Source organism: Arachis stenosperma, chromosome 4 (genome assembly GCF_014773155.1).
Source record: "Arachis stenosperma cultivar V10309 chromosome 4, arast.V10309.gnm1.PFL2, whole genome shotgun sequence".
Classification (NCBI taxonomy): Eukaryota; Viridiplantae; Streptophyta; class Magnoliopsida; order Fabales; family Fabaceae; genus Arachis; species Arachis stenosperma.
Genome location: NC_080380.1, coordinates 99,931,946 through 100,076,124, shown reverse-complemented (window position 1 = coordinate 100,076,124; position 144,179 = coordinate 99,931,946). Strand labels below are relative to the sequence as shown.

General features: G+C 36.1%; 6 protein-coding genes across 6 annotated transcripts; 3 read left to right on the top strand and 3 right to left on the bottom strand.

Annotated features, from left to right (window-relative positions):
* Positions 1 to 31,187: 31,187 nt before the first annotated feature.
* LOC130975247 (golgin candidate 3-like) lies at positions 31,188 to 34,395 on the bottom strand. Its single transcript, XM_057900065.1, has 10 exons — positions 34,234 to 34,395; positions 34,018 to 34,098; positions 33,749 to 33,910; positions 33,364 to 33,632; positions 33,034 to 33,037; positions 32,743 to 32,893; positions 31,671 to 31,678; positions 31,498 to 31,569; positions 31,280 to 31,382; positions 31,188 to 31,213 (listed from the first exon to the last, which is right to left on the bottom strand). The coding sequence occupies exons 1-10, from the start codon at positions 34,393 to 34,395 to the stop codon at positions 31,188 to 31,190; spliced, it is 1,038 nt and encodes a 345-aa protein (XP_057756048.1).
* Positions 34,396 to 39,497: 5,102 nt separating this feature from the next.
* On the top strand, positions 39,498 to 54,635 carry LOC130975245 (wall-associated receptor kinase-like 20). The gene is made up of 5 exons (XM_057900064.1): positions 39,498 to 40,287; positions 41,731 to 41,790; positions 51,756 to 52,179; positions 52,311 to 52,958; positions 54,287 to 54,635. Exons 1-5 carry the CDS (start codon positions 39,498 to 39,500, stop codon positions 54,633 to 54,635), a joined length of 2,271 nt encoding a protein of 756 aa, XP_057756047.1.
* Positions 54,636 to 69,962: 15,327 nt separating this feature from the next.
* On the top strand, positions 69,963 to 75,993 carry LOC130975244 (wall-associated receptor kinase-like 20). Its single transcript, XM_057900063.1, has 2 exons — positions 69,963 to 70,791; positions 74,721 to 75,993. Exons 1-2 carry the CDS (start codon positions 69,963 to 69,965, stop codon positions 75,815 to 75,817), a joined length of 1,926 nt encoding a protein of 641 aa, XP_057756046.1. The 3' UTR covers positions 75,818 to 75,993.
* Positions 75,994 to 85,701: 9,708 nt separating this feature from the next.
* LOC130975243 (uncharacterized) lies at positions 85,702 to 101,953 on the bottom strand. Its single transcript, XM_057900062.1, has 4 exons — positions 101,785 to 101,953; positions 100,951 to 101,589; positions 86,464 to 88,193; positions 85,702 to 86,118 (listed from the first exon to the last, which is right to left on the bottom strand). The coding sequence occupies exons 1-4, from the start codon at positions 101,951 to 101,953 to the stop codon at positions 85,702 to 85,704; spliced, it is 2,955 nt and encodes a 984-aa protein (XP_057756045.1).
* A 140-nt stretch (positions 101,954 to 102,093) lies between these two features.
* Positions 102,094 to 102,975, bottom strand: LOC130975242 (uncharacterized). Its single transcript, XM_057900061.1, has one exon. The coding sequence runs from the start codon at positions 102,973 to 102,975 to the stop codon at positions 102,094 to 102,096; it is 882 nt and encodes a 293-aa protein (XP_057756044.1).
* Positions 102,976 to 105,076: 2,101 nt separating this feature from the next.
* Positions 105,077 to 110,745, top strand: LOC130976016 (NADPH-dependent aldo-keto reductase, chloroplastic-like). The gene is made up of 6 exons (XM_057900750.1): positions 105,077 to 105,312; positions 107,914 to 107,990; positions 108,120 to 108,207; positions 108,331 to 108,612; positions 109,397 to 109,639; positions 110,403 to 110,745. Exons 1-6 carry the CDS (start codon positions 105,142 to 105,144, stop codon positions 110,490 to 110,492), a joined length of 951 nt encoding a protein of 316 aa, XP_057756733.1. The 5' UTR covers positions 105,077 to 105,141; the 3' UTR covers positions 110,493 to 110,745.
* Positions 110,746 to 144,179: the final 33,434 nt, after the last annotated feature.

Sequence of the window (144,179 nt, the reverse complement as noted above, 5' to 3'; positions counted from 1 at the left end):
CCATTGGACTTACTTCTGCCACTCATGAGCTCTGGTGAGTATTCTTCCTCTGAAGAGGATGAGTATGTCACTGAAGAGCAAGTTGCTAAATACTTTGGAGCAATCATGAAGCTAAATGACTAGTTATTTGGAAATGAGACTTGGGAAGATGAACCTCCCTTGCTCACCAAGGAACTGGATGACTTGTCTAGGCAGAAATTGCCTCAAAAGAGACAAGATCCTGGGAAGTGCATGGAAGAATCCATCATCCTTGGCAGACCCTTCCTAGCCACAGCAAAGGCTGTGATTGATGTTGATAGAGGAGAATTGATCATTCAAGTGAATGAAGAATCCTTTGTGTTTAAGGCCCAAGGACATCCCTCTATCACCATGGAGAGGAAGCTTGAAGAGCTTCCCTCAAATCAGAGACAAACAGAGCCCCCACAGTCAAACTCTAAGTTTGGTGTTGGGAGGCCACAACCAAACTCTAAGTTTGGTGTTGAACCCCCACATTCAAACTCTAAGTTTGGTGTTGGGAGGTTCCAACATTGCTCTGATCATTTATGAGGCTCCATGAGAGTCCTCTGTCAAGCTAATGACATTAAAGAAGCGCTTGTTGGGAGGCAACCCAATGTTTTATAATTAACTATTTTCTTTTGTTATTTTATGTTTTTTGTAGGTTGATGATCATGAGAAGTCACAAAATCCATTGAAAAAGCAAAAACAGAATGAAAAACAGGAAGAAAAAACAGCACACCTGGAGGAAGAACTCACTGGCGTTTAAACGCCAGTGAGGCTAGCAGTTGGGCGTTTAACGCCCAGTCTGGCACCATTCTGGGCGTTTAACGCCAGAAAGGGGCACCAGACTGGCGTTAAACGCCAGGAAAGGGCAAGAACCTGGCGTTAAACGCCAGGAATGGGCACCAGCCCGGCGTTTAACGCCAGAAATGGCTCAAAACGTGGATTTTGATGCTATTTGGTGCAGGGATGACTTTTCCTTGACACCTAAGGATCTGTGGACCCCACAGGATCCCCACCAACCCCACCACCCTCTCTTCTTCTTCACCCATTCACCAATCACCTCAATACCTCTTCACCACTCACATCCATCTCCTCCATTTCTTCTTCTTCTACTCTCTTCTTTCTTCTTTTGCTCGAGGACGAGCAAACCTTTTAAGTTTGGTGTGGTAAAAGCATTGCTTTTTGTTTTTCCATAACCATTTATGGCATCCAAAGCCGGTTCAACTGAGAAGGCATGACCTCAAGCCCATCACTAAGAAGAAGATGGAGCAAACAAGAGACCCCTCTCATCAAGAGATCCCTGAGATACCTCAAGGGATGCACTTTCCTCCACAAGACTACTGGGAGCAAATTAACACCTCCCTAGGAAAATTAAGTTCTAACATGGGACAACTAAGGGTGGAGCACCAAGAACATGCCATCCTCCTCCATGAAATTGGAGAAGATCAAAGGATCATGAGAGAGGAGCAACAAAGACAAGGAAGAAACATTGAGAAGCTCAAGCACTCCATAAGACCTTCAAGAGGAAGAACAAGCCGCCATCACTGAGGTGGACCCGTCTTTAATCTCCTTGTTCTTTATTCTTCTGTTTTTCGAATTTTTATGCTTATGTTTATCCATGTTTGTGTCTTATGATCATTAGTGTCTTAGTGTCTATGCCTTAAAGCTATGAATATGAATCCATCACCTTTCTTAAATGAAAACTGTTTTTATCACAAAAGAACAAGAAGTACAGGATTTCAAATTCATCTTTAAAACTAGCTTATTTAGTTTGATGTGGTGGCAATACTTTTGTTTTCTGAATGTATGCTTGAACAGTGCATATGTCTTTTGAATTTGTTGTTCATGAATGTTAAAATTGTTGGCTCTTGAAAGAATGATGAAAAAGGAGACATGTTACTGAGGATCTGAAAAATCATTAAAATGATTCTTGAAGCAAGAAAAAGCAGTGAATACAAATTTAAAAAAAAAAAAAAAAAAAAAAAAGAGAGAAGCAGAAAAACGAAAAAAAAAGGAGAAAGAAAAAGAAAAGAAAGAAATAAAGTTGTGATCCAAGGCAAAAAGAGTGTGCTTAAGAACCCTGGACACCTCTAATTGGGGACTTTAGCAAAGCTGAGTCACAATCTGAAAAGGTTCACCCAATTATGTGTCTGTGGCATGTATGTATCCGGTGGTAATACTGGAAGACAGAGTGCTTTGGGCCACGGCCAAGACTCACAAAATAGCTGTGTTCAAGAATCATCATACTTAACTAAGAGAATCAATAACATTATCTGGATTCTGAGTTCCTAAAGAAGCCAATCATTCTGAATTTCAAAGGATAAAGTGAGATGCCAAAACTGTTCGGAGGCAAAAAGCTACTAGTCCCGCTCATCTAATTTGGAGCTTAGTTTCATTGATAATTTGGAGTCTATAGTATATTCTCTTCTTTTTTATCTTATTTGATTTTCAGTTGCTTGGGGACAAGCAACAATTTAAGTTGGTGTTGTGATGAGCGGATAATTTGTATGCTTTTTGGCATTGTTTTTAGTATGTTTTTAGTAGTTTTAGTTGAGTTTTTATTATATTTTTATTAGTTTTTAACTAAAATTCACTTTCTGGACTTTACTATGAGTTTGTGTGTTTTTCTGTGATTTCAGGTATTTCTGGCTGAAATTGAGGGACCTGAGCAAAATCTGATTCAGAGACTGAAAAGGACTGCAGATGCTGTTGGATTCTGACCTCCCTGCACTCGAAGTGGATTTTCTGGAGCTACAGAAGCCCAATTGGCGCGCTCTCAACGGCGTTGGAAAGTAGACATCCTGGGCTTTCCAGCAATATATGATAGTCCATACTTTGCCCAAGATTTGATGGCCCAAACCGGCGTTCAAAGTCACCCCAAGAATTCCCAGCGTTAAACGCCGGAACTGGCACCTAATTGGGAGTTAAACGCCCAAACTGGATTAAAAGCTGGCGTTTAACTCCAGAAAACGTCTCCACACGAAATTCCTTCATTGCTCAGCCCAAGCACACACCAAGTGGGCCCGGAAGTGGATTTTTATGTCATTTACTCATCTATGTACACCCTAGACTACTAGTTTTCTATATATAGGACCTTTTACTATTGTATTTTCAGCTATCTTTTGATCATTTTGATGATTGAACCCTCATTGGGAGGCTGGCCATTCGGCCATGCCTAGACCTTGTTCTTATGTATTTTCAACGGTGGAGTTTCTACACACCATAGATTAAGGTGTGGAGCTCTGCTGTACCTCGAGTATTAATGCAATTACTATTGTTCTTCCATTCAATTCCGCTTGTTCTTTGTCCAAGATATCACTTGTTCTTCAACTTGATGAAGGTGATGATTGACGCCCATCACCATTCTCACCCATGAATAAGGTGACTGACAACCATTCTTGTTCTACAAGCATCTGAGGCTTAGTGAATATCTCTTGGATTCTTCGGAATCTTCGTGGTATAGGCAGGACCTGATGGCGGCATTCAAGAGAATCCGGAAGGTCTAAACCTTGTCTGTGGTATTCTGAGTAGGATTCAATGATTGAATGACTGTGACGTGCTTCAAACTCCTAGCAGGCGGGGCGTCTGGTGACAGATGCAAAAGTATCGATGGATATTATTCCGGCCTGACCGAGAACGACAGCTGAATTCCGCTATGCCGTGACAGGACATATGCAATCGCTTTCACTGAGAGGATGGGAGGTAGCTGCTGACAACAGTGAGACCCTACACGAGCTTGCCATGGAAAGGAGTAAGAAAGGATTGGATGAAGACAGTAGGAAAGCAGAGAGACGGAAGGGAAGGCATCTTCATACACTTGTCTGAAGCTCTTACACCAATGAATTACATAAGTATCTCTATCTTTATCTTTATGTTATTTTCGTTCATCACCATTATACATTTGAGTCTGCCTGACTAAGATTTACAAGATGACCATAGCTTGCTTCATACCACCAATCTCCGTGGGATCGACCCTTACTCACGTAAGGTTTTATTACTTGGACGACCCAGTGCACTTGCTGGTTAGTTGTGCGAAGTTGTGTAATGCCATGGTATTGAGCGCACCAAGTTTTTGGAGCCATTACCAGGGATTATGAGAGTTGTGAAAAAGTATAGTTCACAATTTCGCCGACCAGAGTTGCACTTTTGTGCTCCTCCATTTCCAGCACCACAAAGTCAGTGGGAAAGGCAAATGGCCCAACCTTGACAATCATGTCTTCAATCATGCCTGATGGGTATTTAATGGAGCCATCAGCACGTTGGAGACATATTCGGGTTGGTTTGACTTCTTCAGTCAAACCAAGCTTTTTGATAGTGGATGCAGGTATTAGGTTGATACTTGCTCCAAGATCACATAGAGCTTTCTTGGTACAAGTACCCTCTAATGTGCATGGTATCATGAAGCTTCCGGGATCTTTAAGCTTCTCTGGTAAGCTTTTCAGGATGACTGCACTGCATTCTTCAGTGAGGTAAACTTTTTCAATTTCTCTCCAATCCTTCTTATGACTCAAGATCTCTTTCATGAACTTAGCATAAGAGGGTATTTGCTCAAGTGCCTCTGCAAACGAAATCTTTATTTCAAGAGTCCTGAGATAGTCTGCAAAGCAGGCAAATTGCTTATCATGTTCCACTTGGTGGAGTTTCTGAGGATAAGGCATTTTGGCTTTGTTTGCCTCAACCTTAGTTGCTACAGGTTTATTTCCTACAGATGAGGTTAGAGAAGCCTTTTTAGAGGGGTTGCTATCAGTACTTGTATGTGTCTGATCCCTCACTGGCATTTGAATGCCAGGGTTGGAAGCTGGAGTGGCGTTAGACACCAACTCCTTACTTGTTTCTGGTGTCTGAACGCCAGAACTGAGCTTCCTTTGGGTGTTCAATGCCAATTCCTTGCCTGTTTGTGGTGTTTGAACACCAGAACTGAGCATGGGTTGAGCGTTTAACGCCAGCTCTTTACCCTTTTCTGGTGTTTGAACACCTGAATTATTCCTCTCTAGGCTCTTACTGTCCTCAGAGAGATTTTGGGTAGCAGTTTGTTCATTTCTTGGTTTCCTGCTGCCTTGAAGTGAGGTATTTAATGTTTTCCCACTTCTTAATTGAATTACTTGGCACTCTTCTGTTATTTGTTTTGATAACTGCTGTTCTGTTTGCTTCAACTGTACATCCATATTGATATTAGCCAATCTTGTCTCTTGTAGTATCTCCTTGAATTCGGCTAGCTGTTTTGTTAAAAAATCTAATTGCTGATTGAATTCAGTAACTTGTTCTGCAGGACTGAGTTCAGCAGTCATTGTTTTAGCCTCTTCTTTCATGGAAGGTTCACTACTTAGGTACAGATGCTGATTTCTGGCAACTGTATTAATGAGCTCTTGAGCTTCTTCAATTGTCTTTCTCATGTGTATAGATCCACCAGCTGAGTGGTCCAAAGACATCTGAGCTTTCTTTGTAAGCCCATAATAGAAGATGTCTAACTGCATCCACTCTGAAAATATTTCAGAGGGGCATTTTCTTAGCATTTCTCTGTATCTCTCCCAGGCATCATAAAGAGATTCATTATCTCTTTGTTTAAAGCCTTGGATGTTCAGCCTTAGCTGCATCATCCATTTTGGAGGGAAATATTGATTCAGGAATTTTTCTGACAGTTGTTTCCAGGTCCTTATGCTAGCCTTAGGTTGGTTATTTAACCACCTCTTAGCTTAGTCTTTTACAGCAAATGGAAACAGTAACAATCTGTAGACATCCTGATCTACTTACTTATCATGTACTGTATCAGCAACTTGTAAAAACTATGCCAGAAACTCTGTAGGTTCTTCCTATGGAAGACCAGAATACTGGCAACTTTGCTGCACCATGATAATGAGCTAAGGATTTAACTCAAAACTACTGACTCCGATGGAGGGTATACAGATACTACTCCCATATAAAGCAGTAGTGGAGTTAGCATATGACCCCAGAGTCCTTCTAGATTGTTCATTTCCACTTAGCTCCATGATGGAGAAAGGGAGATGACGTGGATTTATTTTCTTTATTTTATTATATTTTAAAAAAAAAATTAAAATAATAATAAAATAAAATAAAATAAAAACTAAAATAAAAATAAAAAATAAAAAAATTTTGAAAATATTTTATGAGGATTTTCGAAAAAGTGAGGAGAGAGAAAGTGGTTAGGATAGTTTTGAAAAAGATATGATTTTTAAAAAAGAAATTTTAAAAGGATAAGATTTAAAAAATTTTGAAATTGAAATCTGAATTTTTATGAAAAAAATTTGAAATAATTTCTTAAAAATAGTTAGAAAAGATTTTTTTTTTTGAATTTTATTATGAAAGAGAAAAACACACAAAAGACACAAGACTTAAAATTTTTAAATCCAATGCTCCTTATTTTCGAAAATTTTGGAGGGAAAACACCAAGGCACACCAAACTTAAAAATTTTAAGATCAAGACACAAAGAAGACTCAAGAACACCTTGAAGACTCACAAGAACAACAAGAACAAATGATAGAACACCAAACTTAAAATTTTTAGAAAACCACAATAAAATTTTCAAAAGCTAAAGAAAAATTAACAAGAGAACACCAAACTTAAAGTTTGGCACAAGATTTAATCAAAGAAAAATTATTTTTCAAAAAGTTTTAAAAGGAAGATGCCCAATTACCAAGAACACAAACACAATGCTCTAGCCAATTAAGCTATAAATGTAACGTGTTTTAAAAAGGTATTTTAATAAATAATTTTTTTTTTGAAAACTGATATTTTGAAAAAGCACAAGAAAAACAATAAAAGACACAAAACAAGACAAACTAAAGATCAAACAAGGAAAATAGAAAAGAACAACTTGAAGGTCAAAGATGAACAAAGAACATGCAATTCGAAAATTGAAAGACAAAGAAAAGCATGCAATTGACACCAAACTTAAAATATGACACTAAACTCACATAAAAACTAAAAATTAATAAAGAAAAATAATATTTTTGAAAAAAATTTTGAAAAGAAAATAAAAGACTCTGACCCAAAAGACAAAGTTTTCCTAATCTAAGCAACAAGATTCACCGTCAGTTGTTCAAACTCAAACAATTCTCGGCAACGGCGCCAAAAACTTGGTGCACGAAAATTACACTCACACTATGTAATTCTGCACAACTAACCAACAAGTGCACTGGGTCGTCCAAGTAATACCTTACGTGAGTAAGGGTCGATCCCACGGAGATTGCCGGCTTGAAGCAAGCTATGGTTATCTTATTATTCTTAGTCAGGATACCAATAGGGTTCTTTAGTTTCAATGGTAAAAAGTGAAAGAGCATGAAATGAGTATTTGTTACGCAATAATGGAGAATGTGTTGGAGTTTTGGAGATGCTTTGTTTTCTGAATCTCTGCTTTCCCCCTGTCTTCTTCTTCACGCACGCAAGGTTCCTCCTATGGCAAGCTGTGTGTTGGTGGATCACCATTGTCAATGGCTACCATCCGTCTTCTCAGTAAAAATGGTCCAGGTGCGCTATCACCGCACGGCTAATCATTTGTCGGTTCTCACTCATGCTGGAGTAGGATCCATTGATCCATTTGCGTCTGTCACTACGCCCAAGCCTCATGAGTTTGAAGCTCGTCACAGTCATTCAATCCCTGAATTCTACTCGGAATACCACATACAAGGTTTAGACTTTCCGGATTCTCAAGAATGCTGCCAATGGATTCTAGCTTATACCACGAAGATTCTCATTAAGGAATCCAAGAGATACTCATTTATTCGAATGTAGAATGGAGGTGGTTGTCAGACACGCGTTCATAGATTGAGAATAGTGATGAGTGTCACAGATCATCACATTCATCATAGTGAAGTGCGAATGAACATCTTAGATAGAAACAAGCGTGTTTGAATAGAAAACAGAAATAATTGCATTAATTCATCGAGACGCTGCAGAGCTCCTCACCCCCAACAATGGAGTTTAAAGATTCATGCCATCAAAGAGTACAAAGTTTAGATCTAAAAATGTCATGAGATACAAAATAAGTCTCTAAAAGTTGTTTAAATACTAAACTAGTAACCTAGGTTTACAGAAAATGAGTAAACTAAGATAGATAGTGCAGAAATCCACTTCTGGGGCCCACTTGGTGTGTGCTGGGGCTGAGACCTGAGCTTCTCACGTGCCTGGACTATTTTTGGAGTTAAACGTTAGGTTGTGACCTGTTTTGGGTGTTTAACTCCAACTGGTAACCTGTTTCTGGCGTTTAACGCCAGAATGGAACATGGAACTGGCGTTAAACTCCAGTTTACGTGGTTTATCTTCGAGAAAAGTATGAACTATTATATATTTCTGGAAAGCCCTGAATGCCTACTTTCCAACCCAATTGAGAGCGCTCCAATTGGACTCCTGTAGCTCCAAAAAATCTATTCCGAGTGAAGGGAGGTCAGAATCCAACAGCATCAGCAGTCCTTTTTCAGCCTGAATCAGATTTTTGCTCAACTCCCTCAATTTCATCCAGAAATACCTGAAATCACAGAAAAACACACAAACTCATAGTAAAGTCTAGAAATATGAATTTTGCCTAAAAACTAATAAAAATATACTAAAAACTACATGAAATTACCACCAAAAAGCGTATAAAATATCCGCTCATCAACCACCTCCATGGACTTTCCTGTTAGAGTGCCTGTGTTCCATGTCCCAAATCTCAACCTTTTGTCGCTTCGACCTTTACCTTTTACTTTGTGAACTAGGTTATTTACCCTCGTCCGTTCACGAAAACATGAGAACCCTTGCTCATTTAACACTACATCCGGACACCGATGCAGCGGCTCTTGCTTTGACACCGGACTCGAGCCATACGGCGCGTTGCTTCTGGACAACGACTTAGCTTTAGCGCAATAATGTCTTTGATTCATGTCATGTGGGTTCGGCTATATTTTTATGTTGGTTGCCGAAGACCTAACACAACCCTCCTCCTTTATCCGGGCTTGAGACCGGCTATGTACCGCAGGTGTAACATAGGCGAAGTTACTCCTTGTACTCTTATATGGTGAAATTTGAGAATTTTTTATTTTTTTATATTTTGAATTCCAAGTTCTATACTTTTTTTAATAAAATAAAATATTTTTTTGGCCTTTATAAAAAATATCACAATAAACATGGAACACAAAATTCATTATCAACGTAATTGTTCAATATTCTAATTATATAATATATTTTATTCAACCTCATTAATGCAATTGCACAAATACTACTGATTTTGTCTCATATAAAAGGTAAAGTAAAAGACAAGATATACATAAACATTCTAGAAGATTTTGGTGTATATATATATATATATATATATATATATATATATAATATTTCCCCTTCTTCCCCTTTCCCTCCTTGATCCGCTTCGGGTCATCTGGTATCATAGCCTGATGGGAAAGTAGGAATAGTATTATTATCATTAAACTACCTATGAGGTTTATGGATCTGGGACTTTACTATTTACTGTTTATTTTCTTAAATTCCGTAAATATGAAACAATGCTTTAAATTTGGAAGTACATGTTGTTTAATCTTATCACTTAAAGGGGTTGTAGCAGTAAGACCCTTGAGATTGGGCAGTAAGGCTAATTTGACGATGTCCTTGAAGGTGATAAGATCCGAACATAAGAATTTCTTGTGGCTATGGATTTAAGGGTTTATTATAAAAAAAAGTTAAAAACCCCAGATTCAAAAATTTGAGTGATAGTTTAGTGATAATATATATGTTCTTTTTGAACCAAACGAGGGCAATGATATCAGAGTTTTGAAAATATATCTAATCTCTTCCATTCACTCTCCAGACGCCTCTCTATTAGAAGATCTTCTTCGTCTTTTTCCTCCACTTCTTCACCCCATTCTCCCTGCAATTCCCTTACTGAGAAAGTAACTCGGCCTGAGCAACTTTCTCTCAAACACAATATCTTCAAAGAAGAAGTTTGCTTCGAAGATATCAATCAAGCCATAGATAATTGGGAAATACCCAAGATTCCTCAAGATGAATTATACGTCCCAGATGACAACAAAAGAAAATCAAACTATATTATCAAAATCGCTGAAAATAATATTCCTCTTGGACCAGACTCCGGTGAGGAATTCCATCTTTTAACCAAACAATCTGTCAAAGAACATGCCCGTCACTACAAATATCTTCACATAGGGTGTGTCCAAGTTGCTGTAAAACCTCTCATCAGAGAAGATTTGAATGCTTCCATCCTCATGTGTCTTAGAGATATTAGACACAATGATTTCCAAGACTTCTTAATCAGAACAGTTGAAATAAGTCTAGGACACGGTCCGGTTTACTTCAACTATTTCCCAAACAAAACAGTCAGTTTGTTAGATATTAACATTCTTGACTCTCTTTTCCTAAACATCCGAATGGTCTTAACATGAAGGAAGGATCTATCCCAGCCGCTTTAATCTATAGGATTCAATACAAGGATTCAATACAAGGTCATGAACACTTATAATTCTAGAGTCCTTCTTAAATCCAGTGATCGTGAAACTACTTTGTTTGTCACATACATGATAAAGGCCAACGTCACAGTCCCAGGACTCATAAAGTGGGATGAAATTGACCTTCCCCAGTCATGGTCAATTGATCGAGCCATTCCAACGCAACCTAGACAAGCACCCCTCTTACGAGAAATAAAACAGGACGAGTCAAGAAGAGTAGAGATTTTCTTTGACAGACGAAACTCTGTTTCCTCTAGATCTGAAGTAGAAAAATCTAATGATTTTGCTTTAGCAAGAAGATATTTTTTGTGACTTCACAATTTCAGTTTTCAAAAATTTCAAGACCCATAAATTCTGAAATTAATATTTCGGGATTACAAAATAATTCAAACATTTCTCAACCATTTTATCAAACCGATGATGATGTTGAATTACAATCTTCTATTCAATCTCCAACATACTCTTCTATGAATGATGCCCATGAGTAGCACAGAATTTGTTATAAATAAAGAAGCTTGGAGTAAAAACCTTTACTCTAAGAAGTATGATCTCCACAGTTAGTATTTACGTACGTATACAGCTGCTCAAATCACATCATTCAAAGAAAAGTACTACAATTTTCTCAATGATGTTAGAATGCATATTCCTTTCTTTGAATGGTTTCATGCTTATTCCATCAAACATACTATTGATTATCCTTTTAAAAACAAAAAGATTTCGCCCTCAGCAAATGTTATTTCAACATGGAAAGTTAAAGATAGAAATTTAATCAGACATGAGTTTTCTCCAAAAGGATCTTTTGTTATTTCAAATACAAAAGGACATAACCCAGTTATGGCCTCTCCATTTAAAACCAAAAATGTAGATGAAGCTGTTGCCCTAAAAGATATTAAAAACCTTATTGAGCAGTCAAATTACACCAACAGATTTTTACAATGTTTGGGTGACAACCTTTCATCTTCAGGATCTCTTTTGTCTTCGAAAAATATCCCTGAAACCTCTATTTCTAAAACTATTGAAAAATCCCTTTTCAAACCTTTCAAAATGAAAGGCTAAACAAAGTCTTAAAACCTCTATTTTAAAACAAGAATCTGGTGATTCAGAAGTCATGCAAAAGATCGACCAACTTCTAAATCGTCTTACTACTGTCCCTGAAACTCATACAAACTCTGGTGAATCCACATCTCATATTCAAACTCGCTCATCCAAAGCCATTAATACCCTTGGCCAAGATTCCAATGAATCTTCCTTGGATCAAAGTGATAATTCTGATAAATCATCTCTTAAAGTCAGCCCAATTATGACCAATTCTATAACCAAGTGGAAGGGCCTAACCAAACCCTCTGCGTATGGTTATAATCGCGTATCCACACCGGATCTAGCTCTTGAAGAAAGAGAACTAGGTTTTGTCAGCTTCAATACCAATAATGTCTATGAATGGAATATAGATGGCAAAACCGAATACAACATCATGAGTATGCTTCAGCATATGACAATGGTAGGCACAGCCTATCAAGCTACTCATGAAACCTCTGAAGAAGCAATAGCCAATGTTATTGTTTCTGGATTTTCTGGTCAACTCAAAGGTTGGTGGGATAACTACCTTTCTGATGTCCAAAAATATTCAATATTTTCTGTCATAAAGGTTAATGATCAAAACGAACCCATCATTGGAGACGATGGGGAACCTACCCCCGATGCCGTTAACACCTTAATCTTTACTATAGCAAGCTACTTCATAGGTGATCCATCTCTTTGGAAAGATCGTTCTACTAAATTTAGATGTATAAAAACACCTTTCTTACTAGGGTCTATACTAGATAAGATAGTCAGCATCCTTTCTGGAAGAAAAAATTCCTAGCCGGACTTCCTAAATCCCTGGGAGATAAAGTAAGGGACAAAATTCGTAGCTTAACTCCAAACGGGATAATACCTTATGACGAGTTAGGTTGTGGCCAACTTATTTCTTTTATCCAAAAGGTTACCCTAAAGATTTGTCAAGATGATAAAATTCAACGGCAACTTGCTCGGGAGAAAACACAGAATTGTATCGATCTGGAACTTTCTGTGAATAATTTGGTCTTCCTACTTGCCATCCAAGGAAATCTAAGAGACCATCCAATCAAAAAGTTTTTAAACCTAACCCTGAAAAGGATTTCAGGAGATTTAGAAAAGATTTTCAAAACCTTAAGAATGAGAAAAAATTTCAAAAGAACTTCCAACAGTATCCCCAAAAAAACCTCATTATTTGCTATACATGTAAAAAACCAGGACATGTTAGCAAATACTGTAGGTTAAAAGGAAAGATTAATAATCTGAACCTTGATCCTCAGGTTGAGGAACAGATTAACAATCTTTTAATCGAAAGTTCAGATGATAATTCTGGACCAGAATCCTCGGATGATATCAATAATATCCAAGTTGATGATATTGAATCATCCTCAGATTCTGACGTCAAGCAAATTAATATTTTATCCAAAGATCAAGATCTCTTATTTGATGCTATAGAGGTTATCGGTGATCCAGAACAAAAGAAAGACTTTCTTTTGAAATTAAAAAAATCTTTACAAAAGGAAAAGAAGCCCAAAAACCTTGTTCTTAGTAACAAGTATGATGTCAAACTGATGCACCACTATTTCGTGGTACATCTTGTGCTTAATTAAATGGATTTTATTCACTATTCTCACACTTATTCATTGAATTCGCATGTTTTACATATTCCTTTCTGATTTTGTGCTATAATTAAAAACATGCTTCTTTGGCCTTAATTTTGCTAATTTCAATCCGTTCTTATTACCATTCGATGTCTTGATATGTGTGTTAAGTGATTTCAGGGTTTATAGGGCAAGAATAGCTTAGAAGGATAGAAAGGAAGCATGCAAAAGTGGAAGGAATACAAGAAATTGAAGGAATTGCTGAGTTGTCCAACTTGACCTCTTCGTACTAAATCGATCATAACTTGAGCTACAAAGGTCCAAATGAGGCGGTTTCAGTTGCGTTGGAAAGCTAACCTTTGGGGCTTCGAAAGCCATAGTGGCCATACAGCTAGGTGACATGCACGCGTGCATCACGCGAACGCGTCGCATATGCAAAAATTCAGCATATCAGAATTCGCCCCCAGTGATTTTTAGGCTGTTTCTGGCCTAGTTTCAAGCCCGAAAAACACAGATTAGAGGCTATAGAGTAGAGGAATCAGAGAAGACTTCTCATTCACATAATTTTAGGTTTCAGATGTAGTTTCTAGAAAGAGAGGCTCTCCTCTCTCTAGGATTTAGGATTCTTAGTTTTATGCTTTTGATTTGGATATCGAGAAGAATTATTACCTCTGTTGAAGTTTTCATTATTCTAGTTTGTTTTATTATTCCTTTACTCTTTTATTGCCCATTAGCTCTGTTTGGATAAGTATGTTTATGATTTTTGGAATTATTAATGCAAAGAATTACTTTTACTTTTAATTAACTTTCCGTTCCTGTGTTATCTAATTTATCATTTCTTCTTATATGTTTGTGAAAGTTATATTCATGTTAATGGAGTAGTTTCCTAACTTGATTGGGAGTTGGTTAAGAGGAGAACCTTGAGTTGGAATACTCAAGTGTTAATCTTAACTGGAAGTTGTTGGCTGACTCTCTAGTCTCTGACTCTAATCCTTCTTTAGGAGAGGATTAGGACTTGAGGATATAGTTGGTTAGTTAGTTACTTGACCTTCCCTTATTAAGTAGGGGATGACCAAGTAGAACAACAACCTTTTATTATTACACTTGGAAAAATTCAATAAGGATAGAACTTCCAATTAATCTTCTCCCGGTCAAGGCTTTCATTTTGATTATATAAATTCTCTCGTTAATTTTCATTACCTTGATTTACAATTATTTACTTTCTGTTTTTCAACTCTTAAAAATTCTTGGAAAACCTCTGATCAATAAAATAGCGCTCTTTTGTCAACTCGTTGGGAGACGACCTGGGATTCATACTCCCAGTATTTTATTTCTAAATTTTGTGACAACTCTTTTAAATTGATACGCGGAATTTTTATTGATTAAGAACTGTACTTGCAACGCTGATTTCTGAATTAAATTCTTAATAGGTAATTTTTCGTACGTTACAAACCCATTTTCAAAAAATTAGAAAAACAAGTTATTTGTCCTATAACCATTCAGGATCTTCATACTGAGGTCAACAACCTTAAAAAGGAGATCCGAGAGGTCAAAAGAAATCAAGACAATCATCAACTCATTCTCTCGCAATTAATGTAAGGGGAAGAGTCTGATGATGGAGAACTTGATTCTCTTATAAACCAACTTGAGTTTTCTGAAAAACAAGAAAATGAAATTTCTAATGACAATGATGGAAAAGAAATCTTGAGAATAATAAACATATTTTCTTTTATGAAATGTTGCGTTAATATCCAGATTGTCGTTAAAGATTTTGTTCTTGAAACCATAGCACTTTTTGACTCAGGTGCAGACTCAAATTGTATTAAAGAAGATCTGATCCCCACAAAATATTTTGAAAAGACTACTGAACGTCTTAGCTCGACGGGTGAAAGACTAAAAATCAAATTCAAATTAACCGATGCTTTTGTTGAAAAGGGTAATCTTAGAATTCCGACCAATTTCATCATGGCAAAGGATATCAAAAATGATGTAGTTTTGGGGACACCTTTTATAATCCTTTTGTTTCCATACCTAGCAGATTTTCCTGGAATTACCTCTTTCATGGATGGACAAGTGACTTTCTTTGAATTTTTAGACTCACCAACCTAGAAATCTCTAAACCAAATTGAATCCAAAACCAAACATATTTGTTTTTTGAAAGAAGAAATCTCGTTCAAAACCCTTGAATCCCAACTTTCCCAACCAAGGATTCAAGATAAAATAAAAAAATCTTTCAAACCAAATTGAAAAGTCTATCTATTCTGATTTACCCCATGCCTTCTACAAAAGGAAAGAACACATTGTTGATCATCCCTATGAAAAAGGTTTCAAAGAATCAAAAATCTCTACAAAAGCCCGCCCCATTCAAATGAATGAGCAACTTTTGCAGCATTGTCAAAAGGAGATTAAAGATTTTTTGGATAAAGGATTAATTCGTCCTAGCAAGAGTCCTTGGTCTTGCTCAGATTTTTATGTCAATAAGCAAGCTAAGATAGAACGAGGAACCCCCAGACTTGTCATTAATGACAAACCTTTGAATCAAGCTTTACAGTGGATTTGTTATCCTATCCCAAACAAAAAAGATTTGCTAAATAGATTAAACTCAGCAAATATCTTTTCAAAATTTTATATGAAATCCGGTTTTTGGCAAATCCAAATTAAAGAATCTCACAGATACAAAATTGCTTTTACAGTTCCATTCGATCAATATGAATGGAATGTAATGCCGTTTGGTCTGAAGAATGCCCCATCTGAATTTTAAAAAATAATGAATGACATTTTTAACCCATATTCAAACTTTGCAATCGTTTACATAGATGATGTCTTAATCTTCTCTCAAACTTTGGGAGAACATTTCAAACATGTTAAAACATTTATGTACATCATCCAGAAAAATAGACTTGCTGTTTCTAAATCAAAAATTGTCCTTTTCCAAACAAAAATTCGTTTTCTTGGTCATATGATTTTCCAAAGAACAATAATTCCAATCGAAAGATCAATTTTGTTTGCAGAAAAGTTTTCAGACTATATCCTTGACAAACCTCAACTCCAGAGGTTCCTAGAATGTCTTAATTATGTCTCCGATTTCATCCCAAATCTTAAAAATCTTATTAAGCCTCTCCATGATAGGCTTAAGAAAAATCCTCCACCATGGACGGACAAACATTCTGAGATCATCAGATTTCTTAAAACCAAAGTTCACAATCTTCCTTGTCTGTACCTACTTGTTCTTTATGCATTCAAAATCATTGAAACAGATGCATCTGATTTAGGATATGGTGGTATCTTGAAACAAAAAAGCATGATAAAGAGTGTATCATTGCATTCACACAAAGCATTGGAATAGTACTCAACAAGTCTATTCCACCATTAAAAAAGAAATCTTAGCCATAGTTTTTTGTATCACAAAATTCCAGTCTGATTTACTCAATCAAAAATTTTTAGTCCGAGTTGATTGCAAATCAGCTAAAGAAGTTTTACAAAAAGATCTTAAAAAAACCTTACATCAAAACAAATTTCTGCCAGATGGCAAGCCATCCTAAGCGTTTTTTATTTCGTTGCTGCCTATAGTGGTTTCTGCATTATCTCCCTCCTTCAAAAACTGCTACTGCCTACAACAGCGGATTTTGCTTGCACACTCTTTCACGTAAACCGCGGCTGCCAGTAGTTTGTGATGTAACTGGAAAAATTTCTTTTTTAATTGAAAAAAAAATATATTTTTTAAAGAAAAGCTTTTGATTTGAGTTTGATGACAAGTCATCATATACCTATTTTTCTATGCTTTTTCATACAAGAAATTGATAAATTGTGCTTAAATATTGAATGCTTTTATACTTAATTGGTATATTTCCTTGATCTTTTAATTTTATAAATCTTGTAGGAAATAAGAAGAAAAAGAAGCAAAGAAGCACAAAATAAGCTAAAAAGGAGAAAAAAAGAGCTTTGGGGTACACTTTGAAGTTGGGGTACACTTTGGAGCCTTAGGCCACGCTTTTAAAAGCGTGGCCCATGACCAAATCAAAGAAGAAAGCAACCAGCATGCACACTGCCCTGCCCTTGCCAAGAGCAGGGCAATATCGTGATGCAAAGTGAGGTTGGAAGCAAATTTTCGCTAAGTTAAAATCTGGGCGTTCACAGCATGACCATGCCTACTTCAAAGGGTTATAACTTGAGCTACAGACGTCCAATTGATGTGCTTCCAGTTGCGTTGGAAAGCTGACATTCAGAGCTTTCCAACGATATATAGCAATCCATATTTGGCGTAAAATTGAGGCATGAATGAAAGGCATCTTTAAGAGCAAAAAATAAGCGAAAATAAACCAAAGTGCTTCCACCAAGATTCGAAGCTGGAGCCTCACTCCAAAGCAAAGTAGCGCTCATTATTCTGCTTGCCCTCTTGGAGAGCAGGGCAATGTCGTGCTCTCTTCATGGAAAATCAAGGAAAATTGCTCCCCCAAATGCTTTCACCAAGGTTCGAACACAAGACCTCCAAGGAAGCCAAGCCTTATGCGTGAATTAGGTGCCAAGGAAACCAAGGAAAAATTGCAGCAACTTCCTCCACCAAGATTCAAACTTAGGACTTCACCCAATAACAAGGAAAGCGCTGCCCACAAGGAGGGCAGAGCAACATTCCTTGGTGCATGGCACGCACAATTTGGCACGGCTAGGAGCTTGGGCGCACATCCTTGGCGCATCACAGCACGGGCAGGGAGGCAAGGCTTGGTGCATCATGGCAACATTGCCCTGCCCTCCACAAGGGCAGGGCAGCATCCTGATGCCCCTCCCAAAATTTGGCACGCTAGTTGGATCCTTACACAAGGCTTCCCTGCTCTGCCCTCCACAAGGGCAGGGCAGCCTCCTGGGAGCAACATGGGCCAAAATTCAACCAAAATTTCATTTAAATTCAATTCCTCTCCAAATTGAATCAAGGCCAACCAAACCCATTTCTCCTCAAATCCAAAGCAAGCAAAGCCCACATCATCACTCAAAGGCATCAATTAATTAGGATTTTCATTTTTGTAATTTGTTTTAATTTCATTTTCATTTTTCATTTTGTAAAGCCTATATAAAGGCATCAATGGGAGCTCGATTAGAAAGAAAGGAGGTTGGCTCCATTAGGGAGTAGTAGATAGCTCTCTCTTTTAATTTTCCTTTTTGCTTAAATTTTGGATCAAGAATTGAAGGAATTCTGTTCAATTCTCCATCTGAAATTCATTTGTGTTCTTGCATAATTGAGGAAATTGATAAATTTGGATCTGAAGTTTCTTTTACTGCTTTCATCTTTCTTCTCTTCTGCAAGTTGTCTTCTACTTTGATCAAGGAAGGAATTGAGATCTAGACTACTAGTTCTAGTCTCTATGATTTCTGAGATTTTTAATTTTGTTCTGCACTTAAGCTGAACTTAATTTCTGTTTGCTCCTTCAAGAAATTTTGCCTTGCTGTTTACATCTGCTGCACTTATTTCATCTTTTACTCTTCTGCTTGATTGCTCCTTACATTTTCTTGTTGAAGTTTTAATTCCCAGCACCCAATCCCTTTTACTTTTCATGCAATTTAATTATTTTGCAATTATTCTAAGTGCTTTTGCTTTCCTTTAAATTTTCTGCACCCAATTCCTTTACATTTAATGCAATTTACATTTCTTGTCATTTAAGATTTTGTCAATTTACTTTTCTTGCTCTTTAAGTTTCCTGCCATTTACATTCTGCGATTTAAGTTCATTGCTATTTACATTTTGCTGCAACAATTCTCACTCATCAATGTTAGCTTGACTAAACTAATCACCCACTAAAGTTGCTTGATCCATCAATCCCTGTGGGATCGACCTCACTCTTGTGAGTTATTACTACTTGATGCGACCGTATACTTGCGGTGGATTTGTGTGTAGGAAAATTCGTTTTCCGCAAAAACACCATCAAGTTTTTTGGCGCCGTTGCCGGGGATTGATTAGATCAACAATGATTAAGTGGGTGAGAAGTCTAGATCAAGCATTTTCTTTATTTTGTTCTCTGTTCTAAGTTGAACCAAGGTGTTTGAGTTATTGCCTCACTAAGAAATTCTATCTCTGTGACATGAATTTCAAATTTCATTGATGTTTACAAATACAAATGGAGTTCAACTCATCTTATGGTCAAACAAAATTTTATGGGATATCATCCACCATCACCAATATCTAATGGTGGCTGGGAATCACCAAGAGAATACACATTCTGAGCACTCCAATTCATGGAGATTTGCTTCAGGGACACAAGATGAGCAAGAAAACCATATGGGATATTTTCCTCCACCACAAAATGATGCAAGTCATAATTCCAATGGTGGCTGGGAAAGGAATTCTAATGCTCCATATGATATTCATCCAAAGATATCATCACTTGACCATGCTTCAACAAAAAGCCCCTTTCAAAACTTACCACTCACACAAACTTCCAATAGCCAAAGAATTTCAAAGCTTGAGTCCATGCTCAAAAGATTTGCGGAGGAGAAAGAGAAGTACCAGAAAGAGCAAGAGAACTCCCTCAAAAATATGGGAGTGCAGTTAGGCCAATTGTCGAATGCATGGAAGGAGAAAATGGAAAAACAAAAACAAAAGGTCCCTATATCAAGTAAAATTGCAAAGAAGGAAGAGGTGGTGGAAACATCTGAACCTAAAACTGCACTTGAGATGACAAGAGAACCTGAACACTCACAACCTCCTCAAACTCCCCTGGACCAAAGATGCTCAACACTGATCAAAAAATATGAAGAGGAGATGAAGAAAGCTTGGGAAGATCACAAACCTCCTCCATGAAGGCTATTAAAGCAAATGTTGAGTGTAAAAGAGGAAGTGGAAACAAGCTAGTGAGGAGGATAATCAAGAACGTCCAAACTCAAGGGAAACAGAGAGGCACATGAAGGACAAGCTCATTGAACCACCAATTCAAAAGGCTCTGGATGAAGATCAAACTCCAAAAATCACACAGCAACCAATTCATGAATCCAAAGAAGTGAAGGCAACTAACAAGAGCACCAATCCTGTCCCTGATCCAGCAAGCAAGATCAATCAAGCCATTTGCAAAAGGAAGCTTGCTGAGGAAAGGCCAAGACAAGGGACAGTAGCTGAATCTTCTCCCCCCTTGAGGTCATTCCTCTTAACAAACTGGAAGAAGAGGAAGAAAGTGAAGAACAATATGTCAAGCTAATGACACTAAAAGAGCGCTTGTTGGGAGGCAACCCAACCTTAGGTAACATTTCATTTCTCTGTTTGGTTTATTCTCTTTCTTTGCTGTGTTTAAATTTCAATAAATTGGCATATGATCACATTCTAAGTTTGGTGTTGCCCTGCAACAAATTGTTTTCAATTCCTTAGGATGATTGCATCAATTCTACATGAAAGTGTCACATTAAGATTCTAAGTTTGGTGTGCCACTTATTTTTCTATGCAACTCATCCAGCAACATCACTTGTCTGCATAATCATATTGCCTTTGCATTGTTATTTTTCTTTTGTTTTGACATTTCGTTTGCATTCTCTTTGTTTTAGTCACGTCTTTATTTTTAAGTTGTCTTTTATCAACTATTTTTGTTAATACAACATCAAGAGATCCTCATTCATGACAGATTTTTAGCTTGGTGATTGTATTCAACAAATAACAGTTTCTTTTGTTTAGTTTTATTTCAAATAAAATTGACATATGGTTGCATTCTAAGTTTGGTGTTGCTATGCAACACAATTTGCTTCAAATCTTTATTGGATACTTGCATTGATTCCAAGTGAAAGTGTCACACTAAGTTTGGTGTGCCACTTATCTTTTATGCAATGTATTGTGCTCACCTTCTTAAGTTTGCAATCACAATGTCTCTGTCTCTTGTGACTTGATTATTATCTTTAATTTTGCTTTCTTAAAACACATATGCTACTAACTTTTCATTGTGTAAGACATTCATGATCCATCTTAGCTCCATAGCCATTGTTCTAATTGTTGCTTGAGGATGAGCAAGCATTATGAGTTTGGCAAGGGAAAGAGGAAGAATAGAGGAAAAAGGACAACAATAATGAAGATGAACTACAAGGTTGTAGAGTTTCTTTTCTTCTAATTTGTTTCCAGCACTTGAATTGCATGATTGTCTTATTATCTTCTCTGTTTACATGTGTGTATGAATAAAGCATAGCTTGAATCTTGATTTGTAATATGTTGCTGTGGCATTATAACTACCAACTTGAATTCTGTGAGTTCAAAAGCAGTAAAGTATCATGATCATAAACAAACAAGGCATTAAAGAAGAATTTAGCATGTGCATACAAGTATTGGAGAGCTAGTATGTTTGATTGTTGCTCAATTGCATTGGATTTTATTTAATTGAAGCTTTTCATCTAGTACTTTTGTGAAATCTTTTGAAATCATGAAACCTTGAAGAAGCAAATACAATTAAAGCAAGAAAAAAAGGGAAAGAATGAAAGCTGAAGGCTCTGAGTACCAATGGCAATTTATTTGTTAAGTGCTTGTGGTGTTTATGTATCAAGCCAAATGCTTGAAAACAAAACACTTAGAAGTCAAGGCTAGGCTCAAGTGCAAAAGCACTCCCTCAAAGCTCAAGGCTCTGAGCATCAATGATTAGAGAGTCAAGAAAAGAAAAGAAAAATGAGCTTAATGAAGTCCTCTAATTAAATGCTTGTGGTGCTTATGTATCAAGTGGTAATACTTGAAAACAAAGCATTTAGAAGTCGTAGCTTTGTTATCAACTCATGGGGCAAAGCACCCAAAAGAAGAAGCTAAAAAAAAAAATCAATCAAAAGCTTGTTTCAAAGAAGAATTATAAGAAAAAGATTTCATAAATTGAGCTAGATAGAAGCATCAATCATTTACATTTCTTTTGTGATTGAAGCATGCATAGAAAACTAGCTTACCATGAACATTGAGTTGCTATTCTTCTTACCTTGGATTGTCAATTTCTATTGCATGATTCTTTTCTTGCTTGGGGACAAGCAAGGTTTAAGTTTGGTGTTGTGATGACAAGTCATCATATACCTATTTTTCTATGCTTTTTCATACAAGAAATTGATAAATTGTGCTTAAATATTGAATGCTTTTATACTTAATTGGTATATTTCCTTGATCTTTTAATTTTATAAATCTTGTAGGAAATAAGAAGAAAAGGAAGCAAAGAAGCACAAAATAAGATAAAAAGGAGAAAAAAAGAGCTTTGGGGTACACTTTGAAGTTGGGTACACTTTGGAGCCTTAGGCCACGCTTTTAAAAGCGTGGCCCATGACCAAATCAAAGAAGAAAGCAACCAGCACGCACACTGCCCTGCCCTTGCCAAGAGCAGGGCAATATCGTGATGCAAAGTGAGGTTGGAAGCAAATTTTCGCTAAGTTAAAATCTGGGCGTTTACAACATGACCATGCCTACTTCAAAGGGCTATAACTTGAGCTACAGACGTCCAATTGATGTGCTTCCAGTTGCGTTGGAAAGCTGACATTCAGAGCTTTCCAACGATATATAGAAATCCATATTTGGCATAAAATTGAGGCATGAATGAAAGGCATCTTTAAGAGAAAAAAATAAGTGAAAATAAACCAAAGTGCTTCCACCAAGGTTCGAAGCTGGAGCCTCACTCCAAAGCAAAGTAGCGCTCATTATTCTGCTCTGCCCTCTTGGAGAGCAGGGCAATGTCGTGCTCTCTTCATGGAAAATCAAGGAAAATTGCTCCCCCAAATGCTTTCACCAAGGTTCGAACACAAGACCTCCAAGGAAGCCAAGCCTTATGCGTGAATTAGGTGCCAAGGAAATCAAGGAAAAATTGCAGCAACCTCCTCCACCAAGATTCGAACTTAGGACTTCACCCAATAACAAGGAAAGCGCTGCCCACAAGGAGGGCAGAGCAACATTCCTTGGTGCATGGCACGCACAATTTGGCACGGCCAGGAGCTTGGGCGCACATCCTTGGCGCATCACAGCACGGGCAGGGAGGCAAGGCTTGGTGCATCATGGCAACATTGCCCTGCCCTCCACAAGGGCAGGGCAGCATCCTGATGCCCCTCCCAAAATTTGGCACGCTAGTTGGATCCTTACACAAGGCTTCCCTGCTCTGCCCTCCACAAGGGCAGGGCAGCCTCCTGGGAGCAACATGGGCCAAAATTCAACCAAAATTTCATTTAAATTCAATTCCTCTCCAAATTGAATCAAGGCCAACCAAACCCATTTCTCCTCAAATCCAAAGCAAGCAAAGCCCACATCATCACTCAAAGGCACATGGATCAATTAAATTAGGATTTTCATTTTTGTAATTTGTTTTAATTTCATTTTCATTTTTCATTTTGTAAAGCCTATATAAAGGCATCAATGGGAGCTCGATTAGAAAGAAAGGAGGTTGGCTCCATTAGGGAGTAGTAGATAGCTCTCTCTTTTAATTTTCCTTTTTGCTTAAATTTTGGATCAAGAATTGAAGGAATTCTGTTTCAATTCTCCATCTGAAATTCATTTGTGTTCTTCTGCATAATTGAGGAAATTGATAAATTGGATCTGAAGTTTCTTTTACTGCTTTCATCTTTCTTCTCTTCTGCAAGTTGTCTTCTACTTTGATCAAGGAAGGAATTGAGATCTAGACTTGTTTTCTAGTCTCTATGATTTCCTGAGATTTTCAATTTTGTTCTGCACTTAAGCTGAACTTAATTTCTGTTTGCTCCTTCAAGAAATTTTGCCTTGCTGTTTACATCTGCTGCACTTATTTCATCTTTTACTCCTCTGCTTGATTGCTCCTTACATTTTCTTGTTGAAGTTTTAATTCCCAGCACCCAATCCCTTTTACTTTTCATGCAATTTAATTATTCTGCAATTATTCTAAGTGCTGCTTATTGCTTTCCTTTAAATTTTCTGCACCCAATTCCCTTTACATTTAATGCAATTTACATTTCTTGTCATTTAAGATTTTGTCAATTTACTTTTCTTTCTCTTTAAGTTTCCTGCCATTTACATTCTGTGATTTAAGTTCATTGCTATTTACATTTTGCTGCAACAATTCTCACTCATCAATGCTAGCTTGACTAAACTAATCACCCACTAAAGTTGCTTGATCCATCAATCCCTGTGGGATCGACCTCACTCTTGTGAGTTATTACTACTTGATGCGACCCGGTATACTTGCCGGTTGGATTTGTGTGTAGGAAAATTCGTTTTCCGCAAAAACACCATCAGAGTTGTTTGTAAAATTTTTTAGAATTGACAACTTACTAGAATATTGTAATTATTAGTTATTAAAAATTAGTTAGCTAATTATTAGTCACGACTTTGGGAATTTAATTATTCTCTCGTTTAAAATTGCTTTAGATTAGTGACAAAATTGTGACAAATTATATTAGAGTGCTTGGCAAATTTACATCAAACTTTCATGAATTTTTCATGGAGTTATATAGAAGTTAGTAATTAGTAGTAACATGAAATAAGGGCAGAATAAGGCTAACATTTTTTCTGACAAATTAGTAGCAAAATGAAATAAGCGAGAAAATTCTATCAAATGTTAAACGGTCGGTAATTCCTCACTAAATAAGCTTTTGATTAGTGACTCAATTGCGACCAGTTACTTCTAAAATTTTCTCAATTAGCTTTGGATTTGTTATAACTCTCAACGGATTTCCAACAAGATTAGCGAGTAATTTGCTACAAATTAGCTAGGATATAGCTTTTGCTTTGCGACAATATTCCAGTTGTCAAGTCACTCGCTAAATTAAACTTGCGACAACTTAGCGACAAATGTATTTCGCTCGCTAATTAGTGGCTTAAAATCAGTGAACGAAGTGTGTCAGTTGTTAAACGGTCGCAAATTTCTCACTACTTAGGTCCTATGCGCTCAATATCCGTATTTCCACTTTAGCGACTAATTAGCAAGGAACACTTCCCTAGCTGAATGATTTATCTGTTGCAACGAGTTAACGACGAATATTTTCTGTCGCTACCCTAATTTTGAATTTTACACTATTATGCAACAAATTAATGAGAAACTAGTTGCTTGCTAAAAAATAAAAACTTTGGTGACAAATTAGCTAGGAAGTTGTCCATCGCAAAATGCATTTCAAGTCTTTGTGACGGATTAGCTAGGAATATTGTTCCTCTCTAATTGTTCCTCTCTAATTAGCCTTTTCGTAGAAAGTTTATTTAGCGACGAACTTGTGTGTGAATTGTTTCTCGCTAATTGTATATCAACCACTTGCGACAGAACAGTGACAATAATATCCCTTGCTACTTTACTTTTATTCGATTGAACCACTAAGTGACTGATTTGCTAGAACATTATCACTCGCTAATTAATTTGTGACAAATTAGCGAGAAAACTTTTCCCACTCTTTTTTTAGCTACAAAAGTCAATTTGCAAGAAATAAACTTACTCGTGAATCTCTCGCTAATCAGTCGTTTTTTCTCTAGTTCGGATAGTTTGTGACCGCTCATTATTTTTGTCGTTAGTGCGTCACTAATTCCTCGCAAGTTAGTGACGGATTAGTGACAAAAAAATATTTCTCACAAAAATTTGTCGCTAATTTGTCAAATTCTTATAGTGGGATGACCCAATCGATCATGCCAAATTATAAATTAATTTGGGCTAGTAAACTTCTGGTTTACAATGACATGTGATTCATTTGCACTAATTTTAATATAATATAACCCAGATAAAAATGAGGGTAACTTTTCTAATACAACCTTTTTATTTGAATCATGAGTTGTGATATACAAGTACTCATGATTTCCCTCATTCATTGTTTTAATATGATATCCATTTCGGCGAATATCTTTAAAACTCATCAAGTTCCTTAAAGACTTAGTAGACAATAGTGCATTATTTATTATGAATTTTATTCCTCTGGAAAATAAAATTATAGCTCTTCTTGAGCCTTTTATCACATTGCGTGAGCCAATAGTAATATTAACATATTCTTTTTTAGCACAAGATAAGTAAAATATATATTACTTTTGAGAATAGTATACGAACTTGCACTATCCGCAAGGCAAACATCTTCATTATATATCCTTGCCATTTTTTTTCAAAGACAAATAATAATAATTAAATGAGTAAAGTCCATGTACAGTAAAATTGTGTTCTTGATAGAAATTATTTTTTTAAGAAACACTGTATATAAAAATAGTGTCATATACAAAAATTTTATTATTATTATTACTATTATTATTATTTTAAAACTTGACACATTTAATGAGTTTGAAATTCTTGGACATAAATATTAATATTTTATTAAACATTATTTATATACATCATACTTGAAATTCAAAATAAAACTTAACAATAAATTTCTTATATTATTTATTTACATGAGTACTTAACAAACCCACATATTAAACTATTCTATTATTGATCAAATGACCAATATTTTCTTCAGAATCCTCAAAGAAATCAGATACTTCATAATGAGTGCTGTAATTTTCAACAACATTCTTTGAAACAAAATTCGTCTCCTTTCCTTTGTCGTCCTTTTTCAATGATGCTTGACAAAGATCGACTAGGTGCTTTGGGGTACGACAGGTGCGCGACTAATGGCCCTTTCTACCACAACAGAAACATTTATTCTCTGTTGATTTATTTAAGTTAAGTAAGATTAAGAAAAATGTAGGTGATGTAAAAAGAAGTGATTACATAATGGGTTCAATGTGTGTGAAATTTTGCATGAAGAAAGATTTAGAATATTTGGAACAAGATCTAGAAAAGTATTATAAGAATCCTTGCAAAAGTCTAAAATCTTGAAACAGATTGAATGACGAGAATTGTGAAAAAAAAAGGAAGAAAAAGAAAAAAACAGCGAAGGCTCTGAGCATCAATGTCTAGGACTATGTGATAAAAAGAACAAAAAGATCTTCCTAGTTATGTGTTTATGGTATTGTTGTGTCAAGGAGAGATTTGGGTAAGTAAATCTGAGAGGTGCTTTGTCACCTGGTACCTTGAGCCAACTGGTTTGAGAGTATCGATTGAAAATCTACACTAAAGAGTTGCCTTGAAATAAAACATTTAGAGTCCAAAGACTCTGAGCACCAATGTCTGAGATAGATAGGATAAAATGATCAAAAGATTTTCTAGTTATGTACTTGTGATGTTGTGTCAAAGAAAGGCTTGGGTGGGTAAATCTAAGAGGTGCCTCATCACCTGATACCATGAGCCAACTAGTTCGGGAGTCTCGATTGAAAATCTACACTAAAGGGCTGCCTTGTGATGAGCCAAAAACTTGATATGCTCAAATATTGGCAAGTGCACTAAATTGCTCTAAGTAATACTACGGGTGAGTGGATATCGTTCCCATGAGAATTAAAAGATTGAGTCAAGTAACTTCTAGTTAAATCTTCTAATTAGATAATCAAACATTTGCAAGAGGAGGAATGTGAATCTTGAAATAATAGAGAACAGTGAAAGAGAATTTGTTTGGTGTGAATGAATGCATGCTTATGAATTTGAAGAAAGAAAACATTAAATAATGTTAAAGATTTTGGAGATGTTTAACTTTTAAGAAAGGAAATCCTTATGTTTTTTCACTTTGATTCGTGTAAAAATATTTTCACAACAAATTATATATAATCAAATTCCAATTTCTTGACAATTTCTCATGTTTCTTAGTGGGGTTGGATGTGTTCTTAGACGCTGTCTTGGAGACCGTGGTAGATTTGGAAGATGCTTGTGGTTTGGCTATAAGGAGAGTCTTCCTAGTAGTGAAATTGGGGTGGGAGATACTTGGGTCCAGAATTAGAGTTAAGAGATGGTTTAGTGGGCTTAGAATTGGGGACAGGATCATTAGTTGAAGTGAGTGCCAAACTTGGGGATGTCTTGGTAGTAGCCTTTGCATTATTAATTTCAGTAGGGTTCAATTTTATGGAGGGATTAGTGATGTTTGGTACCTGTCTAGGACCTTCTTCTTCTTCATCATTCAAGTAGACCCCAGTCTCATTCCATTCAACCAAGTCTTTGTTCTTTTGAGGAGGATAATACATCTCCATGAATTCATTGTTGTTGTTAAGATTTCTCAGACTAACTTCTAGGATCTTCCCAGGAGCAAGTCACCATCAATTATGTATCTGGCTATTATACCCAAGCTTCTTCTGGTTGTTCTTTACATAAAACACGTCTAGAGTGTCCACATCAATTTTATCCAAACAAGAAGTCCTGTTATCTAGGGAATAAATCAATCTGCCATCTTTATTTTTCTAGGAACTTCTCCCATGATGTATCATTGTACTAATTAATTAATTAATTCGTATGCACTATCACAAAATAAACCATAAAGCATTAGAATAAAATTATGGATCATTCATTCCATAAGGCAGAAATCCAAATATCATGCATTATACACTTCATTGTACATTACACAAATCAAAACACAAATCCAAAATTAGAATTCAACAATGCAAAGCCCTAATGCCATTAACATCTCTTGTTTCATTAAAAAAAACAGAGCATAAACCTCAAACTCCATCCCAACGTATAAGAAAATCAATGAAACCTTAGACATTACAGTAGCAAAAAAATGGCTTATATATTTTGTGACACTAAAAACACTACCGTAAAGCACAATCGAACATGCATTACAACCAAAAAAAAAAGTAAAACCCAACTTCGACACATACCTTGGCTGTGAAAGAGAAGGGAGCAAACTCATTACTTCCACATAGGTGTGATCGGACACTCCAACCTAGTAGTGTATTAGTTCCACCAAAATCAGAAACTAATGAAATCAACTTTCACTAGCGCCAATAATTGAAACGAAAAAGAAGAATAATGGAAGTGGAGAAGACAAGGAATAATTTATATGACTTGCAAACTGTTTTATCTTTCTCATTCTCTAAAACGAGAGTATTTTTAGTTTGTTTAAGTGTCAAAATGAAACGACTTTTAACTAATGTCTAGCATGGCAAGTCCAAGTCAACTTTGGAAAAGGTTCAAAAGCAAAAATAGTGTCCAAAGCTAGATTTGGGATACTTTATAGTAAATTTTAAATTTAAAAGATTAAAACGATGAATACCGTGCATCTGAGAATTTACTATAGAGATTTAGTCAATTCATGATGTCCGTATATGTATGTTCATCGATATGTCTTGTTGAGCAATTTTTTGTCGTCTACTATAATAACAACTTCTCGTCGTCAATGAATGATATTGTTATAAAACGTCAGAAGCATGGATCCAAAACTATCACGGAAGTATTCATTTGAGGAAATAAATCTTGAGATGGTAAAAGAAGATGAGCTCTATGAAAGGTATAAGAGCACAAAAATCAGAACATGTATGAATGCAAAGTAGAAGACCCGAATTATGATGAAAATCAGAAGCTGAATTTGAAAGTTGGTAAAAGCCTTGGCCTACGGTCTATACGGCGGTTATTAAAATTTGATGTGAAAAGGTCCACCACTACTAGTCTACTACTCTTTTAATTTCTTGAAAGAATTATACCTTGGGCATCACCCTATATGCATATGCTATATGATTTAAAATAATCAAATCTCTAGAAAGATTTTATCATTGTCGGATCTGTTTAGATCCTATGAAAACATTATATTGGAGAAGTATCATCACGTGCAGGGAAGGCAGAAAAGAAAAGAGGTCAACGTTATCACTGGTTTAGAAATATATTGATGTATACTATACAAAATAAATTGTGGTATAAAATTAATGATATAAAAAACACACAATATAGTTTCCAAGTTGTTGTAAAACTGTTCCATTTTATATAGGTTCAAGTGTAAGTTTATAAATCTTAAAGTAGAAAACAACAAAAAAAAATTATAAATATAAAAAGTCAGATATGATATATATGTATATTTATAAATATTATTTCACATATTTTTTTAATAAACTAATCAAATACTTGCATATGTCATAATAGGATAATTAATTATTTCTTTATAGCAATAATAAATTTTTTATGAATATCAAATACTTACACTACTAGAAAATGGATTAAACAGATTTATAGACAGATTTAGTCTTTATTACAGACGGAATTTTGGTTACCAACAAAATTACCGACGGATTTTGTCTCTCTGTAAAAGCCTCGTCGGAAATTATTTACCGACGGATTTTTTTCGTCGGAAAATTACCGACGGATTTTTACCACTTACCGACGGATTTTCCCTCTGTAAATTCTCTATCCATTTCCTTAAGACGACGAATTTTCCGATGGATTTTCCGTCTGTAATTACAAACGGATTTTCAGACAGATTTTTCGTCTATAATTACAGACGGATTTTTTCGTCTTTAATTACAGATAGATTTTCTGACAGATTTTTCGTTCGTAATTTGAATCTTGGAAAACCATCTTACACTCTAATTACAGACAGAAAATCCGTCTGTAAATCCGCCGGTAAGGTAAAATATTTTTTTTTAATTTTTTCATTGCAAAATAAATACTTTAAATTTGTTTTCTAAATTTACTCCATCAAACACACTGTAAATTGAAAAAAAAGAAAGCCAAAAATCACATAGATAAACATAATATTCATTACATGATACCTCTAAAATTGGATGTTATTTTTCAACACCATTATCTAATATCTCACTGTCTCAAGATACCCCAAAAAAATAAGATGACCATCCCAATGTTACATGGATCTCCTTCATTAACTGATGTCACAAATTACACTTAGCATTTAAAGATGGGATAATCTAAAATATTAATGGATAACCAAGTTGCATTAGCTCCACATTGAAGTTGCTCTTGGCATCTACTTGGCATCTTCTGACTGAAATAGAATTAAAACCTGAATTAAAATTAGAATGAATTGGAATGCTTGAATTCATTCATATCAAAGTTAAGATGTCTATTCAAATAATTAAAGAAACCTTATCCAATATATAAAGCTAAGATGTCTATTCCTTCATACACTGTTATTACCTTCGTTTGAAGCTGAAGTCAAATTAGACATGTTTTCTTCCACTACTATTAGAATATAAAAGATGGTGGAAGTCAAATTAGACACTGTTATTATCTGCCGCTAAAAATTAGCTTAGTTTCCACTCAAACTTAAGCCATCATTAGAATATAAAAGATGGTGGAAGTCAAATCCATAGCTTGCTTGTGAACACTAATATTTACAATTTATAGTTTTCACTCCTAGGACATACTAACGTCTGGGTAAACGATCAGCACCTATAATATACAAACCAAACAGGGACAATGTATAAGCATGGTTGCATATGAAAATAGAAAACTAACCATTGACAGCAGAGCCAATGTCACCGCTGTCTAAGATATGTGTTTCAAAGCAGCCAAGCATGGCGGCATTGATTTCAATGGTTCCATCAGGGATCTGTTGAGTCTGCAAGGGGGAAAAAGATAACATCATATAAGATTGAGAAATGTCAATATTTCAATGGTTCTACTTTCAGAAAATAAGCCCGAATTAGATAAGACACTCATATTTATATAGATACTGATGATGATATTGTTGATGAGAGAAATTCAGCATCAATACCTTTCTCTTTTAATGCCATTACTTGGTTTTTCTGACATGCAGAAAGAACAAATGAGCAAAACCCCAACTCAGAAATTAAATATAGCAAAAAAAAATGTAAAGTAAAATGGATCAAGCTGGAAATATGCCTACCATTAAGGCTGTCAACAGAACAAAAGTCAGAAATCACAATTGTGCCTAGCATGGAAAAACCAAGTGAATTACCACACAGAGTTCAGCTCAACAAAGATGCACAATTATATATATTAGGAAATATGAACATGATTCACCTATTAAATGACAAACAACAAGCACAATTCCTGTTTTTGCCAGTGTAGGAATCTGATAACACATCGACTTGCCTCCTCCATTAGGCATAAGACAAAAACAATTTCCTCCTGCACCAAAACAGGGGTGGGAAGGTAATTGGCATTCCATCAAAAAATAAAAATCCCAACTTATCCATTTACCAAATTCAAAGAACATGAGTTCATGATTTCAGATTATTTTTTAATTTCTTTTCTTTCATATCCAAATTGTTTATCAGAGTAGGACACTGATATAAAACTTGCTTCATATTCTTTACTTCTTTCTATATTTGCAACCAAAACATTGTTAAAAGAAAAGTGTCAAGCTAATTTAACCAATCAAACTGAAAAGTGAAACCTATAAAAAAATGCAGAATTCAATTTCCTATGATTTCTCAGCAACCAAACAGTAACGGAAACCAAAAAATAAAAAAAGGAGAGATTTTTGCAAAAATGAACCTGAGAGAACAGCTTGAATAGCATCCAATTGCTTGCCCCTGAAATCAGGGTAACCAAAATGCCATCGCACTATACTGTCAGAGTTTTATATCTTTAATTTGATTTTTGAGATAGCTATCATGAGTCGTAGTTTGTAGTTTTTTGCACTTCAAGTTCAAAGAAACTCTAGCATAGAATGGCATGTTAAAATACACAAATCTATTCATGTGAGAAATGATTCATGACAAACAAAAAAATTGACTTTAGAGATCAAATTTTGATGCAAATTTTTACAATCATTATTAAAAAATAAGATCTTTTCATCTTTAAAATTTGGTAATTTTTTGTCAAGTGAATTTTTAAAAACAAAAATTTTATTGTGAATGACCACATTTCTTTGAATGGAAAAAAGGACAGAAATAAGCTAAGGTCAACAAGATAATTTGAATCCAAAGACATTCTATTTAGTTGCATCATACTTTGCTCAAGAGCTCCCCTAACTTTAGAATTGTCTTCCTCAAGTTTAACTACTCTGCTTCTCCATTCAGTTTGTACCTTCTCAGAATGCGCAAGCTGGGCTAAAACTTTTTCATTTTCAGTCCTAGATACATCTACTTTATTTTCAGCATCCTGATCATGGAAATAAAAATTTAATCGTCTTGTTACCAAATCAGACACCACAAGTTCACTTATCTTTTTCGGTTGAGAAAATTTAATAAATGCCAGACTAGGGTAAATCACTTAGAAGTTACATTACATAAAAATTTTACAGTACTAAATGAAAAAAAAGAAATAAAAAAATTCTAATATTATTCCATATAAACTTAATTTGAGTGTATCACTTGAACTATATATAGAATATTTAGAGAGTAAGAAAGAGAATCATACTCTCAGAAGTTGAGTAAGCCTAGCTGTTTCTTCTCTTGCACGAACCAACTCTCCTTCTAAATGTTCCTGAGGACAAAAAATATATGAGCCTCTCCATAGAGAAAAGTGTAACAACTTGAGTATTCTCTGTTAATTTTGTTACTGTAGATAATAATAAAGAGAAAATAGTGGCATATTTTTATACCTTGGCTTCAATTTCAGCATAGTACTACCCAAGAGTGGTCTGTAGATTCAAAAGTTCATGATTCTTAGCATCTATTGTGCCGATACAATTTGAAAGCTTCTTGTCCAGGACGTCGATGATTTCTCTAGACTTGAGAACTTCGCTGTTGTTTGCCATCTTCAGTTCTTCCTGACTTAAAACTACCTGCTTCAGGGTTCTCTCAAGATTTGATACTTGAGCCCTTAAATAATCATTGCTTTGCCTTAGATCTTCAATAATTTTGATGTCTTCGTCCATTTTTTCTAATTCTTCAGCTTCCTAATGGCAAGCAGCATGGAAAACATCTTTCATATCGCAGCAGGATTAATATAGTAAATCTACTCTATCTTGAATATCATGCTTTATTATTACGGGTTCCACTTTTAGAAATTAACCATGAAGGATGAAACCTTTTCCAACAGATGTTGTTTAAGGCGGGTCAATTCATGTACTGCTTTCTCCTTTTCTCGCTGTGTATCCATCAAATCTTTATCTAGCTTTTGTATGGATCTTTTCATTACTTCCTTTTCTGGAAAACTTTTGGAAAAATCTGACATCTGTTATAAAAAGCCAATGCCGGCATTCCAAAAAGTAATTATTTATATTATCAAAAAGCCATTATATTGTTAACATAACTGATATCCCTTAAATGCTTGACCTGTACCTGAGAAGCACTAGAAAGGACATTAGTCGCTAAAGACTTCCTGCTTGTTTCAAGAGCAGCCTCAATTTCATTCTTTTTCATCTAACAATAATGAGAACAATGGATTATAGTAGAGTGCATTTTAGAGGTAAATATCACAAATTCACAACTAAAAAATATAAGTCTTTTACTGATAAGCAATAAATTTAGGGGACAGAAGGTGACAAATCTACTAACCTTAAGAGTGGCATTTTCCTTCTCTAAGGTTTTGACAAGTCTTTTCAAGCTATCCACTACCTCACCTGCTACATCACTTTCCCTTCTAGTTAACTCAATTTGTAGTCGCTTTATTTCTGATACTTTCTCATTTAGTTCATCACGTATTTTTGCCATCTCCATAGATGTCTTCCAAGCAATAATATGATGAGTTTTAGCTAACAAAAATCTAATAAACACCCATGGCATTAGATAAGATTGCAAGTAAACCAGTGTGATCCTTGTTAGTAGTCCTATTGCAGTATAAGAGAGATAAAGCATAGTGCATGCAATGCAATGCAATGTAGGGGGAAATAAAATAAAAAATAAAAAATCTTTTATCCTTGTCCAAGTTCTTCATATCATATCAGGCTCCCATGAATACACCTGCAACATATCATGAACACACCTGCAACATATCATATCGGCATTATACATGACTCTTTTATTCTTGTCCAAGTTCTTCAATATATTATCTCCTTCAATCTCTTACCTTCAAACCATCCTCATGTCCAGTAAATAGGATTCTTCCATCAAGATGAAATGCTATTGAGTGCACCCCTGTAGCATAATTTAAAGTAATATAATATGTTTCAGAGAAGCAACATAAGTTTAAAGCAATGACATTTATATTTATGACAGAGAGAGACAGAGAGAAGCACAAATTAAGACATAAATGGACATAATTGTTTCCTTTTGAATAGAAACTAAAGATTAAGTACATTTAAGCACCTCGCGCCTGGCAGAACCAATCAATTCAAAGGTTTCTAAATCCCAGAATTTTACTGTTCTATCAACTGAACCTGCAAATTTCAATAGCTACTTTTTCCGTAACTTGTACCAGTATACAAAAGAAGTTTGCAGAACTCTTAAAAAGAAAAGGCACAAAACAAAACAGATTGATTGACATTTTTGAAAATATTAACATACATTATATAGTCCCACAATATATTACTTTGGAGGACTTCAAGAGGGGAAAATCTACTTTCCTTGGTGCTCAAAGATTTGGATAATCTAGCATATGAGGATAATCTAGCAAATTTTGTAGGACCCAAAAAGTGAAAATCAAATTCATTTGCAGTATATATACCAAAAAGAAAAACACCTTCGAAAAGAAAACAAGAAATAAATCATGTTCCTTATTAATTTGAAACCAACCTTAACGTGGCAGTGACATTATACTTGGGCAGCATCTTGCCACCAAAATAACCAGGTAGAATGCATATTCAACAAAAAACAACAGAAAGTCAGAAATAGACAAAACAACAAACAGGTAGAATGCATATTCAACAAAGTCCATTCCAAAATATACCCAATCTGATTCAATTCAATGCTCAACAAATTGGAGTTTCTTCACATAAAGCTTGTCATCTCTGTGTCTGTAACAAAATTCTAAATTGTTTTTAGAATAGAACAGATACAATGGCAAGAGAATCAATGTTATCGGAAGGGACGACGGAGCCTACCTGAACCAACGGCGACGAGAAGAAAAGGTAGAAGCGGTGACGACGCTGACGAGCTTCAACGAGCAACGACAGAAAACAGTGTCGAGAGGGTGGCGAAATTAATCGGCATCGAAGATGAAAGAGAGAGACTGGTGACCGAGTATGACAGAGAGATTAGGAAAGGGGTGTGATGGAGTTTCGGGCAACGGCGGTACAACGGAGAGAGGTGCTGCCGATGAAGGATTTGGAGGGGATGGGTGAGGAGCCCGCGAAGGATAGGGTGTTTTGAGAAATGAAGAGAGGAACGAGAATTAAACTCTTATTCTAATATTTTCGACCAAAAATTTTAAATCACAGACGGAAAAAATTTAAATTACAGACGGAAAATCCATCTGTAATAATTTAATAAAATATAACATTATTTAATTACAGACGGATTTTTCGTCTGTAATAATTTCCCACAAAAAAAATTAATTTTTCCGACAGAATTATCGACAGATTCTCTTTTTCGTTTGTAATTTATGCTAATTCAATTTTTTATTTTTCGACAAAAAATTCCTCTGAAATTTTGTCTGTATTTCCGTGGGATAAAATCCATCGAAAATATCCATCTGTAATAACTAATTTTCTAGTAGTGTTAATTTTATACAATAAATAATTGATAGCAAATTCTTTTTTATGCAAAATATAGCATGGTTGACAGGATAAATAATTGATTAGCAAAATAAAAAATTGTTGAATACCGTCGAAAAACGAAATTAATTCACTAGTAATAAATTTACTGTCGAATTTTTCATTAGTTCTAATCCGATAGTATAAACTTTGCCGGTAAATGTTTACTATCGGATTTTGTTATCCACCAGTAACTTCTGGCAGATTTAGCCGCGGAATTGATTTTTTAAGCTATGAATATCTTCTATCAGTTATTGGCGAATTTTTTTTCAATAGTAATGTTGGCACCAAACTGTTTTGTTCTTGCATTTTTACCGTTGGATATTTCTTTCGAAAAATCTGACAGTAAGTTCAATTTTTTTATAATATTTTTTTGATGAAATTAGTGGTCAAATTCTAAATTTTTTATTTAAGTTTATTTTTTGCAATTAGTAGTCAAATTCTAAATAATAGAAGCACAATATGTTAAATTATTAAGTATACAAATAAGATGAAAAGTCAAATAATAGAAGACATAATACAATCAAATAATGTATAAAAAAATTCTAGTCACTAAAAGTTATCGTCATCCCGCTGGTCCTGCTGCGGAGGTGGCAACCTAAGCGGTGACGTCTATGCCCTTCCCATCAGCGTCGCTACCACCAGCGTGCATATGTTTTTCGTACATTGCCATGTGTTGCTCCATCCGCTAAAGTCACTTAACAACAATGATATGCTGTAAATCACCTGTGAGGGGAACAAAATAATAAGTAACAAACTTTTCTAAACCTACTTGCAAAATTATTGCATTGCTTCTCTTTTGAAACAGTTTTAAAAACTAGCTTAACAGACACTAAGTCTCTACATAACATAATTAAACAGTGATCCAGTATGAAGACTTGAATGAGAAAATAATAGACAATATGCACAGATATGAAAGAAGAAAACATAATATTTAGTTACTATTTTTATTGTGACAATAAGAAAATCAATAAAAATATTATTGTCTACATATAGAATAGGGACACATACATCACCTTCAGATCATCCTTAAGAATACGAATAAAATAATTCTGCAATTCAGATCCTTGAAATAGCTAATCCTAACAGCACATAAACAAAACAAAACAAAACAAAATCTTTTAATAGAACATCAAAAACCCAAGAAATAAACAAAAATATCTAAATATTACAATAAAAAAATTCTTAAAAATAGGGGAGTTGGAACTCACCAAAATAGGACCAGCTTCTTGTTGCACGAAGCTGACTGATGATAAGGAGGAAGCTGACAATGAGAGTCGAAACAAGAAGATAACACCGACGACCACCCCGGAGACCTGGGGCTTTTACAGCCAATGACAACGAGTGCAACGAAGGCGCGGGACTGAGCGTGAGACGGTAACGAGATAGGGAGCGATGACGACGACTAATTTCAGGACCTGCTGCTTCTGTCATTGGCGACAACGAGGGTGATTGAGTTTGAAACAGTGGTGATTGACGACTCAGAGAGCAACGATGAGCTTGAGTGCGTGATCGGAGACAGTAAAAGAGGTTAAAGACGAGAGAGAAAGAGATCTTAAGTGCTAAAATTAACGAGCTAAATTTGAGTGAGAGAAATAAGAACTCGAGTTTAGTGAGAGTGAGAGAAGGATAAAAAAAAAAAAAGAGGATAGAATTTTCAAATTAAAAAAAAAATTAAGCATGATCGGTTCGGTGTATATAAACTGATTCGAGTCGTTGGTTTTAACAAAAAATCGATCATATTAAACTAAATCTAATCACTATACTATGTGTCAATTGATAATTATAAAATATAAAATATTTTTAAAAAAGTTGTTTTTGGCAAGCTGATGTGAGTGACTCCCTGTATTATTTCTACATGCATAATGATATTTTGTCGTTTTCTCTTTGTGGTGTCCATAGAGATGTCTGCACTCATAAAAAATAACTCCTCATTGGTTTAAAAAACGATTTCCATTGTACCAACAAAATAAACAATAAAAGAAACACCCCATTAATTAAAGACAAAAGAAAAAGTTACTAGCTGTCCCAGGAAGACACCGACCCTAACAATTCTTTTCATGTACGAGGTTAAAGGGGGGAGAGCGTGCCAACCATGCGTAAACTAGGATTATTCATTTCCATTCCTTCAATAAAGTAATTAATTATGAGAAATGTTTAGAATACATTAAAATTTATTATTTTTAGTTGTTATTTAATTATTAATTTAATTTTTTTAATTTAATAATATATTTTATTTTATATTTTTAAATATTAATAATTAAATAATAATTAAAAATAACAAAAAAATATAAAGAGGTAGTATTTTTATTAAAATTTGGTCAACATTTAATTAGTAAAAAAAATAAGTAATTTCATATTATTCGATGAAATCTCACACTATTAAAAATACTAATAATAATTAATCAATTGTTACAAATCACAAAACTTACTAACTCCTAACAATCCTCAAATAACAAATTATGACAGTACTTTAACATTTTTTATTAGTTAATTAAAATTGAAATAATATTCTAGATGCTCTCTAAAATTTTCAATTCGCTTCAATTAAATTTTTTATTTTTTAAAATGACTAAATACATCCTTCATCTTTAGAAATGTAAGTGTCCATTAATCCAAATATTATCCGCTATTTTAATATTGTTCATGTATATAATTAAGAGCCAACTTGATAATTTGCTATAAGTTGATATGAACAAACAATAAATTTAATTTAAATTAGTATCCAAAATTTGTTTAAAATGCTCAAATTGGTCCATATATGATTTGAGTTAAATTTATGTTTATCTATGTCAGCTTACAGCAAATTAAACTGCCAAATTAATACTTAACTGCACACATTAATAATATTAAAATGACTGATAATATTTAGACTAACAAAGACTAACATTTCTAAAAATAAAAGATATATTTAATCATTTTAAAAAATAATAATTTAATTAAAGCGAATTAAAAATTTTAAGGACCATTTTAAAAATCATCTCTTAATTTACAAAATAAAATATAGTATAATACTATAAATTAAATCACAGCAATAGTTTCACTCCATGAAACGAACTAAACCCATGCTTATAAGTTATAACTACTTCCATTGCTGCAACACCAGCCATAACTTGTAATTCTTCATCAATGACGATCATAGAGCACTTTCTTCTATTCCTCATCACTACAATCCTTATTACACTATGCGTAAATGCTCTAAAAGATTGTGAAGATTGTGGCCACATCAAAGTGCCATACCCACTAAGCACTTCTCCAAATTGTGGGGACCCAAATTACAAGATTAGATGCAATTCCGGCATGCTTTGGTTCGACACAGTCAATGGTTCCTCATACATTATCACCTCGATCAATCCCACGTTGCAGCGTCTTGTGATTCAGCCACCGGGTTTGGCCAACAACACGTGCATGTCACGTGATTTCAAGAACGAAGGGATGTGGCTTGACACAAACTCACCCTTCAACATTACTTCAAGTAACACTTTGATCCTCATGAACTGCTCCCTTGAGATCTTGACCATGCTGTTCAACTGTTCCTCGACGAGCATTTGCCATAAGTACATTGAGGAGGGCAATGCGGTCATTTCTAAGAATTGTGGCGTGACGAGCCACGCCTCGAAATTATGTTGTGATGTAAAGACCGGTGGGTCTGCTACTTCACATAGGATTAGGGTTAGGGAAGATCGTTGTGCTGCATATGCTAGCTTTCCCAATTTGGATCCCTCTTTGCCTGTGAGTATGTGGCGGCCGGGGGTGGAGATAGAGTGGCAGCTGCCGGCCGAGCCGTCGTGCAAGGTAGCGGGGAATTGCTTGGATGTGGCAAACTCTCGTTGTTTGCCGGATCCCGTGGCAGGTGGAGAAGGTAAGTGTTTGTGCAATGCTGGCTTTCAATGGGATCCGGTGAATGGAAAATGCCAAGGTATGTATGTAACAACTAACAAAAAAATGATACTTTTTTTATTTTTTTAGGAAGAATATTAGAAAGCCAGTAATTTTGTGATTTATAATTATTAATTAGCCATTATTAGTATTTTTAATAGTATAAAATTTTATCTAATAATATAAAATTACTCATTTTTTTGCTGATTAAATACAAACCAAATTTTAATAAAAATGCTAATCCTTAAATTTTTTTTTTTTTAAATTTCTATCTTAAGCTTCAAAAAGGAAAAATAGTTTTTACTCTAAATTATTCAATCTTATACCAATAGGTCAATTCTAGTGAAAAAGTAGTTGCAGTGAGATATAAGGATATTAATATTTCACTTTAACCAGAAACTCTTTTTTTCAATATCAGCTAATTTTTTTAAATTATCTTTTCACTTTTAAATCATAAATTTTAAATTCTAATCATTCAAAAGATAAGAGTTAAAAAATAATTTTATAATTAAAAAGCAAAACACATTTATTAAAATTGACCAATTAAAAGTTAGTTCGTTGCAAAGCTAGCACCAAGATGCCATAGTAACGAAAATAAAAAAAAAAAAATTTGAGATTATCATTCAATATTAAACACCACAAAAGATATAAAAAATTATATAAACACTAAAAATCAATAAAAAAAAATAATACTTATGTATTTATGTATCATTATACATAAAAAAATATACTATATATATGAAAAATTAGTCACCAAATCAAATTTTTATATATGTTTTACATTTATTATACATATTAATTTATGCCTTTTTTTAATTAAATAATTAGCTACCAAAATAATCAAATATATCATATAGTAGAGTAATCAAATTTAAAATAAATAAATAATTAAACTTATTTATAGTAATATAATACAAAATTATGAAATCAAATATGCATTTCTATACAGAATAGTTGATTGGTAACTAATTTCTTTATATATATATATATATATATATATATATATATATATATATATATTAATGTACATATTTTTAATTAAATAATTAATTATTAGAATAATCAAAATAAACTTAATATTAGTAAAATAATTAATTTTATTTATAATAATATAAAAATATTTGAGATAGTAAATACATTTTTTATATATAATAAATTATTTTTAATTAATTTTATATATATATATAATATGATTCTATATAAATATAAACTATACAAAGTTGAATGTGGATCAATAATTTCCAAGTCACATTCAAAATTATATTTGCTGGCTAAGTTTACATAAGTTACTTAGATGTACCTGCATGTAGATCGAAATCGTTATGATAAGTCAGTTGAAGGGTTGTTGCACATTGGTTAAATTTAGAGCAGTTGCTTATGCCGCTACAGTTCTGCGGCGATAATATTGTAGTTTATGTGGAAAAAGAAATATTTTAGTTCCTAAATATCACTGATTTGACATTTATTTCGATTTTCCTCGTAGATACCAAGTGTCAGCATGGAAGAGGATGCAAGCTTCGTAAGAAATCCCCGCTTATTGGAGGTAATATAACTTCGTCACACAAAGCTAATTTATAGATTAAACTACTATTTTTATCTATAAAAATTGAATACGTTGATATATTTATTTATAAAAAATAAAAATTATTATTTGTATCCATAAAAAGTAATTTTTACAAGTAAAATTATTAAAATCTTAAAAAATTAAATAAAATTACTAAATTATTATTCTCTCTACCATTATTATACCATTGTCTTTTCTCTCTCTTTTCCCCTCCCTCTTTCTATCTTAATGTTCTCATCGATCCAATTCCAACATTAACCATATCACCGTTCAGTACCACCGCTTCATCACCCTCCTCCTCCTCAACCGTCACCCTAACTCATTCGCTGCATGCTACTCATTGGTGTTGATCGCGACTCAACAACACCAGCACCACCATCACCAGCATAATCATCTAAGACAAGCTCAGCGAGCAGTATGAGCAATCCGTTGAAATGGGTAAATCGTCACTACTGTTAACTTCATCATCCTCGCCATCTTCTATCATCGATTCATCGTCAAGCTTAACTGGTTGGCCTCGGAATTCAAACATTCTAACGGAATTCATAGAGCGCATGAAAAGGCTTTTGCATTACTCATCTTTTCTTCCACCATTCGACGATTCGGATCGGGTTTCAAAGAATCGGATTGGATTTTCTCTTCACATACACTCAAAAGCTGCGACTTTTTCACGGGTTGATCGAAAAATGGTGTTTGGGAATAACCCAGTTGAGTCCTTCTTCAATTCTATTCAGGTTGTGAAGGAATCGTTGTTTCCTTTGGAAGTGGGTATTCGAAAAACTGTAAAGAATTTTGAGCACTGCTTCTTGTCAAGGCACAAAAATAAGGGCACAAAAGGTGTTTGTTTGATTGTCTAGATGAAGCAAGGTGGTGAATTTCAGATATGTGATGAGAAGAAGAAGAGAGGGTTGTTAATGAAGGTTCCCTTGAAGGCTTTCTTGAGTATTTTCTCACAAAACTCAGTGAGTGATAATGAAAATGTGAATGTGAATTGTGATGAGAGGTGGAAAAGAAAGATGATGGATCTTCTTCTTGCACCAATTGCTTGAAGTTTGCAGTGACTTAGTCTTTGCTGGTTAATGATTTTCTTCAAACTCTCCTAGCTTCTTTCAAAGGGAGGAGATGGGTTGGAGTTTTGGAAGAGGTGGAAAGTGAGGGAGAAGCGGAGCCTGCAGTTGAGATCGAAGTCGAAGAGGTAAAGGGAGGAGGAAGGGTGGTGATGGCGGTGGTGGTGATAGTAATGGCAACAGTGATGGTGGTAGTTGAGGAGGAGAGTGGTGGTAGAGTGTGGGATTGGAATAGCTAAGAACATTGAGAGAGCAAAAAAGAGGGGAAAGACGATGGTAGTAGTGGTATGGAGAAGGGTAGTTTAGAAATTTTATTTAATTTTTTAAGTTTAGTTAATTTTACTTGCTAAAGTCATTTTTTATGGGTACAAACGATCATTTCTGTCTTTTATAGGTAGATATAAGCGTTTTCAACTTTTATGAGTAAAAATGGTAGTTTACTCTAATTTATAATATATTTTAGTTGCAATCCTCAGACACAATCATGTTTATTGAATTTGGAGAATGCATGTGCTTCATAGTATTCATTTTCAAGCCCATATAACTAAGGCTCAAGTCCGATAACTAAGGCTCATTTTTCATAATATGGACATATTATTGGTGTTTTGGTTGAAAATAGATGTATTTAGTGTATTTATAAATTGGTAAATGTATTAGTAGGGCAGCTTTAACAACACGTGGAGGACATACTGTTAACATGGGAGGCATGCTAAGTCAGCACGTGAAGGGCGTGATGACACGTATCTCAATCTGATCGATTGGAGATGCAACACGTAGAAGCGTGTTGAGTCAACACGTGGGGGCGTGGTGACATGTGTCTGAATCTGATTGCTTGGAAATGTAACATGTGAGGGACGTGCTGAGTGCTCTCCCTATATAAGGCGAATCTCGGTACCATTTCAATGCAAAAATGAGAGTTGTTTGAGTGTGTTTCTCGTGTGATAGAGAGTACCACAAATTTGGTGGAGTACCACAACGGTGAGATTATATGGAATACTCATAAGGGAATGAGTTTTGTATGTGAGAATCCGTTTTCGCTTGTGATTTCATGCACCATGACATTTAGCTTCAGAACAGTCTCTGTCAAAGTATGGAGAACGATATGTTCAAGAGAGTGAGCAATATTCTGTGTTGGAATTCTGTTATAGTTTTTGGTAGTCTAATACAGTTTGATATTATGTTGATTATTGACGAAGCAAGTATGCAGAATATGTTCCATATTCATCGGTAGACTCAAGTGTGATAGCCAAAGATTGATCTGTATGTTGAGTTTGAAAATATAGAAGAAGATGAGATTCAATATGATTCATATATAGAGGACGATAGAGTTGAAGTGTACGAAAGAATGAACACCAATAGCGAAGAGGACTTGGAAGCTACTTATGAAGCTAGAAACGAAGACGAGAATGTGGTTGTGGGAGGTGAGGCAGCAATGGAGAATGTAGTGGTTCCTCTCATAGTTAGTCAACCGATAGACGTTCCACATTTAAAGCGTCACTTGGATCTTGACACCATGCATGCACCAAAATTCTCCGAATATGCAAATATAGGTACGTGATGAGTGAAACTTTTTTTTAATTTATATTTTGGATAGATCAATGAATGACTATTTCTGTTTTGCGTAGGTGTTTCTGATCCTGAGGACAGAGAGTTCAGGATCAGAATGGAATATAGTTCTAGAAAGTCTGTTGTCGCAGCAATTAGAAGTTACACTATCTCTAGAGGAGTCGACTACAATGTTTTTGAGTCCAAGCCATAGACGTTCTATGCAAAATGCAAGATGTATGGCGTGGGTGCGACTGGCTTATCCAAGCTAGTTTAGTACCGAAAAAAATTGTTGCGAAATACGGAGATACAATGGTAGACACACTTGCACCATTGAAACGATTTCACAGGATCATTCCAAGCTAGACTCAGACACAATTGCTAAGGCTATAAGGCCATTGGTTAATACCGACCCCTCCATGAAGGTGAAATCTATAATTGCGGAAGTCCAGTCAAGGTGGTAGAATCCCGTTGCTCCTAAGACATCTTCTACCATCAAATTTCTCATCTCCCGTAAATTCAATTTATGACCCATAAAATTTCTGTTAGGCTGGTACAACAAAAATATATTTATTCATTAAATATATTTATTAGTTTAAATAAATGCAGATTATAACAAATAAATATTTTTATTACTAATCATAAATAAAAAACATTTATTTATTTAATTATTAAAAATAAATAAAATTTATTTTGAAAATCAATAAATATAAATATTTATTAACATACAAAAAAATTAATATTTATTAATAATATTTATTTATTTATTAAAATATTTACTTTCAAATATTTAATAATATTTATTAATAAATATTAACATATTTATTTTCAAAAAATAATAATACTTATTTATTTATTAATATTTAAATTATTTATTAAATATATATTATAACAAAAAATTCAAAAAATATATTATTCACATTTATATAAAATAAATAATATTATATTGGACAAATAAAAATAGTATCCAAAAATATTATATTGTTTATTAAACTTAATAAATAATACTAAATACAAATAAAAATAATAATACTGAAATAATAATTTTATTTATTAAAATATTTATTTTAAAATAATTAATAAAATTTATTGATAAATATTAAAAAATTTATTCGAAAAATAATAATATTTATTTATTTTTTAATATTTAAATTATTGATTAAATATACAAAAAATAATTACATTATAACAAAAAAATTCAAAAATATTATATATTCACATTTATATAAAATAAAATAATATTATACTGGATAAATAAAAGTATTATCCGAAAATATTATATTGTTTAATAAACTTAATAAATAATACTACATACAAATAAAAACAATAATACTAAAATAACAATGCTATATTATTATATGATATTATTAACAATAACAAAAATTAAAACAATTTAAATACATAAAAAATAAAATTTATCAATTTACATAAATTAGATAATTCAAATAATTATTAATATGTTCTTTAGATACAATATAATTATGAACTGGTTTTAATAAATAAAACTTACAATTTTTTTTATGGATGAAATCACTCTTTTTTTTGTAACACTTTCTTCTTCAATGCTCTCTCCAAATTTCTCTTTTCTTCTCTCTCCAAAATTTATTGTCACTAAATGAATGAATGTTTTGAAAAAAGAATTCAAGTCAATTTAAAGAGCTTTAATCTTGCATTGCTTATTTTTAGAGAAAAAGATGTCTTCTGCATGCCAATAGTTGCTCCAACATGTCTTTTTCTGTTCAATAAAGTTATACAAATTCTAAAAAATGTGCGAAAAATCTATGTGAAAACTGCATGAAATCTCTGCCCAGCACGCTCCTGTATTGATATAGAGCCGCCATGTGTGCATTGCAGTCTGCGAAAGCTAGTGGCCATTTCTGCACATCACCTCCTGTGTTGTCCAGGAATCTCCACATTGACAAAGATCGCTAGATTACTTTGACGGCTCTCTATTAACACGCCTCCCATGTGTTGATCTGACCCACTATTTAGTAAAATACTCTAATTGTCAATATTAGACCAAAATATCATTAACTTTTTTATAAGAAAAATAATTTTTGTAGAACTAATAATTTTTAAATTAATGTATAATTAACACATTTATTATAATTATTTAATTTTATTATTTTTTAGGAGAATAATAAAAAATGTATATAATAATTAACTAATAAAACATTCACACGTCTAAAGAATCCAAATTTATGCAGTTCAGATTCAAAAATGGCATATCTAAAGTTTATATTGATTAATTATTAGAGCGTTCAGCTAAAGAGAACCAAGCATGAGTTTCATTAAGAGAAGATTAAATTAGTCATCTATAAATCTAGACAATATGGTCCAGCTAGCTAGAAGAATTAATTGTCAATCAAAACTTCGTAACCTGGTACCCACACAATCACGTTCATAGTGCTCCCACATCAAAGCATTCATTAATTTTATCAATAAGATCTAACAACAGAGATACAAGATACGATATTAATGAGCAACTACCCCGGCCCAACAATATGGGATGAAGCACGTGGAAGGTGTAACTTCATCAATCATAATACAGATTACGATTACGATTACGATTACGATATAGGATCATTCCACGCTTAATTTTCCTTTATATTCAAATTTTATCGTGTATATATATAATTAATTTTATAAATAATATAATAAAATTAATTTTATATTTATATTCAAAAAAGAATAAAAAATTAAATACAATATAGTATTTGATATTTTTTGTTTTTATAAAAAGTTTGATTATGTTATTCTACTTCATTAAAATAAACTTGTAAAAAATATAAAATGATAGGTTGATTTTTAGTTTTTAGGAAGCATTTTGTAAACCTATTTATGAAATTAATAGCTATTTAAGCCCAACAAATTAATTTATCTTTTTTAAAAAATGATTAAATGTCTCTTTACCTTTTAATGTATTTAAAAAATATATATTTTTAAATATATTATTGATTTTTAATATTAAAAAATATAAAATAATTAATTTAACAAATAGAAAAATTTAGAAAGAATATTATTGATGGACAGTCTCTTAAAAATGGATCCTAGTGGCCGTTTCAAAGAGTAAAAATTTTTAAAATAGAAGATATATAAATTAGAAAGAGTAATCGTAGGGAATTAATTTTTTAATTTTTAATTAAGATCAATAATATTTTTTAATTATTTTGTTTATCTAAATTTTAGAATTTAAATTATACATAAATGTAAGATTTAACTTTAAATCTTAAATTATAAATTTTAAATTCTAAAATTGACTGATATTGACCATGTTGCGTAACTTATAAACCATACTATGTAACTTATAAAAATATATTGCATTATTTAAAAAAAATTAAAAAGAAATTAGATCATAATATCGGATACGACTATATAAGATCTATAATACCTTATCATACTTAATCTTATGCTTAAATCATAAGACTGAGATAGTAAGGTATTACGACCTCTAAAAGTAAGAAAATATATATATTGAAAGAGATATTTAACGACGAGTCTTGAAAATAGATAAAACAAAATCGCAAAATAAAAAACGCAATACTCAAAAAAGGAATTACTTGCGTGTTAGGAAACCTAGAGGTTTCAAATATGAATAAGCGCGAGAGTAAAAGGAAGCCAAGAGTATAGTGAAACTAGCTCCTGACTCAGCTTGCGAAATCAAGGCAGACCGGAGAATATTTACATATATATACATAAGTATCCCGAATACGGAAAATACAGAAACAAGTCCCTAACTTCCTGTAACCTCTATGAGGAACAAAGTAATCAAGTTTCTTGGAGAGCAAGCTAGTACATATATACATACATTTACAAACTAAAAACCAAAATAACCCGGGAACTGCTCCGCTTCAAGGATCCAGACGCCTAGCGGGAAGCCTATCCACCTGCATCTGAAAATAATAACACAAAATGGGGTGAGAACCAGGGGTTCTCAGCATGGTAATGGTGCCACGCATATAATAAATAAGGTCATGAGAATATTAGAGACAATCCTAGAACTCCGTCATGTAATTATAAGACTTAATCTCTAAGCAGAAGCCATAAAAGGGGTAGGTTACCTAAAGAATTCTAACCTTACGTACTTTAAACCTAACATTAACTCCAAACCAATCTACCCTTTCTTCGCTCCTCCATCACCAATTAATTTATACAGACAAATAAGCAAACAAGGCAAGCACAAGTAACTTACAAGTAATACAGATAACAAATACAACAAATAGCAAGTTATAATCACGTAGGCATTCCCAAAAGTTCACAAAAAAGCAATTCAAATAATGTGCACATGATGCATGCCTATCCTATGGCTGTTGATATCAATTGTCGGTTACGTAGTCATCCCGACATGTTCTCAAGCTCAAAAGTACACCATAGGGAGAATCCCCAAGCTGACATGGGAAGAGAACGCCCCCAAATTCAATAATATCCATGGGACAAATCCCAAGCTGACATAGGGAAAAGAAACAACAACCCAAGCTGACATGGGGAAGGCAATACCCCAAGCAAAATAATAACCACGGAAAAATCCCAGCTGACACGGGGACAACGCCCCAAGCTCAAGTTATTCAATCACGTCTTACAATTTATCATTTTTGTTATCAATACTAATTCATGTCTCATCTCATCATTCTCACTTTCACTTAACTCATTGATCATACATTTTAATATTTTTGATGGATTAACATTATCAATTCTCAACTTCTTACATTATTCTCTTACTTGCTTCATCCATCTTATAATGCAGAAAATCAATCATTTAAGCATCAACATCATAGATCATTCACATATACGCCTTTTTCTTATATAATTCATCATTCTTATCTCTTACTTCACCCCAAGTTACCTTAAACTCCCATCTTTCACTAAGTACTAAGCTTACCAGTAAGATCTAAGATTAACAGGGTAAAAATAGGGGATTTAAGGGTTCAAAATTAAGTTTAAATCTAAAAACTCAGGTGCTGGAAAATAGGGCGTGTACATACGCACACACCTGTGCATGCACACAGCTCAGAAAAATATCAGGATGTGTGCGTGCACACAAATGCGTGCGCACACACACATCACTTGGTGTGCATGCGCTTCACCTGTGCTAGTGCCACCAATAGAAGGCCTATCCTGGTGTGTGCGTGTGCACAAGGGTGTGCGTACGCACACTTTATGAAAAGCACCAGGTGTGCGTGCGCATAAGGCGTGTGTAAGCACAAGAAAGCTTTTTGCTTCGGTTGGGTGCATGCGCATAGCTGTGTGTGTGGGCACACATCAGAAAAATCTAATTCTGCTACAATATTCAAAATTTCAGTTTTTCGCACCAGTTTTTCGATGTCCATAACTTTCTCTACAAAATTCAGTTTTTCGCAAACCTTATATCATTTTCAAGCTTTTAAAACCTTTTTTAATTTGAAACAAATCTCATTTCCATCCAAAATTTGAGGAGTAAGTTATGGACTCCCAAAGTTCATCAAAATCACTTTTTACCAAATAACACCAAACCCCATTTTTACTAAAAGTCACCTTCCCTTTTCAAAATCTATTCCCATTTAACTCAATCATACTATAACCATCAATACAACCTACCCTTCACTGTAACACAATAATTCTTGCAACCCTTGCATATCCTTAACTCAACAACACCTCATTTCAATCCAACTTTACAAATTTTACTCATAAACTCACAAACTAACATTTTATTTCATATCCACATATTGTCATCATCATAGAATACTTCAACCATCATCACAACATTAATCAAGATAACCATACCAACAAATCTACATAAACACTACACAATCTCAACCATATCATTACATTGCCATAATTATAAATCCTTAATCTATCTTCATACATACACACATACATACATACATACATACATACATACATATATATGTATATATATATTCATTCAATCCACATTCAACTTACCATTGTTAGTTCTCATAACACATACTCATTAAATCCAACACAAACCTAACCATCAATTTACCATCAATATCACAAGATTAGTCATTTAAGGCATAAAACCATTTCAACTTATCATATAGTTCTTTAACCTAAGTTTTCACAAAACCTAATATGTTAAATGTGTGAAATCTAAACCATACCTTATTTTGTCTAAAGCAGCCTCACAAGTCACCATAGCCTCTCAAGCTTTGAGAAACCAACCAAAATTTTAGCTCCAATTACCACCAAACCTCCAACATATACACTTATACACTTAATTTTACATATATCACCATACATACTCAAAATTCACATTTAGCATACTAGAATCGAGATTGTCTAGGATTTATGAACCTTACCTTGTATGTGCATTAATCGAACTAAAGCCCACTCATTCCTCAACTCAATTTGATTCTATAACATCAATTTATTCAAAATCTTAACACCCAAAAATCTTAATATTCCCTGAATTGAAAAAGAGAGAATAGAAGCTAGGATTTTGATTTTCTCACCTTGAAAGGTATTGGGCTTTGTAGAGCTCGTCACTGCGGTTGCGTGGCCGCAAACGATACGGCGATCGGAGCTCCAGATCAAAAGTTACGTGAATTTGAATCAAAAGTTACGTAGATTTAAAGTTGAAGTGTGGGTTAGATTTTTGCTTTTGGTTCTTCTCCCTCCATAGAATGTTTCCAGCGTACATGATGAAGAAGAAGGGAAATAGACAGTTGTGTCTTTTTAATGGGTTGGGTTGGGTTCGGTTGGGCCTTCGGCCCATTTTAGGCCTAGTTCGATCTATTCGGTTTAATTTTGGGCCAAAATTTTTAAAATTTGTATCAAAATTCTCGTTTTAATGAGTTCTATCTTAATTTAATATCAGTTTTTACATTTTTTATTTTTTAATTAAAAATTCAATTTATTGACTAATTTTATTGAATTTACAAGATTTAACAAAAAAGTTGGTCCAATATATTAGGTCAAAGACTCCTTGATTACTAAATTAATAATACTACTAATTATACATTTTTAAGGAGACAAAAATCTTATATTTACAGTGTGTCATTGACAATTTGACATGACTGATGTCATGGAGAAAACAAAAAAATAGAACTATATATTACTAAGAAAATTATAACAGGTTACTTCTGTACGCACATGTAAATAATTTATGGATCTACACCATAGACGTTTCCTAAAGGGAGAATATTACTCCTAAGTCCTAACATTTCTGCTTGTTAATTACATCAGATTATCTCTCCTATGTTTTAGTTAAGTTATTATTTATTATTTATTATTATTATTAATTGTTATTATTTTGTAATTTTGAAAATATCTGAATATCATAAGATCGATTCATATAGGAAAAGAAATTAACTTTCTAAAATATATTCTCAGGGTTGATATTGGCTGGGACTATCATGGTAGCAGGAGCTTTGTTCACTGTAATGGGCTATTACTTTCAGAGGAAAAGGATCAAAAGAGAGATCCAAAAAAGAATAACAAGCAAGGCACACTTCGTACTCAACTCAGACAACAATGGTAGATCTGCAAAAGTTTTCACCATAAAGGAAATCACAAAAGCAACCAACAACTTCTCGAAATCCAACCTCCTCGGCGCCGGCGGCTTCGGCGAGGTATTCAAAGGTGTTCTGAACGACGGAACCGTCACAGCCATCAAGAGAGCAAAGCATGGCAACATAAGAGGCATTGATCAAATCCTCAATGAGGTTAAGATCCTTTGCCAGGTCAACCATAGAAGCTTAGTGAGGCTTTTGGGTTGTTGTGTTGAGCTTCCAAATGAGCCTCTTCTTATATATGAGTACGTCCCTCTCAATCTGTCATGCTAAAATACTTCTTTTTCATTTTATTTTGTTTAAACTCCATAAATTTTCGATTAACATTTTCTTTAATTATTAGATTTAAGAATCATATTCAATACTTATATTATAGGTATGTCTCCAATGGCACCCTCTTTGACCACCTTCACAACAGGAACTCCAGCAAATGGATCCGTCTTGGGTGGCATTCAAGGCTAAGAATCGCACACCAAACAGCTGAAGGACTTGCGTATCTTCACGATGCAGCCATACCCAAAATCTACCATAGAGATATCAAGTCAAGCAACATTCTCTTGGACGAAAAACTCGACGCAAAGGTCTCAGATTTCGGGCTTTCAAGGTTAGCGGCCAGCGAAGCGACCCACGTGACAACCTGCGCTCAAGGGACACTGGGCTACCTTGACCCAGACTACTACGTGAACTTTCAGCTCACAGAGAAAAGTGATGTGTATAGCTTCGGTGTTGTTCTGTTAGAGCTACTGTGTTCTAAGAAGGCTATTGATTTCAATAGAGAAGAGGGGGATGTGAATTTGGTTGTTATGGTGAAGAAGGCCTTGAAGGAAGGGATGTTAATGGATAAAGTGGTTGATCCAATGCTGAAAATTGGAGCTAGTAAGTTGGAGTTGGAGAGTATGAGGGCTTTTGGGTCTCTTGCTGTTGGGTGCTTGGATGATAGGAGGGACAATAGGCCCTCAATGAAAGATGTTGCTAACGAGATTGAGTGCATTATTGGTATTTTTGCTGATGCTAAGGCTATGGGGTATTAATTAATTAAAGGTTTAGTTGTGAAAGAAAAAGTAAAGGAGTAATGCTAAATAACAGCCAGTCAATTTTAGCTAATGCTAAAAACAAATTGCTAAACAAATCCAGTATGAATTTCACTAAAAAAAATATTGAAAAACTCATTGTGCCTCATTTGGTTGAGGCTTCTTATCATTGTTCCTACTAGTTAACTATTTCTCTATTTAAAAATTATATATATATATTAAAATCAACTACTAAAAATAACTATCAATATATTTGTATATTTACATATTATTTAATTTATTTTTAATATATATTTATATTTTAACATACATATATTTTATACTAATAGTTGATTTTTGTAACTAATTTTAGAATTTACCTATCATACTTGTTCTCCATTACGTGAAGAAATATTTGGTAATTACTATTTACAACAAAGAAAAATTGAAGTATTTTGCAATCTTTCTTTTGAATGTTCACCTTTTTTTTAAAGAAAAAAAGCTTTTTTCATATTATTCTCCTATTTTATTTATTTTTAACAAAAAATGTGAGTATCTCAATTATAACGTCAACAGAAATTAAAGAGACGAAATTAAAAAGAGAAACAAAAAAAAGGTGCTAAAAGCAAAATTAACTTGCTGAAATTAAAGTAATAGGAAATTAAAGGAAAGATGAAGAAGAAAGATAAATATAAAGAAAAAGAACATATAAAAGCAAAGGAATTTTATTAAGAAACATTGGAAAAGTAAATTATAAGTGCTTGAATTTAGAGGACTTACTTAAAATTTTCAAATTTTACTTTATGATGCCAAAGATGTTGAGAGCTTTTTAGGTTTTTAAGTATCTTTTAAAAGAGCTGAGCTCTCTATAATGTAACCTACGATTCTATTTATAGACTTTTCTATGTCAACTGACAGTTATACGCTACAAGAAAAAAGGCATATTGCCATATTTTTTTTCTTGCCACACTTCAAAAGCGTGGCCAAAGGAATCAACAGTCACACTTTTATGAAGGTGACAATTGAATAGAGATTTGGCCATATTTTAGATGTCACGCTTACCAAAGCGTAGCCATAAAGAGAAATAGGTACGCTTCTAAAGCATGTCCAGTTTTTTTTGTTAAAGGCATGTTTTCGAAGTGTGCCCATTTCCTCTAACTATTTGGGTACAAAAAAGCGTGGCAAAAACAATGTTTTTTGTTACTTGCTTAAACTTTTTTTTGTTTTATTAAAAACAACGCCATTTCATCAGGGGTTATACAAAACTAAAAAATCAAAAGCCTGGCATGGTCCTCAACATTCTCCTCCTTTCTCTCATCACTTTCTCATTGAACTATTGAAGGTCTAAAGCTTGGAGCTCTCTCATCTCATATCTCTCGCTGGGTCTCTCGCACTCAAGCTCTCTGGTCTACGGTCTCTCTTACTATCTCGGTCTTGCACTTGGTCGTCATTGTCGCTCTTTGTGTTGTCACCATCTCGCATCTAGTCGCGCTCTTTCCCCGCAATCGTCATCGTTAGCAGCAAAAGTAGCTGGTCACAGCTCTAGTCATCGTTGTCGCTTTCTATCACGTCACCATCTCGCATTCAACGCGCGCCTTCCCTGTGTTCGTCATCGCCGACAGCAGAAGCAGCAGGTCCCAGTGCTAGTCACCGTTGTCGTCTTCTTGCTTCGAGCCTCGTTGTCAGCTTAATTCGTGCAACTAGAATCTAGTACATGATTTGGTGAGTTCTAACAAATTCTCCTATTCCTTCTGTTTCAATCTTGTTGCTGAAATTCATCACTGTACTTTGATTTTGTTTTTGAAAGTTGAATTTGTTGCTAAAAGTTAAATTTATTTTTGAAAGTTGAATGTGTTGTTAAAATTTCTCACTAATTATCATCACTGAACCTTGAATTTGTTGTTGTTAATATGAAATAATCACTTAGTTAAATTTTTTTGTTATTGAAAATTATCATAGTTTAATTTTTTGTTGAAGATTATCGTCTTTATATGAAGATAATTTTATGTGACTATCATATTAGTGGTTAGTAATAAAAATATTTATTCATATGATTAGTTTTTTGTTATAGAGTTAATTTTATTTCAGCCTATTATTGACTAAGACTAAGTTTATTTCAACCTTTTGATAGTTCTTTATCCGCTGTTGCTGCTACTACCACCTTTTGTATTTTGCCTCTGCTGCGATGCTATTGTGGTACTGATATGTTATTGGTCTGCATAATAGTTCTCAGTATGCTACTACGGTAGTGCTGCTCTATTGTTGATGAGCCATTTTCTATAAGTACTATGGAGGTAGCGAGGGAGGTTGCTTGAAACTTTTATGTTTAAAATTATTTTTAAAGTTGATGCCTTTGATTTTGATGCATGCGCATTTTTAGTATTTTTTCTTCTTAATTTCAAGTGATTTTTTAAGAATTTCTATTAAATAATCAATGAATTTAAGGTTAGAATGAATATCACTTTGATTAGTTGAATTTCATTTATTACAGAAAGTTTTAGAAGGAAAACAAAAAGAAACAAAACATAAAGAAGGATGGAGAGCGACAAATAGAAAGCGCTCTGTGAAGGACATAAAGCTCACAGAAAGGAGACGGTGATTGGCGTAGAACGTGGATAATATGGCGTACTACGTAAAGAAAGATAAATTACGCACACACCTGTGCATACACACAAATAACTATCATTCACCATTTCACGTAGTACGTGGGCAATCTCACGTACTACGCAATTGATGTGCTTGTGTGCGCATGCACAACAAGAAAAATTTTGGCGAGTGTGCGTACGCACATATATGTGGTATGCACAAGTTGGCTTTCATGTATAACCTGGAATTTCTCACGTATAACGTGAAGGAAGAAAAGGGGAGGCAACATCTGAAAAAAGTGGCTCACGTACAACGTAGCCTATTTCACATTGTACATGAGCCCAAGAAAGTGTATTTCCAAGCCAAAATGTACTTCACGTATAACGTAGTACAAGCCACGTACTATTTGGGATTTGATGCTCCTCCCAGATTTTAATTCAAGATCAACTTTTCTCCAATTTTTCAACCTTCTGGAAGATCAATCACAAGCCCATTAATGATGACATTAATTGAAGATTGCAAGGAGATACAGATTAGAAGTTATGCTAGAGAAAATCATTAATTAGATAGATTTGATTCTATTTTTATTTTAATTATGTTTAAGATTTGAATTTGAATTAAATTAGGGTTAGTATTTAAGGAGAAGTCAGACACTTTGTTTGGGGCTTCTCTCTTCTTCGGCACTTTGGAGTTTTATTTTCTTAAGGATTTGAAGAATAAACATGAGTTTCTAATTTTCGTCTATTAAGGTTAGGAGCTCTGTTAGTTCTATGGATTAATGCAATAACTTTTCTACTTTTAATTGAGGCAATTGATTTTTTTTAAGAAACGGTTTTCATTCTTCATCTAAAAGGGTTTGAATATGTTGAGAAACAATTCTTCTCTGATTTGAATTCGTTTAACCTCTTGGAAAAGTTGATTAATTGAATTAAGCTTGGAAAAGTTGATTAATTGAATTAAGCTTGAAAATTGATTCTCATAATTCTTAAGTTTTGAAACTAGATTGATAAGTGACATAAAATCAACTAGGTTAAGTTCTTATGAATTGTGTGGTTTTATAAAGCAGAGACGTGCTTACCTCTTTTCTTAATTAAGTGACTAAGGGATTAACGTTTGATTAGGTTAAAGAGAATTTGAATCACCAAGGGATTGGGGTTTAATTACTAACGATTTGCCATAAAAGAATCATTGCATGATTAGAGTAGAAAGGGAAAAGTGTTAATCTGGACGTTTAATATTTTTGAAACCTTAACTTTCTCAATTATACATCTTTTTTCACACTCACTGTTTGTTTCATTTAATTACTGTTTATGTTCAAAGGCTTTCAAAACAATAATTTGCTAGTCTGACTAGATTAATTGGTTGATTTTGCTTGCTTAATCCGTTAATCCTCGTGGGATTGACCCAGTGCACTTGCTGGTATTTTGTGGATTGTAAAATTTGCATAAAGTTTTTAGCGCCGTTGTCGGGGATTAATCGTGGTTAATAAACTACCAATCAATTGATTCCCTAGATTAGACGCTTTTATTTTTTTATGGTTACATTTTAATTCCCCCTGGGAAATTTTTTCACATAGTGAAGGGAGTTACAATTTGATTTTCTTGTTATTTTTGTCTATGTAGAATAACAAGGATAAAGAACCGCTTCAGTACGATCCCGAGATTGAAAGAACTCTTTGACAGCAGAGCAAACAAACTAGAAATCAAAGAGTTGAAGAAGAGATTGAAGAGGTGGTTGAAGAAGGATTTCTGGACAAGACATGGCAGATAACAACACTATCAATGTCCCTTCACTCAGGAGAAATCTCGGATCTTACACTAATCCGAATCCAGGGAGTTGTGGAAGTAGCATTGTGACACCTACTGTCAATGCTAACAATTTTGAACTGAAACCGCAGCTTGTTATATTGGTTCAGCAAAATTGTCAGTTCAGTGGGAGTCCACAGGAAGATCCGAATTTGTTTATCTCTAATTTCCTACAAATTTGTGACATGATCAATGTAACACCCTACTTAGCCTAAGCTTTACCCCGTGTCGTAAAGTAAAGGTTAATCAGAGATTACGACAGTTCTAAGCTCATACATATAATATATATAGAAAAAATATTATAATCTAGAAGCCTGATGAAGGATATAGCTCAAAAACAGGATTTCAAAAGCGCAAAACGTACTAACGAAGTTACTAGCTTAAGGCACAAGAAACAGATATAAGATAACAAAGGATAAGTATATAATATCATAAGATACTAGCCACGGCTCACGGAGCTTGAGCCGGCTAGCCATATACGGACCATACAAGAAACCAGACAGTAAAAACAGCTTATACAAGTTTTGTGCTCTCGAATAAAAGCCTCTAGGCCAAAACAACCAAAAGTGAGAGACATGTACAAAAGAAACAAAAAGACTCCAAAAGGTATCAGGATCTTCCGCTTCTGTCACCAACCAAATAACTCACTGAGGTGGGTTCTGAAAAATACACAGAAATATGGTATGAGAACCGGAGGTTCTCAATATGGTAACAATGCCCAGTGATGTAGGATATAAGACCTCGGGACGCCAAACACAATCCTAGGCTTCATATTCACCACAAGATTTTATCTTAAAGCATACCAAAACATTAAAACATAACTTAAAACCATAATAATAATAACAGGGTAATCTAACTTAGGGGATTACTAACTAAACTAGTCACCGCTATCCCACAGCCTTCGCCAACCTACCCTCCGTGCGATCGCATCACCACCGCCTACTTAACCTCCTCAAAAATCCAGACAAGCAAAGATAATACAAGCAAGGAAACCACAGGTAATATTCAACTATATAACAAGTAATTCAAGTAGCAAGTAGGCATATTATACAATTAGGCAAGCTCAAGTAATCAAAGCAAGCAAACATATAGAAGATGCACATGATGAATGTCTGCCCTATTGGCTGTGATATCACATGTAGGTTATTGTGCCAAACCCGACCGAAAATCCAGTCGACAACTCCCGGATTAGGCTCTCTATTGCGCATAAGGAGGAATAATTTCGAGGGACGAGTGCCCTACCACCTTCTCCTTTCAGAAGAAAACATTCTGAGGGAGCGTGCCCTACCACCTTCCTCTGGTTGCCATATGATTCCGTGGGTTAATGCCCGACCACCTTGCAATCAGAGAGAAACACATGCTCAGGAGGAAAAATTTCGAGGGATGGGTGCCCTACCACCTTCTCCTTTTAGAGGAAAACATTCCGAGGGAGCGTGCCCTACCACCTTCCTCTTGAGCGATAAACATGGGTGAGAAGCGCAGCTTCAAGCCTCACATCTGAACGTAGGTGGAAGACTGCCACAGCCCCTACGACAGATAACAAAACATATTATAATCACATATTCAATCTCAGAGGCCAGTGCTCATAGCAACCCCCATTCATACTCACTCCATCAACCATAATCATTCATTTCCAAGTTCTCAAGTCATCACAACCATCGTTAATTCATAACTTTCCTTTCCAAACTTGCTAGTTCGTCAACTTCTCAATTCATATACCATTCTTCCTTCGCACTCCATCAAACCCATCCTCAGTACACCAGAAACCTAAGCATCCGTTCTCTAACTTTTCGAAATAATACCAAATCAAATTCCTTAGGTTTTATCCCATGTTCAAATATCCAAAACTAGGCCCAAGAGTTTTAAAATGGTGGTATAGAAGCTTACAACTTTGTTGGGAACGTGGAATAGTTGAAAATAAAGTTAAAATTTGAGAAACAGGGCGGGTGCGTACGCACAGGGGTGTGCATGCGCACGCCCAAGAGAGTTTTAAAACGTGTGCGTACGCATAGGGGTGTGTGTATGCACAGGTGTCAAAATTTACAAAGTCTGTTTGCTCACACAACCTGTGCTAGTGCCTCCAACAGACCGGCCTTTCCAACGTGTGCGTGCACACAGGGCTGTGCATACGCACATATTGCAATTTCTCATTGGCGTGTGTGCGCACAAGCTGTGCTCGCGTTGTAACTAGGGAGCCTTCCCCTGCGTGTGCGTACGCACAGGTCTGTGTGTGCTCACAGGTTAAAATTTTCACAAGGGTGTGTGTGCGCACAAGGCTGTGCGTGCGCACATACCAGAAATCATAAAATTCTGCAACTTTGCAGAATTTCAGATTTTTACACTATTCTTTGAATGATCATAACTTCCTCTACAAAAACCCAAATATTACAAACTTTATATCAATTTGAAGGGTTTTCAATAAACTTTAATTCTAAACAAGTTTCAACGAATTTGGAAAACTGAGGCAAAAGTTATGATCAGACAAAGTTTACTGAAAACCTATTTTTTACCCAAAATCTCAAAAACTCAATTTTTAACCAAACATCAATCCAATATCCATTTAATCACGTTTCAACCATACCAAAACAGCCCAAAATTCATACCAAACACTACTTCAACCATTTTCTCAATCACACAACCTTCTAAACCATTCAACAATTCCAAATCCAACCATTTCACATTTTTCACTTCCCATTAACCTTATTAACATCAACAAACCCCATCAATCATTAACAATCCTCAAAAATCATCATTTTCTAATCCCCATATCATACACCAACACCATCATTTACCATAATCAACACAACTCATCAATAATCATCAACAATACTAACAACTCTCAACAACCATAACAAATATCAACATTCATCCTCAATTTTCTCAACATCAACAACCATTATAACTCTCATAATCAAAATCAACCATCAACAATATTAACAATCACTGCAAATCCTCATCAATTTCAATAATCATCAATCCTTCATCAATTACAATTAAAATCACACATTCATCATCAACCTTCATTATCATTAAATACCAACAATCATTATCGAACTCATATACTCCTCATACCAAAACTCCATATCATCATCCTCAACATTACATCTATCATACCAAACCACTTTTCAAATCCACACATTTATTTATCATCATCATATTATTATCAATCATCATAATTAAACTCAAACTTCATCAATCCATCATAAATCAACATACAACAGCATTCAACACTCATCAACTATTTTAATTCAAACCTATCCTATGGGTCACTAGCCTAAGTGTCTATGAATATTATATACTACATATAGAAAACCGAAACCATACATTGTCCAATTCCCAATATGAACCAAAACCCCAAAAGAGCACAAGTTGAGCTTCCAACCACAAGCAAGCCTCCAAAAGGACTCCAACAAGCACCAACAAGCTCCAAAAGCTCTCAAGCTCACAACAAACAAGCTATATATGCATAAATCATCACAAATCAACCTAGGGCTCAAGGTAAACATAACTTCACAAGGGTTTCAAGAGCCCTTACCTTATCCAACAGTTTTGGAAGCCAAAACCACAAACAATCAAGTGTTAGAGTGTACCTAAAACATCCAAGACACAAGATTTTACTCAAAACCAAATCCCAAAACTCGAAATTCACAAGGGCACGAAAACTGGGCAGAGAAACTCGAGAGACTTACCACAAATCTTTGATAAAAATGACGGGCTCGGCGAGAGTTTCGCGTAGCCGCTGACGGCACGCGAATCGGAGCACCGTAACTCGAGATATCACGGATTGAAGTGAGGAGTGAATAGTGCTTCTTCTCTCTTCTCCCCTCTCCTTCTTGCGGCTGGTGTGTGTGTGTGTGTTTATGGGTGTGTTGTGTTGAATGGGTTCATTAATGAACCCTTATATATGTTGGGCTTGGGCCCAACTTAGGCCCGGTCCAACCCGAGACCGGTCCAACCCGTTAGCGTTTTTAGCCCGTTCGGCCCAACTTTGGGCCAAACCTTTAACACTAATACCCAGTTTTCTATTTCTAATTTTTTTCTAAGGTTTTCGACTATTTACACTTTTTCTCGCGCAGTACCGAACAGACTTAAACCAGTTCGAGCGGATCAACTGTCGATTCACGGTTTTTTACGGTTTTTCGCAGATAACACATTTTCTGACTCAGAAAGACCTACTGAGTCCAAAAATCATATTTAAATCTCCAAATTCCCATTCTAACTTTTTGGAACTTAATTTGGACATTTAAATTATTTTATTCATAAAAATTATGATTCTTACAGTCAAGACAAATGGCGTCTTGGCTGAAGTATACCGATTATTGCTTTTTCCTTTTGCTGTGAGAGACCGGGCTAAGCAGTGACTAGATAATCAGCGCAAGGAGAGCATAGCCACATGGGAAGACTTGGTAACCAAGTTTCTAAATAAGTTCTTTCCACTTTAGATGTTGACTAAGCTCAGAACCGACGTTGAGACCTTTAGACAACATGAAGGAGAATCCCTCTACAAAGATTGGAAGAGGTACAAGGAGATGCTCAGAAAGTGCCCTCAAAATATGTTCTCTGACTGGGTCCAGCTTTATATATTTTATGATGGGATCACTCCCGCCTCATGAGTTTTAATGGATAACTCGGTTGTAGGATATTTGCATATGAAGAAAAATACTGATAACAGATGAGCAATCAATCTAAATAAGTTTAACCCGAGGTACGTTCGAAAGTGTATTTCCCCATGCAACTCATGTCCTAGAACCTGAACCAGTTCAATTCAAAAAGATCTAAAATTTCGAGTGACTCTAATTAAGATTGACGGTGTCAACATTAAGGAAGTTCGAAGAAAAGAGGTCTCATTAGTAAAGGTGACATGGAAGTCAAGTCGTATGGAGAAGCATACGGAGGATTTAAATTGGGATGAGGAAGGACTAACCGCGCTTATTCGTAAGTAAGTTGAATTTTGGGAACAAAATTCCAAATTATGTGGGTAGGATGTAAAATCTACAAAATTAGTAATAATTAGCCAATAAATTAATTATTAATCCAAGAAATTAGAAAATAGAATTGTATAGTTTAATGAGGTAAGAATAATTAAAATAAAAATTTTGATACTAATTTTAAAGAATTTGGCTCAAAATTTTGCCGAATGGGATAAACTGGGCGAACTGGACCCGTATTGGACCCAAAGCCCAACCCAAGACTCATTAAAATAAAACATTCGACATCCTCTTCCTCCCTTCTTATGATATTCGTTCTACACCAAGAAGAGGAGGAGAAAGGAGGTTTCTAAAACCTAGCTTGATCTTCAAACCAAGATAACTTTTGATCCGGAGCTCCGATCGCTGCAATGTTTGCGGCCACGTGACCAGCGCTTCGAGTTATACAAATCCCAATACTTTACTGGGTAAGAAAGTCATATTTTATTTCTCAATTTTCCCCTTCCCAATTTTAAATTTTTTGAACAATTATGTTGAAAATCATTTAATTTTAGTGTTTAGGTTCGAATTAACTTACAAATTTTGTTGGGTTTAGCTAACTTGAGCTGTGGACAAGGTAAGAATCATAAGTCTCTTGTGAATTTGTTGAGATTTTGAGTTTAGGGATTAATTATAATGATATATGTGGTTTAGATTGAATGTTGTTGGTGAAAAATCAAATTGGCGGTCAAACTTGTGAAATTGGAACTTATTTGAGAAAATTGAAGCTTGAGATCAATTTTTGAAAGCTGAGGTTGATAGCTTGTAGTGCAGGGAACACTTGAGGTGTTCCGGGTTTATTGGAGAATAGGCCAAGTTATAGTTTCGATTTTTCGTAACTAAAATGTAATGTTTTGTGAAAACATAGGCTAGATATCCATAAGATAGGTTGAAGCATGTATGTATGATTAGGGGTTAGTGACCCTAAAGTAAATGTTGAGTTATCATGAACTTGGGTGATGATTGATGGTTTTGGTGATTGTGTTGCATGATTTTAGATTGTGGGGATTAAAAATGTGAATGTTGAGAATTGACTCTGAGTATGTGTTGAACAATGATAATTGTGATGTTTGATAAAAAGTAATAAGTTATGTTATGTAATTATGGGTGGTGTGGAAGAGAATTGAACACAATTGGTTTGTATGGAGGTGAGGGATGTGATATAGGATGATATTCGGCATGTTATATGTTGTTGTTCGAAATGAATTATTGTGTGAGAGTGATTATATATGTGAAATTGGCGTGATATGGAGTAAAATTGGTGTGTTGAGGAATGTTTGGGTTTGGCCTGATATAGATTGGTACGTTTTAAAAAGGATTGAAATTGAAATATTGTGAAAATTAAGGCTTAAAAATCTTGTGAAGTTTTTGTGAAAAGTTAATTTTTGACCGAAATTCGGTGAATTATAACTTGACTTCCGGACCCCCAATCTTTTTTAAACTTGTCTCATATCAAAATTGGGTCTGTGAAGTTTACACTATTTGAAGAACGGATGAAAAATATTTTAAAACAAAAATTTATGTGTGTCAAAAATTTGGTGTGCAAAACTGAAATTATACAGCACTTAGCCTTTTTACCCACTCTGCAGAATTTGTGTACGTGACCATCTGCACATGACGCGACCAAACCTTTCGGGTATGGTATCTCGCGTACGCGTAACCCCTGAATTCAGCAAAGTGAGTTTTGTATTTTAAAATGTATTTTTGAACCTCTAAACCTCTATTTTCACTTTTTTAGCCCTTAAATCTTAGTTGTATGTTGAGTGGTGAGAAGAAGGTAGGGAGGAGTAGTAACTTGGAGATAAAAAAAAGTTTGAGAAGTGGTGAATTATGAATGAGAAGTGTGTAAATGTGATATGTATATGATGAATATGGCCTTAGTGAATGATTTTGAATGACCATGAATGGATATGAATGAATGATTTATAATGAATTTGAAAATAAAATTGTTTTGAGCTTGACTTGGCAAGGTTCGTGGTGGCTTACCGCTTGCTCAGTGTCGGGACGTATGGGGGGTTCGTGGTGGTGTACTGCCCACATACTTTTAAAAGAGAATGTTATGTGGGGTTCATAGTGGTGTATCACCCACATATTTTTAAAAGAGAATGTTATGTGGGGTTCGTGGTGGTTTATTGCCCACATGTGTGTGTTGTTTTCCAATTGAAAATCTTGCAAGGTTCGTGGTGGTGTACCGCTCGTAATGATGGAGTTTGTGGTGGTGTACCACTCGCCAGGTGGTGTTCGTGGTGGTATACCACTCACCGGTGTTCAAGAGGACGATGTCCGGGTTAGCTACCGAATGTGTCAGGTTCTGGTAAAATAACTGACACGTGAGCTCACGGCTAGTAGGAAAGACATGCATCATACACATTTGAGTGAGTACTTGTTTAGTTTTGCATTCTTTTGTTTGCGTAATTGATATTCATGCTTAACTGCTATATGTTCTGTTTGCTGTAACTGTAAACTACTTGTGTTTTTTTTGTATGCATTATTTGTCTGTGCATCGGTGTTTTAGAAGATTGGAGGAAAGGCAGAAATTAGAATTTAAGTTAGAAAGGAATTACAGATAAGAACCTTAGATAGCCTACCTTCTTTATGGTTTTAAATTTCAGTTTTGAGTTTGAATCTAATGTCGGAAGTTCTAGGACTGCCTCTGACTTTTTCGGAACATTATATGTTAGTTATGTGAGCACCATTACTATGCTGAGAACCTCTGGTTCTCATCCTAAACATATTATGTGGTTTTCAGATGCAGGACATGAGGCACCTCGCTGAGGCATATCAGAAGCTTTCTACAAGAACTCTACCTATTTGGGGTTTCATTTTGGTTTATATATATATATATCATATTATATCCCTTTTAGAGGTTGACTTGGAGAAATAGGTTTTGTAAACGGTATTTTGGGTATTTTGGGTTTCACATGTATCTATGTATGTATATTTATATTTCTTCGCTCATATCCTATCTGGCTTATGTTTATATCTTACGTGAGTGATGTGCCTTTCTATTTAACGCTTTCATTTAGCTTTCCTTTAGAAGGCTCCTAGATATAAACCTTCTCAACTATATTATGTATATATATATTACTTTTAGAGGTCATAGCATCTCGTCACCTCTATTTTACATCCTAGGTGTAAAACTTTGTGTGGTAGGGTGTTACACCCACCCACTGTGTTCTTCAACGACCGAGTTATTATCACTCCATTAAAGAAAAGGCGTATTACAACAGCACAAGAGACGAGCTATACCTCGAAAGTTCATCCACACAAGAACAATTGGCGCCATCTATGGGGGTGACTAAAATAATTCTTACTCCCCTCAGGTTCATAAAACTTGAATTACATTCAAATTTTTGAACCAATTTCAACAGTCTTGTTTAAGATTTTATTTAATATCTTTTATCAAATTTTAATCTATCATAATTTTTATAAAGTATGTACTTCATACATTCGAATTGCTTCACTTTTACATATCATAATATTTTAGATCTCATAATCGATCAATGAACCAATCCAAAAAGCTCGACTTTCAACCAATCCGAGAACAAACTCGGCTTTTAATCAATCCGAAACAAATTTGACTTTCAATCAATCTGAGAAAAGACTCAGTTTTCAACAAATCCGAGAACAAACTCAGCTTTCAATCAATCCGAGAACAAATTCGGCTTTTAACAATCCGAAAACAAATTTAACTTTCAATTAAAAAAAAAACTCGATTTTCGATCAATCCGAACACAAACTCGCCTATCAATTTTGCTAACATTTTCAAAATTCTCTACTTACACAGGTAAAATTATATATTTTATTCACACATTTTTGCATTTATATTTGGGTAATTTACTGTATTAAACCAAAAGTATTTCAATATTACACAAATCTCCCAAAATACAAAAGGCTACCTGAATGTCCCAACTTTAGGTAGCCTTTTGTATTTTGGGGGATCTGGATAATATTGAAATGCTTTTGGTTTAATACAGTAAATTACCCTTTATATTTTGTATAACTAATATTTACTAATTTATTAGTTATATTCAAAACTCAATATATGTTCTATATTTTGAATAATTCTTACAAATAATATATTTTTTTCTCTCTCTATTTTTATCTATATTTTTGCAAGATAATACTCATCGTTTTCTATTTCTATTACTAAAGATCATTGATTCTTGTGATTTTATTTTAAAAAAATGAAAAAAGACATCCTATATTAGAATACAAAGCTATCTATTTACACTAATGACATATAATAATCATGTCAATTGAATTTTTATTTCATCATGTATTATATTTTTATTGCTTGATGATTTTATTTATACAACTAAAGGACAGTAATGATGAGTTCAAATCTTAAAATTGGATTCTATAAAAAATGAATTGTATATCAACTGTATATAACTATTATACAATTTACTTTATGTTATTAAATTTTCTATTATTATTTGTTTAATGTTGAAAGTTAAGCAAAATATAATTACAAACATGTAAATTTGTTATTTTTGCATAAAGAATATACCTCATAGCTAAACAAGATTTATTATATTATTAAATGACTAATTATTTTATCGCTTTATTGATAAGTTAATGCAGATTCTACGAAAAAAAGTTATAATATTAACAAATAAAATTAAGTAATTCGTATTTGGTATATATGGCATTCATATGTCGTCTTCTTCTCTACAATTATCAACTTTCAAGGTATATTATTCTACTTTAAACTCCGATACTTTTACAATATATATTATTTAATATATGTTATGATTTTATACATATTTATTTTCTCAATTTATCTTATTTATGTCATATGACCTTCAATATAAATTGCAAATATTCACTAACTAATTGCTTTGAGCGAGAAATTCATCAATAAGTTGTTGTGGGCCAGAAAAATTTTCAAGACAATTAGTCAATATATCCTCGGATCATATCATACAATCAATTCCCATACAATCAAATGCTATACGCGTGTCATGAAAAATTATTCTCAAGTGGAAAAATATCCCCACACAACTATCTTGATTGAATGATTCTTACCCCTCAATTATTTTTTGAATAAGTGCCGACATAATAACCCAACTAAGTTTGAGAGCTCACCATATCATTATTCACTTATCTTTTAACCGAGTTATAACTCATTTTATTTTCTAAACTTAGTCTGGATTATATAATCGGCAGACAACGTTTGGGGGCTGTGATCTGTCACCTTATAGCTCGGTCTTTATTGTGCATTATGAGTCATGACTCAACTTTATTTGCCTTCATTCTAAGTTTGTAACAGACGATCTTAATAACTATTATTCTGACTTAATGACCAATGGTCATAACATCAATTCTATTCATCAACCCTATGCCTATAGAGACACCAATTTCTATATCTCAAAAGATAGACCACATGATAAATTCTATTTCATGTCTAACTTTCTATATTCATAGAATTACTATATACCTCTTAAATACATACTGACTTGAGCGTTTCTTTTGGAGATGAAGAGACAAGTTCAATTTCCTCTAAGACGAGATATATCTCGAAAGTTCATCCACACAAGAACAGTTTCAAATGGTATATTCAAAATAGATTATATTTTATACATTCCAATAGCTGTGGAGTGTTCATCCAAGTGTCATTTTTACAAAATTTAGGAATTAAGAATAGAAGAGAAAACAAAAAAGAAAAAATAAAAGGTAAAGCAACGTCTTCTTTAGTGCTCTCTCTTTCTTCTGAGTTAAGATTCAGATTAAAAAGTAGTTGTTAAGAGATTTGTAGGAACGAGTTAAAGTTGGTAAAATAAATCTTACACTACTTATATCTGTATTTTTTTTATCTTAAAAAATAACAAGTTTGGTGGGAGATCTCAAACATTCATTCTTATTCTTTTTCTCTTTCTCTTTCTCTTTCTCTTCAATAAGTAAATAAACAAAATCAAAAGCCAAATCAGTAATTTTTTCAAATCCTTAAGTTCTTCGTCTCTTTATGCATTCAGTTCTCTCTTTCTCATAGGGTCTATTAACATTGAAAATTAACAACTTATATTTTTGTAAAATAATTTTTTTTATCTAAGAAATAAATTATTTTAACATGATAAATTTAAGAATTTTTTTATATACATAAATTATATTGGTTATGATTCTTATTCATGTTTATCTTCTGAAATATATTATTTATATTTTTAAATTATATTTGTTGTCACATGATTTATGAAGTTGAACAAGATATAATGCATTGTGAGATAATATCTTTTTAGCTAGTTTCAAAAAGTTCTCATCAAATAGTGTGTTGATATTTGAAGTAAATGTTTTGAAAAGCAATAATAGAAAGAATGAGTATAAACTTAACTCTAATTAAAAGGGTTTCTGCAAATGATAAAGAATTAAAAAAATATATTTATGTATTTTAATTTGAGTAGTGATAGAGTAAATAAATTTTTTTATTTTAATTAAAAAATTAAATAACAAAATATTTTAACTAATATAAGTAATGACAATCCAAAAAAATTGAAAAAAAAAAGTCAAAACAGGAAACAAAAATTTTTAATCCGTAGGTTATATGAATCTTCTGCTAGTATATATATATATATATACACCAACCGTCCCTGTTAGATTACAAGTCTCAAATCCGTAAAACGTAATATCTCTAAGGCAATATCTTGGTAATCCATTATATAGTGTGTAGATGGCATCAAAGTTTGGATCTCTCATTTTGATTCCCTTTCTTCCTTCTCTTTTCTTTCAAGACCTGAATACAATAAACACATGAATATCATGCGGATGAAAAATATTCGATAAAGAAAAAAATGGAATCAATTGTTTTCAATTAATAATTAGTTAGTCACCAAAAAAAAAAAATAATTAGTTAATCTTTATTTTTTTAAAATTCTATTTTCTTTTATTTTTCTTTTTTCTCCGAACTTTTGTCTATGTACTACTTTATTAACTAATTGTCAGCTAAAAAATTTTGATTTCTAGAGAAACTGGTTGGTAAAATAGATTACTAAAAACGGCACAGGATTATTTCAAACTTCTATGAATTGAGGAAGATCATTTTTTTTTAGCTATTTTGAAAAACATTTTTAATTTTTAAAAGTTATAAATTTAAATATATGATTTTTTAATTTAGCAAATACAAAACGAAATATTTGAAAATTGCAACATCTCTTTAAAATCTTTTTATCAAACCAAGTCTAAATGCATTGTAAAGGAGACTAGATAAAAGGGTTTGTTGATAATAAGATTAGCAATAATGTCGCATCCATGCTGAGAAGTAAACCTGCATATCTTCCTTAATAACCGAAATATATATCTAACTTTGGGCAAACCTAAATCAAGATGCGTAGATGCATGTAATGTTTCCCACAGTCCACTAATATAGTTCTGCCATTCACTTCATTGTGAATCATATGCTCTGAATAGTAGGAATTACATCTGTATTTGTCCATGAAAATACACAATATTTTTGGAAAAACGCAACAAAATAAACTTCACGTTCCCCCACGTACCATAGCAAACTAGTATTCTTTATCTTCCAAAACCATTTCTACTAATTTTTTCTTTAAATTGATATTTTAAAAAATAATGTATATGTAGCAACTAGCAACATAGGCATATAAAACAACTATTGCTTTCTTCTTACAATTCTGTGGCCGGTTTCATCACTTACTGCTTTTTAATGAAACAACATAAAATTACTACGCTAATAGCCACAATTGCAGCACTATTGCTATCATGCACTGCCACGCGTCAGTGTGTGAATTGTGGCCCACACCCAGTTCCATATCCGTTAAGCACCGGACCGGACTGCGGTGACCCGAGTTATAAAATCCGGTGCATCGGAGGTATATTGTGGTTCGACGCACTTGCCGGGTCATCCTACATGATCAAGTCCATCAACCCGACAACCCGCCATATCATAATCCAACCTGCCACACTTGATAGAAGCGCGTGTGTATCGACGGACTTGCATTTTGAAGGCATTCGCCTCAATGAAACCCTTCCTTTTGCCGTTGCCACCGGCAACACTATCATTTTGTTGAATTGTACCATCAACGCGCCTCACACGCCGCCACTCGACTGCTCCGCAAGTAGCCCGTGCCACAGTTACATTAAGGACCATAAAGATGCCTACGCGTGCGGGCGTGTGGCAACTTGTTGTGTCTACAAAACCAGTGGGCCCCACAAGGAGTACGAGGTTCGGGTTCGCGGTAGTGGTGGTTGTGCGGCGTATCAGAGTTTTGTGGACTTTAACGGTGTGTCGGGGACACCAGGGAATGGGTGGCCAGATTTAGGGGTTGCAATTGAGTGGGTGGCACCACAGGAACCGGTTTGCAAGGGGCCAATGGATTGCAATGCATTGTTGAATTCCAAGTGTGGAGTGGGTCCCACAAGTGGTGGGGTGCAAAGGTGCTTGTGCATTGCTGGCTTCAAGTGGGATCCTGCTAATGGGTTATGTCAAGGTCTAGGAGGTCAAGCTCAAACTCAAGTTCAGAGTCAAATTTCAAGTAAGTTGAAAGCTAAATTGAAGCTCAAAGCCTGTTAAAACAGAGAACTAAAATATATGGTTGAATTATTAAATAAAAAATAAATTAATTAATGACTAAAAATAATAAAAAATAATAATAAATATTAATATTCTTTTAGTATGTTTTGTCGTTAAATATTATAATTAGCTATATGTATGTTAGAACACGAACAAATTGTAACTACTCTTCTAAATAAAAAAATTGCTATAGTAAAAAAAAAAAATAAAAACCTAATCACCTTTGGGGTTTATATTTTAGAAAAGTTATCAAGTGTACCTGAAAATACCGATATTTCAGTTGTTTTAATAGTTGATTTTAATTAATATATATTATATATATTTTTTATAATTTAGATCAACGGTTAAAACAATTGAAACATCAATATTTTCGATATACCTAAAACTCTTCCTATACTTTATATTTGATTATAGTGTCAGAGTAAGTGTCTCAGTTAGAAAACTTGTTAGGATACTATAAATAAAAGATTTTAGTAAAAAAAATATTATATGTATATTAGAATTAGTTATCAAAATTAGTTATTATATATTTATATATAAATATAGGATTGTTTAATTTATTTTTAATATATTTTATATTTTAACATATATTTTATACTAATAGTTAATTTTAATAATTATATAGCATAATTATTAGTAAAAATATAATTTTTTTAAAAATAAACATCCAAATTAGTTTCTAAAAAATTTATGATATATAGGATATTTTAGTCTCCCAACAAGTTATTATTATCTAAAAGTCCTAAAAAATATTCTAGTTAGATAAATTGGTCTTTCTGTCAATATTAATAATTTTTTTTATCAGTATTCAATAAATAGGTCCTTACAAATTTGTTTATAAGACAATTAAGTCCAAAAAATATTATTATATATAAAGACAAATTAGTCTATTTTTTAAAACAATGGAGGGACCAATTTGAACCATAAGAGTAATTATCAAAGACTTTTATTTAATAAAAATTTATTGGAGATCAAAGTGTCTGATTTAAAATTCTTTGAGGATTAATTTGGAGTTTATTTTTTAATTTTTTTAATACATTAAAAACATTAAAATTAGAGAAAATAACAAATTGATTCTTGACTTTTTGATTTGCAGATATTTAAATTTCTGAGGATTTAAAAATATATTTAAGTTTCCGACTTTTTCAAAATCTAGACACATTAATCTCTCGGTCTAATTTGTCTTATTTTAAAAATCCTCTCACGTATACATTTGTATCAACCAGGTCAGTATAACGAGAGTCACGTTTGATTTTTCGTTGGGCCTGACATACCCAAGTGAACATAAAGGATTGTTATGTCCAAATTTTGAAAAAGTTAGAGATTTAAATGTATTTTCAAATTTTCGAAAATTTAAATGTCTATGCATTATCAAAAAATCAATAACCTATTTATCTTTTTCTCTTAAAATTATATTAAAATAATAAGTAAAATTTTTTACTTTAACTCTTTTAATCAATGTTCTGATGTTCTTAGAACAGTGTTAAGTTAAATCCAAATTATTAATACACTTTTTCTTGTGTTCAATTGATCCATGTTTTAGAAAGTTTATAACAATTATAATACTAAAATTTATGCAAAACTATTGGTAATATTGATTTAACTATGTTAGGTGTATATTAAAATTAGTTACTAATATAAAATATATATTAAAATATAAAATATATATTAAAAATAAATTAAATATATTTTTATTTAATATATAGTAGTTGATTTTAATGATTGATTTTAATATATAAATAGAATTTTTAATGTTAATTATATATAGCTAGTTATATCATAGATTTTAATCAAGAAAATAAAATTTGCTAAGAAAATATAAAATTAAAAAAAACTTTTAGTGGAAAAAAAATATTAAATGTTGACATGCTTTATGACATTAAAAGATTAAATTCTCTTATTTTCAATAAAATTCCCTTTTTGTATTTCTAGCAAGTATGGATCTTAGTGAGGACAATTTGTTAGCAAAACTTATGAGTAAATTGAGTATAACCCTATGGTTATGTTTGTTTTCTAGAACTAGGATAGACTATAGAGAATAGAACATTTGAACTAAGTATTGTATTTGACGATGAGAGACGAAAATTAAAAATTCAGTTTTGGAATATACAATTTTAGTTTTTTTAATATTTTTAAAAAATGACAATATATGGGAGCTAAATTTTTTAGAGACAGAAATTGAAAAAGTTTTTTATAACATTTTTTTAATAAAAAAACTTATATTTAAATTTTTAAATTTTAAATTTACCTCTTAGTGTTTATATTTATCTTAAATCAAATATAATATTAAAATATAATTTAATTTTATATATTTTATTCTAAATATAATACAAAAAATTTAATTTAATTTCTATTTTTTAGTCTCTATTTTTTAATTTCTATTTCTAAACTTCAGTCTCATTTTTAAATACAACCTATATATAAGCTAGATGCTTTATTAGCTACTTATAAAAGAATAATGGTGTTGACATAGTTTTAGTATAAAAGAGGCTTATATTATGTTTGGTAGTTCGCTTGTCGAACAGATTGGGTTTGAAGGTGAAAAAGGTGGGGCAACTGGGAGATAGGTACAGAGGGGCCTTGGCACATAGCTCCTTCGAATTGTCAAGTAGTGTATGTAAAATGGAGGGGGTGGTCCATCTGTAAAAGGACTCTGACACCCAAGTCAGTGTCCATACGAGATGGAGAATTTATGTTAGGATAGGTGATGTACCTGGAGGAGGGATATGACCCTCCCCTTATATAGTCTGTACTGGTGTGGTCTCCACTTGGATAGGCCCTCTTTCCTGAAAGCTTCCTCTCCACCTGTCTAACTCCAACTGTCCAAGTTCACACAAAAGGGGAAGGTGTCGCTCGATCGCCTTGTGGTTGGCTCTCGTCAACCCATCGGGTCAGATGTCCGCTTAACCTTGGACTTAGATTTGATGGGCTGGACCGGAACATATAATATTGTCAATTGATAATTGATTATATATTTCAATTTACAAGTTATTTGCGGTAAAATATAATGGTGGATCAAATATTTTTGTTACTCTGACACATTAACAGAATAATTAAGAGAATAAATTAGAAATTTCAATCATTACTTTTTAAGTATTAGTGCAAAATATTTTTTCGATAAACCGTACAAGTTAATTATAAGTAATTTAGCTAGTATGTATATGAAATCCTAAGTTTAAATTTGGATTCATTCCTACAATATATATAGCAAGAAAATAATTAGAGCTAAAAGAATGTTATTAATTAATAATAATATTAGAAAAATAAAAAAGTCAAAATTTATTTTATTTAATATTTAGTAATTATTACAATAATTAATAAATATTAAATAAAATAAATTCTCATTGATTTTGACTAAATTTTTTTATTTATCAAATATTTTTTATTAATTAATTCTAGTTTCTTGCTAATTTTCACTTTGAAAAAAAATTGTTGAAATTTTAGATAAAAAGTGCAAAGGACATGAAAAGGGCACCCGTTGCAAAGCTCGGCAGATAAAGAAAATGGCCATGGCTGGTATTGATGCCTTCTATCTATTATCAAATAAAAGCTCACTTTTGTACTATGGTTGATGGCTCCCATGCATTGAGCTAACCTTGTTTTTTCCTTTTAAATTCTTTTTTGTGATAAATATATTATCTTCTTTCCTTTTTTTTATAAATACATCTTTTTTCTTTAAAAGCAAATAAGCAATACGTCTTTTAAACATTTTTATAATTATATATACTTATAGACTGCATACAGACATCTATTTGTATCATATTATACTATTTAAAAATTCAAGTTTTGATATCTTTTTCACGTTTGAGTTATTTTCGTGATGTTAGATTGATATTCAAATAACACCACTTCTTTTTCGTAATTGACATTTCTAAAATTTGTTGTTTTCAGCTGTGGCTGCTTCCTTAGGTGGAATAATCACCATTGCAGTAGTAATTGGAGCCCTTTTATACAAGAAGCAAATTGAAATGAAGAAAAAAGCAAAGAAAACCTCGAACAAAAAGAAGAAAGAAATACTCACAAGTGCCAAAGCAACTCCATTGTCATCAAGGATCTTCACGGGCAGAGAGATCAGGAAAGCAACCAACAACTTCGCCGAAGAAAACCTCATCGGCTCTGGTGGCTTCGGCGAAGTGTTCAAAGGCACCTTTGATGACGGATCCATAACTGCCATCAAGCGTGCCAAACTTGGAAGCACAAAAGGCATTGATCAAATCCAAAATGAAGTTAAGGTACTCTGCCAAGTTAACCACAGAAGCCTAGTGAGACTCCTTGGTTGTTGCTTGGAGCTAGAGCACCCTTTACTAATTTATGAGTATATTTCTAATGGGACACTCTTTGATTACCTCCATCGTCTCCCTTTGGTCGGAGTAGGCGAAAGGCAACCACTTAAATGGCACACAAGACTAAAAATCGCACACCAAACAGCCGAAGGACTTTCATATCTTCACTCTGCGGCCGTGCCCCCAATCTACCACCGAGATGTAAAATCTAGCAATATTCTTCTTGATGACAAGTTTGATGCCAAGGTTTCTGATTTCGGCTTGTCTAGGCTTGTTGAATTAGCTGAAGAAAACAAGAGTCATATCTTTACGAGTGCGCAGGGGACTCTTGGATACCTCGATCCGGAATACTACCGAAACTTTCAACTGACCGATAAGAGTGATGTTTATAGCTTTGGAGTTGTGTTAATGGAGCTACTCACTGCTCAGAGGGCTATTGACTTTAACAGGGAGGAAGAGAATGTGAACTTGGCAGTGTATGCTAAGAAGAAAATAGTTGAGGACAGGCTTATGGAGGTTCTTGATCCGTTGCTTAAAGATGGATCTAGCAATGTGGAACTGGAAACTATGAAATCTTTGGGTTATCTTGCAGCTTCATGCTTGGATGATCAGAGGCATAAAAGGCCTTCTATGAAAGAGGTTTCTGATGAGATTGAATACCTTATTAATGTTGTTAAGGGTCAAGGTTTCAAATCCAAACTATAGACTTACTATGTTCCTATTCCCCCCGTATCAAAATAACTTTTCCTTTTATTTTTTAATACATCAGTTTTAATAATGACTCTAGACCCCTAAATAAGAATAAAAAAACTATGTCATTTAAGTTATAACTCCTTGATACATCTCATTTACTATTGAATGGGATGTAGAACTTATTTTGATTCAAGTCAACATTGCGTCTGATACTAAATGTATTATGAGTTGGTAATGAGGCAAGCCATGTATTTACATATAATACAATCCTACAAAACCAAGAGTAAATAATGTATGTGTTCCTAGTAAGAATTATTATTTTAGCTTTGAAAATTTTCAAGTTTTTTATTTTAATTGCAGGGTAATCTTATAATGGTTGCTTATGAGAATAGCCAATGAATGTAATTTGATTGATTATTATGAAATTGTACGACAGAAGCCTATATAATATAATTCACTACTTATAACATATAATTGATACAAGCAAGCACGGTATATTGACACAAAAAATCAGTTATTATACAATAATATATATTTGTTGTTTATGAAAAAATTAATTATATTATTGTAAAAGAGTTTTATTATTCTCCTATAATAAAGGAGTTAATAGTCAAAATCGTTCTTAAAAATACCTCGATTTTTATTTTTGTCCCCAAAAGATAAAATTAATCGAATTCATCTCCGAAAGATACTCTATCTAATCACGTTTGTCCTTCCATCATCGCTTTCGTTGAGTTGGCAAATGTTCGCTGACGTGTATATGTAGTTAACTGTCAACGTGGCACACAATCAAAACAACACAGTTTTGATACAATGCTCTCCTAGCCTTGAAACGTCGCCGTTTAGTCTTCAAAAGAGATATTCAAACGTTGCAAAGCCTTACTCCCTCTCATATCAACCATCTCTCTCTGTTTCGCTCCGAAACATATCGTCTCCCTCAAGATATGCCCTAAGCCTCTCACCCAAGTTCTGAACCACCCCATCAACATTCGTTAGTGTTGGTTGACGATTACAATACAGGAGTTGTTGCTACTGAATGCAGAGTTGATCTTATCATAGAGCAGCATTGATAGTGGAAGAAGCCATTGCGATAGTGCGAGGTAAGGATGAAATTTTTTTCATGAATTTTAAGTTATTCTATGTTGTGATGTATTCCTAATGTCGTGATCTTAGTGTTCATCTGATTTAGGGTAGGGTTTGGAGTGACCAAGGATTTGTATGAATGTTCCTTTATCATTTTAGTGTGTGAGAATGTGTTGCTTTAATTGGCTCTATGATGATTTTTAGTTAGGGATGTTTGAATTTAGTGATGGCTCTGTTGCATGTTTATTTTGTGTTAATGGTTGATTGGTACAAACTGGGTTTAGTAGTTGGTGACACATAGAGAATAGCTATTACTAGTCTGTTTATTATTAGTGTTTTCATATTTATTATTGTAGATAGAGAGTCCTCCCATGACATTTGTGATTCATCATGGTTGGTTGTTTAAAAAGTGTGAGAATGGAGAGATAGTATATGAACCTGATAATACAGAGGTATTGATGAGTGTTGAAGGAGATACACTTGATGTATTTTTTGTAAGGAGATACAATAAGGAGTTAGGATACATTGAAACTAGAAACTGTTGGTGGAAAATTCCTGGAGTTCCCATTTCATTCGAATTGAAAAAGTTGGTGACAAATGCAGATTTACTTGTATGTGCAAGGATTGTAGAAGGAACCAATATTTAATCAACCTATATTTTGAGAATTGCATCTCACAGTCATGTGTAGTGGGCAACATGGGGTAAGATATAGTTTTTTTGGAAGCAGGAAGTAGCAAGAAGAAGAAGAATTCTTCCCAGGCTTAGAAGGACTATTCTCAACCTGCCAAGATGCCCGCTACAATGCACCCTCATCCCAACAAACTAACCTTTCAGCACACTAATACAGCCTCACAGCCTAGTAAGCCCAATTCTTAGCCCACTAAACCAGCAGCCCAGTAAGCCCAATAATCCTAATTCTCAGCCCACCAAAATAGCATATAAGCCCATAAAAACTACCTCTTATCCCACGAAGGCTCCCTTGTAGTCCACAAAATCCCACTCTCAACCCACCAAATCACCCTTTAGGGCAAGACAGTCTACCTCGTTCCAAAACATCATCTTAACATAACTTATGTCAATAGTGATAGAGGCTTGTTTGCAATATTTGACAATTTATAATAATGGACAAAGACTTGTTTCCAACTTCAAATAACTACTCCCATTCAAGCCATGCAATTCAATACACCATTACATTTTCACATAACATAACTGGATTTACATAGAAATACATATCAAACAACAAAGTATGACACTAATTATAACTATCCCAAACGTAAAAATCATTAGCAGTTTCAAAACTCTAACTTCAGCTTCCAAGCTGCCTAATCTCCATGCCACCTTCACCCTCCATTCATGATAATCACTTTCAACCTCACTACAAGAAAAATATATTTTAGCGACAAATTTTTAGTGTCAATAACATAATAGCCACTAATTTCTTAATTCAAGTTATCTTTTTGTGGTAATTATATATTTACCATTATTACTATATATTATAATGACAATTGTTATTATTGCCATTAATAAATACAAAAAAAATAATTTTTGATAAAAAAATTTTAGTGACCAGTATTATTCTTATTAGAATTATATTCTAATGACAATTATTTTTTTATTATCACTACATTTTTAATAAAAAAGTTTTAGTGGCCATAAAATTATGGCTAGTATTATTTTTATTAAGATATTTTTTTATCTAAACTAAAGAAATAATAGATTCAGAGAAATTAGAATCCATAGAAAGGGAATTTATTGTGCATGAAGAGAACCAAAGAAAGAGGTCTTAGACAAGAGAGCCTAAGCTCACTGTCAAAGCTCGCCATAGCCGTTGTGTCGCTGCCGCACTCGCCACCACAGTTCAGATCAAGCAAAGACTCATACCCATCGCTTTCTATCTTTCTTTTTGGTTTTCGATTTAGGGCTCACGAACTCGTTCTTTGACTCAGATCCTTCTTGCAGCTTCGATTCACTCCTTCAGGTATCGCCGAGTCGACTCGTTTGCAGCTTTGATCTACTGTGCTCTTTCTTACAACTCCTTCATTTCATTCTCTTACAATATTTTCACTGTTTTAGATCTTGCGGTTCCAGTTCTGAAGCTTCGAATTTAGTTTTCCGCTATTAATGCTAATTCTTGTTCGTGCAACTGAAGTTTTGTGTCGTCAATTGAACTGTCATTTGGTTTATTTTTATTTTCAATTTAAGGAATCTGTAATTTGGTTTATTCCTGATTAATGTGCCTTTGGATATGTGTTTTTAGCTTACGAGCTTGGTTTGAGTGTTTTAGGTTAGGAATCTGGCAGATTTTTCTTGGTTTTAATGTGTGTTCATTCAACTTTGTCATTTTTTTGATGTATTATTACTTTTTCAGTGTTTCCAAGTGTTGGTTTAGTCATTGTTTTTTATTCCTTATTTTTAAGTATGAATATTATTAGTTTGGAACTTATACTGTGTGGATGTAGTGCTTAGTTTATGTCGTCTAATTATGTTTGGAAAGGTTGAAGGTACTGAGGTGAGCCACCAGAAGGGATAAGCACCAGTTTCTATTTATGGTGTTACCCTTCTCTAAGATCCTTACTTTTGTCTTTTGGGTCAGGATCTCAAGGTGAGGTATCTTTTTTGTTGTTCTGCTCAATTTTGATAATTTTAAAAAACCAAAAACCCAGCTATCTAACATGCTACGTGTAATGCTAAAAGAGGTGAATAGTTGGATTGTTAAAAAATTAGCAAGTTGTATGTCTTTAGTACTCTTTGGAGTTAGTAGGTAAGGGGAGTTATTTTTATTTTTAAAATATAACATTTAATTTTTACTACCAGTTATTTTAGCATTTTTGTTTTTTTTGTCAGACATAATAATTTTACCTCCATTTTTCGACGTGACTCACTTTTTGACTCGCAAATGTGGCATTAAATGTCCACTTATGTGAAAAGGACAAAACAGTCTCCATCTAATAAAAAACTTCATTTATGGTGTCTTCTTCATTGTTAAGGCTTTATGTTAAAATCCATGAGAGAAACATTAGCAACCCTCTCCATTTCAAGAACTCCTGAAAATCTGTTTCGGGTTTAAATTGTTTGAGGCATTCTAATTTAGAAAATAACTTTAATTATCTAAAATTCATCTTACCTACTTGAATATGAATCAAAGTCAAAGTAACAAACATTAGTGTTAAACCTTACAAACTTACTTCATTGTGTTTTTTATACCTAGATTTCTCACCCACCAAACCCCAACCAAATGGCACCACCAAACACAAAGAATTAAAGAAAATGAATCAAAGATAAGAGAAAGAGGGGAACATGTTCCTTAAGAATTCGGGCAAGGGCGTTCGCCATTATTACTGTTTTCTTCTGCTTCTGCTTCTTCCTCTTTTTCTTCATCCACTTGTTATGCCAAGACAACCAAGCTGTATGATTTTTCTTGGGATTCTACCTCTGCTTCTCCTTGCGATGAAGACGGCGACAATTCTAACTCTGAATTCTTTTCAAGCATGTGATATAAAAATTTTGAGTTGTAAAAACACATGTAGCACATAAAAATAATAAAAAAATTGTATAAACATATCAAAGTATATATAAAAATAAATAACATAAAAATATTAAATATTAAATAATTTTTATCAATATTGATATATTAGTAAGTAATAATGTAGTTATTAATTCAATTTATAAATTAGAAGATGATGATGATGATGATTCATAGGCCTTGATTTAATGCTGACCATTTATTGGTTTCAAGTTTAATAACATTTTTGGTTTGGGAAAGAAATAAATGAGAAAAGTACAATGAATTGGTTTTTAAATCCTCTCATTTTTCATATGAAAGTTGGTTCGTCCGAACACTAGGGAGGCCGAGCTTAAGCGCTTCCGAGTAAGTCGCCAACAGAGAGGAAGAGCTTTACGTCGGCCAAGATCAAACACCGCGGCGGGAACTGCACAAGATACTCCGACGCTCAAGTTAGTAATGATTCTCAGTAAATGAGTTTAAAGTAAAGGGTAGAAGATTGAGAGTGATAGAACCTGAGACCTAACCGAGGATATTAGCTCGGTTTTATAGGAGTTGTTTTTACCCGTTGGTGGATAGGTCCTAGTTTGTAGGTTGGTTATGATATTCTGTTTTGGTGATTAAGTTTGTTTGAGCATGTTTCCTATTTCTTCGAATGGGTGAGGCCTAGCTTATCTGCTCACGTGCCGAGTATTCCGGGTGGCTGATGTGGGACCGAGCTTAGTTGCCCTCGTGCCGAGCTTTGCGGTTGACCGAGGATAAGGGTGACGTATCATAGCCCCCAAGCTTGCCTTGGTTTGGACAGGACTAAGGCGAGCTTTTGGACCAAGGATGCCGTAATCCTCGGTCGCCGAGCTGTCGTATATGTTCCTTGTAGCCCCTAAGCTCATCTTAGCTGGGTGAGTTGGTTTTGAAATGTTTTTCATAGCATTTAATGCTCACTCTGTTTTTCGCACCTTAATGAATGATTGATTTGATTGTGTTGCGCGTTTCAAGGAACCCCTGGCCGTTTGATTTGCAGAGTGCTGATCGTGGGTTTTTAATGGTTTCGATTTAAAAGGTAACGCTTCACTTCTAACTGTTTTATATTCTGTAATAAACAAGGTTGTAGCCCTTAGTTTTGTGTTTTGGGAACTTCTGTATTTTGGAGAAAAAAATGAGCAAGAAAGGTGAGTGTTGAATCTTTGTTCTTTTCCTCCTGTCTCGATTTTATTTTTCACTTCCTTGTTTCATGGAAAAGGGAAATTCTGGTGTGGGTGAGGGTGATTTGTATGGTTGGGTTGATTCACGGGTTAAGGAATATGTGTCTCAATTTTGTGATAAAGAGTCAGTTGACATATTAGGTTCTAATGTCTGGGTTAGGAGTGGTAGTGGAGTAAGGATAGAAATACTTCCCTGTGATGCTGGTGACCGAGTTTTCCATTGTCGAGATGACTGGGCTTATTTCTACATGTATAGCTGTCTGTTTATTGAGTTGGGGGTTAGGGTTCCATTTTCTGATTTTGAGTGCAGTGTTCTTTATTGGTTAAATTGTGCCCCTAGTCAACTTCACCCTAATTCCTGGGGGTTTGTGAGAACTTTTGAAGTGTTGATGGAATTTCTTGAGCAGCCGCCCTCTCTTCAGTTGTTCTTTTCCTTATTCCAAGCAAAAGGGGTTGATCGGGGTGTTTGGGTTAACCTAAGTAGTTATCCTCGTCGTGCAATTTTTGGCCTTTACAAGTCCTCTTTTAAAGACTTTAAAACTATGTATGTTAAAGTGAGGAGTGTGCCCGAGGAGTTTCCTTTCTACCTGAATGAGTATCTCATTGAGAGGTTCCCTTTATTTTGGTGTTCTGAACCTATGCAAGCTTTAGATGCGAATGATAGGTCGGTTGATGATCAGCTTATGATGGAATTTTTGTTTGAAGAATTGGGCCCAAAGGGATTGTTATCCGTGTCGGAGTTGTTGAAATGGGATACAGATAGGGTGGCTGTTATGAAGTATTTAGGTAATTTAATCGTTTTGGATTCATTGTTGTTTTCTTCTCGCTCGTTTTCACTCTTTTTGTTTTCTGATTAGGTGAGAAGGCGCCGACGATCACTACTGTTGGTCTGAAGTTATTCTTTAGTCAGCGAAAAAAGGCTGAAAAGGAGGGTTCGACTACCAATGTTGAGAAGGACTTTGTTGTTCATCCTGAACCTGCTCTTAAGGCTAAGCAAAAGAGAGGTCATGTGAAAGAGAGAGTTGCTAAGGCTTTCTTGGAAAAAGGGGAGTCTTCCATCGAGCTCCGAAAGGTGGAGTCAGCTTATGAGTCTCAGAAGAAGTTGCATGGTTATTCAGAGGATGTACATAGTTGGTCTTTATGGGGTAAGTTATACCCTTTTTCTGTTATGGCGGATGAACTTTGTTGCTTTCCGGATGATATGAAGATGATTGAGGATATCGGACACGTGGGAGTGAGTCGTTTTCTGCAGGTAAGTGTTGTAATTTCTATTTTTGTATGTTCGTGCTGTGATGCTGTTTTGATATGTTTTTTCTTGTCTTAGGTGATTGGTGCGCGTATTGTGGCTGTTGGGCGTGTGATGATTGGATTTTTGACGGTTTAGAATTTACAAATGAATTCTCGTTGCAAGTATAGTTTCTAAACCAATCACTAATCCTTTCATACAAAAAGTTGTTTGTCACTAAAACAAACCCCTAAAATTTATAAACCGAAGTATTCAAACCTCGGGTCGTTCTCCCTAGGAATTACAATAAAGTGTCTTGTTATTGGTTGTGAGTTATTTTGGGGTTTTGATAAGAAGCATGAAAGATAAATGACAAGAAAGTAAACTAAGGCCTAAAAAGGTCTTGGCAAGGGTTGGTGGTCAAGGATCTCTATCCTAATCACTAACCACAATATGAGAATTGGCAAGGATTAATCTCATTAAATCATCCTCTAATGGATCCCAATCATCAATTACTTGGACATTAGTAACTCAAGAGGTCCTAAGTTACCTTTCCAAGCCAAGAGTATAAAATTCTACTCTAAAATCCAACCAGCATTCATCAAACACTTGGAAGGCATAAAGGAAAGCATAGTAAAATTGCAAGAAAAGTAAATCTACACTACTCAATTGCAAGAAACTAAACAACAACAAATCAAATGACACAATTATTATGAATTACCTCTAATTGAATTGAAAGAGAATAGGAGGAACAAAGTAGATCTACAACAAAGTATAAGAACAACATAAAGGAAATTACAACAAAAGAATAGAGGAAGATGAATGTAACAACAAAGAATTGAAAGGTAGAAGTAGAAGAAAATGAATTAAAATCTATATCTAAGAACTAAACCTAATCCTAATCCTAATCCTAGAGAGAAGTGAGAGCTTCTCTCTCTAGAAACTAACTCTAACTACTAAACTATGCTAATGGTAACTAACATGTCCATCCCTCTTCAATCCTTGGCTTAAATAGGATCAGAAATGAGTTGGATTGGGCCCACAAGGCTTGTAAATTCGCTAGCCACGAGTTTGCATGAAGTGAACCACGTGCACCAACGGCGCGTACGCGTACAGTGCGCGTACGCGTCCTTATACGTATAGCAACTATGGCAAATCTTATATCATTTCAAATCCCCGGAGGTTAGCTTTCCAACCCAACTGGAACCGCATCATTTGGACCTCTGTAGCTCAAGTTATGGTCGTTTAAGTGCGAAGAGGTCGGCTTGACAGCTTTCCGGTTCTTTCATTTCTTCATGAGTTCTCCAACTTTTCATGCTTTCTTTCTTCATTCCCTTGATCCAATCTTTGCCTTCTAAATATTAAATCACTTAACAAACATATCAAGGCATCTAATGGAATCAAGGAGAATTAGATTTGGCTATTTTAAGTCCTAAAAAGCATGTTTTCACTCTTAAGCACAATTAAAGGAGAATATACAAAACCATGCTATTTCATTGAATAAATGTGGGTAAAATGTGATAAAATCCCCAAAAATCAATACAAGATAAACCCTACAAATGAGGTTTATCAGCGTGCTCAAGAGCTCGCCCTTGAGAAGGAAAATAAGTCTGCTTTAGATGTCGCCAAACTGTCTTTGGCTTTGGAGGAGAAGGAGAAGACCATCACAGAGCTGTCTTCTGAGCTGGCTGAGGAGAAAAGTCTTCGGCTTACTTCTGCAGAGGAGGTGAAGACTACTAAGGTTGAGAATGGCCGCTTGGGGTCAAGGGTTAAGGAGTTGCAGGCCGAAGTCTATGAAGCTTTTGCACAAGGATTTGAACGTGCCGCTTCTCAAGTGCGGTACTGTTTCCTGAGTCGGATGTGGATAAGCTTGACGCAACCAAGGTGGTTGTGGGTGGGCAGCTTGTGGAAGACGAGGCTGTCGCTGTTGATGAAGGCAAGGGATCCAGTATTGGTGACAAAGTTGAGTAGGCTTTTAGTTGAGTTTGTAAGCTTTGTGTGTAGTGTTGCGGCTCTTTTAGAACTTCCTTGTTTTGTTTTTTGGATAATTCCAAGTATTGTTATCGGTGATGATATTTTGGTTTCCGAGTGTATAGCTCGGCTTAATAATGACTTATTTTATAAAATCTGATATTTTGGATATTATTATCTATTGGAAGCAATCGTATGTATGTATTGAAGATGGCCGAAGCCATTTCTCTTGTTTTGAACGAATTTGTTAAAAATGAGAGTGGGTGCTCTAATGTGGTACTTTGTGGTTTTGAATGGAAGCGCTTAAGATTTGCTATGAGTAATTTGATGATAATTTTTGTTTGTACTTTTCCGAGTATAATGCTCGGCATGCGCATGTTGACTTCCGAGTATGAAGCTCAGATTAACTTTGAATGTGTACTGTGATAACTGTTTAGATAAAAATTGTTTTGGTTTATTGGTGGATTGTCAATAAGGAGAGCTGAGGCTCTAGTGTATGGCTTGTGTTTGAATAAGCTTTTAAGATTTCACTAGAATAACTTGGTGATTGCTCGTGTTTGTTTGTATTTGTCCGAGTATTATGCTCGGAGTGCGCACGTTGGTTTCCAAGTATGAAGCTTGGATTAGTTTTGAATTTTCATGTATGGTAACGGCCAATGTAAAAAATGTCTTGATACAAGGTACATCGGCTTGATGATTTGTGGCGTCCGGCCTCGTTAAAACCCTCTCCGAGTAAAACCCATGTATTTTGGGAGAAAACCTTCGGAGGGGAAAAAGAGTACCATCATTCGCAAATTACAGACTACATCATGACTAATATTTCCTTAGGGAGGAGATGTTCCATGTTCCTGGAAGTTGATCTCCTTGAAGGGTTTCGAGCTTGTAAGCCCCCTTTCCAAGATTTTGGAGAACTCAGAAAGGCTCTTCCCAGTTTGCCGCCAATTTTCCATGTGTCGGAGGTTTCTGGGCTTCTTCTGTGCGTCTGAGTACGAGGTCTCCATTGTTGAAAGACCTGTGAACTACTTTTCTGTTGTGTCTTTGCTCTAGGTATTGTTTTCTGGCTCGTTGCTTTATGGCAGAAATGTCTCTTTCTTCTTCTACAAGGTCCAACTCGGCTGTCCGAGCTTGTAGGTTATTCGATTGATCATAGAGCTCGGTCCTTAATGTTGGGACGCTGACCTCTACTGGGATAAGTGCTTTTGCGCCATATACCAGTTTGAAAGGAGTCTCTCCTGTGGCAGATTGAATGCTGGTATTGTAACTCCATAGAATCTCTGGAATGAGGTCGGCCCATTCTCCCTTAGTGTCGCCGAGCTTTTTCTTTAATCCCTGCAAGATAATTCTGTTAGCTGATTCAACTTGTCCGTTAGTTTGCGGGTGCTCTACTGAGCTGAAATGATGTTTGATGTTAAAGTTTGTTAGAAAGGCAGCGAGCTTATGATTTGTAAATTGTCTCCCGTTATCCGAGATTATCTCTCTTGGGATACCGTATTTGCATATGATATTTTTCCATAAAAAAGATCGCACTTTTTTTGCCGTTATGTGTGCTAGTGGTTATGCCTCTATCCACTTAGAGAAATAATCTATTGAAACCAAAAGGAACTTTACCTGGCCTGGCGCTTTCGGTAAAGGTCCGAGGATATCTAATCCCCAACTATCGAAAGGCCAGCTTACCTCTATGGTATGGAGTTCTTTGGCCGGGGTCTCCGAGAGGGTGGCGTGCTTTTGACAATTATCACATGCCTTGACTTTGGAGATGCAGTCCCGTTTTATCGTCGGCCAATAATATCCTGTTCGCAGGATCTTTGCTGCTAAAGCTCGGCCGCCGATATGGTTGCCGCAGACTCCTTCATGTGTTTTGACCATGACATCCTCGGCCTCCTCCCAACTGATGCATTTAAGGAGTGGTCGGGAGTGTCCTCGTCTGTACAAAGTGTTTCCTAGCACTGTATAGAAGCTTGCTCTTCTTCGAAACAGTGGTAAGTTCGGCTCATCCTTTGGCATGGTGCCTTTGTTGATGTAGTCGAGAAGAGGTGTTCGCCAATCTGGGACCTGTATGATACTCAAAATTGTGTCATGCTCAAAACTCGGTTTGTCAAATGTTAGTTGGGACAGTGCTGATGTGTTTTTGGCTTGCCTAGTTGTGGCTAACTTGGATAACACATCGGCCCTGGTGTTTTGCTCTCGATTTACATGAATGATGTCAAATTTGCTAAATTTTGAAATGAGATCCTTTGTTATGAGCCAATATTTCTCTAACAAAGGATCTTTTACCTGGAATTCGCCCTTTATTTGGTGCACCACCAATGAAGAGTCACAGTAGACTGTTATTCGGGATATTTGTAGTTGTAGGGAGAGCTTTAGTCCCGTGAGTAAAGCCTCATATTCTGCCTGATTGTTGCTTGCGTTGAAGCGGAACCTTAGTGACTGCTCAGCCACCACCTTGTTCCCTTCCATCAGTAGTATTCCTGCTCCACTGCCTTCTTTGTTTGACGCTCCATCCACATGCATGCTCCAACTGACCTCTGTATATTGTGTATCGTTAGTCATTTCCGATATAAAGTCGGCTAGCACCTGTGACTTCAATGTCTTCCTTGGTTCGTATTGAATATCGAACTCAGAGAGCTCGATCGCCCATTTTATTAGTCTGCCGGCGAGCTCGGGTCTGGTTAGTATCTGCCTTAGCGGTTGGTCTGTTCGTACTATGATTGTGTGGCTCTGGAAGTAGTGCCGCAGTCTTCTTGCCATGGTGACTAGTGCCAGTGCCAATTGTTCTATCTTCGGGTACCTTGTTTCTGTTGGTTGTAGCACCCTACTGATGAAGTATACTGGGTTTTGCTTTCTTCCTGTTTCTGTTACTAATACCGAGCTTATAGCATGGTTAGATACTGATAGGTATAAACACAATGGCTTACCTGTCTCTGGTCTTTGGAGGATTGGTGGTGATGTTAGGTTCTGTTTGAGTTCGGTAAAAGAGTTCTCACATTCGTCTGTCCAGGTGAACTTCTTGCCTTTAGAGAATGTCTGGAAGAAATGATAAGATCGGTTTGCCACTGTAGGTAGGAAACGTGATAAGGCAGCTATTCGTCCTGCTAGTTGTTGGACTTCTTTTACCGTCTTTGGGCTTGTCATGTTCAGTACGGCTTTGCATTTTTCTGGGTTGGCTTCGATGCCTCGCGAGGTTAGCATGAATCCGAGAAATTTCCCTCCTTGGACTCCGAAAGCATATTTGTCCGGATTGAGTCTCATGTTGTATGCTCGGAATTGTTTGAATATTTCTACCAAGTCATCACAGTGTGACCCTTGTGCTGGTGTTTTTGCTACCATATTATCTACATAGACTTCCATATTCTGGCCTATCTGCTGTTGGAATACTTTGTCCATTAACCGTTGATATGTCGCACCTGCATTCTTTAAGCCAAAAGGCATTACCTTGTAACAAAAATTTCCATGTTCTGTTATAAAAGCCGTTTTGCTTTGGTCTTCTGGATGCATCAGAATCTGGTTATAACTAGAGTATGTGATGAGCGGATATTTTATACGCTTTTTGGGGGTAATTTCTTGTAGATTTTAGCATGTTTTAATTAGTTTTTAATAGAATTTTATTAGTTTTTAAGCAAAAATCATATTTCTGGACTTTACTATGAGTGTGTGTATTTTTCTGTGATTTCAGGTATTTTCTGGCTGAAATTGAGGGAGCTGAGCAAAAATCTGACTTAGGCTGAAAAAGGACTGCTGATGCTGTTGGATCCTGACCTCCCTGCACTCGAAATGGATTTTCTGGAGCTACAGGAGTCCAATTGGCGCGCTCTCAACGGCGTTGGAAAGTAGACATCCAGGGCTTTCCAGCAATATATAATAGTTCATACTTTGCGCAAGGATAGACGACGTAACTTGGCGTTGAACGCCAAGTTCATGCTGCTGTCTGGAGTTAAACGCCAGAAAAACGTCATGATCCGGAGTTGAACGCCCAAAACACGTCATAACCTGGAGTTTAACGCCAATAAAGGCCTCTACTCGTGGATAGCTTTAATCTCAGCCCCAGCACACACCAAGTGGGCCCCAGAAGTGGATTTCTGCACCAATTATCTTAGTTTATTCAATTTCTGTAAACCTAGGTTACTAGTTTACTATTTAAACAACTTTTACAGACATTTCTTGTACCTCATGACATTTTCATATCTGAATTACATACTTTTGACGGCATGAGTCTCTAAACTCCATTGTTGGGGGTGAGGAGCTCTGCAGCGTCTCGATGATTTAATACAATTCCTTCGTTTTCCATTCAAACACGCTTGTTCTTATCTAAGATGTTTATTCGCGCTTAATTGTGAAGAAGGTGATGATCCGTGACACTCATTACCTTCCTCAATCCATGAACGTGTGCCTGACAACCACCTCCGTTCTACATCAGACTGAATGAATATCTCTTAGATTCCCCAACAGAATCTTCGTGGTATAAGCTGGATTGATGGCGGCATTCATGAGAATCCGGAAAGTCTAAACCTTGTCTGTGGTATTCCGAGTAGGATTCCGGGATTGAATGACTGTGACGTGCTTCAAACTCCTGAGGGCTGGGCGTTAGTGACAGACGCAAAAGAATCAATGGATTCTATTCCAACCTGATTGAGAACCGACAGATGATTAGCCGTGCTGTGACAGAGCATAAGAACGTTTTCACTGAGAGGATGGGAAGTAGCCACTGACAACGGTGACACCCTACGAAGAGCTTGCCATGGAAGGAACCTGCGTGTGAGAAGAGGATTTCAAGGAAGAGTTGAAGTCAAAGGACAAAGCATCTCCAAAACTCCAACATATCCCACAATCCTTTATAAACAAGTAACTCTATTATTCCCTATTATTTTAACTTACAATTTTAAGTAGTTTGTAGTTTGGCCTTTTACAAATAAATCCAAATAACTTCATTAGCCTCCTGACTAAGATTAATAAAATAACATTGATTGCTTCAAGCCAATAATCTCCGTGGGATCGACCCTTACTCACGTAAGGTATTACTTGGACGACCCAGTGCACTTGCTGGTTAGTTGAACGGAATTGTGCCCACTCGTACCAAAAATCCTAAGTTCCACAATTCTACATAAATACATTAATGCTATATTGATGTGATCACAATTTCGTCCACCAAGTTTTTGGCGCCGTTGCCGGGGATTATTGAGTTTGGACAATTAAAGGCTTATTTTATTTCTTAGATTAGGAATAATTTGTTTTTATTTTTATTCTTGTTTTTATTGTTATAGAGTCATTAAATCTTGATAGGATAGTTTCTTTTCAAAAATTTATTATTTTTCTCTTAATTAATTGCTAATTTTCGTGAGTTTTAGTGTCTTGTTCTAAGTTTGGTGTCAATTGCATATCTCATATTTTTCTTTAAAAAAATTTTCGACTTGTGATTTTTGTTCTTTATTAATCGTCAAGTTGTTCTTGCTTATTTTTCTTGTTTGATCTTGAGTTTTTCTTGCTTTGTGTCTTTTCTTGTTTCACTTGTGTTCCTTTTAAAGCACTAATTGGAATATCTGCATCAAGTGTCATATTTATTCCCAATTGGCTAAAGCATTGGTTTATATTCTTGATAAGGGAGCACCAGTACTTTTGAAAATCTTTTTCAAAAATAATTTTTCTTAATTTAATCTTGAGCCAAACTTTAAGTTTGGTGTTTTCTTGTTAATCTTTCTTTAAATTTTCGAAAACTTGTCTTGATTTTCTAAAAATTTTAAGTTTGGTGTTCTTTCTTTTGTTCTTGGTGTTCTTGTGAACCTTCAAGGTGTTCTTGGGTTTTTCTTGTGTCTTGATCTTAAAATTTTTAAGTTTGGTGTTCCTTGGTGTTTTCCCTCCAAAAATTTTCGAAAACAAGGAACATTAGATCTAAAAATTTTAAATCTTGTGTCTTTTGTGTGTTTTTCTCTTTCATCAAAAAATTCAAAATTCAAAAAAAAATTTTATTTTCTAACTAATTTTGAACTACATTTTTCGAAAATTTTATATTAAAAATTCAATTTTCAATTTCAAAATATTTTCACTTTCATTTATTTATTTCGTTTTATTTTATAAAAATTTTAATTTTTATAAAATAAATAATTTTCAAACTATAAATTCTCTTCTTGTATTCCATCATGGAAGCAAGTAGGAATGAACAGTCCAAGAGGACTCTGGGGTCATATGCTAACCCCACTACTGCTTCATATGGGAGTAGTATCTGTATACCCCCCATTGGAGTTGGTAGCTTTGAGCTGAATCCTCAGCTCATTATCATGGTGCAGCAAAACTGCCAGTATTCCGGTCTTCCACATGAAGAACCTACAGAGTTTCTGGCACAATTTCTGCAAATTGCTGATACAGTACATGATAAGGAAGTGGATCAGGATGTCTACAGATTACTACTGTTTCCATTTGCTGTAAAAGATCAAGCTAAGAGGTGGTTAAATAACCAGCCTAAAAACAGCATAAAAACATGGAAACAGCTGTCAGAAAAATTCCTGAATCACTATTTCCCTCCCAAACGGATGACACAGCTAAGGCTAAACATCCAAGGCTTCAAACAAGGAGATAATGAATCCCTTTATGATGCCTGGGAGAGATACAGAGAGATGCTAAGAAAATGCCCCTCTGAAATGTTTTCAGAATGGGTGCAATTAGACATCTTCTACTATGGGCTTACAGAAAAAGCTCAGATTTCTCTAGACCACTCAGCTGGTGGATCTATACACATGAGAAAAATAATTGAAGAAGCTCAAGAGCTTATTGATACAGTTGCCAGAAATCAGCATCTGTACCTAAGCAGTGAATCCTCTATGAAAGAAGAAGCTAAAACAGTAACTGCAGAACTCAATCCAGTGGATCAGGCTAATGAATTCAATCAGCAATTAGATTTTCTAACTCAGCAACTAGCCGAATTCAAGGAAATATTACAGGAAACAAGAATGGCTAACAGGAACATGGAAGTGCAATTAAAGCAGACAGAAAAGCAACTGTCAAAACAAATAACAGAAGAATGCCAAGCAGTTCAATTAAGAAGTGGGAAAACATTAAATACCTCACTTCAAAGCAGCAAGAAGACAGGAAATGAACAAATAGCTACTCAAAATCCCTCTGAGGACAGGCAGAGCCCAGAAAGGGATAAAGCTGGTGCTGAACGCCCAAACCATGCTCATTCCTGGCGTTCAACGCCAGAAACAAGCATGGATCTGGCGTTGAACGCCCAAAGGGAGCATAGTTCTGGCGTTCAAACGCCAGTAACAAGGGGGGATATAGCGTCTAACGCCACCCCAGCTCCCACCTCTGGCATTCAAATGCCAGTGGGGGATCAGTCACCTATGAGTGCTGATGATAACCCTTCTAAAAAGGCTTCCCAACCTACTTCTGTAGGTAATAAACCTGCAGCAACTAAGGTTGAGGAATACAAAGCCAAAATGCCTTATCCTCAAAAACTCCGCCAAGCGGAACAGGATAAGCAATTTGCTCGCTTTGCAGACTATCTCAGGACTCTTGAAATAAAGATTCCGTTTGCAGAAGCACTTGAGCAAATACCTTCTTATGCTAAGTTCATGAAAGAAATCTTAAGTCATAAGAAGGATTGGAGGGAAACTGAAAAAGTCTACCTCACTGAAGAATGCAGTGCAGTCATTCTGAAAAGCTTACCTGAGAAGCTTAAAGATCCTGGGAGCTTTATGATACCATGCACATTAGAGGGTAATTGTACCAAGCAAGCTTTATGTGATCTTGGGGCAAGTATCAACTTAATACCTGCATCTACTATCAGAAAGCTTGGTTTAACTGAAGAAATTAAACCAACCAAGATATGTCTTCAACTTGCTGATGGCTCCATTAAGTACCCATCAGGCGTGATTGAGGACATGATTGTCAAGGTTGGGCCATTCGCCTTTCCTACTGACTTTGTGGTGCTGGAAATGGAGGAGCACAAGAGTGCAACTCTCATTCAAGGAAGACCTTTCCTAGCAACTGGCCGAACCCTCATTGATGTCCAAAAAGGGGAAGTAACCTTGAGAGTCAATGAGGAGGAGTTCAAGTTGAATGTTGTCAAAGCCATGCAACATCCAGACACCCCAAATGACTGCATGAGTGTTGATATTATTGACTCTTTGGTAAGAGAGGTCAATATGGCTGAGAGTCCCGAATCAGAGCTAGAGGACATCTTTAAAGACGTCCAGCCTGATCTGGAGGAGTCAGAGAAATTAGTGGAACCTCTGAAAATCCCTCAGGAAGAGGAGAAACCCCCTAAACCCGAGCTCAAGCCATTACCACCTTCCCTAAAATATGCATTTCTGGGAGAAGGTGATAGCTTTCCTGTAATCATAAGCTCTACCTTAGAGCCACAGGAAGAGGAAGCACTAATTCAAGTGCTAAGGACACACAAGACAGCTCTTGGGTGGTCCATCAGTGATCTTAAGGGCATTAGCCCAGCTAGATGCATGCACAAGATCTTACTGGAGGGGGACGCCAAACCAGTGGTTCAACCACAAAGGCGGCTGAACCCAGCCATGAAAGAAGTGGTGCAAAAGGAGGTCACTAAATTACTGGAGGCTGGAATTATTTATCCTATTTCTGATAGCCCCTGGGTGAGCCCTGTCCAAGTTGTCCCTAAGAAAGGTGGCATGACAGTGGTTCATAATGAAAAAAATGAACTGGTTCCTACAAGGACAGTTACAGGGTGGCGTATGTGCATTGATTACAGAAGGCTCAATACAGCCACCAGAAAGGATCATTTTCCTTTACCATTCATAGACCAGATGCTAGAAAGACTAGCAGGTCATGAATACTACTGCTTCCTGGATGGATATTCAGGTTATAATCAAATTGCAGTAGATCCCCAGGATCAGGAGAAAACGGCATTCACATGCCCATCTGGAGTATTTGCATACAGAAGGATGCCATTTGGCCTGTGCAATGCACCTGCAACTTTTCAGAGGTGCATGCTCTCAATTTTCTCTGACATGGTGGAAAAATTCCTGGAAGTCTTCATGGATGACTTTTCAGTATTTGGAGACTCATTCAGCTCCTGCCTTAACCATTTAGCACTTGTTCTGAAAAGATGCCAAGAGACTAACCTGGTTTTAAACTGGGAAAAATGTCACTTTATGGTGACTGAAGGAATTGTCCTTGGGCACAAAATTTCGAACAATGGGATAGAGGTGGACCAAGCTAAAGTAGAGGTAATTAAAAAATTACCACCACCTGCTAATGTTAAGGCAATCAGAAGCTTTCTGGGGCATGCGGGATTCTATAGGAGGTTTATAAAGGACTTTTCAAAAATCGCCAAACCTCTGAGCAACCTGCTAGCTGCTGACACGCCATTTATCTTTGATAAAGAGTGTCTGCAGGCATTTGAGACCCTGAAAGCTAAATTGGTCTCAGCACCAATCATCTCTGCACCAGACTGGACATTACCATTTAAACTGATGTGTGATGCCAGTGACCATGCCATTGGTGCAGTGTTGGGACAGAGGCATGACAAGCTTCTGCACGTCATTTACTATGCCAGCCGTGTCTTAAATGACGCACAGAAGAATTACACAACCACAGAAAAAGAGCTACTTGCAGTGGTTTACGCCATTGATAAATTCAGATCCTATTTAGTAGGATCAAAAGTGATTGTGTACACTGATCATGCTGCTCTTAAATATCTACTCACGAAGCAGGATTCAAAACCCAGACTCATCAGATGGGTGTTGCTTCTGCAAGAGTTTGATATAGAAATAAGAGACAGAAAAGGGACAGAAAATCAAGTAGCAGATCACCTGTCCCGAATAGAACCAGTGGAAGGGGCGTCCCTCCCTCTCACTGAGATCTCTGAAACCTTTCCGGATGAGCAACTGTTCGCCATCCAGGAAGTGCCATGGTTTGCAGACATTGCAAACTACAAGGCAGTGAGATTCATACCCAAAGAGTACAGTAGGGTGCAATCAAAGAAATTAATCACAGATGCAAAGTACTATCTTTGGGATGAACCATATCTCTTCAAGAGATGTGCAGACGGAGTAATCCGTAGATGTGTGCCTAAAGAGGAAGCACAGAAGATCCTTTGGCATTGCCATGGATCACAGTATGGAGGACATTTTGGAAGTGAGCGAACAGCCACAAGAGTCCTCCAAAGTGGCTTCTACTGGCCTACTCTCTATAAAGATTCCCGAGCATTTGTGCTTAATTGTGACAGTTGCCAAAGATCAGGCAACCTACCTCACAGTTATGCCATGCCTCAGCAAGGGATCTTGGAGATTGAGTTGTTTGATGTATGGGGCATTGACTTCATGGGACCTTTCCCACCATCATACTCAAATACCTATATTCTGGTGGCAGTGGATTATGTATCCAAATGGGTGGAGGCTATTGCAACACCCACTAATGACACTAAAATAGTGTTGAAATTCCTCCAGAAACATATCTTCAGCAGATTTGGTATCCCTAGAGTGTTGATCAGTGATGGGGGCACTCATTTCTGTAATAAACAGCTTTATGCTGCTCTGGTACGTTATGGAGTCAACCACAGGGTGGCTACTCCATATCATCCACAAACTAATGGGCAAGCTGAAGTCTCAAATAGAGAACTCAAAAGAATCCTGGAACGGACTGTAATTAACCGTAGAAAGGATTGGGCAAGAAGCTTGGATGATGCTCTGTGGGCATACAGAACAGCATTTAAGACCCCTATAGGGACCTCTCCATACCAGCTTGTGTATGGAAAGGCGTGCCACTTGCCAGTGGAACTGGAACACAAGGCCTACTGGGCAACCAGATTCCTGAACCTTGATGCCAAGTTAGCTGGAGAAAGACGATTACTCCAGTTAAATGAGCTAGAGGAATTTAGACTCAATGCTTTCGAAAATGCAAATTTTTACAAAGAGAAAGCAAAAAGATGGCATGATAAGAAATTGTCATCCAGAGTCTTTGAGCCAGGACAGAAAGTTCTGTTATTTAATTCAAGGCTCAAATTATTCCCTGGGAAATTAAAATCCCGGTGGAGAGGTCCATATGTAATTACAAGCGTATCACCATATGGATACATAGAACTTCAGGATAGTGACTCTAACAAAAAGTTCATTGTTAATGGACAAAGAGTCAAACATTATCTTGAAGGCAATTTTGAGCAAGAATGCTCAAAACTGAGACTTGACTAAAACTCAGTAATAGTCCAGCTAATGACATTAAAGAAGCGCTTGCTGGGAGGCAACCCAGCCAATCACAAAATTTAATTTTATTCATATTCATTAATTAGTTAATTTTGTTTCAGGTATATGTCAAGTATCTTCAAAGGTGAAATAGCAATTGGTTGAAGTCAAAAAGTTACAGGGAAATTTGGAAGCTCACTGGCATGAAAAAGCCAGTAAGAAATACTTTGGGCGTTAAACGCCCAAAAGGAGCTCCCACTGGGCATTTAACGCCAGTAAGGGTAGCTATCTGGGCGTTAAACGCCAGAAAGGAGCACCTTCTGGGCGTTAAACGCCAGAAAGATGCACCTTCTGGGCGTTTAACGCCAATCTGCTAGCATTCTGGGCGTTTAGAAAAACGCCCAGTAAAGAAGGACTTCCTGGCGTTCAACGCCAGAAAGAAGCATCACATGGGCGTTGAACGCCCAGGAGAAGCAACTTTGGGCGTTAAACGCCCAAACCATGCACCATGTGGGCGTTTAACGCCAGGATGGTGGGAGGAGGTACAATTTCGTTTTTCTTCATATTTTTTCAAACTTTTTATGTTTCAATTCATGATTTCTTGCATAAACATATTCCAAATTATTATTTTCAATTCCAAAAGTTTTGGATCCTAATTTCTAAAATCCAATTTTACAAATGTTTTAGATATATCTTAACCCAAAAAAACAAATGGCTTTCAAATCCAATCCATCGTCTTTTCAAATTTGTTTTCAAAACTTAATTATTTCTTTTAAAATCTTTTTCAAAAGTAAATTTAAAATTTTATCTTTTAAATTATTATTCATATCTTTTTTTTAAAAATTATATCTTTTTCTAATCATATCTTTTTAAAATCATATCTTCTATCTTATCTCTTTCTTATTTTTCGAAAATTTCCCACCCCCCTCCCTTTATATTGTATTCGGCACTCCTCATCATCACCATTCCACATTGCTCTCCTTCTATCCCTCTTCTTTCTTCTCTTTTGCTTGAGGACAAGCAAAGCTCTAAGTTTGGTGTGTTTTACCCGTGATCACAAAAACTATTGTGTCTCTTGATCATGGCTCCTAAAGGGAAACAACCCAACCCAAGAGGCAAGAAAGAAAGCAATCCAAAGCCACTTTGGAATCAAGGGAAGTTCTTAACTAAAGAACATTCAGACCATTACTACAAGATAATGAGTCACAGATCAGTGATCCCGGAAGTCAGATTTGATCTGAAAGAAGATGAATATCCGGAGATCCAAGAGCAGATTCGAAACAGGAATTGGGAAATTCTGGCCAATCCTGAAACGAAAGTGGGAAGGAACATGGTTCAGGAATTCTATGCTAATCTATGGCAGACAGAAAGGCAAAGAATCATTGGAGCGGCTCTCTTTGACCATAAGACCGTAGTCAGAGGAAAGATCATTCATACCAATGCTGACAAGATCAGGGAGATATTCAAGATTCCTCAACTGAAGGATGACCCAGACTCCTTTAATAGGAGAATGATGAGGGTCAATAAAGGATTGGACAAGATCTTGGAAGATATATGCGTCCCTGGAGCCAAGTGGACTACCAGTACAACTGGCACCCCAGTTCAACTCAAAAGAGAAGATCTAAAACCAGTAGCTAGAGGCTGGCTGGATTTTATTAGTCGTTCCATATTGCCCACCAGCAACCGTTCTGAAGTTACCATCAAAAGAGCTGTCATGATTCACTGCATCATGCTGGGAAAAGAAGTGGAAGTCCATCAGCTGATCTCATGTGAGCTATATAAAATTGCAAACAAGAATTCTAAGGACGCCAAATTGGCTTATCCAAGCCTAATTTCTATGCTTTGCAAAGATGCTGGAGTAAAGATGGGAATAACTGAATATATCCTAATTGAAAAGCCCATTACTGGAATATCAATGGTCAGACAACAGCAACAAGATGATTCAACCAAGAGGAGAGCACAAGAAGCCCTCCCAGAACTGCCCCAATTCGAATATTGGGAACATCTTGAGGCTTCTATTTCCAAATTGCAAGAAGCTATGGATCAAATAAAGGAAGAACAGAATAATCAAAGTAGCATGATTTGCAAACTGTTCAAGGAACAGGAGGAGCAAGGGCGTGATCTAAGGGAGCTGAAGCGCCAAAAATTAATCCCTGAAAAGTGCTCCACAGATTAAAAGAACATCTACTACTCAAAACAACAGGTTGCTGATTTCCAATTTTCTTGCTTTAATTTAGTGATAGCGTTTTTTTTATTATTTTATTCACCTTAGGAGATATTTAGTAGTAATTAGTATGTCTATTTTGATTTTATTTCCAATTAAGCTATAGTTTATTTTTCTCATCATCATCAGGCATGAATAAAGTAGTAGATTTTTTTGGCTTTAGAATAAAGAAGTAATCTATATTTTTCGAGTTCTTAATAATAAAAATTATAATTAATTATATGTGGTGGCAATACTTTTTGTTCTCTGAATGAATGCTTGAACAGTGCATAATATGTACTTTGAATTTGATGAATATTGGCTCCTGAAAGGATGAGGAACACGAAAAATATTATTGATGATCTGAAAAATCATGAAATTGATTCTTGAAGCAAGAAAAAGCAGTTCAAAAAAAAAAAAGAAGAGAGAAGAAATATTCACAAGCCATGAGCCCTAGGTAAGGGTAAAAAGGATCCAAGGCTTTGAGCATCAATGGATAGGAGGGCCCAAGGAAATAAAATCCAGGCCTAAGCGGCTAAACCAAGCTGTCCCTAACCATGTGCTTGTGGCATGCAGGTCCAAGTTACAAGCTTGAGACTGAGTGGTTAAAGTCGTGATCCAAAGCAAAAGAGTGTGCTTAAGAGCTCTGGACACCACTAACTGGGGACTTTAGCAAAGCTGAGTCACAATCTGAAAAGGTTCACCCAGTTATGTGTCTGTGGCATTTTTGTATCCGGTGGTAATACTGGAAAACAAAGTGCTTAGGGCCACAGCCAAGACTCATAAAATAACTGTGTTCAAGAATCAACATACTACACTAGGAGAGTCAATGATACTATCTGAATTCTGAGTTCCTAAGGATGCCAATCATTCTGAAATTTAAAAGATACAGGGAGATGCCAAAACTGTTCAGAAACAAAAAGCTACAAGCCCCGCTCATCTAATAAGAATCTAAGCTTCATTTAAAACTCTAAAATATTATTACTTCTTTATTTCTGTTAAAACCTATTTTATTTATCTAGTTGCTTGAGGACAAGCAACAGTTTAAGTTTGGTGTTGTGATGAGCGGATATTTTATACGCTTTTTGGGGGTAATTTCTTGTAGATTTTAGCATGTTTTAATTAGTTTTTAATAGAATTTTATTAGTTTTTAAGCAAAAATCATATTTCTGGACTTTACTATGAGTGTGTGTATTTTTCTGTGATTTCAGGTATTTTCTGGCTGAAATTGAGGGAGCTGAGCAAAAATCTGACTTAGGCTGAAAAAGGACTGCTGATGCTGTTGGATCCTGACCTCCCTGCACTCGAAATGGATTTTCTGGAGCTACAGGAGTCCAATTGGCGCGCTCTCAACGGCGTTGGAAAGTAGACATCCAGGGCTTTCCAGCAATATATAATAGTCCATACTTTGCGCAAGGATAGACGACGTAACTTGGCGTTGAACGCCAAGTTCATGCTGCTGTCTGGAGTTAAACGCCAGAAAAACGTCATGATCCGGAGTTGAACGCCCAAAACACGTCATAACCTGGAGTTTAACGCCAATAAAGGCCTCTACTCGTGGATAGCTTTAATCTCAGCCCCAGCACACACCAAGTGGGCCCCAGAAGTGGATTTCTGCACCAATTATCTTAGTTTATTCAATTTCTGTAAACCTAGGTTACTAGTTTACTATTTAAACAACTTTTACAGACATTTCTTGTACCTCATGACATTTTCAGATCTGAATTACATACTTTTGATGGCATGAGTCTCTAAACTCCATTGTTGGGGGTGAGGAGCTCTGCAGCGTCTCGATGATTTAATACAATTCCTTCGTTTTCCATTCAAACACGCTTGTTCTTATCTAAGATGTTTATTCGCGCTTAATTGTGAAGAAGGTGATGATCCGTGACACTCATTACCTTCCTCAATCCATGAACGTGTGCCTGACAACCACCTCCGTTCTACATCAGACTGAATGAATATCTCTTAGATTCCCCAACAGAATCTTCGTGGTATAAGCTGGATTGATGGCGGCATTCATGAGAATCCGGAAAGTCTAAACCTTGTCTGTGGTATTCCGAGTAGGATTCCGGGATTGAATGACTGTGACGTGCTTCAAACTCCTGAGGGCTGGGCGTTAGTGACAGACGCAAAAGAATCAATGGATTCTATTCCAACCTGATTGAGAACCGACAGATGATTAGCCGTGCTGTGACAGAGCATAGGAACGTTTTCACTGAGAGGATGGGAAGTAGCCACTGACAACGGTGACACCCTACGGAGAGCTTGCCATGGAAGGAACCTGCGTGTGAGAAGAGGATTTCAAGGAAGAGTTGAAGTCAAAGGACAAAGCATCTCCAAAACTCCAACATATCCCACAATCCTTTATAAACAAGTAACTCTATTATTCCCTATTATTTTAACTTACAATTTTAAGTAGTTTGTAGTTTGGCCTTTTACAAATAAATCCAAATAACTTCATTAGCCTCCTGACTAAGATTAATAAAATAACATTGATTGCTTCAAGCCAATAATCTCCGTGGGATCGACCCTTACTCACGTAAGGTATTACTTGGACGACCCAGTGCACTTGCTGGTTAGTTGAACGGAATTGTGCCCACTCGTACCAAAAATCCTAAGTTCCACAATTCTACATAAATACATTAATGCTATATTGATGTGATCACAATTTCGTCCACCAGTATGCATCCATAAAACTCAAGGCTTTGAAACCAGAAGCGTTATCAACTAATTTATCAATGCAAGGCAATGGTTATGCATCTTTAGGGCAAGCTTTGTTTAAGTTTGTAAAGTCGACGCACATGCGCCATTTACCTGAGTTCTTCCTTACCATTACCACGTTGGACAACCATGTGGTGAAGCGAATTTCTTTGATGAAACCTGCGTTGAGGAGCTTCTTGGTTTCTTCCAGTGCTGCTTGCCTTTTCTCCTCTCCGAGGTTCCTCTTTTTCTGTGCTATTGGTCGGGCTGTTTTGTCGATTGCTAACTTGTGGCAGATGACCTCTGGATTTATTCCTGGCATGTCATTTGGTGTCCATGCAAATAGGTCGGTATTCTGGCGTAGTATGTGTATGAGTCTTGCTCGGTCTTCCCCTTCTAATGCTTCTCCAATGTATGTGCATTGTTTGTTATCTGCTGTTAGTGTTATTTGTTGAAGGTTGTCCATTGGCCGAGGTCTTTCGCCGAGGTCTTCCTTTGGGTCGAGGTCGGCCAGTGTCGCTGTGTCTGCAGAAGTGTGGATTGCTTGAACCTGAGTCCGAGCTTTTTGTTTTGTTTGGGTTAGCTTTAGGCTAGCATTGTAGCACTGTTGAGCTTCTTGATGGTCGGCGTATACTGTAGCTATCTTGTTTTCCTGCACTGAGAACTTAACACAAAGGTGTAACGTGGATACCACTGCTCTGAATATATTCAGGGCGGGTCTTCCAATGATAATATTGTAAGGGCTATAACAGTCTACTATTAGGTATTGAATATCAATTGATTTTGACATAGGGATTTATCCCATTGTGGTCTTTAGCCATATGTGTCCCATGATGGAGACTCTCTCTCCGGAGAACCCAATTAGCTCTCCCGAGGAGGGCTGTATCAATTTTTCTGATAATTTCATCTTTATAAAGGTAGAATAAAATAAAACGTCAACACTACTACCTGGATCCAGCAATGTTTTTCTTACCAACAGTTCTCCGACCTGGATGGAAATTACCACGGGGTCGTCGAGGTTAGGGCTTGCCGATCTGAAGTCTGCTTGGTTGAAGGATATTGTGACGTCTGAGTCTTTGTCCTTCTTTGGCTGTATGGTTCCTTCGATTGCTAGCATCGCCCTGTAGATCCGCTTCCTGGCCGAGCTTGTGTTTCCCCCGCCTGCGAATCCTCCTGATATGTGGCTAATGACTCCTCTTGGTGGATCTGGAGTCGTCCTTTCTTTTTTGTTATCGTCAGCCACTGCTTGCTTGTGCTCTACTCTGTCTGAGTTTCCCCCTTTGCCCTTTCGGTCTCGATGTATTTGTCCAAGAGCCCTTGGCGTGCCAGCCTTTCCAAGAGGTCCTTCGCGACTATGCAGTCGTCCGTGGTGTGTCCAAACTTCCGGTGGAATGCACAATGCTTTGTCCTATCCGCGAACCTTTGATCCTGGTAGTTTCCTGCTCGAGCTGGTGGCCTTATGATTTTGGCGTTGAGGATTTCTCTGATGATGTTTTCTCTTCTGGTATTGAATCTGGTGTATGTGTTGTATTTTGACGTGGGATTGGAAGGTTTCTTAGTGTCTCTGCTGCCTGGCGATCTGACAGTTTTTTCTTCATCCCTCCGATGTGGTTGTTTGTCCGATTTTTGGGCTTCTCGGAGTTCCTCGATCTCCATTTGACCTGCCGCCCTTTCTCGGAATTCCTCTAGCATTTTTGGCTTTGTTATGGCAATGGTCTCCCGGAATTTGCCGGGCCTGAGGCCGGCCTTGAGGGCGTGCAGGTGGACGGCCGGGTCTAAGTCCTGGATCTCCATAGTGGCATCAGCAAATCTGGTCATGTAGTCCTTCAGGCTTTCGTGCTGACCTTGCTTAATGGTGCCGAGGTAGTCTGAGCCATGTATGTAGATTCTTGAAGCGACAAAGTAATCAATGAATAATCTGGCAAGATCTTCGAAGGAGGAAATTGAACCTTCAGGAAGTTTAGAGAACCAGAGTAATGCAGCACCGTCGAGGTAGGTAGGGAATGCTCGGCAGAGAACGGGCTCATTTTTAGGGCCGTTGAAAAACATCATCGATTGGAACTTCTTTACGTGGGCTCGGGGGTCGCTGAACCCCTTGTACGGCTTCAGTGCGGTAGGCAGAGTAAATTTTTTTGGCATCTAGTAATTTGTGATCTCTTCGGAGAAGGGGTTGTCAAGGGTGAGCTTCTCCTTTGGCGGGACTATGTTTAAAGAGTCTGTAGCACCTTGAGCCGAGTTTTTGGAGCTTTCTCCATTGTTCTGTGTAGACAGCTCAGCTATTCTCCGTACTTCCGCCTGAAGCTCGGCAATTCGAGCCAGGAGGTCATCCTGTGAGAGTTGTGGACTTTCCTTGTCAGCCATGTTCGAGGATCGGGAATCTTGCAAAATAGGGTAGAAGACTAAACGAAGGAAAAAGTGGGGTTAGATGTACTCCGGGCCCCACGGTGGGCGCCAAGTGGTTCGTCTGAACACTAGGGAGGCCGAGCTTAAGCGCTTCCGAGTAAGTCGCCAACAGAGAGGAAGAGCTTTACGTCGGCCAAGATCAAACACCGCGGCGAGAATACCTGCACAAGATACTCCGACGCTCAAGTTAGTAATGATTCTCAGTAAATGAGTTTAAAGTAAAGGGTAGAAGATTGAGAGTGATAGAACCTGAGACCTAACCGAGGATATTAGCTCGGTTTTATAGGAGTTGTTTTTACCCGTTGGTGGATAGATCCTAGTTTGTTGGTTGGTTATGATATTCTATTTTGGTGATTAAGTTTGTTTGAGCATGTTTCCTATTTCTTCGAATGGGTGAGGCCGAGCTTATCTGCTCACGTGCCGAGTATTCCGGGTGGCTGATGTGGGACCGAGCTTAGTTGCCCTCGTGCCGAGCTTTGCGGTTGACCGAGGATAAGGGTGACGTATCAAAAGTTATATAGATATGATTTATATATTTGTTAATTTAATTTTTGTTGGTGCCAATATATTTGTTATGCGGTATAGAAATAAAATAAGCTTTGTTTTAGATGGTTTTTTTGTGGGATCAGGACAACTTGAAAGAACCGTATCTTTATAAAGGAATTTTATTTTACATTTTCCTCATTTTTTTCTCAATTATGGACTTCATTTTTTTTTATCAATAATAAAAAAAGGTTTAACAAACATTCGTAATAACCATGAATTGGGCTGGTCCTAATCATAAATTACTTATTCAGCTTAATACAATATCTCGGGTAGCAATATGTTTGGGGCCGAGTCTAATAATTTATTAAATCAATAAATCCTATGGGCCACGTTTGGAGATAATAGTATAAAAAAAACTTTTAAGGGTATTGATATACCATTTGAATAATTTATAATCGTTAATTTTAATTATAAAAAAATATATAATATATAATTAAGATTAACAGTTAAAATTTATTGAAATACGAATATATTGATATACTTGAAAGTTTTCTAATGCTATAATGTGTCTTTTTCAAAATGTGAAATTTTTATGGTTCCCACACAATTTCATGATAATTAATATAGGTATTTAAATTTAAATCGATCTAAATTAAACTACCCATTCAATTCAATAATCTAAACCAAAAACAATTAAAATCGCACTAATTTAGATTTGAGTGGATTCTAATTTTTGTAAACCGTTGGATCGAATCAAATTTTGGATCTATTTCTCATCATCGATCAAATTCAATGCAAATCGCACAATATGCTATAATATTATTATTATATTTATAATTTTACTTATAATATATTCAATTTATTATATATTTTTATATTATTTATGTATTATTATTATTTAATAAATATTTTATATTTAAAATGTGATTTATTTATTTATTTTAATTAAGCTATAATTTTATTTTTATTATTATGTTATCCTTAATTTTTTAAAATATTATTAAAACTTGTTACGTCATTGTTAGTTACTTAAAATTTGATATTGAATTTGTTATATATATATATATATATATATAAAATCGTAAATTCAATCAAATCTAAACTGCTTAAAATTTGATTGGATCGAATCCGATCAGATTTTCTTTTAAAAATCATCCAATTTAAATTACATTGCAAATAAAATTAATATTCAAATCAAATAAATTTTTAGCTTAAAATTAATCCAAATTGCACGTCAACACCCTTAATAACCAGTAAACGTACCAGCGCTCCATTAACCCTAATTGGACAGGCGCAGGTACGGTGGGTCCTCGTGGATTTGTTTCTTTCCAACAAAAAGATAAGCTGCGATGCTTTTGGTTTTTGCAATCTTTCAAAGTAATATAAGCTGCAATTATTGCAGATCTAGCGAGTAAAATGGCAAATGAAATCCGTTTCTTCGAGCTGAATACTGGAGCTAAGATCCCTTCAATTGGATTGGGAACTTGGCAGGCTTATCCTGGTGTTGTTGCTCATGTTATAGAGCACGCTATCAAGGTTGGATACCGCCATATTGATTGTGCTAAAGTCTATGGCAACGAGAAAGAGGTACGAGCCATACCCGAACCCTTTTTCTTTTATTTTAAATAAACCGAGAGTAAATCCCTTTTTATTTTTGGGGTGTTCATAGATCAGATTTAATCTGCATAACTGTGTTTATCTAAATCTGATATAAAAATTAGGTTATATGGATCGATTCGCAATGAATCGGATCGAATCGGCACATTAATAAAATCAGATTGCGAATTTTGTATATATATCCGCTTATCTACATATCCGCAAAAATAAAAAAATAAATAAGTAAATATTTTTTTATATTTTATTTCAACTAATAATTATCATATATGTTGTATTAATTTAATTTATTATTTAAAAAATATATATTTAATATTATTTTAAAAGTAAACATATTTAAGAGAATAAAAAAAAATAAATTTTATTAATATTTTTTTAATAAAAATAATCTTTTAAAATATTTTTGTAATTTGTGCATATCCGATATCTGATATCCGATCCAATCTGAACTGACAATTTTAGTGCGGATTGAATCGAAATTTTTGTCATATCTAAAATCTACTAACCCCTATTTTTTTCTGGTTGGCGAGAATAAATACTTTTCTTCCTTTGAGATAGGAATTTTATTTAAATGAAATAAAAAATATATTATTTATCCGTATGAATCAATTTCAAAAATTTTACTAAGATGTACAAGGATAATTTACCTTAATAAAATGAATAAAATTAAAAATGAAATAAATATTCTAAATTAAAATTAATTATACATTTTATCTTAAATATCTTTATATAAATCGTATATTATTTATATATAAATTGACTCAACTAAAATTGAATTAACTAAAATTGAATTAACTAAAATTGAATTAATATGCAATATAAAAATTGAATTTACCTAATTCAATTTACTAAAAGTTAAACGGGATAAAAACGAAATCATTCTAAATCGAATAAGCTTAACAAAAATAAATCAAATTATATCATTCGATTTACTAAAAAAATTGTGTTTTCATTCGGTGAATAATGCGGTTCCATAAGTATCCCATCTTATATGAATGTCAGACAATAATTAATTATCTTATGTATGTATATACATATAAAATATGATATATTATTATATGGATAAAGTACACAAATAAACTAAATTCAACTCAAAATTACACAATTTATTCAAATAAAAAATGTTACATAAACTTTTTTATTAGCACGTTTCTATATAAATCAAATGGAGTCTCATTCGATTTGTCATCTCTCATACTAATTTAAATCGGTGTAACTTGAATTATTATGGAAAAATAAAAATCAAAGATAACTAAGTTAATTTATGCATGCAATTCACGTATGTAGTAATTCGAAACAAGCTATTTCGATTTATCCTTAGTTTTCTCCTTCCATAATTTAAATGGGACTGATGCGAATTATGCATGAATTTATAAATTGAATTAGGCTTATTTGATTTATTGTGAGGCCAATCTATATAAATATGAGATGAACGTGAATTCTTTAGGAGAGTGAAACACAATGTATAATGAGAATTGTTTTTTAGTATTGGTGTACTATAGATGGTCGATTAAGAAAAAACACGTTCCGGAATTAAGTTTATTGATAAGGATCTTCTTAGTGTTTTTTCTGAAACCTTCACTGAACTTCACTGAGTTCCTGAATTTTATAATCCAAAAATTGGGGTTACAAGGCGTGAAACGGATTGAGAAGTTATTCAATAGAATTTCGATTTTAGTTTTGTGGGATGATGTGAAATACGATTCGTTTGTCATAGGGAGTGATGAAGATTTAGAAGTTCTGTTCTATTGTTGTTAGCAGTTTTCTGCGGTCAGAGCCCATGAGCTTTTGGCTAGGCTTGTAGATATGATCTCCAGTTCAGAAGGTTCGAACCGGAATCTCTAAGCTCCAACAACGACAGCCTGCTATTAAAAAAATAGACTTTTTTTATAATAATTTTTTTTATCATTTTTTTAGAAATAAGTATTTTTGTGATTAAGAACTTGTTTAGATGTTATTTTTAAAAAAGATATTTCTTTTAATATTTTTTTAAAAGATCTTTTACAAAAATAAAAGTGATTTTATATTTAGATATCTTATATAAAAATATTTTTTTATCTATTAATTATATTTAAATAAAATAAGATAAACATATTTTTTTTGTTTATTTATTATGTGATAAATATATTTTTTTAAGAAAAAATATGTAAATTGTAATTTCTTAAAAAAGATATTTTTTTTAGTGCTTTTCTTTTTATTATTGAAAATTTGACAATACACTAAAAAAATATCATTTTTTATCGATTTAATAATGATCAAATAAACATTAACAAACGGAATACAAAATAACTTATTAAGACCTTAATTAAATTATTCAAACTTGTCTTAAAAATAGTGGCAAAACTTGCATTATCCACCCCAGTATATTCCCTGTATATTTCCAAGTTCCCTTGTGCTACTTCATGCATTCTTTTCATCATTATAATTTTAACTAACTAAATTAGGTCATTTAATGACAAATGTTTACACTTTTTTGTTTCACCATACCATACCTATATATTATCTTAGTTATAATGCCTGAATTTTTGAGATATTATCTTGTCCCTCTCCTATATATCTTTAACTATGTGGCAGATTGGTTCAACATTGAAGAAGCTATTTGAGGAGGGAATAGTGAAGCGCGAAGATTTGTGGATTACTTCGAAACTCTGGTTCTATTAGCATATATAATAAATTAATTATTTAATTCCCACCTTAAAATTAAGGTGATGCCAAAACATATCATCATTGATGATCATATATATAATTAGTTCTTTTACTCTCTATATATGGATGTGTAGGTGTTCAGATCATGCACCAGAAGATGTTCCAGAAGCATTTCACAGCACCCTGCGAGATTTGCAGCTTGATTACATAGATTTATACCTTGTACGTAATACTACAGAGTCTATGCCTCCATCGGTTTAAAACTCAATGTTTGCTAATATTTTTGAGGTGAAAGAAAAAGTTGAAACATTTACACTAACAGTTTATAATTCTGGGTTTCTTAAGATTCATTGGCCTATTAGAGTGAAAAAGGGAAACTTAGGATTTCCAATGAAGGCTGAAGAAGAAGTGGCATTAGACATACCTGCCACCTGGAAAGCAATGGAAGCACTGTATGAGTCTGGCAAGGCTAAAGCGATTGGTGTAAGCAATTTCTCATGTAAGAAACTTGGTGAATTGTTGCAAGTTGCTCGTGTTCCTCCAGCTGTGAACCAAGTAGAGTGTCATCCTTTATGGCAGCAACACAAGTTGAAGGCCTTCTGCAAATCCAAAGGGGTTCACTTTTCTGTAAGTTTCATACCCCAGAGATTATCTTAATAATTTTGTCCAAGGGTGATGGTAGTTTGATGAGCAAAAATCAGTTATTGCTAATTTGCTATTATTAGAATGTGATATCTGTTAAGTCAGTTAATAACGATTGTGCAGCTATGCTAGTGTAGATGCTAGTGTATGTGGCACACTGTGTGTATCATTAGGGCTGTGTTTGTTTTTAGGGACGGGACACTGAGACAGAGACACGAAGATATAAAATTGTATTTGACATATGAGACATGGAAAGCGATATTGTGTCCAGGAACACTGAATTAGTATATTTTGTGTTCATCTTGATAGGAAGGACACAAATACACTAACAATGGACACAACTTATTTTTTATTTTTTCTTTCATTATTCTTATTAATTTTTTATAATTATATTTTTTATTATTATATTTTTCTTCTCAAATTTTTTTAATGAAAAAAAAATGAGAATAAATTGAATTTTCATAATTTGTTCTATTTTATCACCAAACAGAATACAAGAACACAAAATTTTGTATCACTATCCTTTGTGTCTTGTTCTCAATATTTTATCTTGTCCTTTTGTCAGAAACAAATACAACCCAAATTTTACTTGTAATGAGTTCATCAGTTCACAATTGTAGCTAAGCTTTCATTACTTGCAATACACGTTTTTACACTTCAATCTTCTCTGTTTTCGATTCTTCTCTTCCTTTGTTGCTGAGTTATGCTTCTTTGGTGTCCAAGATCTCTTGTTATTTAAACTCATCAACTTATATATGTATATGTTTAGGGATATTCACCTTTGGGATCCCCTGGTTGGCTTGATACTGACGTTCTGAAGCATCCAATTCTAAAAGAAGTTGCTGAAAAATTAGAAAAGACTCCTGCACAGGTGGCTCTACGATGGGGACTACAAATGGGTCATAGTGTACTTCCAAAGAGTTCAAATGAAGCCAGGATTAAGGAAAATTTTCATGTTTTTGACTGGTCTATCCCAAATGAATTACTTGCTAAATTTTCTCAAATTCAACAGGTATGTTATTCAATACTAAAATAAATATAAAACTTTATTAGTACATCAATCATGTTATGTGTATTAAAAAAAATCAATCATCAAATTAGTTACTAATATAAAATACATATTAAAATACGAAATACACATTTAAATTAAATTAAACAACATATATATTTATATAAATATATACTATAACTGATTTGGTAAATGATTTTTAGTATGCAAATGACATTTTCGTTAGATCCATTAGATAGACTTACAATATTTGTTACTTTGTTCATGTACACACTAATTAAAAATTTAATAAAAACTAAGAACTGATTATAAAATTTTTCTTTTGGCTAAAGATATACCATATTTAATAACTGTTATATATATGGGATACATGTTTCTTTGTTAATTGCATTCAACATTAATAATAATGAAAAGTACTTAATAAATGTTATATTAAAATGTGAAAATGACATATATATACTGAACCATTACGAGTAGTACAAAAAAGTATCTACAAATTAAAGCGGCAATACTTATAATGTGGAGGTTTTCTACCTTAATGATAAGTACTCTATATTAAATTATTAATATTTAAGAGTTTGGTTTTAGATCATCACCCATCATGCAAATTACATCTTGTTTTCTATCCTCTAATAATTATCGGTTTGATGAGATCTTGCAATAATTCATTTTGAATAAAAAGGCTAGAAGCCTAGGAAATCTTGGTGCTTGATCTTATGGATTTTCATGGAGATGTAATTTTGTGACATTTTTTCCCTTTCCACAGGTAAGATTACTTCGTGCCAGCATCTTATTCCAAGAAACTGATGGAGTCTCCGAATATGAAAGAGAAGCGATGTGGGATGAAGACGTTTGAGAAGTTAAATAAGAATAAACTTTTGTGAAAAAAGTGAAAGCTAAGCAGTGGAAGATTGTAATGATGGTTGAAAAAACTCGTAGTAGAAAAAACAAGAAAATTCTAACGAATTGTATTGTGTGTAATTGAATTGAGTAATTGTGTCATCTGTTCTTTTTATAGATGCTGCAATAGGCTTCTATATAGACTAGCGTTGATTATGGAGAGTATCTAATAACAGAATTATAGATAGTACAAATATTAAATAGTTAAATTTGTCTTTAAAAAATTATTTATCTTTTAAATTAGGCTCTAATTTTTTTTTAAATTAAATTTATTTTTTAAAAATTTTAAATTAATCATGTTAGTTCTTTTTACTATTTTTTTTGTTGATGATGTCAAAATTTACTAATGTGACATATTAAGTGATACTATAACAGACATTTAGAAATTTTAACTGATTATTAAGATAATAAATTTATAAAATTATATCAAATCAAAACTTAATTGAGAGAAAAATTTGAGGTATTGAAAATTTTCAATTTGAAATTAATTTAATCTAATTTTATAAATTAATTATGTTAATAGTCAATTAGAACTATTAGGTGTGTGTTGTGATGTTACTTAATGTTGGAAAAATTGAGGTTCAATAAGAACTTGTCTAACAGCGGAAGCACTAAAAATAAATTTTCCACAACCTGTGCGATTAAATAGGCAACACTAAAGATACTCCAAGCAGCAAGTACATTGGCAGAAATTAAATAATCAAACAAACACTAAATGTTTATCCTAGAAAAACTCTCAAAAGAGGGACAAAAAATCCACAGGACCTAATCCAATAAAATCTTCTACTATTAAAATAATGGGTACATAATCAGTCTTTCTAGTTGCACTAGGGCATCTCAACAATCAACAAAATACATAATCAAAACTGATGGAATCAACATAATCCCTCAACAAAAGTGGGTAATCTCAAATCAGATGAAAGAGAAGGCAATACAAGTAACAACTTATATCCTAATATTCATCTCTACACAAAGAATAACATACTAAAATTTCATAAGAAATGGAGCAAGTTTATCAGGTCAATGAGATCAAAATGGTACCACCATTTTCCCCCAATTCATCTTCTCTTCGACAATAGCTCTCCCTCTCTCTCCTTCACTGTTTCTTTTCTTTCTTTTTTTCAAAATAAAAGTGTCTAATCTTTCTCTCCTTCCATGGCTATAAGAGACTTTCTTTTCTTTCTTTTTTGTTTTTAACTTATGGATCCTACTTAGTTGGAGACCCACCAATAAATTTCTCCCTCACCAACTCAAATGGGGATAGGTTGTTCCACTAAATCTGTCTTCTCTTTGAAGGAATCAAACTTCACTGCAGATAAACTTTTAGTCATTATATGTGAACCATTATCATTAGTATGAATCTTCTCAAGTGCATATGATTCATCTCAAGTGCTTGATATATCTAATGATACCTCATCTCTAAGTGCTTCGATCTGGAATGAAACATCGGATTCTTACTGAGATGTATAGCACTTTGACTGTCACAAAATAACACAAACTTCTCTTGATTGATGCCTAACTCTTGTAGAAATTTCTTCATCCACAAGAGTTCCTTAGAAGTTTCAACAATAGCAATGTATTATGCCTTTGTAGTAGACAAAGCAACACATTTCTGAAGTCGAGATTGTCACGACACAGCTCCTCCAGCAAATGTCATCATATAACCTGTTCCGAGGTTTACCTAAAACTGTAGGTCGATCTCGGACGAGATCTTCTGTACTGGTCGGAGCTGTTATATCCGACTTGATGATGATGGCCAGAGCCGCCGTGTCTGACTTGTTGGACTTGGTGGTGATGTTGATCCTTCGTCACCGGAGGGTGGTGGTACCTGCAAGGGACTCCGATGCTTAAGTTAGCAAAGGTATTAAGCATATTTTTAGTAGAATCAGAGTATGAGTTATACCTGGATGCTCTAGTGTATTTATAATAGTGTGGAGTGACCTTTCTGGAGATTAAGATAGTTATCTTATCTTATCTTTGAGTGAAGTCATCTTATCTTTAAGGGAACCGCCCTTATCTCTATAGGCTTGGGCTGCCTTTGGATTTGGGTTGTGTTCCTCTGTTTAGGCCCTTATTGGGCTTTCCTGGTGATTTGGCCGAGCTCTTGGAGAAGAGGTCGGATCGTCCTGATCTGAAGAGGTTGGTTGGCTTGTCGTTGATCATCCCGGGTCGGACATCTCGACCCAGGGTATGAACAGTGCCCCTGCTTGAGTGCGGTCTTCCTTTTGAGGTCGAGTCCTTAGTTCTAGGACTTCAATCCTTCTCTGGTGAAGCCGAGCTCGAGCATTGTCGATTTCTTCTTTGTAGAGTTTCTCCTTGAATATGGAGCGTTTTTCTTTTAGTTTTGAAACAAACGTTCCTTGCCTTGGGAACGTGCGAGGGTTTTTAATGCCCCATTAACTTCTTAATAATGTTCCGTTTCTTTCGCCTCCCGCTTTCATTTTTGAATTACCCCAACACTTTCTCTTGCTGTAGCTTCCACATTTCTCTCTATTCTTCTGTTTTGTTTGGCCTGCCTAGGACTTGCATTTTTCACGCTTCTCTTTGTGACGTCGTTGGTGGTTCCTGATTTTGCCTTTTCGTTTTTAACTTCTTCAGCACTTTCCTCCTCTTTCAGGTTGGTTCTTCTTTTTTGTTTCTTTCTTTTACTTCTTTCGTCATTCTTCCCTTATGCTTGCATTGTCTATTCTTGGTAAAGTTTCGGTTTTGCTTGAGTTTACATTGGAAAGCTTGAACCTTTTCGTATTACCGTGTTTGGTTGTCACTATAATGTGTGCTTTGGGAGTCTCTTTAATTTTGAATGATCCTTTTCACGTTCGGTGTTTTTATTGTTTTTTCATGCCTTTTCTAATTTTGAATCTGCATGTCGTAACTGAGGCTCATGAACTGCTTAATTCTGAAGAAGATTGTGCCTTTGTTGGTTTCTCTTTGTTTTGTTTTGATGTCGATAGTTTTCTTTGCTGATAATGACTTTCTGATGACTTTGGGATTTTCTTCTCGGAGCTTTGTTGGAAGAGGGTTATTTTCTTTGCTGGAAGATTTGTTGGGATGTAGCCTTGTAGATTTTTCTGAGTCCTTACTCTGTTACTGCCTCCAAAGGATGCCCCTGGACCTTGGTGTGCGTCTTGGGGTTTTTCTTTTACTGTTTGTATGCTTAAGTCATGTTTTGTCCGAGCTGATTTCTTTGATTTTGCCCGAGTTGTTTTTGGTTAGTAATCCATTCTCTTTTCTTGCTGTAGGACTAGTTGACCATGTCTTCTCGCAAAAATATTGTCGAGACATCTTCCAAGATCCCTGAGGGTATGTCCGACTGGCTGGACTCCCTCATCCTGATGTGCGTTTCTGTAGGTAATTCCGAGTTTTGCGCAGAGCTTAGAAAACATCACCGAATCTGTAGTAATAGAGAACAGGAAAAGAACTATGAATTGGTAGCGCCTGACTCTGATGAAAGGGTTTGCTTTCCTGCTCTGACCCGGGGGGAACGTCCCTTCTTCTATGCTTATGACTATTTTTTCAGCCAGCTGAACATTACTTTTCCTTTTACCTCATTTGAGACCGACTTGTTGTGGTCGTGTAACGTAGCTCCATCCCAACTCCATCCGAACTCCTGGGGCTTTATCAAGATCTTTCAATTGCTTTGCCAAGAGTTGGATGTCAAACCTTCTTAGACACTCTTTCTTTATCTCTTTGTTTTGACTAAGCCCAGGATTTCTTCAAAAAAGAAAGCTTCTTGGATTTTCTTTCGATCTGCCCAAGGACATAAAGTGTTTGCTATGTATGACGAGTCCTTTAGGGACTTTAAGAATTACTTTTTTAAGGTCCGAGCTATTGAGGGAGCTCGACCATTTTTCTTAGAAGCGAATAATGAACCTGCCTTCCCCTTGTGTTAGCAAAAGAACGTTGTGGTGTCTCGATATTCGTGGAAGATGCTTGACGAGGTCGAGTAGGATTTTGTAAATATTTTGGAGGATATTTGGGGGAACCTCCCCATCTCGATACCAAGAGATTTTTGGGGGACCCTTCCCTTGTCCGAACTGCGTTGGGTGTTAACCGAATTACTTTGCTCCGTTTTGCTTTATGGACTTTTCTTTCCAGTTTGTAACTTGCTTCTTTGGTTGATTTTGTTTTTTCAGAGATGGCTAAGACCAATGATTCCATGAAAGCCTTTAAAAAGGCGAGGAAGGCTACTATTGCTCAAACCATCTCGGCCAAGATGGTTGGGGAAGGATCCTCTCATGTTCCTCCAAAACAGTCGGTATCGAGCTCTCCTGGACCGAGGAGGATGATTCCTACTCCTCGGGTTCATTTGATTGATCCTCCTCAGACTTCTGCTGCTACCTCTTCTCCTACTGCCGTTCCTCCCCCAAAAAAGACAGAGGATTGTTGAGCCTTTCAATCTGGATGCCCCCGACTTCGATGTTGTCGGGTTTGTTGATCAACAAATTGCTCCTTATGGTGTTATTCCCACCGACGATGTCTCTCTTCTTCGTCATTTGGACTTTATTATTCAGAGTAGTATTAAGATGGCACATATGGGGGAAGCTTTATACCGGACTGCTCAGGATCTTCCCATTCATGCAACAAAGGCTTTTATGGAGGTGGCCAAATCAGAGTTCGACCGGATCAAGGGTTTAAAGGAGGAGCTCGAGGTGAAAATGGCTAAATTGGAAAAAGAGTTAGAGGGTGAGAAGACTCGGGCTACTGCCTTGGCGGCTTCTGTGAAATTGGCTGAGGATATGGTGTTGAAGCATAAGGAGAGCTATGTCACAACTTATGGGGAGGTGGTGGATCTTAGGGAGCGGTTGGAGTTTGTTCGAGCTGACTATGCCGAGCTCCAGGGTCATTTTGTAGGTAGTGTGAATGCTGCTTATGAGAATTTGAAGGATTAGGTTCGAGTTCTTGCGCCCGAGCTCGACCTCACCCTTTTTAGTTTGGACAACATTGTGAAAGATGGTAAGATTGTTCTTGATGACTTTGATGATGATGATGATGATGTCGACCCTCCTCCTGCACCATCTGCTAAAGCTTCCATTGCCCTGCCTTCTTCAACTCCGACAGCTGAAGTTGGTCAGCCTGAGCCTGATCCTGACGTCCAAATCCTGAACCGGGATGATGGGACGGTAGATGCGGTATCCCTTCAGACTCGTCCTCCTTCACCCCGAGATGCTGCTATTGGAAAGCCTCTGGATCCTCTATAATTTTTTCTGATGTATAGCCTGGTCTTGTGGGCTTTTGAACTCTTTATTTTGTAATTGGTGGTTTTGACTCTGGATACTTTAGTTGCTTTTTTAGCAACTTTATTTTGAAACAAAAGTAGTTTTTCAAGCTCTTGGGGTCGGCTTCAAGCGGCCTCTTGAGTCTGTTTATTATAACAACCTTGTTTCTTTGGGATATGTTTGTCGGTTGCTTGATTTAGCGCTTCCAAGAATCTTTAAGGTGTTGGAATCTTGTCTTCCGACCTCTTCCGATTTCCTTTGTACTTTCATTCTTGTAGATTTGTGGTTATGGCTTTCTGGGTCCGATTTGGAGTCCCTTATGGCGCATACCTTCTGTCGATCAATGTCTTTGCGAATTATTTTTAGTAAATTCTACAAATTTACTTTTTATAATTCTGCAGCTTTAGTCCGACTTCTTCATCTCAGTTTGTTTGAAGTTATTTCTAGTAAACAATTTTATTTGGACCTTGTTAGGTCTCTTTTATGGATTACTTTTGATAACTTTGTAGTTTTGTTGGGCCGACTTCCTCATGCTGATCCCTTCCAAGTTATTTCTAGTAATCCATTTTATTTAGATCTTTGTCATATCTTTCTTATGGATTACTTTTGATAACTTTGTAGGTTTGTTGGGTTGACTTCATCATGTCGGTCCCTTCTAAGTTATTTCTAGTAATCCATTTTATTTGGATCTTTGTCAGATCTCTCTTATGGATTACTTTTTATAACTTTGTAGGTTTGTTGGGCCGACTTCGTCATGTCGGTCCCTTCTAAGTTATTTCTAGTAATCCTCTTTTTTAGGGCTGGCCAGGCCTCTTTCTAGGGATTTACTTTTTATAACTTTTTGTTATCGTGGTCGACTGGTCCGACTTCTTAACGTCGGTCTGTCTTTAAGTTATTTTTAGCAATCCATTTTTATTAAGACCTCGTCAGGTCTGTTCCTATGGATCACTTTTGATAACTTCTTGCATCATCCTGTTTTGTCGCATTTCATCTTTGCCGATTTTGTAGAAATTGAGTTTTGTTTGATTGACCTTTGATGAATTCAGTTTTTATCATTGTTGGTCTTTATCGTGATCGAGCAGTGAATTTGTTTTTCACTTTTTGCCGATCTGTAGCTTTGTAATCGGGCGATGAATTTTCGTGTTTCAAGTTAATGCGTCTTGATATTTGTAAAAAATATGGAAAAAAACTTTATTCATGATAAAAAATATGCACACATATACATGTGGGAGTTTTACCCTTCTAAGTTAGGTATTTCATGGATCTTGGCTTGGTGCCTCGTTAAAAAACCTTTTTAAGGAAAAAGAGTGCACCTTCATCCTAAGATCTTTATTAGCTCCTAACTGTAATACCTTCTTAAGTTGCAGACATGCCATGACCTTGTGAGCTCTCGCCCTTCAAGTTCGGACAGCCTGTAGTAGCCCTTTCCGAGTACTTCTATGACTCGGTAGGGTCCTTTCCAGTTTGCTGCCAGTTTTCCTTCTCCAGCTCGACTTGTGCCGATATCATTTCAGATTAGGACGAGATCGTTCTCGGCAATACTACCTTCTGATTGTATCTTGAAGCCATCCGACGTTTTAATGCCTCTTCCTTGATCCGAGCTCTTTCTCGGATTTCAGGAAGTAGGTCGAGTTCTTCCCTTTGTAGTTGGAAGTTGGCCTCTTCACTGTAGTGGATTACTCTAGACAATCCTTCTTCGACTTCCACTGGGATTATTGCCTCTATCCCGTAAGTTAATCGGAAGGGTGACTCCCTTGTTGTGGAGTGTGGAGTTGTTCGATAGGCCCATAGGACTTGTGGGAGCTCTTCAGCTCAGGCCCCTTTTACGTCCTGTAATTTCCATTTTAGCCCGGCTAATATGAGTTTGTTAGCAGCTTTTGCTTGTCCATTGGCCTGGGGATATTCTACGGAGATGAATTGGTATTTTATGTTCAGGTCGGCCACTAACTTTCTAAAGCCTGCGTCTGTGAATTGAGTGCCATTGTCTGTGGTAATGGAGTATGGGATCCCAAACTTTGTAACAATGTTCCTATATAGGAATTTCCGACTTCTTTGAGCAGTGGCGTTAGCTAAGGGCTCTGCCTCAATCCATTTTGTGAAATAGTCTACCCCCACGATAAGGAATTTGATTTGTCCCGACCCTTGAGGGAAAGGACCGAGAAGATTGAGTCCCCATTTTGCAAATGGCCAGGGTGAGGTTACACTGATGAGCTCCTCTGGTGGGACAATGTGAAAGTTGGCATGTTTCTGACATGGTGGACATGTCTTTACGAATTCTGTTGATTCTTTTTGTAAAGTTAGCCAATAAAATCTGGCCCAGAGTACTTTTTTTGTGAGAGCTTGTGCTCCGAGATGGTTGCCACAGATGCCACTGTGTATTTCTTCTAAAACTTCTTTAGTGTTGGAAGTCGGCACACATTTTAACAGTGGTGTTGAAATCCCTCTCTTATATAGAGTGTTGTTTATGATGGTGTAGTATTGTGCCTCTCGTTTTAACCTCTTTTCCTCCTTCCTATCTGTGGGGAGTATTTCTGTTTTGAGGTAGTTAATTATAGGAGTCATCCATCCTTGATCTAGACCTGTTATGGCCAAGACTTTTTCTTCTTCTGAGATGGACGGGTTCTGCAGTATCTCCTGGATGAGGCTTCTATTGTTGCCCCCGGTTTAGTGCTGGCTAGTTTTGAGAGTGCATCAGCTTGAGCATTTTGTTCCCGAGGTATGTGGCGGACCTCATATTCCCCAAGTTGTTTGAGCTGTTTCTTGGCTTTGTCCAAGTATTTTTTCATAGTGGGATCTTTAGCTTGGTAGCTCCCTGCTATTTGTGAGGTGACTATTTGTGAGTCGTTGAAGATGATAAGCTTTTGAGCTCCAACCTCCTTAGCTAGCTTCAAACCAGCTAGTAATGCCTCATATTCGGCCTGTTGTTTGAAGCAGGGAACCCGAATTTGAGGGAAAGTTCAATTTGGGTTCCCTGATCGCTTTTTATTATCACGCCTGCGCCATTTCCGATTTTGTTTGAGGAACCGTCTACGTAGAGATTCCACTCTGTAGGAATTTCCGGGATGTCCGTAAACTCTGCAATGAAGTCAGCCAGATACTGTGATTTGATGGCTGTCCAAGCTTCATATTGAAGGTAGAATTCAGACAACTCGACTGCTCATTGCAAGATTCTTCCTGCTAAGTCTGTTTTCTACAGAATGGCTTTTATGGGCTGGTTGGTCCGAACCCTGATGATGTGGGCTTGGAAATATGGGCGAAGTCGTCGAGATGTTAGTATGAGAGCATAGGCGAATTTTTCTATTTTTTGATAGTTCAGTTCGGATCATTGTAATGCTTTGCTGATGAAGTATATAGGTTTTTGTCCACTGTCGTCTTCTCGGACCAGTGGTGCACGAATTTGCAATCCGTACAACTAACCAGCAAGTGCACTGGGTCGTCCAAGTAATACCTTACGTGAGTAAGGGTCGATCCCACGGAGATTATTGGTTTGAAGCAAGCTATGTTTATTTTATTAGTCTTAGTCAGGATATTAATTAAAATTATCAGTTGGAATTATTAGATTGGAAAAATAAAAGAGAATAAAATCGTTACTTGTTGTGCAGTAATGGGAAATATGTTGGAGTTTTGGAGATGCTTTGTCCTCTGAATTTCTGCAATGTAATATTCAACTCAATTGTTTGTAAAGCACGTCTACGGCAAGCTGTATGTAGGGTGTCACCATTGTCAGTGGCTATCTCCCATCTTCTCAGTGAAAACGGTCCAGATGCTCTGTCACAGCACGGCTAATCAGCTGTTGGTTCTCGATCATGTTGGAATAGGATCCATTGATCCTTTTGCGTTTGTCATCACGCCCAGCAATCGCGAGTTTGAAGCGCGTCACAGCCATTCAATCCTTGAATCCTACTCGGAATACCACAGACAAGGTTTAGACCTTCCGGATTCTCAAGAGTGGCCGCCATCAATTCTAGCTTATACCACGGAGATTCTGATTAAGGAATCTAAGAGAAGCTCATTCAGTCTGATGTAGAACGGAGGTGTTTGTCAGGCACACGTTCATGGATTGAGGGAGGTGATGAGTGTCACGGATCATCACCTCCTTCATAATTAAGCGCGAATAAACATCTTAGATCGGACCATACACACGTTTGAGTGAAATAGAAACAATTGCATTAATTCATCGAGACGCTGCAGAGCTCCTCACCCCCAACAATGGAGTTTAGAGACTCATTGGTGGGCGAAATTGTGATTTATACTTTCACACAACTCGAATAATATTCCTCGGTAATGGCTCCAAAAACTTGGTGCACAATACCATGGTCTAAAATCAACTTCACAGTCTCGCTCAACTAACCAGCAAGTGTACTGGGTCGTCCAAGTAATACCTTACGTGAGTAAGGGTCGAATCCACAGAGATTGTTGGTATGAAGCAAGCTATGGTCACCTTGTAAATCTCAGTTAGGGAGATTAAAGGGTAATTGTGATTATTGGAATAATAAATAAATAATAAACTAAATAATAAAAAGGATAGAAATACTTATGCAGATTCATTAGTAGAGGTATCAGTTAAGTATATGCAGATGCTGTATGGCTCAAGGACGCCTGCTCTCCCACTGCTTCTACTCAATCCTTCTTACTCCTTTCCATGGCAAGCTTTGTATAGGGGTTCACCATCAGCTGTGGCTACTTTCATCCTCTCGGGAAAATATCCTATGCGGCTGTCACTCGCACAGCTAACCAGTCTGGAGGCATCACCCATGGTTGATAGCTACATCCCATCCTCGCAGTGAAAGCTAATGCTCACGCACTCTGTCACAGTACGGCCAATCACCGGTTGGTTTCCTCCCCTACTGGAATAGAATCCATTGATTCTTTTGCGTCTGTCACTAACGCCCAGCAGGTTACAAGTTTGAAGCACGTCACAGTCATTCATTACCGGAATCCTACTCGGACACCACAGATAAGGTGAGACTTTCCGGATTCCCAGGATCCTACTCGGAACACCACAGACAAGGTTGGACTTTCCGGATCCTCATAAATGCCGCCATCTATCTAGCTTATACCACGAAGATTCTGTTGGGGAATCTAAGAGATACACATTCAAGCTCGGTTGCATGTAGAACGAAAGTGGTTGTCAATCACGCGCGTTCATAAGTGAGAATAATAATGAGGGTTATCTAACTCATTACATTCATCATGTTCTTGGGTACGAATGAATATCTTGGAATAAGAATAAAAGAGGAATTGAATAAAAGAAGATAGAATTTCATTAATACTTGAGGTATAGCAGAGCTCCACACCCTTAATCTATGGTGTGCAGAAACTCCACCGTTGAAAATACATAAGCAAAGGGTTCAGGCATGGCCGAATGGCCAGCCCTCTCCATGATCAAGTGACCGAATGAATAAAGAGTTTAAAGTGGTCAAAAGATGTCTAATACAATAGTTAAATGTCCTATATATACTAGACTAACTCCTAGGGTTTACATGAGTAAGTAATTGATGCATAAATCCACTTCCGGGGCCCACTTGGTGTGTGCTTGGGCTGAGCTTGATCAATCCACGAGCTAAGGCATTTCTTGGCGTTGAACTTTGAGTTATGACGTGTTTTGGGCGTTCAACTCCGGATCATGACGTTTTTCTGGCGTTTAACTCCAGACAGCAGCATGAACTTGGCGTTTAACGCCAAGTTACGTCGTCATTCTTCGAATAAAGTATGGACTATTATATATTGCTGGAAAGCCCTGGATGTCTACTTTCCAACGCCGTTGAGAGCGCGCCAATTGGAGTTCTGTAGCTCCAGAAAATCCATTTCGAGTGCAGGGAGGTCAGAATCCAACAGCATCAGCAGTCCTTTTGTCAGCCTCTTTCAGAGTTTTGCTCAAATCCCTCAATTTCAGTCAGAATTTACCTGAAATCACAGAAAAACACACAAACTCATAGTAAAGTCCAGAAATGTGAATTTAACATAAAAACTAATGAAAACATCCCTAAAAGTAGCTTAAACTTACTAAAAACTATATAAAAACAATGCCAAAAAGCGTACAAATTATCCGCTCATCACAACACCAAACTTAAATTGTTGCTTGTCCCCAAGCAACTGAAAATCAAATAGGATAAAAAGAAGAGAATATACTATAAAGTCCAAAATATCAATGAATATTAATTTAATTACATGAGCGGGACTTGTAGCTTTTTGCTTCTGAACAGTTTTGGCATCTCACTTTTTCCTTTGAAGTTTATGAATGATTGGCTTCTCTAGGAACTTAGAATTTCAGATAGTGTTATTGACTTTCCTAGTTAAGCATGTTGATTCTTGAACATAGCTACTTTTGAGTTTTGGCCGTGGCCCTAAGCATTTTGTTTTCCAGTATTACCACCGGATACACAAATGCCACAGACACATAACTGGGTGAACCTTTTCAGATTGTGACTCAGCTTTGCTAGAGTCCCCAGTTAGTGGTGTCCAGAGCTCTTAAGCACACTCTTTTGCCTTGGATCACGACTTTAACCACTCAGTCTCAAGCTTTTCACTTGAACCTTCATGACACAAGCACATGGTTAGGGACAGCTTGATTTAGCCGCTTAGGCCTGGATTTAATTTCCTTAGGCCCTCCTATCCATTGATGCTCAAAGCCTTGGATCCTTTTTACCCTTGCCTTTTGGTTTTAAGGGCTATTGGCTTTTTCTACTGCTCCTTCTTTTTTTTTTCTTTTTTTTTTCGCCATTTTTTTTTTCGCAAGCTTTCTTTTTCACTGCTTTTTCTTGCTTCAAGAATCAATTTCATGATTTTTCAGATCCTCAATAACATTTCTCTTTGTTCATCATTCTTTCAAGAGCCAACAATTTTAACATTCATAAACAACAAGATCAAAAGACATATGCACTGTTCAATCATTCATTCAGAAAACAAAAATTAATGTCACCACATCAATATAATTAAATTAAATTCAATAATAATTTCGAAATTTATGTACTTCTTGTTCTTTTGAATTAAAACATTTTTCTTTTAAGAGAGGTGAAGGACTAATGGATTTTATTCATAGCTTTAAGGCATGGTTACATACTAATGATCATGAAATAAAGACACAAAACATAGATAAACTCAATAATTAAAAACCGAAAAGCAGAAAGAAATAAGAACAAGGAATGAATCCACCTGAGTGAAGGTGGCGCCTTCTTGAAGGTCCAATGGTGCTTTTTGAGCTCCTTTATGCCTCTTCCTTGCTTCTGTTGAATGATCCATAATAATTTTAGTGTTTCCACCCCTTAGTTGCTTCCAATATTTGTGTGGAGGACAACTTATTCCCTGAGGTATCTCAGGAATCTTGATTTGCAGCCACATGTTCTACCACTGAGCTATGACGGCTTTATATTAGTCTTTCCTTCTCCCAAGACTCAGAGGTGGAAAGCCTTTATCCCTGTTCCTGCTCATATGAAAGAGAAGAAAACAAGAAAAGAAAGAGGAATCCTCTATGTCACAGTATAGAGATTCCTTTATGTTAGTAGAAAAAGAAGGGAGTAGAAGAATGAAGAAGAATTCGAATTTTTAGATGAAGAGAGGTGAAGAGAAGTGTTAGTAAATAATTAATTAAATAAAATAAGAAAAGAGAGGGAGAATTTTCGAAAATAATTTTGAAAAAGGGGTTAGTAATTTTTGAAAATTAAAGATAAGATAAGATTAAAATTAAAATTTAAAACAAAAAGAATTTTTGAAAAAGAGGTGAGATATTTTCGAAAATTAGAGAGGAAAAAGTAGTTAGGTGGTTTTGAAAAAGATAAGAAACAAACAACAAGTTAGTTAGTTGATTGAAAAAGATTTGAAATCAAATTTGAAAAGATAAGAAGATAAGAAGTTTAGATAAGATATTTTGAAATAAAAAAAAAAGATAAAAAGATAAAAATTTTTTTTTTATTTTTTTTTTTGAAAAAGATAAGATAAGAGATAAAAAAGATTTAATTTAAAAATTTGAAATTATTTACTTCACTAACAAGAAACTACAAGATAAGATTCTAGAACTTAAAGATTGAATCTTTCTTAGCAAGAAAGTAACAAACTTCAAATTTTTGAATCAAAACATTAATTATTGATTATATTTTCGAAAATATGATGTAAAAGATAAGAAAAAGATTTTGAAAAATATTTTTTTAAAAAAATTTCGAAAATTATAAAAAAAATAAAAAAGATGTGATTTTTGAAAAAGATTTTGAAAAGATAAGATTTTTAAAATTGAAAATTTGACTTGACTTGTAAGAAACAACTAATTTTTAAAATTTTTGACTAAGTCAACTCAAATTTTCGAAAATTAGGAGATAAAAAAGGAAAAGATATTTTTTTGATTTTTGAATTTTCTTATGATGAGAGAGAAAAACACAAAAATGACCCAAAACATGAAAATTTTGGATCAAAACACAAGATGCATGCAAGAACACTATGAATGTCAAGATGAACACCAAGAACACTTTGAAGATCATGATGAACATCAAGAACATGATTTTGAAAAATTTTTTTATGCAAAGAAAACATGCAAGACACCAAACTTAGAAATCTTTAATGCATGGACTCTGACAAACGAAAAATGCACATGAAAAACAACAAACAACACAAAACAAGAAATCATCAAGATCAAACAAGAAGACTTGTCAAGAACAACTTGAAGATCATGAAGAACACTATGAATGCATGGAATTTCGAAAAATGCAAGAAAATTTTTTTAAAGCATGCAATTGACACCAAACTTAAAAGTTGACTCAAGACTCAAACAAGAAACACAAAATATTTTTTATTTTTATGATTTTATGATTTTTTTTTTGTATTTTTATTATTTTTTTCGAAAATATTCTTTAAAAAAACGAAAATAAAGAAAAAAAATTTTTGAAAATTTTTTTTTTTGAAAACTTTTTGAAAGGAAAATTACCTAATCTGAGCAACAAGACGAACCGTTAGTTGTCCATACTCGAACAATCCCCGGCAACGGCGCCAAAAACTTGGTGGGCGAAATTGTGATTTATACTTTCACACAACTCGAATAATATTCCTCGGTAATGGCTCCAAAAACTTGGTGCACAATACCATGGTCTAAAATCAACTTCACAGTCTCGCTCAACTAACCAGCAAGTGTACTGGGTCGTCCAAGTAATACCTTACGTGAGTAAGGGTCGAATCCACAGAGATTGTTGGTATGAAGCAAGCTATGGTCACCTTGTAAATCTCAGTTAGGGAGATTAAAGGGTAATTGTGATTATTGGAATAATAAATAAATAATAAACTAAATAATAAAAAGGATAGAAATACTTATGCAGATTCATTAGTAGAGGTATCAGTTAAGTATATGCAGATGCTGTATGGCTCAAGGACGCCTGCTCTCCCACTGCTTCTACTCAATCCTTCTTACTCCTTTCCATGGCAAGCTTTGTATAGGGGTTCACCATCAGCTGTGGCTACTTTCATCCTCTCGAGGAAATATCCTATGCGGCTGTCACTCGCACAGCTAACCAGTCTGGAGGCATCACCCATGGTTGATAGCTACATCCCATCCTCGCAGTGAAAGCTAATGCTCACGCACTCTGTCACAGTACGGCCAATCACCGGTTGGTTCCCTCCCCTACTGGAATAGAATCCATTGATTCTTTTGCGTCTGTCACTAACGCCCAGCAGGTTACAAGTTTGAAGCACGTCACAGTCATTCATTACCGGAATCCTACTCGGACACCACAGACAAGGTGAGACTTTCCGGATTCCCAGGATCCTACTCGGAACACCACAGACAAGGTTGGACTTTCCGGATCCTCATAAATGCCGCCATCTATCTAGCTTATACCACGAAGATTCTGTTGGGGAATCTAAGAGATACACATTCAAGCTCGGTTGCATGTAGAACGAAAGTGGTTGTCAATCACGCGCGTTCATAAGTGAGAATAATAATGAGGGTTATCTAACTCATTACATTCATCATGTTCTTGGGTACGAATGAATATCTTGGAATAAGAATAAAAGAGGAATTGAATAAAAGAAGATAGAATTTCATTAATACTTGAGGTACAGCAGAGCTCCACACCCTTAATCTATGGTGTGCAGAAACTCCACCGTTGAAAATACATAAGCAAAGGGTTCAGGCATGGCCGAATGGCCAGCCCTCTCCATGATCAAGTGACCGAATGAATAAAGAGTTTAAAGTGGTCAAAAGATGTCTAATACAATAGTTAAATGTCCTATATATACTAGACTAGCTCCTAGGGTTTACATGAGTAAGTAATTGATGCATAAATCCACTTCCGGGGCCCACTTGGTGTGTGCTTGGGCTGAGCTTGATCAATCCACGAGCTAAGGCATTTCTTGGCGTTGAACTTTGAGTTATGACGTGTTTTGGGCGTTCAACTCCGGATCATGACGTTTTTCTGGCGTTTAACTCCAGACAGCAGCATGAACTTGGCGTTTAACGCCAAGTTACGTCGTCATTCTTCGAATAAAGCATGGACTATTATATATTTCTGGAAAGCCCTGGATGTCTACTTTCCAACGCCGTTGAGAGCGCGCCAATTGGAGTTCTGTAGCTCCAGAAAATCCATTTCGAGTGCAGGGAGGTCAGAATCCAACAGCATCAGCAGTCTTTTTGTCAGCCTCTTTCAGAGTTTTGCTCAAATCCCTCAATTTCAGTCAGAATTTACCTGAAATCACAGAAAAACACACAAACTCATAGTAAAGTCCAGAAATGTGAATTTAACATAAAAACTAATGAAAACATCCCTAAAAGTAGCTTAAACTTACTAAAAACTATATAAAAACAATGCCAAAAAGCGTACAAATTATCCGCTCATCACTCATGCCGTCAAAGTGTATAAAATTCAGATCTGAAAATGTCATGAGGTACAAAATAAGTCTCTAAAAGTTGTTTAAATAGTAAACTAGTAACCTAGGTTTACTGAAAATGAGTAAACTAAGATAATTGGTGCAGAAATCCACTTCTGGGGCCCACTTGGTGTGTGCTGGGGCTGAGACTAAAGCTATCCACGAGCTGAGGCTTTTCTTGGAGTTGAACTCCAAGTTATAACGTGTTTTGGGCGTTTAACTCCGGATCATGACGTGTTTCTGGCGTTTAACTCGAGACAGCAGCATGTACTTGGCGTTCAACGCCAAGTTACGTCGTCTATCTTCGCGCAAAGTATGGACTATTATCTATTGCTGGAAAGCCCTAGATGTCTACTTTCCAACGCCGTTGAGAGCGCGCCAATTGGACTTCTGTAGCTCCAAAAAATCCATTTCGAGTGCAGGGAGGTCAGGATCCAACAGCATCAGCAGTCCTTTTTCAGCCTAAGTCAGATTTTTGCTCAGCTCCCTCAATTTCAGCAAGAAATTACCTGAAATCACAGAAAAATCACAAAACTCATGGTAAAGTCCAGAAATATGATTTTTGCTTAAAAACTAATAGAATTCTATTAAAAACTAATTAAAACATACTAAAATCTACATGAAATTACCCTCAAAAAGCGTATAAAATATCCGCTCATCACAACACCAAACTTAAACTGTTGCTTGTCCTCAAGCAACTAGATAAATAAAATTGGATGAAAAGAAATTAAGAAACAATAATATCTCAGAGTTTCAAGTGAAGCTCAGATTCTAATTAGATGAGCGGGACTAGTAGCTTTTTGCTTCTGAACAGTTTTGGCATCTCACTTTATCCTTTGAAATTCAGAATGGTTGGCATCCATAGGAACTCAGAATTCAGATAATATTATTGATTCTCCTAGTTTAGTATGTTGATTCTTGAACACAACTACTTTATGAGTCTTGGCCGTGGCCCTAAGCACTTTGTTTTCCAGTATTACCACCGGATACATAAATGCCACAGACACATAATTGGGTGAACCTTTTCAGATTGTGACTCAGCTTTGCTAGAGTCCCCAGTTAGAGGTGTCCAGAGTTCTTAAGCACACTCTTTTGCTTTAGATCACGACTTTAACCACTCAGTCTCAAGCTTTTCACTTGGACCTGCATGCCACAAGCACATGGTTAGGGACAACTTGATTTAGCCGCTTAGGCCTGGATTTATTTCCTTGGGCCCTCCTATCCATTGATGCTCAAAGCCTTGGATCCTTTTTACCCTTGCCTTTTGGTTTTAAGGGCTATTGGCTTTTTCTGCTTGCTTTTTCTTTCTCTCTTTTTTTTTTTCGCAAGAATTTTTTTTCCACTGCTTTTTCTTGCTTCAAGAATCAATTTCATGATTTTTCAGATCATCAATAACATTTCTCTTGTTCATCATTCTTTCAGGAGCCAACAATTTTAACATTCATAAAATTCAATATAAAAAATATGCACTGTTCAAGTATTCATTCAGAAGACAAAAAGTATTGCCACCACATATAAATAATTAGAATTTTCCTTATTAAGAACTCAAAAAAATTAAATTGCCTCTTTATTCTAAAAAATCTACTATTTTATTCATGTTTGATGATGATGAGAAAAATAAATTATAACTTAATTGAAAATAAAATCAAAATAGATATGCTAATTACTACTACTCCTATATAACTTCTAAGGTAAAATCCTATAATAATACTATCACAGAGTTAGAGCTAGAATTAGAACTTAACAACCTGTATTTTGGGAAGTGGATGTTCCTCTAGTCTGTGGGGTGCCTTCAAGAATTAATTTCTGACGCTTTAGCTCCCTTAAGTTCACATCCTTGCTCTTCCTGTTCCCTTAGGTGGCATGATCTTAATGAGTTTTAGCTCAGTGATCATGGCAAATCACACCAAACTTAGAGCTTTGCTTGTCCTCAAGTAAAAGAAAGGAAAGGAGAGGAATAGAAGGAGAGGCAGTTTCAAAAAAAAGATAAGATGAGTTGAAAAAGATTTGAAAAAGATTTGGATTGGAAAAAGATTTGTGTTTATGAATTAAGATACATTTGACATCTTTGAAAAAGGGATTTTAGAAATTAGTGTTTTTAGAAATTAGGATTAAAATTTTTGGAATTGAAGGATGATATTTTAAAACATGTTTATGCAAGAAATTATGAATTGAAACATAAAAGTTAGAAAATTTGTGAAGAAAAACAAATTTTACCTCCTCCCCACCATTCTGGCGTTAAACGCCCAAATGCTGCATGTTTTGGGCGTTTAACGCCCAATTGCTGCTTGGTGCACGAAATTGTGATCATCAATGGCGCCATCAACATGGTACGCTCATTGCAATCTCAACTCTTTATCACAACTCTGCACAACTAACCAACAAGTGCACTGGGTCGTCCAAGTAATAAACCTTACGCGAGTAAGGGTCGATCCCACGGAGATTGTTGGTATGAAGCAAGCTATGGTCACCTTGTAAATCTTAGTCAGGCGGACTCAGATGGTTATAGATGAAATATGAATAAAAGATAAAGATAGAGATACTTATGCAATTCATTGGTAAGAACTTCAGATAAGCGAATGGAGATGCTTTGTCCCTTCCGTCTCTCTGCTTTCCTACTGTCTTCATCCAATCCTTCTTACTCCTTTCCATGGCAAGCTTATGCAAGGGTTTCACCGTTGTCAGTGGCTACCTCCCATCCTCTCAGTGGAAATATTCAACGCACCCTGTCACGGCACGGCTATCCAGCTGTCGGTTCTCGATCATGTCGGAATAGAATCCAGTGATTCTTTTGCGTCTGTCACTAACGCCCCGTAATCGCGAGTTTGAAGCACGTCACAGTCATTCAATCATGGAATCCTACTCAGAATACCACAGACAAGGTTAGACCTTCCGGATTCTCTTGAATGCCGCCATCAGTTTTGGCCTATACCACGAAGACTCTGATCTCACGGAATGGCTGGCTCGTTTGTCAGGCGAGCGCTCGGTTGTCAGGTGATCAACCATGCATCGTGTATCAGGAATCCAAGAGATATTCACCCAATCTAAGGTAGAACGGAGGTGGTTGTCAGTCACACGTTCATAAGTGAGAATGATGATGAGTGTCACGGATCATCACATTCATCAAGTTGAAGAATAAGTGATATCTTGGAACAAGAACAAGCGGAATTGAATAGAAGAACAATAGTAATTGCATTAATACTCGAGGTACAGCAGAGCTCCACACCTTAATCTATGGTGTGTAGAAACTCCACCGTTGAAAATACATAAGAACAAGAGTGATCATTGGCTTCGGTCCCAGAGAGGGAACCAGAAAAACCAAGATGAAAATACAATAGTAAAAGGTCCTATTTATAGGGAACTAGTAGCTTAAGAATTACAAAGATGAGTAAATGACATAAAAATCCACTTCCGGGCCCACTTGGTGTGTGCTTGGGCTGAGCATTGAAGCATTTTCGTGTAAAGACTCTTCTTGGAGTTAAACGCCAGCTTTTGTGCCAGTTTGGGCGTTTAACTCCCACTTTGGTGCCAGTTCCGGCGTTTAATGCTGGGAATTCTGAAGGTGACTTTGAACGCCGGTTTGGGCCATCAAATCTTGAGCAAAGTATGGACTATCATATATTGCTGGAAAGCCCAGAATGTCTACTTTCCAACGCCGTTGAGGGCGCGCCAATTGGGCTTTTGTAGCTCCAGAAAATCCACTTCGAGTGTAGGGAGGTCAGAATCCAACAGCATCCGCAGTCCTTTTCAGTCTCTGAATCAGATTTTTGCTCAGGTCCCTCAATTTCAGCCAGAAAATACCTGAAATCACAGAAAAACACACAAACTCATAGTAAAGTCCAGAAAAGTGAATTTTAATTAAAAACTAATAAAAATATACTAAAAACTAACTAAATCCTACTGAAAACATACTAAAAATAATGCCAAAAAGCGTATAAATTATCCGCTCATCACTGCTTCTCCTGGGCGTTCAACGCCCAGCTGTTGCTTCTTTCTGGCGTTGAACGCCAGGAAGTCCTTTGTCACTGGACGTTTTTCTGAACGCCCAGGATGCTATCAATCTGGCGTTAAACGCCCAGAAGGTGCTTCTTTCTGGCGTTCAACGCCCAGAAGATGCTCCTTTCTGGCATTTAACGCCCAGATGGCTACCCTTACTGGCGTTGAACGCCCAGTGGGTGCTTCTTTTGGGCGTTCAACGCTGAAAACATTTCTTACTGGCTTTTTCATGCCAGTGAGCTTCCAAATTTCCCTGTAACTCTGTGAATTCAATCAATTGCTATTTTACCCTTTGAAGATACTCTGACATATATCTGTAAAGAAAAGGAAATTTATTTAATTAGTAAATAAACTTTGTAAATGGTTGGGTTGCCTCCCAGCAAGCGCTTCTTTATTGTCTTTAGCTGGACTACCACTGAGCTCTAATCAAGTCTCAGTTTTGAGCATTCTTGCTCGAAGTTACTTTCAAGATAATGTTTAATTCTCTGTCCATTAACAATGAACTTTTTGTTAGAGTCATTATCCTGAAGCTCTACGTATCCATATGGTGATACACTTGTAATTACATATGGACCTCTCCACCGGGATTTTAATTTCCCAGGGAATAATTTGAGCCTAGAATTAAATAGCAGAACTTTCTGCCCCGGCTCAAAGACTCAGGATGACAATTTCTTATCATGCCATCTTTTCGCTTTCTCTTTGTAAATTTTTGCATTTTCGAAAGCATTGAGTCTAAATTCCTCTAGCTCATTTAGCTGGAGCAATCATTTTTCTCCAGCTAACTTGGCATCAAGGTTCAGGAATCTGGTTGCCCAGTAGGCCTTGTGTTCCAGTTCCACTGGCAAGTGACATGCCTTTCCATACACCAGCTGGTAAGGAGAGGTCCCTATAGGGGTCTTGAATGCTGTTCTGTATGCCCACAGAGCATCATCCAAGCTCCTTGCCCAATCCCTTCTACAGTTAATTACAGTTCGTTCCAGGATTCTTTTGAGTTCTCTATTTGAGACTTCAGCTTGCCCATTGGTCTGTGGATGGTATGGAGTGGCTACCCTGTGGCTAACTCCATAACGAACCAAAGAAGAGTAAAGCTGTTTATTGCAGAAATGACTGCCCCCATCACTGATTAATACTCTAGGGGTACCAAATCTGCTGAAGATGTGTTTCTGGAGGAATTTTAACACTGTTTTAGTGTCATTGGTGGGAGTTGCAATAGCTTCCACCCATTTGGATACATAATCCACTGCCACTAGAATATAAGTGTTTGAGTATGATGGTGGGAAGGGTCCCATAAAGTCAATACCCCATACATCAAATAACTCAATCTCCAAGATCCCTTGTTGAGGCATGGCATAACTGTGAGGCAGAGTGCCAGATCTTTGGCAACTGTCACAATTAAGTACAAACGCTCGGGAATCTTTATAGAGAGTAGGCCAGTAGAAGCCACATTGGAGGACTCTTGTGGCTGTTCACTCACTTCCAAAATGTCCTCCATACTGTGATCCATGGCAGTGCCATAGGATCTTCTGCGCTTCTTCCTTAGGCACACATCTACGGATTACTCCGTCTGCACATCTCTTGAAGAGATATGGTTCATCCCAAAGATAGTATTTTGCATCTGTGATCAATTTCTTTGATTGATGCCTACTGTACTCTTTGGGTATGAACCTCACTGCCTTGTAGTTTGCAATGTCTGTAAACCATGGCACTTCCTGGATAGCAAATAGTTGCTCATCCGGGAAGTTTTAAGAGATCTCAGTAAGAGGGAGAGACGCCCCTTCTACTGGTTCTATTCGGGACAAGTGATCTGCTACCTGATTCTCTGTCCCTTTTCTGTCTCTTATTTCTATATCAAACTCTTGCAGAAGCAACACCCATCTTATAAGTCTGGGTTTTGAATCCTGCTTTGTGAGTAGATATTTAAGAGCAGCATGATCAGTGTACACAATCACTTTTGATCCTACTAAATAGGATCTGAATTTGTCAATGGCGTAAACCACTGTAAGTAGCTCTTTTTCTGTGGTTGTGTAGTTCTTCTGTGCGTTATTTAGAACACGGCTGGCATAGTAAATGACGTGCAGAAGCTTGTCATGCCTTTGTCCCAATACTACACCAATGGCATGGTCACTGGCATCACACATTAGTTCAAATGGCAATGTCCAGTTTGGTGCAGAGATGACTGGTGCTGTGACCAGCTTAGCTTTCAGAGTCTCAAATGCTTGCAGACACTCCTTATCAAAGACGAATGGTGTGTCAGCAGCTAGCAGGTTGCTCAGAGGTTTGGCAATTTTTGAAAAATCCTTTATAAACCTCCTATAGAATCCTGCATGCCCCAGAAAGCTTCTGATTGCCTTAACATTGGCAGGTGGTGGTAATTTTTCAATTACCTCTACCTTAGCTTGATCCACCTCTATTCCCTTGTTTGAGATCTTGTGCCCAAGGACAATTCCTTCAGTCACCATAAAGTGACATTTTTCCCAGTTTAAAACCAGGTTAGTCTCTTGGCATCTCTTTAGAACAAGTGCTAGATGGTCAAGACAGGAGCTGAATGAGTCTCCAAACACTGAAAAGTCATCCATGAAGACTTCCAGAAATTTTTTCACCATATCAGAGAAAATTGAGAGCATGCACCTCTGAAAGGTTGCAGGTGCATTGCACAGGCCGAATGGCATCCTTCTGTATGCAAATACTCCAGATGGACATGTGAATGCCGTTTTCTCTTGATCTTTCGGATCTACTGCAATTTGATTATAACCTAAATATCCATCCAGGAAGCAGTAGTATTCATGACCTGCCAGTCTTTCTAGCATCTGGTCTATGAATGGTAAAGGAAAATGATCCTTTCTGGTAGCTGTATTGAGCCTTCTATAATCAATACACATACGCCACCCTGTAACTGTTCTTGTAGGAACCAGTTCATTTTTTTCATTATGAACCACTGTCATGCCACCTTTCTTAGGGACGACTTGGACAGGGCTCACCCAGGAGCTGTCAGAGATAGGATAAATAATCCCAGCCTCTAGTAACTTAGTGACCTCTTTCTGCACCACCTCCTTCATGGCTGGATTCAGCCGCCTTTGTGGTTGGACCACTGGCTTGGCGTCACCCTCCAATAGGATCTTGTGCATGCATCTGGCTGGGCTAATGCCCTTAAGATCACTGATGGACCACCCAAGAGCTGTCTTGTGTGTCCTTAGCACTTGAATTAGTGCTTCCTCTTCCTGTGGCTCTAGAGTAGAGCTTATGATTACAGGAAAGGTATCACCTTCTCCCAAAAATGCATATTTCAGGGATGGTGGTAATGGTTTGAGCTCGGGTTTGGGAGGTTTCTCCTCTTCCTGAGGGATTTTCAGAGGTTCTATTATTCTCTCTGATTCCTCCAAATCAGGCAGAACATCTTTAAAGATGTCCTCTAGCTCTGATTCGAGACTCTCAGCCATATTGACCTCTCTTACCAGAGAGTCAATAATATCAACACTCATGCAGTCATTTGGGGTGTCTGGATGTTGCATGGCTTTGACAACATTCAACTTGAACTCCTCCTCATTGACTCTCAAGGTTACTTCCCCTTTTTGGACATCAATGAGGGTTCGGCCAGTTGCTAGGAAAGGTCTTCCTAGAATGAGAGTTGCACTCTTGTGCTCCTCCATTTCCAGCACCACAAAGTCAGTAGGAAAGGCAAATGGCCCAACCTTGACAATCATGTCTTCAATCACGCCTGATGGGTATTTAATGGAGCCATCAGCAAGTTGAAGACATATCCTGGTTGGTTTGATTTCTTCAGTCAAACCAAGCTTTCTGATAGTAGATGCATGTATTAGGTTGATACTTGCCCCAAGATCACATAAAGCTTGCTTGGTACAAGTACCCTCTAATGTGCATGGTATCATAAAGCTCCCGGGATCTTTAAGCTTCTCAGGTAAGCTTTTCAGAATGACTGCACTGCATTCTTCAGTGAGGTAAACTTTTTCAGTCTCCCTCCAATCCTTCTTATGACTTAAGATCTCTTTCATGAACTTGGCATAGGAAGGTATTTGCTCAAGTGCTTCTGCAAATGGAATCTTTATTTCAAGAGTCCTGAGATAGTCTGCAAAGCGGGCAAATTGCTTATCCTGTTCCGCTTGGCGGAGTTTTTGAGGATAAGGCATTTTGGCTTTATATTCCTCAACCTTAGTTGCTGCAGGTTTATTACCTACAGAAGTGGGTTGGGAAGCCTTTTTAGAAGGGTTGTTATCAGCACTTGTATGTGACTGATCCCCCACTGGCAATTGAATGCCAGGGGTGGAAGCTGGAGTGGCGTTAAACGCCAACTCCTTATCTGTTACTGGTGTCTGAACGCCAGAACTGTGCTCCCTTTGGGCGTTCAACGCCGGATTCATGCTTGTTTCTGGCGTTGAACGCCAGGAATGATCATGGGCTGGGCGTTCAGCGCCAGCACTATTCCTCTCTGGGCTCTGATTGTCCTCAGAGGGATTTTGAGTAGCCATTTGTTCATTTCTTTGCATCCTGCTGCTTTGAAGTGAGGTATTTAATGTTTTCCCACTTCTTAATTGAACTGCTTGGCATTCTTCTGTTATTTGTTTTGATAGTTGTTTTTCTGTCTGCTTTAACTGTACTTCCATATTCCTGTTAGCCATTCTTGTTTCCTGTAGTATTTCCTTGAATTCGGCTAGCTGCTGAGTTAGAAAGTCTAGTTGCTGATTGAATTCATTAGCCTGATTCACAGGACTGAGTTCAACAGTTACTGCTTTAGCTTCATCTTTTATAGAAGATTCACTGCTTAGGTACAGATGCTGATTTCTGGCAACTGTATCAATAAGCTCTTGAGCTTCTTCAATTGTTTTTCTCATATGTATAGATCCACCAGCTGAGTGGTCTAGAGAAATCTGAGCTTTTTCTGTAAGCCCATAGTAGAAGATGTCTAATTGCACCCACTCTGAAAATATTTCAGAGGGGCATTTTCTTAGCATCTTTCTGTATCTCTCCCAAGCATCATAAAGGGATTCGTTATCTCCTTGTTTGAAGCCTTGGATGCTTAGCCTTAGCTGTGTCATCCGTTTTGGAGGGAAATAGTGATTCAGGAATTTTTCTGACAGCTGTTTCCATGTTTTTATGCTGTTCTTAGGCTGGTTATTTAACCATCTCTTAGCTTGATCTTTTACAGCAAATGGGAACAGTAATAATCTGTAGACATCCTGATCTACTTCCTTATCATGTACTGTGTCAGCAATTTGTAAAAATTGTGCCAGAAACTCTGTAGGTTCTTCTTGTGGAAGACCGGAATACTGACAGTTTTGCTGCACCATGATAATGAGCTGAGGATTCAACTCAAAGCTACTAACTCCAATGGAGGGTATACAGATACTACTCCCATATGAAGCAGTAGTGGGGTTAGCATATGACCCCAGAGTCCTCCTGGACTGTTCATTTCCACTTAATTCCATGATGGAATAAAGGAGATGGTATGTATGTTGATATTGTCTATTTTATTATAAAGATAATTTTCGAAATAATAGAATAAAATAAAACCAAATTAAAAATAAAATAAATAAAGAAAGAAAATTAAAAATTAAAATTTATAAAAAAAAGTTTGAAAGATTTTCGAAAAATTGAGGAGAGAGAAGGTGGTTAGGATATTTTTGAAAAAGATATTTTATTTATTTATTTATTTTTTTTTAAATTCTTAAAAAGATAAGAATTGAAAAATTTTGAAATTGAAATCTGAATTTTTATATAAAAATTTCAAAATAATAGTTTAAAATTAGTTAGAAAAGATATATTTTTTTTAATTTTGAATTTTATGATGAAAGAGAAAAACACACAAAAGACACAAGACTTAAAATTTTTAGATCTAATGCTCCTTATTTTCAAAAATTTTGGAGGGAAAACACCAAGGAACACCAAACTTAAAAATTTTAAGATCAAGACACAAGAAAAACTCAAGAACACCTTGAAGATTCACAAGAACACCAAGAACAAAAGAAAGAACACCAAACTTAAAATTTTTTAGAAAACTTTAATAAAATTTTCGAAAATTATGAAAAGATTAACAAGAAAACACCAAACTTAAAGTTTGGCACAAGATTAAATCAAGAAAAATTATTTATTTTTTTAAAAGAAGTTTTGAAATAAAGATACCCAATTACGAAGAACATAGACCAACGCTCTAGCCAATTGGGCAAAAGGTAACAATTGTTCTGAGCAGGTATATTTCTTGTTGGAAGACTAACGCTTTGGATTAGTACAAGAAAAACAAGAAAAGACACAGAACAAGAAAAACTCAAGATCAAACAAGAAAAATAAACAACAACAACTTGAAGATCAATGAAGAACAAAGAACACAAGTTCAAAAATTTTAAAGAAAAATATCAAGTATGTAATTGACACCAAACTTAGAACAAGACACTAAACTCACGAAAAACTTAAAAATTGATAAAGAAAAATAATATTTTTGAAATTTTTTTTAAAAAAGGGATAATAAAAGATGCAATTCTAGTAAAAAAAAGAGGATTAATTCTTCCTAATCTAAGCAACAAAATAAACCTTTAGTTGTTCAAATTCGAACAATCCCCGGCAACGGCGCCAAAAACTTGGTGCACGAATTTGCAATCCGTACAACTAACCAGCAAGTGCACTGGGTCGTCCAAGTAATACCTTACGTGAGTAAGGGTCGATCCCACGGAGATTATTGGTTTGAAGCAAGCTATGTTTATTTTATTAGTCTTAGTCAGGATATTAATTAAAATTATCAGTTGGAATTATTAGATTGGAAAAATAAAAGAGAATAAAATCGTTACTTGTTGTGCAGTAATGGGAAATATGTTGGAGTTTTGGAGATGCTTTGTCCTCTGAATTTCTGCAATGTAATATTCAGCTCAATTGTTTCTAAAGCACGTCTACGGCAAGCTGTATGTAGGGTGTCACCATTTTCAGTGGCTACCTCCCATCCTCTCAGTGAAAACGGTCCAGATGCTCTGTCACAGCACGGCTAATCAGCTGTTGGTTCTCGATCATGTTGGAATAGGATCCATTGATCCTTTTGCGTTTGTCATCACGCCCAGCAATCGCGAGTTTGAAGCGCGTCACAGCCATTCAATCCTTGAATCCTACTCGGAATACCACAGACAAGGTTTAGACCTTCCGGATTCTCAAGAGTGGCCGCCATCAATTCTAGCTTATACCACGGAGATTCTGATTAAGGAATCTAAGAGAAGCTCATTCAGCCTGATGTAGAACGGAGGTGTTTTTCAGGCACACGTTCATGGATTGAGGGAGGTGATGAGTGTCACGGATCATCACCTCCTTCATAATTAAGCGCGAATAAACATCTTAGATCGGACCATACACACGTTTGAGTGAAATAGAAACAATTGCATTAATTCATCGAGACGCTGCAGAGCTCCTCACCCCCAACAATGGAGTTTAGAGACTCATGCCGTCAAAGTGTATAAAATTCAGATCTGAAAATGTCATGAGGTACAAAATAAGTCTCTAAAAGTTGTTTAAATAGTAAATTAGTAACATAGGTTTACAGAAAATGAGTAAACTAAGATAATTGGTGTAGAAATCCACTTCTGGGGCCCACTTGGTGTGTGCTGGGGCTGAGACTAAAGCTATCCACGAGCTGAGGCTTTTCTTGGAGTTGAACTCCAAGTTATAACGTGTTTTGGGCGTTCAACTCTGGATCATGACGTGTTTCTGGCGTTTAACTCCAGACAGCAGCATGTACTTGGCGTTCAACGCCAAGTTACGTCGTCTATCTTCGCGCAAAGTATGGACTATTATATATTGCTGGAAAGTTCTGGATGTCTACTTTCCAACGCCGTTGAGAGCGCGTCAATTGGACTCCTGTAGCTCCAAAAAATCTATTCCGAGTGCAGGGAGGTCAGGATCCAACAGCATCAGCAGTCCTTTCTCAGCCTAACTCAGATTTTTGCTCAGCTCCCTCAATTTCAGCCAGAAATTACCTGAAATCACAGAAAAATCACATAACTCATAGTAAAGTCCAGAAATATAATTTTTGCTTAAAAACTAATAAAATTCTATTAAAAACTAATTAAAACATACTAAAATCTACATGAAATTACCCCCAAAAAGCGTATAAAATATCCGCTCATCAACCAGCGTTGATGCTACTGCCCGATTTCCTACTGCGAGGTATAATATAAGTGGTTCTCCTTCTCGTGGCCGAGTTAGAATAGGTAGTTCTCCCAGGAACCTTTTGAAATCCTGGAAGGCCTACTCGCACTCCGTTGTCCATTCAAACCTCTTTCCCATCCTTAGAGTGGCGTAGAAGGGGAGAGATCTTATTGCCGATCCAGCTAGAAGTCTGGACAAGGCAGCCAGTCTTCCATTGAGTTGTTGTACCTCTTTGACGCAGGTCGAACTCTTCATGTTAAGTATAGCCTGGCATTTGTCCAGATTTGCCTTGATTCCTCTTTGCGTGAGCATAAAACCCAAGAATTTGCCGGCTTCTACAGCGAAGGTGCATTTTGTAAGGTTAAGTCATATTCCATGCCTTCTTATAGTGTCGAATACTTGGTGAGGTCAGACAGTAACGACTCTTCACTTTGTGCCTTTATTAACATGTCATCCACGTAGAATTCCATGACTTTCCCGATGTGGTATGCGAAGACTTTATTTATTAATCTTTGATAAGTGGCTCCTGTATTTTTGTGTCCGAATGGCATGACGATGTAGCAGTAGTTTGCTTTTGGGGTTAAGAATGAGGTTTTTTATTGATCGGGTGGATACATTGGGATTTGATTGTACCCCGAATAGGTGTCCATAAATGAGAGGTATTTGTATCTGGAGGAGGCATCCACCAAAGCGTCGATACTTGGGAGTGGATAAGGGTCTTTTGGGCATAATTTTTTGAGATCAGTGTAGTCGGTGCACATCCACCACTTCCCATTTGATTTTTTCACCAAGACGACGTTAGCTAGCCATAGTGGGTACTTGACTTCTCTTATGAATCCTGCCTCCAGTAGAGCTTGTACCTGCTCTTCCACAGCTTGGAATCGTTCTGGTCCGAGCTTTCTACATCTCTGCTGTACTGGCCGAGATCCTGGGTAAACTACTAACTTGTGACACATTAACTTAGGGTCTATACCCGGCATGTCTGCGGCCTTCCATGCAAAGAGGTCGACATTGTCTTGTAAGAACTGTATGAGGGACTCCTTTTCGTCTCCTTTTAGGATTGTGCCAATATTGGTTGTGGACGGAGTTCTCCCTGACCTCGAATTCCCCCGAGTTCGATGGTGTGGATTTCTTCTCCTTTGCCTCTAAGGTTCAGACTTTCATTGTAACAGCAGCGTGCTATTTTTTGGTCTCCTTTTATCGTAGCGATCCCTTCTGTAGTTGGGAACTTCATGCATAGATGTGGAGTCGAGACTACTGTCCCGAGCTGATTTTGAGTTGTCCGACCTATTAAGGCATTGTAGGCTGAGCTCACGTCGACTACAATGTAGTCTATGTTGAGTGTCCTTGATCGGTTTCCCTTTCTAAATGTTGTGTGTAGTGAGATGTATCCAAGTGGTTAGATTGGAGTGTCTCATAATCCGAATAAGCTGTTCATATTTGCTCTGAGCTGTTTATCTTCCAGGCCGAGTTTGTCGAAGGCAGTTTTGAATAAGATGTCAGCCGAACTTCCTTGGTCCACCAGTGTGCGGTGGAGGTTAGCGTTGGCCAATATAATAGTGACGACCATGGGATCATCATGTCCCAAGATGATGCCAGTTGCGTCCTCTTTAGTGAAAATAATAGTAGGGAGGTTAGGTGCTTCTTCTCCTCCCTCGATGTGATATACTTCTTTGAGGTGTCTTTTGTGAGATGATTTGGAGATTCCTCCTCCCGCAAATCCTCTATGCATCATGTGAACATGCCTCTCCGGGGTACGAAGTGGTCATTCTGTTCGCCTGACCTCTTCGTCTCTTCTTCTCTTTTTGGGCTCATCTGTCTTACTGGCTAGGTACCGATCTAGTCTCCCTTCTCTTACCAATTTCTCTATGACATTCTTCAAGTCGAAGCACTCGTTGGTGGGATGTCCATAGATTCGATGGTATTCGCAGTATTTTGTCCGATTTCCTCCTCCTTTTTTGCTTTTAAGTGGGCGAGGTGATGGGATCTTCTCAGTATGGCATACTTCTCGGTATACTTCCATGAGAGACACCCGGAGAGGGGTGTAATTGTGATATTTCTTAATCTTCTCTTCATGCTGATCTTCTTTTTCCTTGGACTCTTTTTCCTTATCTCGGGAGGAGTAGGAGAAGCCGGGCTTTGAGGTCTCTCATAATCGGGAGTTTTCCTCCATGTTGATGTACTTTTCTGCACGTTCTTGCACCTCATTTAGAGATGTGGGATGTTTTTTCGATATGGAGTGACTGAAAGGTCCCTCTCGCAGGCCATTGATGAGGCCCATAATGGCTGCTTCTGTTGGTAGACTTTGTATGTCCAAACATGCATTGTTGAATCTTTTCATGTAGCTAGGAAGACTTTCCCGATCTCATTGCTTGATCCTTAGTAGACTTGGGGCATGTTTAGTTTTGTCCTTCTGGATGGAGAATCTGGCTAGAAACTTTTTGGCTAAGTCGTCAAAGCTTGAGATGGACCTATGGGGCAGATTGTCGAACCATTTAATTGCTTTCTTTGTCAAGGTAGTCGGGAAGACTTTGCACCGAGTTGCATCTAAGACGTCGGTGAGATACATTCTACTTCGGAAGTTGCTGAGATGATGGCTGGGATCTGATGTGCCATTATATAGAGTCATGTCGGGAGGTTTGAAGTTTTTTGGAATTTTGGCCTTCATGATCTCTTTGGTGAATGGGTCTTGGTCCTTGCGGGAGTTATCTTCGTGGCTGGATCGGGTAATTTTAGCTTTGAGATCAACTTCAAGCTTTAGGAGCTTGTCCTCTAATTCGCGGCGTCGCCTAACTTACCTTCGTAGGTCTCTCTCGGCTTTCCGTTGATACTCGACCTCTTTTTCGAGTTGTTTTAGGCGATCATGATGTGCCTCCATGGATCCCGTGTTTGGGGAGTTCTTGTCTTTGTTAGGTTGAGAAGTATCATCTAGTGTAACCTCTGCGTTCTTATGTGGCATTCTGTTTTCCAAATCAGAGTTGTGGTCGTTGTCAAGGTTGTCCGCCATGATGATGGGATGACTTCCAGGTTCTCCGGCAATGACGCCAATGTTCCGAGGGTTACCTGAAACTGTAGGTCGATCTCGGACGAGATCTTCTGTACTGGTCGGAGCTGTTATGTCCGACTTGATGATGGTGGCCGGAGCCACTGTGTCTGACTTGTTGGACTTAGTAGTGGTGCTGATCCTTCGTCACCGAAGGGTGGTGGTACTTGCAAGGGACTCCGATGCTTAAGTTAGCAAGGGTATTAAGTAGATTTTTAGTAGAATCAGAGTATGAGTTATACATGGGTGCTCCAGTATTTTTATAATAGTGTGGAGTGACCTTTCTGGAGATTAAGATAGTTATCTTATCTTATCTTTGAGTGAAGTTATCTTATCTTTAAGGAAACCACCCTTATCTTTATAGGCTTGGGCTGCCTTTGGATTTGGGTCGTGTTCTTCTGTTTGGGCCCTTATTGGGCTTTCCTGGTGATTCGGCCGAGCTCTTGGAGAAGAGGTCGGATCGTCCTGACCTGAAGAGGTTGGTTGGCTTGTCGTCAATCATCCCAGGTCGGACATCTCGACCCAGGGTATGAACATAACCAGAAGTAGACTTTCTTGGATCAAGATCTCCATCCATATCGTATCTGTATTACCATCCAACACAGGTTGGTCACTCCCAAAGCATAAACAAACTTTGGAAGTACCATTAAGGTATCTAAGAATCTAGTTTACAGCTTGCTGGTGTTCCTCACCAGGATTAGAGAGAAACCGACTAACAACTCCAATGGCTTGAGCAATATTCGGCCTGGTACAGACCATAGCATACATCAAACTGCCAACTGCAGATGCATATGTAATCTTCTTCATTTATGCTTTCTCTTTCTCACTTGTAGGACATTGTCGTGAACTCAACTTGAAATGACTAGCAAGTGAAGTACTAACAGGTTTGGAATTACTCATGCTAAATGATGAGCGGATAATTTATACGCTTTTTGGCATTGTTTTTAGGTAGTTTTTAGTAAATTCAAGCTACTTTTAGGGATGTTTTCATTAGTTTTTATGTTAAATTCACATTTCTGGACTTTACTATGAGTTTGTGTGTTTTTCTGTGATTTCAGGTAAATTCTGGCTGAAATTGAGGGATTTGAGCAAAACTCTGAAAAAGGCTGACAAAAGGACTGCTGATGCTGTTGGAATCTGACCTCCCTGCACTCGAAATGGATTTTCTGGAGCTACAGAACCTCAATTGGCGCGCTCTCAACGGCGTTGGAAAGTAGACATCCAGAGCTTTCCAGCAATATATAATAGTCCATACTTTATTCGGAAATTGACGATGTAACTTGGCGTTGAACGCCAAGTACATGCTGCTGTCTGGAGTTAAAGGCTAGAAAAACGTCATGATCTGGAGTTGAACGCCCAAAACACGTCATAACTCAGAGTTCAACTCCAAGAGAAGCCTCAGCTCGTGGATTGATCAAGCTCAGCCCAAGCATACACCAAGTGGGCCCCGGAAGTGGATTTATGCATCAAATACTTACTCATGTAAACCCTAGTAGCTAGTCTAGTATATATAGGACCTCTTACTATTGTATTAGACATCTTTGGTCTCAGTTTTGTTTTATTCTTCATCCTAAGAGGCTATTGATCACGTTTTAGGGGGCTGGCCATTCGGCCATGCCTGAACCTTTCACTTATGTATTTTCAACGGTGGAGTTTCTGCACACCATAGATTAAGGGTGTGGAGCTCTGCTGTACCTCAAGTTTCAATACAATTACTATTACTTTTCATTCAATTCTCTCTTATTCTTATTCCAAGATATTCATTCGCACCCAAGAACATGATGAATGTGATGATTATGTGACACTCATCATCATTCTCACCTATGAACGCGCGTGATTGACAACCACCTCCGTTCTACATGCAACCGATCTTGAATGTGTATCTCTTAGATTCCCCAACAGAATCTTCGTGGTATAAGCTAGATAGATGGCGGCATTCATGAGGATCCGGAAAGTCTCACCTTGTCTGTGGTATTCCGAGTAGGATCCTGGGAATTCGGAAAGTCTAACCTTGTCTGTGGTATTCCGAGTAGGATTCCGGTAATGAATGACTGTGACGTGCTTCAGACTCGCAAGTGCTGGGCGTTAGTGACAGACGCAAAAGAATCAAGGGATTCTATTCCAGTAGGAGCGAGAACCAACCAGTGATTAGCCGTGCTGTGACAGAGCGCGTGAGCGTAGTTTTCACTGCGAGGATGGGATGTAGCCTTCGGCCAGTGTGATGCCTCCAGACGATTAGCCATGCGAGTGACAGCGCAGAGGACCATTTTCCAGAGAGGATACAAAGTAGCCATCGTCGAACGGTGAACCCCTATACACAGCTTGCCATGGAAAGGAGTAAGAAGGATTGAGTTGAAGCAGTAGGAAAGTAGGCGTTCTTGAGCCATACAGTATCTCCATTCGCTTA

Bases quoted from the DNA above. Each gene is read 5' to 3' on its own strand.
- LOC130975247 (XM_057900065.1), bottom strand. From the start codon at position 34,395: ATGGAGATGGCAAAAATACGTGATGAACTAAATGAGAAAGTATCAGAA. The intron at 34,099-34,233 runs GTTAGTAGATTT...CATTATTGTTAG, and splicing joins AGGAAAATGCCACTCTTAAG to ATGAAAAAGAATGAAATTGA. The intron at 33,911-34,017 runs GTACAGGTCAAG...TTTTTATAACAG, and splicing joins TCCTTTCTAGTGCTTCTCAG to ATGTCAGATTTTTCCAAAAG.
- LOC130975245 (XM_057900064.1), top strand. From the start codon at position 39,498: ATGACGATCATAGAGCACTTTCTTCTATTCCTCATCACTACAATCCTT. The intron at 52,180-52,310 runs GTACGTCCCTCT...CTTATATTATAG, and splicing joins GAGCCTCTTCTTATATATGA to GTATGTCTCCAATGGCACCC. The intron at 52,959-54,286 runs GTATTAATTAAT...GAACTATTGAAG, and splicing joins GCTGATGCTAAGGCTATGGG to GTCTAAAGCTTGGAGCTCTC.
- LOC130975244 (XM_057900063.1), top strand. From the start codon at position 69,963: ATGAAACAACATAAAATTACTACGCTAATAGCCACAATTGCAGCACTA. The intron at 70,792-74,720 runs GTAAGTTGAAAG...TGTTGTTTTCAG, and splicing joins AGTTCAGAGTCAAATTTCAA to CTGTGGCTGCTTCCTTAGGT.
- LOC130975243 (XM_057900062.1), bottom strand. From the start codon at position 101,953: ATGCTAGCAATCGAAGGAACCATACAGCCAAAGAAGGACAAAGACTCA. The intron at 101,590-101,784 runs GTAGTAGTGTTG...ACCTAATAGTAG, and splicing joins AAAAACATTGCTGGATCCAG to ACTGTTATAGCCCTTACAAT. The intron at 86,119-86,463 runs GTAAGCTGGCCT...ATTATCTTGCAG, and splicing joins AAGAACTCCATACCATAGAG to GGATTAAAGAAAAAGCTCGG.
- LOC130975242 (XM_057900061.1), bottom strand. From the start codon at position 102,975: ATGCCAAAAAAATTTACTCTGCCTACCGCACTGAAGCCGTACAAGGGG.
- LOC130976016 (XM_057900750.1), top strand. From the start codon at position 105,142: ATGGCAAATGAAATCCGTTTCTTCGAGCTGAATACTGGAGCTAAGATC. The intron at 105,313-107,913 runs GTACGAGCCATA...ACTATGTGGCAG, and splicing joins TCTATGGCAACGAGAAAGAG to ATTGGTTCAACATTGAAGAA. The intron at 107,991-108,119 runs GTTCTATTAGCA...ATGGATGTGTAG, and splicing joins TGGATTACTTCGAAACTCTG to GTGTTCAGATCATGCACCAG.